Raw genomic sequence first — 144179 nt, forward strand, 5'->3', positions numbered from 1 at the left:
TAAAAACGCACCTCCGTCGCACACTGGTCAACGCCTTGGTCACCGCCGAGCAATTCCAGACGCTCCTTACGCAAATAGAAGCGCTCCTCAACTCTCGGCCGCTAACGCAGCTGAGCAACTCGCCGGAGGACTTGGATGTTCTCACTCCAGGTCATTTCTTGGTACACCGGCCTCTAACGTCAATTCCCGAACCCTCCTACGAAGAGCTACCCAGCAATCGGCTTTCGCAGTGGCAGCAAATACAGGAATATCTCCGTCGCCTGTGGAAACGATGGTCGACGGAATACTTAGCAGGACTTCAACAGCGTACCCGTTGGACACGGGAACGAGATAACATCCACATTGGAACGATGGTGCTGATCCGTGAGGACAACCTCCCGCCGCAGAAGTGGCGTTTCGGTCGGGTTGTTGAAGTATTCCCGGGCAGCGATGGGCTCATCAGAGTTGTCAGCGTCCGCACCAAGGATGGAATCTACAAACGGGCAATCGCACGAGTTTGTGTCTTGCCGATTCCGGATAACCACCCGGATTACGATGCTGCAGCGTTCCAGGTGCCAGCAACACAAGCGACGTCGGATGGGAGGGGACCTCAAGGTACCCTCACAAGTTAAGTATCCCTTTAGTTTTCTGAACCTTGTCTTCGCCGTCCTTAAATCTACCGTCTTGGCAGGACCTACACCCCGTCTACGACAGCAGCCTGCACTTCTGAAACCTTTGGTCGACGTGCTAGTTCCGACCCGGCAATCAGCGATCGTTGGTCGACGTGCGAGTTCCGACCGAGGAGTCAACAACAAGAAGACGGAGTCAACGAATATAGGATAGTTCAAATCATCGAATTGTAATTTTACTACACAACATTTTGTACCATTCACTACACTAGTTAGTTTTACAAGCTTACCCACCACATAGTTTGTTCGCTCCCAACGCGAAGTACCATTTAGATTTTGACCGCATCTCCCACCCAAACTAACCTCGAGTCGCCGCGAGTATAGGGGAAAGTGGGGCAATATGCCATTTTTCAAACTTTCATCGTTTTCAATGATATATAGCCTCATTTGTTAGGCGTTCAAAGTGGTAACAGCAACTAGACAATATTTGCTCGATGCTTCAGCAAAAATATTCACTAAATTATTGCATTTTTATTGATTTTTAGCGATTTCAAAAACTGGTTCGTAAAACGGAAGTGGTGCAAAAAGGCCATCTGCCATGGGGTAAGATGCCACTTCATGAAAACATTCAAAAATTACGTCCTTCAGTTTTCTGATATTTTCGACTCACATTCACCTTTTTGTCACGTTTTTTCGTTTACTCAATACATGGAGTGTTACCCCCCTCCCCGCAAAACGATGATCGTAATATTTGAATAACCCCTAACATGGAAAGCGTAGACATCAACAACCATGCGACTCCATGCGTGCCTCAATCTCGTTGGAAACACTTGGCTGGTAATAAAATCACCAGAAAACCTTAATTGCAAGCACGGAAAACCGGAAGTTGCCAATTTTCATTGGGAAATCAAAAGATTTTCCGTGGGTTTGGCGGCCTAGTATCTAGAAGAATGTTCAATGCAAACATATCTTGACACCGTTCACCTATATCAATGATCAAGTCCCATTCAGGAATGATTTTATGAGTTGGGCCATTTTACCCCATCTTGGCATTTTGGGCTCTGTTCCCCTATTACGGCTCCAATCCCAACTAACAATCACCCAATTTACCCTCACACACACTACATCGTCTGTTTGCCCCTCTAACCAACCGAGCGACAACGTGAACAAGCATGTACGCAAGGATCAGCCGACCGACCACGCGCACGCATAAACGGCATGTCCTTATGTGCCAGTAGCCGACGACGCCCGAACCATCGCAACACCGCCTATGTAAATGGAAGTTTCCACCATTACCACAGCGCAGCGCATGCAGTTTTTTCTACCTCCTTCTCCTTGGAAGATTGCGTGCGCAGTGCAGAGAAAACAGTCTTCCTTCAAACACCGACCTGTACAGACGTAAAATATAGTTAAGTAGTTTTTAGTAGTGCAACAACCGCCTTTTCCTCCCCAGTGGAAGCCACAGCCTTTCCGAAGGCTAAGTTGCCCTCCTTCCCATCGAGCTACCGGTCCTGTGTGTCTGTTCCTCCGACGGAACATAGTTAGACAGTTTAATTGAAATCTACATTTCAATGGTGGGCGGTATGTTAAGGCATAGGTCATTGTATATACATTTCCCCTAGAATTGTTCATATACACTCAACTCACTCTCGAATATCTATTGTAAGAACTCTCTCCACACTACTGTAGCTCTCCCTATTGATCACTAGGATCAGTAGACCTTTTTAGTTCAATACAGTCCACCATACCGTGAACATCGATTTCTTTCGCTCGCTGTACAAATCCGAGTACCCGCAGTACGGTGTCACGTTGCTTCGTTGGGTCGCGTTTCGTTTCGGTGGTAAACCCCTCCAAAAGGTCACGTTCCGTCGCGAGTGCCCACAATCCGGGAACCAGTTCCGCGACAAATACTGTATTTACAAACATTTACAATTTATCTCACTCTTCTTTTCTTTCCTTCCAAACTACTGTACGTCACCACCCTGGACGGTCGCCTGTCCGCGCTACGCCTCATGAACGGTGGCACCTACCTATGGAGCGTAGAAACCGGTCCCGGGGTTCTCCTATCGTCCAGCATTCACCGCCTGGAGCTGAGCAACATCGGCAAATGGGTCCGCATGATTCCGTCTCTGAGCGGGGGCCTGTACAAGTTCGACGGCGACACCATCGAACCCATTCCGTTCAGTGCGGAAGATCTGCTCAAGTCGTCGTTCAAGTTTTCCGACCGCGACGGAGATCACGGAGGACACTGTGAAGAATGGTCCGCCGTGGGAGGGGACGGAAGCGATTCTGCAGCATGATCCGCTGCAGGATGACGTGGTGGTCATTCGAAGGCAGACGCAAACGGTGCGAGCGGTTGAATCGAGGACCGGAAGTGAGCGGTGGAACTTCAGCATCGGACATCACGAGTTGGAAATGCTGAAGAACGAGGATTGCCGGGGAGGTGGTGGAAATGACGCGCTGGATCCGGCCATTTTGGATTTGGAAATGAAGGTTGTGATCCCAGAGGGAGTGGTGTTTGCCGTGAAGCGGTCGGAGCCAGGAGTGACCGTGTGGCAGCACCAGGGCAGCACAAGTTTAACCACCCGATTGTAAGTGAATGGAGAGCCGGGGATAACACTGCACTGAAGAGTGTGGATTTGTTTCGGGGAGCGGATAGGTTGTGGAATGGAAATGGACAGCCGTCAATTGGAAGTGACGAGAAGGGCAGCAACGGAATGATCAACCCTTCGTTGTACTTGGGAATGCACCAGAGGCAGTTGTACATCCAGGAATCGACGGCCTTGATGGTACGACAAGCTACAGATGCGCAGACCGTTTTACTGACGGACGAGGGAAAATTCCCGATGATCCCTTGGAAACCGTATCCGGCAAGACTTAAGGTGACCGGATACATTACAGATGGAATGTTGGGGTCCACTATTGGGTAGATCGTATTATCTTATAATGCTAAATCGGTGACAATAGTGGACCTTTGATAAACTTATCCACACGCAATTTTTACTTTCCAACGCAATCCGAAAATAACTTACTTCTACCCAACAATGCTTTTCAGAGAAGAAAGCCATATCCCGCGGTGATCCAACTGATTTATGAACACCAGCTGAGAGCTGACAGGTTAATGTCTTTCCAGTGGAAACCCCAATTTCTTAAACCCTGCAGGCTTCCTTGCGGTCCATATGGCCCAACCCTGAGCTTAGCGTGGATCTACAAACATTCCCATAGTTATTAACTGACAGCTTCCTTTGTCAATGAACATTTTGCATGAGTTTTACTCTTTGAGTATGGCAATCACAAAAATACTCCATTCCTGGACCAATCGGGAATCAAATCTGTCACTCTTAGCATTATCATGAAGTCATTCTAAAAGTTTAACATTAAATTTCATATTATAACGAAATTATGCAACAAATGAATTTTTTTTATAATATTCAAAGTAACTGTCTGAAGTATGCCACGATAAAATATTATTCATTTTAGTTCATTCTATTTACTTAAAGAAAAACTACTATAAACATCTTGTGCTATATGTACATAAATCATGAATATGTATCTTCATCAAAACAAATTTCACCCCATACAGTATCACATTCAATCAGCTGATCCACAATCATGCACAATCAATGGCCAACTGCCTTTTGGCATGGGTTCATCACTAGCAATGATCATCAACTCAATACCACTAAATTGGGGGGTTCGGCAACTATCACCACCAATCTCCTCAATGTGAATAGGGATGAACCGCGGAGAGCGAAAGAAACCACGAAAGCACATGTCACTCCAACGACCTTCAGGCCGATGATCCAGGATGGCCGACGCGACGGCGGCGACGGTCAGACTTGTATGCACGATAAAACTCACTCGTCTTCGGTCGTAAAACTCAGTCCAGCTTGATCTTCGGGTCATGACGGTACTCTCCCAGGTTAGCGCAAAATTGGAACACACTTTGTTAGGACAATGAGGGCTGGTGGGCTATTTGGGGTACGTAATTTACTAACACGTTTGTGTCGTTGTGTTAGTGGATGAAACATTATTGGGAAAGGAACGAAGATTGATCCAGGGGAAGAAGAGCTTGTGATGGAAAGCGCTTAATTTTCCATTTCCTGTCGATTCAGTGCTTTTGATTCGTGCTGCTTCGTAATATGTACAACGGAAGTGGGATGAAGAATTTATATCCATCGTGTAAAGTTTTGCTTATTTTTTTGACAATGATTTCTTCTGGGATTTGTCGAAAGAATCTCAAGTTCAAATTGATCAATATTGCTGGTATGTGGCCAAAAAGAAGAAGTCAGCATAAATAACACAAGGTGAGAGTAAATATTTCGTCTGTTTTCTGAGTTTTTATGATTTTATTTGGACCGAATTTCTTTCTCTCTATTGCTCCTCGTGGTATTGCTCTAGCTGGAGAAGAGTGTGTACTTGTTTGGTTGCTCCGTCGAGTGTCCTTTCACAACCGTAGTGTTTCGTATGTTTTCCATTGTCAGTTGAATGACATCATGGTCCGCAGCCTGGAGTGTGTCAGTGAAGTTTTGTGTTTACACTAGTAGCCTCCACTACTCCACTGCTATCCCATTTGGAGCCCTCGAGTGGAATGAAGTGTTATTACCCGCTGTCCAAAGCAAACCGGAATACAGCTTTGAAACGATACATGACAAACAAAACAAGGAGCGCTCTGTAAACAGTCCTGTTTGATCGTTAACAGGGCATCCACAACCGCGAAAACAACGACCATGCAGCAGCCATCGTTTAAAGTGAATTATTTACGCAAATTGAGCAAAATATGGATACAGATTTATCTACCCGTGTTGATACTGAGTGCGCATGTCCTGGTCGTGACATCTCAGCAGCAACCTCAAAAAACAACAGCAGCATATGCAGCAACAACAAAAAGTGTTACAGCAGCGGCAACAATCACCGACCAATTTACCGCCATCGTCACAGAAACGAGGTATGATGAAAGTAAACGATGCTAGCCGTATGCTAAACTGCGTTATCAGGAATCTCACCTCTCCCGTTGACCCAAGGTGATTTTGGCCAGGGGACATATGTCGACAGTTCTATCTTTGTGTTCATGATTTGGTAGTGGAGTGCGTAGATATGAAACGGGAACAAGGCACCAGAAATTGATTGTTATATGGACACGTTTATCACATAAAGCTGGGACTGCTGTTTTGATTTTATTTGAATAACGTGATATCTGATACTAATGGAGGGCAAGAGAGTATCTTTGGGCAATTGTGTTAATGTCAATCATCGTTTACAATGAATATAATTAGGAATATTCCCACAGTTTATTGTGCGGCATGCAATGTGCCACTTAGAGTGGATTGTTGGTTGATTTTCCCGCTTCATTGGATATCAACACAATCAAATAATTAAATCAATAATACCATTGAACAAGTTTTTTCACGAATCTATTACTTACCTTACTAAGGTCTGAGTGTCCTCTGCTAAGCGTACGAGTCGTGTAGACTCCATTCGAATCGGTCCATGAGCTGGGTATCTCCAGCACTCTCCGAGGAGTCAGCAAATCCACTGGATCGATTCACCTAGCTCGCTGCACACGACGTTATTTTTTTTTTGAACCGGTCGGAGTGCTATCGAGAAACATTTTCAGCGGGTTGCTATCCGACATTCTGACGACAAGACCCGCCTACCGTAGCCTCCCAATTTTCAGGGTGTGGACGAGTAGCTGATCAGTAGCTGATGCAGGTCATAGTTTATTCGCATTCTTGAACATTCCCGTTTTCAATCTGGACTCAGCCGTAGATGGTACGCAACCGCTCCATTCAAAAACTCCAAGGACGCGTTTTGTGGAAGTTCCATGCGTTCCAATTAGCGTTTTACAGAAAGGGCCCATATAGCCGAGGCGGTAAACGCACGGGTATTCAGCATGACCATGCTGAGGGTGACGGGTTCGATTCCCGGGCGGTCCAGGATCTTTTCGTAAAGGAAATTTCCTTGACTTCCTTGGGCATAGAGTATTTTCGTGCCTGCCACACGATATATACATGCAAAATGGTCATTGGCAGAGGAAGCTCTCAGTTAATAACTGTGGAAGTGCTCATAGAACACTAAGCTGAGAAGCAGGCTTTGTCACAGTGAGGACGTTACGCCAAGAAGAAGAGTAGAGGAGAAAGCTAACTTCATGTGATGCCGAACTTTGTTCGATGCATCCAAGTCCGTCAAGTTCTGCGGAATTTTAAGTAAGCTTGATTTCCTGCCACAATGCGTCTCTGAGTTTGTCTGCTGGGGTTGTTGTCGGCAATTGCCAATGAGTCCAAGTATACAAAGTCCTCAGCTTCCTCGATTTCATCATTGCCAATAGAGATTCGAGGAGGTGGACGCGTTAAATCATCCTTAGAGCCCTTTGCCACCATGTACATTGATGACAAATCCGACTCGTCTGCCTCCATTCTTTAATTGGATGTACGTTTCCGTCATCATCTTAAATTTGGCGAGCAATACATATCAATATCATTTGCGTTACCAAGCAGCTGGCTGGACTTAGTGAAAATCGTACCACTTGTGCTTATCCCGCTCTCCTCATTATACCCTCTAAAGTGATATTAACTCCTAAACTACCAAGGGTCCAAAAAACGTCGGAAGTCCAACTTTGACAAGGCATTTCTCGGTTGTTTTTCAACCGATTTTAAAAATTTTTTTTTGCGATGGAACCGGACAGGTTTCAAGAACAGCGTTCATCTTAAAGATTTTAAAATAGATGCGTCTACCCAAAGTTATTAAGCAAAAGGCACTTCCTACTTTTTTTGAGAACGCCTTTTTTGCACACATTGATCAATAAAATAAAATTTAAAGCGATGACATGATTTTTTCGACCCTAAATCATGCGTACAGCCGAGGTGAACATGTTTATGCAAAATAAGTGATTTTTCTGTACACTGATATTTTAAATTACTGAAAAAACTGCTAAAATACCCTATTTTTTACATAAAATAAGCAATAAATAAAAAATCAAAGCGATGACCTAAAGTTTTTTTGGTCTTTAATTGTTTGTAGGATTGTACTGGATATTTCTGATTAAAAATAAAAATGTTTTATTTACACTCTTATTTTGCTTTACCCGAAGAACTATGAAAATTCCATATTTTTTACATAAAGTAGTCAACAAAATTAAAATTAAAACGATAATTTGTAGTTTTTTAGTCTTGAATTGTTCTTAGTAGTTTGGGGACATACTTGAAGAATAATAGTGATGTTTTCATTACACTCATATTTTGATTTACTCAAAAACCATCGAAAATACCACATTTCTCACACAAAGTGGTTAACAAATAAAAATGGATTACAACGCATTGCAGTTTTTTGCCTTGAAATTATCCGCGAAAGAGTTCAGGACATATTTGATGAACAATAGTCACGTTTTTATAACACTCTTAATTTATTTTACTCAAAAAGTTACAAAAACACCATATTTTTTATACAAAATAGTCAATAAACCAAAATTTAAAGCCGTAATATTTAGTTTGTTGGCCTTTTATTTCCAATAGAATGTACTGCACATGATTTTGATAAAATTTTAAAGTTAACATCTCACTAATATTTTGTTTTATCAAAAAATGTACGAAAATAAAACATTTTTACACAAAAAAGCCAATAAGCCAAACTTTAAATCAATGACATGTAGTTTTAATACTTTGAATTTAACGTGGTAGTTTAGTGGATTTATTTGAACAATACTAGCTATTTTGTATAGAATTGTAGATTTGTTTTTAGTATCTGATCATTGTTAAACTATTGTATTTACTTTTTTATTTTATGTTTATCATGTAAGCTTTTATTGATTCGGTATGTTTGGTTATCTCTACTGTCATTCATAATATAAGATATAGGGTTTTTATGCCTATTAGAGATAGCTAAACGATCTCTAATAGGCTTTTCCCTATCAGGCTTCATTAAGACTCACAGTCAGATGAAGCATAAAATAAATAAATAAATAAATAAATAAATAAATAAATAAACACTCATACACTGAAACCTCCATTTAAGTCGATGCATGGCTTAACGAAAATAATTTTTACCGTACAGGCAATGGCTAAACTATACAGTTTTATATTTTTTAACAAATCTCCTTTGTCATGCGAAGTGTTAAAAAATATAAAAGTCTGTAGTTTTGTCATTGCCTGCATGGTAAAAAATATTTTCGATCAGCCATGCATCGACTTAAATGGAGGTTTCAGTGTAACTTATTTCACTCGAAATACTAGGAAAATACCGCATTTTTCACACAAAGTTGTCAACAAATAAAAATTTGAGGCAATCAATGCCACGAAATTATTCTTAATGAAGTGAGAGGCTTGTTTGATAAACAACAGTGATCTTTCAATGCTACTCGTATTATATGTCACTAAAAAAATACAGAAATACCATATATCTATAGAAATAGAAATCAAAATTTAATGCTATATAGCTTTTTGGTCTTGGAATGTTCGTAAGAATGCACTTAATATATTTAATAAGTAATAGTGATATTGTCGTCATACTCACACTTAACGAAACAGTTAAAAACGGAAAAACATATTTTGCATTCTGGAAACATCCTTGTACATACATGAAATTAGCAGCATCGTATCATAATCGACAGCATACCGGAAATAGCTGTTAGAGTGCTAGATATAGGAGCCTTCTTCTTATTCCACAAGCACGGTTGAACAGATTCTTTCTTCATTTAACTTGTTTTTCGAATAATCTTCAAGAAGAATGTTCAACTTCTTCACGGAATGACACGCTTCCAGTAAGAACCTTCAGCATTTCGGGAAAATATTTGTTTGACACTTCCTACTACAAAGAATTAGTAGTAGTACCCAAGTCACACACATGTTATATAAAAGTTACGACAGCGCAAGTTTTGGTTGTATAGAAGTTTATTTTACGTTATTTCAACACAATGTTAAAATTACGTAAAACAAACTTCTATACAACCAAAACTTGCGCTGTCGTAACTCTATTATAACATGTGTGTTGCTTGGGTAGATGCTCATATTCGAAAGAAAAAAACACTAGACAAACTTTTGAAAAGTAACAGATGGGACGCCCTCGAGCTGAAAATCTCTCAAGTAAAGACACATAACCTAACCTTAACTTTGGAAAACTTGTTTTATTCATACCAGTAAAGTTCGTAACTTTGTTTTTCATTTGTACGGGATTTCCGTGTATTTTTTGATGATTGCTACTTCATGTTCAGGAGACGCAGATATATGTCGACAATTTCGTCTCAAGAGTACTGGAACTCGTATAATTTGGTGAGCTTGTTTCTGTATATTCTTAATTGTGCCTAAACTTTGCCAATCATATTCTTTGGACCTTCCAGTAATACCCGTAACCCCTAGGCCTGAGAGAAACTACGTCAATCTTGAAATATAGTCAGTGATTAGCTCCAAATATATGTGCTTTGGTAACGGACGGGAAGAAAGCAAATCTCATAACAGCGCAGAGTTAGCATTGTTAAAATTCACAAATTAAACCAAATTAAAAAAAGATTCCCCTCTTGTACCGACTTTTCGCACCCTTTCGAACTTTTCGAAAAGATTTCCCTGTTAAATAAATTTCCCCGAGGATTTCCGGTTTCCTTTGTATTTTTTTCAAATAATATATAACCTAGACCTGGTACAAAAAAAAATCAAGAATACAATTCTGCATGTTTTCGCTTTGAATTTTGAATTATTGGCTATTTTGTGTGAAAATTTTTTGGGCACATTCGTGATTTTTTTTAGTTGAACAAAATGTGAGTGTAATTAACATCAGGCATCAATGCATGCCTGGTACATTCTAACGGAAAATTAAAAGCCAGTGAACTATATGTTATTGTTTTATTTTTTTGTAAAATATATTAAGAGTGTCATGAAAACTTCACTATTGTTTATCAAATACGTCCAGTATTCTTTCACGAATAATTTAAAAGCAAAAAAAAACACATGCATTGAATTTAATTTTTATTTGTTGACTACTTTGTGTGAAAAATGTGGTATTTTTCTAGTATTTCGAGCGAAATAAATTAGGAGTGTAATATAACATCACAAGTATTGTTCAAATAAACCCACTCAATTACTACGATAAATTTAAAGTATTAAAACTACATGTCATTGATTTAAAATTTGGCTCATGGACTTTTTTGTGTAAAAATGTGATGTTTTTGTACATTTTTTGATAAAACAAAATATTAGTGTAATGTTAACTTCAAATCTTATCAAAATCATGACCAGTACATTCTATTGGAAATTAAAGGCCAAAAAACTACATGTTATGGCTTTAAATTTTGGTTTATTGACTATTTTGTATGAAAATTATGGTATTTTTGTAACTTTTTGAGTAAAATAAATTTAGAGTGTTATAAAAACGTGACTATTGTTCATCAAATATGTCCTGAACTCTTTCACGGATAATTTCAAGGCAAAAAACTGCAATGCGTTGTAATCCATATTTATTTGTTAACCACTTTGTGTGAGAAATGTGGCATTTTCGATGGTTTTTGAGTAAATCAAAATATGAGTGTAATGAAAACATCACTATTATTCTTCAAGTATGTCTCCCAAACTACTAAGAACAATTCAAGACTAAAAAACTACAAGTTATCGTTTTAGTTTTAGTTTTGTTGACTACTTTTTGTAAAAAATATGGAATTTTCATAGTTCTTCGGGTAAAACAAAATAAGAGTGTAATTAAAACATTTTTAATTTTAATCAGAAATGTCCAGTACAATCCGACGAACAATTTAAGACCAAAAAAACTTTATGTCATCGCTTTGAATTTTGATTTATTGCTTATTTTATGTGGAAAATAGGGTATTTTAGCAGTTTTTTCGATGAATTAAAATATTTGTGTACTGAAAAATCACTTATTTTGCATAAACATGTTCACTCCGGCTGTACGCATGATTCAGGGTCGAAAAAATCATATGTCATCGCTTTAAATTTTATTTTATTGATCAATGTGTGCAAAAAAGGCGTTCTCAAAAAAAGTAGGAAGTGCCTTTTGCTTAATAACTTTGGGTAGACGCATCTATTTTAAAATCTTTAAGATGTACGCTGTTCATGAAACCTGTCCGGTTCCATCGCAAAAAAAAGTTTTAAAATTGGTTGAAAAACGGCCGAAAAATGCCTTGTTAAAGTTGGACTTCCGACTTTTTTTGGACCCTTGGTAGTTCGCGGGAGTTTTCACCCCCTCAGTAGTTTAAGTGTTAAACAGCAAATACGAAAAACCGCCACCTTGTCGTAACCCTCTGCGAGATTCGAAGGGATTCGAGAGTGCCTGCTTTTCCACACTTTCTGTTCAGTCCTACAAAGTATCTGCGACACCACAATGTCGAAGTTGCGCGTATGTTATTTGTCGTAGATTACTCAGCGCAACATTTTTTTGTTTCAAGAACAAACTTATGTGTCTTTGACAGATTTAACCCTAAAAGGGATACCTTCATGGCCTAAGTTTCGTCACCTCGCTGAGTGTGTTTCATCAAAGACGAGCTCTGAAAGGCGCCTGGGGTCCAATGGCCTTATCGTGATGGAGAGTCGCCTTTCTAGCTCGCTGCCATATTGAATTTTACGCCTTCACAGCTGTGGCTATATTGGACCATATAGAAGTGGCAATGATTCAAGGTAAATTTGTGTCCATTAATATGATGATGATTTGGTTCCATCTAGTACTAAAATATTGGTCAGCATTATCATACTAAGAACAATCGTCGGATAAAACAATGTTAGACAAAGAATCGTAGTTCAAGGCGCCAAAATAGGGTCGAGAATGGGAAACCAGATCGAAACGAACGGGCCACTAATGGTATACCGACCTCCAAAAGCCAGTCGTGAATTCACGATAGAAGCATGGCGAATCGGAAACAATAGAGCCGGAGCTCCCTGCTCCTATGTGAGAATGCGAGTCGAAGTTGAAAATCACACCGCTGAATTCGCACAGATGGCTGCAGGTCCAATGTGGCAAGAATAGCCATAGCAAACTGAAAAGAAAAAAAAAAAATACAATGTAGGATTGAAAACATGCTACTGCTAGTGGAAATTATTCGCAAAATGGAAAACTATTTGCCAGTTCATTATAGTCGAAAAGTTTTGCAAGGGATTTGCTTGCTGTTGGTTACCAGTCCTGCGCGACTGGCCTGATTTAGTTTTCAGTTGTATTCTTTAAATGATTATTTCATATAATTTCGAGTCTAGACGATTGCATTTTAGTGGAAACCATTTCTGCGGTTGATATGTTCGACGTGTGTCCCGGTGAAATAATCAAGACCCAAGTACACGGATAAGTTTTATTTTATGTAAACATAATGAAACATCCCCACACAATATCAGCCAAAAACGTGTTTGCGTGAAAGCAAAAGTGTTGACTTCCTTATGCCGTGACTTGGTTTGCCCATTAATTTTTTCATGAGCTTATCGTGTTTCAGTTCCGTTGAAATAAATCAATTGTTGTAATGTGACTTCTTGCTTACCCAGTAAACGAATGACGTAACGAAAATCCCAACATGGTAGATAACCGTTTATGCGAATTTGGAACCCATAAATCGATATCAGAATATGTCACACGTGACGAAGGATCCTTTCTGAATTTATTTATTTTCCACTTCAGGGTGCAAGGTCATATTTTATCACATCAACCACTATCTCCTCACCTAGATGCCATAATCAGGGCGTAATTAAATTGATCCTCCAACCTATAATGAGCTTTTCAACTAGCGCTAATTTAAGATTATCCTTTTGACCTTCTTGGCAAACCGCTTTTATTGCTTCCTGCAGTCAAGATTTCCAACGGCTTAGGAATATTCCTTCCGCTGTGTGTCAGTGTGTATCGTTGCCGCAACCACAGTGCAAGGGAAATTAATTCAAGCGAGCAACAGCAGAATCAACTTTCAACCGCCAACCAATCAATACAGTTTTGCTTGTGCCATTTTGATCCGCTGCGACAGAAGTTCGTGCTTGCTTTGAGATTACTTTTCTGCCGGGGCGAAGTTTTGCAGAGGGCGAAGAAAGACGATTGTTGGGAAAGCTAATTATGGCTGCCGGAAATGAGGACTATTTGGAGGGAAATTGAAACGTCATCATAAGTCAAACCATCGCAAATTGAGTTTGTGTTTGGATGAGCTATTGAGGCCAAAGATTGAAGTTGCATGCTGGTTGGAAGTCAAAATAGAAATATTGAAGAAATAATTTTAAAGAAAACAATATTTTTTAGAATAAAAACTAGAGGGTTTTGTTGTCGACGCTAACATCGACTTTAATCACTACATACCTGTTGATGGTTAAACTGTTTCCAACTTTTGATGCCATCCACATTGTATTTACGGTATTGATGGGAGATCGAAGTAAACGTTGCTGGGCGCGAACGTGTTTTGTGTTTCTCTGCGCGTGTCATTTTTTCTCCTGCTTTTTGATTGTTTTTCCAAAGTGAATTACTGAAAATTGTGCTGGAACGTGGAAAATTAAAAAGTTTATCCAGATTTCACATCACCGATTCCTCAAGCAACTGCCATCAAAACTCTAATCATAAGGTCTGTCCAGAACAATCATGGTCAAATCAGTATTCGACGGATTCTTGGCTACAATCACTCAGCCTTGAGCGCAACTGTGCTGGGTTTCGTGAGAAATTGAATCAAAATTAGAAGCACACATTTCAGCTGTACGCAATGGACGTAAAGGCCGGATGATCCGGACTACCGACGGGGGATCCAGACTGCAGCAATATCAAGTTTTCTGTCTCCTGATAAGATAGTTAGGTTGTTCTGAGGAGTTCTGCTGCAATGCTAGTGGTACCTGGATGAGGCGTGCGGTGAAGTCTGAACGCTAATTTTTGGTGAGATCTAACCAATTACTTGAAAATCTAATGCGATCTTTTCATGCTTTATGTTTTCTTGTATAATGGGTTATTTACTACAATCGGGGAATGGGTTACCACAGGAAGGGGGAGGAATTTTCAAAAAATTAGCTAAGCCATTCAAAATTTTCTAAGTCATTTTGTAGTTCAATTCCCCTGTTTCCAATCATTCATTGAATGGCATTTCATCACAAATGAACATTTACGTCATCAAAAGGGCATTATTTATTTAAGATTTGAAAAATTATTCCTAATACTTTCTGTTTCAGCGATTGAGGTAAATTATTTTATTGGCGTATTTGTTGTGTTTTCGCCCTTTACATCTCATCCAAATTCCAGCATAACTTAATCATACAAAATTCCAGACCATTCCAGTTCCAAAATCCAATTTCCATTCTATTTACGAGAGCGCCGGTGAGTCGCTGGCATCTCGATAAATAGATATCATCCCTTCCCTATTATCCCTTCCCATCCACATAACGTGTTTCTAATCGTTTCAGAGAGCGATCAATGGCGCTTAAGCCTAGGCTTGTTAGCCAGGACACATGGTCCAAATGCCTGTGCCCTATCCCGGAAGCAAAAAGGCCCATGGAGTGACAAATCTCTTAGCTATGTCACTCCCAACGTCGGTGTAAAAAAATCACTTACACTTACATCAACACATCTACATGATCCACTCAAATACACTTACACAGTCTGAATTTTGCCGCATCACTCGCTTAGGGGCCATCCATAAACCACGTGGTCACTAGGGGGGGTCTGCCGAAAGACCACGAAAAGCCATGGAGGGGGGGGGGTTGTCACCAAACCACGTGTTTTTTTTTATTTGGCGTTTTATTTTTCCTGTCTGATCCAAAAGCATAAAATCAATTTTTATTCAACTGACTATGATGATTATTCCTGTCCACAGTACGAAAAATTATGTTGTCCATCTGGAGTCCGTATACGAACAACCCACCTGTATCTTAGAAAAAAATAAATAAATAACGTCAGTCGCGCGGTTGGCTACCACAGCTAATGCTGAGTATTTAAGGCGAGATTTTTTCAACGTGTTGTACAAACTATAGGTTGATGAGAAAATTCAAAGAAACTTTTTCTTTTATTTTGAATACTTTTTCGCTTTTTTCTCATGAATATTGAAAGTTGCATGTTTACGAGGTCAGGTACAAGTTACAGTTTCCCTAAAATTCTATGTCACATATTTCTCGAGTGATTTTATTGACTAAAAAGCCTAAAACCACGCAAGACCACGGTGGGGGAGGGGGGGGGGGGTCTAAAATTCCGGAAGAAATGACCACGTGGTTTATGGACAGTCCCTTTCCAAATATCAACCTCCTTGACACCTATGGGGGTGTCGGTGAGTCGCTGACCTCTTGTAAAGTAGGTGTCATATCATCACATCCTTTCCTATCCTCGTAACGGAGAAGATGGACGTGGCCGGCAATGGAAGTTTTCATGTCTTTTTTAATTCAACCTCTGATTGGATAGCTGTTCCTTCCCAAATAGCATTCCATAAGCAATTAGAATAGGAGTACTAAAGTTATAACATGACAACTTTCAGTATGCAATCTACGAATTACTCCGTTACAACGCAACGCAACACATTCACATTGTACGGTAACGATGTCATTTACTTTGGAGCAAACTGAATCGGAATTGTGACAAGGATAAGCATTGTTGAAATACAAGTATATTTAGCAGTCATTGACGATTTGCTCGCCATCGAATACGTAGAATAAAATGAAAAATGGTGCCCAGAGGCGTTTTGAAGGAAACTGCATGCTGCAGCATTGAATATGGCTCAATATTTAACGATATTTAAAAACTGGACAGGTACACTGCATAGAAAATGTAAAGTGCGTGGAGGTAGAACTGTTGTGCCATTTCAACAATTGCAAAGATTTCTACCATGAGCTAAACGCATCCCAGAAATTTGCGGGGGATAAGAACCGAAGCATTTCAACAAAAAAGTAGAAAACAAAATGTTTCTGAGTATGATTAATATGATCTCGTTGCAAAAATCTTCTAGGAAGTCTACTGTAATGAACTTTTTGATATTTAGCTTATGCAAAACAAAAACAAAATAAAGTCAAATCGTTGAACTTTATGCACTTTGTTCTTTGGAGCACCCAGTAATTTAAAACTGTTCGGCCTTATCAAGCAACTAAGTTAACGAAAACTGTTTGGAATTATATCTGACTGTTTCGAACAAAACTCAGAAATGTGTTTTGCCAGTTATCTGATACCTATCGACACCAACAGTACACAGAGAGCAATATCAGTACTTTATGTCAAATATCCATAACATTCGTTGTCCACGAAGTGTATACATACCTGATACTTCAAATGATACGAAGTAGATTTTGGTTTGCTTTTGATTTCTTTTTCTTATCCATCTGTACGTTTGAAAATCTGCCCTGGAGGGATTTTTTAGTCATGGCAAATTCTGCAATCGAAGAAACGCCCGTTGATTCAATTAAAATTGTTTAGATACGATCCGATCCATGAAGGATGGAGTGGGTCTAATTGAGTCTAACGTTTCCGTAGGTTTTGCATCTGTGCAAGCGTAGACCATTATCTGAGTCCACTGATCGACTAGTAGCATGGTGCGGAGGTACGACTCAGCTGGAAGGAATAAGGTAACCTCATTCACGGTGCTCCATTTACCGTTATTATAAAATAAAATATACCATCAAAATTTGAAACGCCATTCTCTTTATTTATCTATCCCACACCTCTGGGCAAATTTTTAAAATCATCGTTGGGCGAAATTTTGAGTTACGCCCTTTTAAAGGGCCTAACCTCTAAAAAATCGTGTTTTCTAAAGAATAACACCATATTTCATAACAGAATTGTGAATTAAATGCATCAATAACAAAAATTATCATGAATAATATTGAAATTTGGTAGTATGTATCCATATAAATATTAGTGGAGTGCATTTTCTATCAAAATTGGTCATTACGTCAATATACGGTAGGTGTTCTTAGGGCCTATAGAAAACAAACATTTCATCGGTGTAACAATTCAATTAAAAGTATATTGTATTGTGATTCCATATGTCTAAAGATGTTCATATTACTCTCAGTCAAGGCGATAGTATTCACATGCATCCAGCACCAACATTTCAAAAGGACGTAACTGATCTTCAACATAATATCTTCTCCCATAGTTGTTGTAGATCGTGTCTCATCTTTCCCAGAACACCATCAACCACTATCGGAAAGAACTGCATTTTCTCCGTCCAGTAGAGGTTGTACATGTGTGAAAATGTACTAATTTTTCATAACTTTTTAAAGTTTTAGCAGAAATTTATAAAGTTTCCATTGATTTTATTGAAAATAACTTCAATGTTTACGCTTTTTGGAGAAATCTGTATCAAACTTCAAAAATCTGTATTTTTCTGTACTCTGTATCTTGTCTGTATAGAAGGTAAACAATCTGTATAAAACAGAAAAATTTGTATATCTAGCATCTCTGTAGGTGAGATAAAGGTTTGGTTTCGACAAGCAGTTTCGCCTTTTTGAAATGTTATCACCGATTGAGTTTAAATAAGGGCGAAAGTAACATGATCTATTTCTCTTCATCAACTCTCTCTTCTACAAATTAAAGTGACAAGATGCAAATTCAATCGATTTTTGTCACACTTAGACGCTAGATTGCATCGAAATCTAGCGAATTATGACCAAAAAGTGCAACCATACTTGCATATTGTCACTTTAGTTTGAAGAAGAGAGAGTCGATGAAGAGAATTCGCTCGTGTTACTTTCATCACGAGCGGTCGCGTCGTGTACTGAGTACACGCACCATGAAAAATGCACGCTTGTGATACCGTCGGTTTCCTGCAATAGGGGCACAACTCAAAATTTGTCATTTTTGAGGTTTTGATGGCAAATTATGAAAAACTATGTAAAATTTCATCTCACAAAGACCCGTTCCAAAATTCCTTGTGAAACACGAGATTTGGGCATTTTCACCAATTTTCCGCAGTAAGGGCACAACTCAAAATCAGTCAACTTTTTCAATAGTCGTTGTAAAATAGTTGTCAAAAATTCATGAAACAGATAGTCCTTCAGCCCCTTTCAATGATACAACAATCAAAATTTGTTTACTTTTGTCAAATGATGAGAGAAATAAGTAAATTTGCAGGAGGTGCTTCATGATTGCCAATTTTCAAACGCTTATTCTGAAAATTCACATTTTTTGAGTTGTGCCCCTATTGCAGGAAACCGACGATACACAGTGTGGACGTAGTGTCGTTGTAGGTAGCCGAAAACGCGACTGCTCGAGGGTTAAAGTCAATGTAGATTATACTAACATTTGAAAAGTGCGTAACAACCATTGCATATTTCTGCTTCTTAAAATCCTCCTTAGCGTATTTCCCATTATTCACGTAAACTCTAACCAGTAAGGGGCTGTCCATAAACAACGTGGTCATGAGGGGGGGGGGGGATTATCCAATGACCATTTTGTATGGACGAATAAAAATTTTTGTATGGACTAATGACCACGCGGGGGGAGGGGGGGGGTGGTTGAGAAGTCCCAAAAAAATGACCACGTGGTTTATGGACAGCCCCTAATAGGTAGAACCAAGGTAAATTTAATGGAAGGTACTGGTATATACGCAGTCAGTTGATGCGGGGAGAGGCTTATGACGAGGGTGGTGGGGGCGACTGCTGGCGAGTTTGTTTACGCTGTACTCTATCGGTTTCTGTGGGGTTGCTAGGGTTGCTAGGAGTTGTTTACCCCCACACAAGTGAAAATTTTTGTCGTAGTGGCAGAGCTACAGCAGTTTCTAAGTTTTAAAAATGGGGATTTCACCCGGAGTTGTAACTTTTTGGGCGACAGGTAGTGATGGGGAAAACGGGTGGCAAGGACTAGCAGTGCCCATCAAGCCGTTGGTACCCGGGTATGACAGGTACAAGCAGGAGGATCCTTAAGTCGGCGGGAAGCGGTTGTCATCAACCAAAGAGCGTCAGATGCAGTCGGGAAATAATTGGGATAGCCGTGATTTGTCTGACGGGTGAACGAATTTCCGATACTTCGTCCGGCAAACACTGCTCGATACAACCACGAATTTCTTTGGGGAGGTACGTCGGAACGTATCCCCAAAGTCTTTCGGATGGAACGTGGAGAAAAAGTGCACAAAAGTGATCGCTTCAAGGCTCTGACACTTTTGGATCATGGCTTGTATGCCATGTATACAGTTCCAAATCAAAACAAACTTGCCAGCTGTCATTCCGAATTCCAATATGGCGGATTGTATGATATATCATATTGGATTACCTTCCTTTTACTTACCTTGGGTAGAACAGTCTCCCTTCTATCTAACAGGATAAATTTGCATGAATGAATTAAAACACGCCCAGGAGGAGCGCGATAATCCACGGTTAAACGCGTAATATTGTCTTTCGATTTTTCCCCATTTCTACGTTTTGTCTTCTCAGCCTCAGCACTTCAAAAGAGCGTAACAACTTTCCAAAACAACACCTTTTTCAAAGCTGTGGCATGGCACTTCTAAACAAACCGAATGCTCATCTTTCGAAGGCTAACATAAGAGGGGTGACATGCAATCTACATCCATAAAAGAAAATGCCGTATCAAAAAGCAGGTCCGCCCTTCTGAAATGCTGAAGCTGATAAAGACAAAACGTAAAAATGAAAAAAATTGAAAGACAAAAGTTCGAATAATAGAAAAATTAGTAGGGATAAAAGGTCTTACCTACATATTTTAAAAGAAGAAACAATTTTCACCCTGTAAATTATGCTGGATTATTTGTTGCCTGTTCCGACTTCTTGTCTTTTGGCCTTTCCATATTTTGGTTTTCTATTCTTATAACTTAAAATATTTGGCACACAGTCATATTCTTTTTGTTTAATTAATGGTTGCCCATATTTTTGCCTTTCTCGTACACCAAGGTGTACCGAAAGGCTATATGTTCACTCCAAAAATGAAATTTCGATAGAGCCCCAAGAGGGGCAAGTTTCATATACCAATCGACTCAACTCGACGAGTTGAGATGATGTCTGTGTGTGTGTATGTGTGTGTGTGTGTGTGTGTAAGTATGTGTGTGTGTATGTGTACAAAAAAAGGTCACCTCACTTTTAGATAGTAAATATCAACCGATTTTAACGATCGACGGCTCATTCGACGCGGAATCTGGTCCCATTGTTTCCTATTGAAAATGGTTCGAATCGGTCCAGCCGTTCCGGAGTTATGGCCATTCAGGTGTTCCGGAACCGGTACCCCTGGAAGGGGCCAGACATGAAAATGCACCAAACCCATGCATGCGACCCATCAAACCACGGCATTTACGATTATCTGATAAACGGTAAGCAGGAAAATAGTATCAGACCATATCTGAACCGGTAGTGTTCCGGATCCGGTTCTGAGTGTCCCGCCGGAAGTGGCCAAATATCAAATTGAACATAACTCATGCATGCGACACATCCAACAGCGGCTTTTTCGATAATCCGATGAGCGGTTAGCAGGAAAGCAGTATCAGACCACATCTGAACTGGTAGTGTTCCGGAACCGGTTCCGGATGTCCCACCGGAAGTGGCCTAATATAAAAGAGTACCAAACCCATGCATGCGACACATCAAACAGCGGCATTTTTGATAACCTGATGGACGGTTAGCAGGAAAACAGTATCAGACCATATCTGAACCAGCAGTGTTCCGGAACCGGTTCCGGGGGTCCCGACGGATGTGGCCAAATATAAAAGTGAACCAAACCCATGCATGCAATACAACAAATAACGGCTTTTCTGATAACCTGATGACTGGTAATCAAATAAATAGGTTAGGACCACATTAGAGACAGCCGGTTGTATTCCGGAACCAGTTCCGGGTGTCTCGCCGGAAATGGCCAAATATAAAAGTGAACCAAACCCATGCATGCGACACATCAAACAGCGGCATTTCCGATAACCTGGTGAACGGTAAGCAAGGAAACAGTATCAGACCATATCTGAACCGGTAGTGTTCCGGAACCGGTTCCGGATTTTCCGTCGGATGTAGCCAAATATAAACAATAACCTTATGAACGTTAGCAAGCAAACAGGCTCCGACCGGTGAAAAAATGTGTTACGCATATGGTTAAATTTCAACCGTTACGTAGTAATTGAACATTACATGTTTTTGACTTTGCTTGTCTCAAGTTGGCTATAACTTGAAAATGGTCAAACTTATCGCATTTGAAAGATTATTAAATTTGGTACCAACAAGATCTTGGAATCTATTGGTTTAGTTAGATAACTAAAGCAAAAAAAGCTCGAAAGTAGTGTTTTGCCTTTCTCGCACAATTAGTGTACTAAAAAACTATATGTTCACTCAAAAAACGATTTTTCGAAAAAATGCTCGATGGATCAAGTCGCATATACCAACCAACTCTGTTCAACGAATTGAGATTATATCTGTATGTGTGTATGTATGTGCGCAAAATAAGTTCACTCACTTTTAAGGCACTTCCCATTGGCCGATTTTTGGGATTATAGCTTGAATCGAACCGGAATTGTTTGCTATCCAAAATGGTTCAGATCGGCCAAGGCGTTCCGGACTTATGGCCATTTCAGTGATCCGGACCAGCACCGGTAGAACTGGCCGTATATAAAACTGAACTAGCCCATCATGCGATAAATCAAACTGCGCCAATTTTTGTAGCCCTTAGCATGGTTGACGAGTTTTGTGCGGAAATCAACACTGGAGACCAGAAGCTCCACGATGTCGGCCCAAAATTCAAGATGGCAGCCAAATGTTCAAGGTGGCAGCTCAAAATTCAAGATGGCGGCTGTTTACAAGAGATTTAGGAGACGAGAAGAATGCAGCAAGGGCGAGAATGCTGCAACACCGTACGAGAGCGAATGAGGCACGTTACAAACAGGCGCGGAACAGGCAGAACTCAGTCTTCCGGATGAAGAAGCGCCAGCAGGAAGAACGAGATCGCGAAGCGATGGAAGAGCTGTACCGCGCTAAGGACACACGAAAGTTCTACGAGAAGTTGAACCGCTCGCGCAGAGGCTTTGTGCCACAAGCCGACATGTGCCGAGATAATCACGGGAATATTCTCACGAGCGAGCGTGAGGTGGTCGAGAGGTGGCGGCAGCATTACGATGAGCACCTCAATGGCGACGTTGCAAGTACCGAAGGTGGCGTGGTAACAGATCTAGGAGTATGTGCACAGGACGAAAGACTTCCGGCCCCTGACCTTCAAGTATCGTGTGTCCCATCTACAAAAAGGGTGACAAGTTGGATTGCGGGAACTACCACGCGATCACACTACTGAGCGCTGCCTACAAGATACTCTCTCAAATTTTATGCCGCCGTCTATCACCGATTGCAAGAGAGTTCGTGGGGCAATATCAGGCTGGATTTATGGGTGAACGCGCTACAACGGACCAGATGTTCGCCATCCGCCAGGTGTTGCAGAAATGCCGCGAATACAACGTGCCCACACATCACTTGTTCATCGATTTCAAATCGGCGTATGATACAATCAATCGAGAACAGCTATGGCAGATTATGCACGAATACGGATTCCCGGATAAACTGATACGGTTGATCAAGGCGACGATGGATCGAGTAATGTGCGTAGTTCGAGTATCAGGGACACTCTCGAGTCCCTTCGAATCTCGCAGAGGGTTACGGCAAGGTGATGGTCTTTCGTGCTTGCTGTTCAACATTGCTTTGGAGGGTGTAATAAGAAGAGCGGAGATAAACACGAGTGGGACGATTTTCACGAAGTCCGTTCAGCTGCTTGGTTTCGCCGATGATATTGATATCATTGCTCGTAAATTTGAGACGATGGCGGAAACGTACATCCGACTAAAGAGTGAAGCCAGGCGAATCGGATTAGTTATTGATGTGTCGAAGACAAAGTACATGATGGCAAAGGGCTCCAGGGAGGAATCACCGCGCCCGCCACCCCGAATTCATATCGACGGTGATGAAATCGAGACGGTTGAAGAATTCGTGTACTTGGTCTCACTGGTGACCGACGACAACGACACCAGCAGAGAAATTCAGAGGCGCATTGTGGCATGAAATCGTGCCTACTTTGGACTGCGCCGTAACACGAAGTTAACCATCTACAAAACGTTGATTAGACCGGTCGTCCTCTATGGGCACGAAACATGGACCATACGTGCAGAGGACCAACGCGCCCTTGGAGTTTTCGAACGGAAGGTGTTGCGTACCATCTACGGCGAAGTGCAGATGGAAGACGGGACTTGGAGAAGGCGAATGAACCACGAGCTGCATCAGCTGCTGGGAGAACCAACCATCGTCCATACCGCGAAAATCGGGAGGCTACGGTGGGCGGATCACGTCATCAGGATGTCGGATAGCAACCCGACTAAAATGGTTCTCGAGAGTCATCCGACCGGTACAAGAAGACGTGGAGCGCAGCGAGCTAGGTGGGTCGACCAAGTGGAGGACGATCTGCGGACCCTACGCAGAGTGCGGAACTGGAGACAAACAGCCATGGACCGAGTGGAATGGAGGCGGCTACTATGTACAGCAAAGGCCACCCCGGCCTCAGCCTGACCGGTAAGTAAGGTAAGTAAGTTCTGGTACCATGAAATAGATTTCTGTTAATTGTATGAAAGTGCGATATACATAAACATTTCGCTTGAGTTTTATTGAAATGGGGTTTCGAAGGCACGGGAAAGGCGCCATCACCGCTAGGTGGATTAATAAGGGTTTTTGACTATTGTTTTCAAAACAGATTTGCTGTATAGAGAGTGTACGCTCTTAATATATCGGTGCTAACATTCCAAAAAGGCGAAACTGCTTGCCGAAACCAAACCTTTATCTCCCCGACACAATGTACAACCACTACTGGACGGAGAAAATGCAATTCTTTCCGATAGTGGCTGATGGTGTCCTGGGAAAGATGAGATACGATCTACAGCTATGGGAGAAAATATTGTGTTGAAGGTCAGTTACGTCCTTTTAAAATGTTGGTGCTGTATGCATGTGAATACTATCCCTTGACTGGGAGTAATATGAACATCTATAGACATATGGAATCACAATACAATATACTTTTAATTGAATTGTTACACCGATGAAGTGTTTGTTTTCTACAGGCCCTAAGAACACCTACCGTATATTGGCGTAATGGCCAATTTTGATAAAAATTGCACTCCACCGATATGTATATGGATGCATACTACCAAATTTCAATATTATTCATGGTAATTTTTGTTATTGATGCCTTAAATTCATGATTCTGTTATGAAATATGGTGTTATTCTTTAGAAAACACGATTTTTTAGAGGTTAGGCCCTTTAAAAGGGCGTAACTCAAAATTTCGCCCAACGATAATTTTAAAAATTTGCCCACAGGTGTGGGATAGATAAATAAAGAGAATGGCGTTTCAGGTTTTGATGGTATATTTTATTTTATAATAACGGTAAATGGAGCACCGTGTCATTCATTTAATTTATTTAGTTAACATCAAATTCATGATAATACTGAATCAACAATTTGCCGCCATAATACTCGATTTGCAGCTGCAGCTCTCCAACGTCGGTCACGCCCAACACTCGCCAGATCACGCTCCACCTGGTCCGCCCATCGTGCTCTCTGCGCTCCACGCCTTCTTGTACCAACCGGATGGTTAGCAAACACCAACTTTGCAGGGTTGTTGTCCGGCATTCTTGCAACATGCCCTGCCCATCGTATCCTTCCGGCTTTGGCCACTTTCTGGATGCTGGGTTCGCCGTAAAACACAACGCAACGAGACAGGCTTGCCCACCGAAATGTTCCTGGGATCATCGTATGCGTCTTCTGCTTCGGAAAAATGCAATCTCTTCGCTAGTCACTTCCAGGGGGCATTCAACGACAAAACAGCTACTGATTCTCAGATCGAAATCGCATGTAGAGATACCCCCCTTAATGTGTGTGAGCTTTCAGTCAAAAACATAACTAGCCAGCAAGTTGCTTCTGCGATCAACAAAATGAAATACTCCACTGCCGCTAGCCCCGATGGCATTCCAGCTTGTGTACTGAAAAGATGTTGCAATTCTTTAAGCCCCGTATTAGCCTCGCTCTTCAACATGTCTCTTCAGCAATGTCGGTTTCCGTCTAACTGGAAGCTCTCCATTATGTTTCCCGTGTATAAGAAAGGAGATAAAAGGTGTATTGAGAACTACCGCGGAATCACATCATTATGTGCCAGCTCGAAAGTTTTCGAAATCGTCGTCAAAGATATGCTGTTTGCTGCATGTAAACATTACATATGTACCTGCCAGCACGGATTCTATCCTAATAGATCTGTAGCGACGAATCTTGTCAATTTCGCTTCACACTGTATACGGACGACGGAAGATGGTCATCAAACTGATGCGATATATACTGATTTTAAATCTGCGTTCGATCGAGTGGACCACAGCATACTGTTGAAGCGGCTAGAGCTTCTTGGCATGTCTTTAGACTCTATTTCTTGGTTGAGATCGTATTTGTCGAACCGGAAACTTTGTGTGGTGATTGGCTCGGAAACTTCAACTATATTTACTAATTTATCTGGCGTACCACAAGGAAGCAATCTCGGGCCGCTGCTGTTTTCACTTTTCATCAATGATCTGTCTCGTCTGTTACCTCCTGGATGCAAGCTTTTCTTTGCCGACGATTTAAAACTCTATATGACCATCAGAAGTTTAGATGATTGTCTAAGGTTACAGCATTTAGTCAACACCTTTGCTAACTGGAGCTCTATCAACATGCTTACCTTGAGCATTAAGAAGTGCAATGTGATATCTTTTCATCGAAAACTCAAGCCGATAATCTACGATTACACCATAGATAATTTGAAATTAGAGCGCGTTAATCACGTACGCGATTTGGGTGTTATATTGGACCCAGGCTTCACCTTTCGGGTCCACTTTGAAGATGTGATTTCGAAAGCGAATCGACAACTGGGGTTCATATTTAAAATCTGTGACGAGTTCAAGGATCCGATGTGCCTACGTTCACTGTATTGCACCCTTGTGAGATCATTGCTGGAGTCTAATGTTGTCGTTTGGTGCCCATATCAGACAATTTGGATCAACAGAATTGAGGCAGTTCAAAGAAAATTTGTAAGACGTGCTCTTCGTTCCTTGCCTTGGCGTGATCCTGTAAACCTGCCACCGTACGAGCAGCGGTGCCGCCTTCTTGGTATTGATACCCTGGCCAGCCGGAGGTTTGCTCTACAAGCCGGATTTGCTGCGAAAATTCTGCTGGGAGAAATCGATTCACCTGAGATTTCATCGCGACTGAACATCTACGCACCCGAACGGACTCTACGACAGCGTAACTTCCTGACGACCGAAGGCAGCAACACAGTTTATGGCCAACATAGTCCGATTAGTGCCGTAACAACTGCATTCAATGAAGTATTCGATTTGTTCGACTTCAACCTGTCTGCTCAGGCATTCCAGCGAAAGGTTCAGCAGCGGAGGCATCGTGAGCTGTGATAGCATTATTCGACATTGGATGCAGCGAATTTGAATACAGGCGAGAATCTGTCCAAATATGTTAACGTAAAAAGCTTATCTACATACATGTTTTTTTTTTATTTTCAGTAACTGCTTGAGTGACCTGTTGTTTGTAATGTTTTAATAGTATGAAATTGTTTGTATTATAATGTAGATCCTTGTAAGTCAATTTCTGTAATGTTTGTCGAAAAGATACGGGGTTTTTATGCCTTTTGGAGACTGGCAATCACTTTTCATGGCCAACTCCAGGAGGCTTTTCCCCACCACCTTCATTAAGACACGAGTCAGATGAAGCGAATAAAGAATAAATAATAATAATAATAATAATAAAGTGCAGCGAGCTTGTGGTTCATCCTTCTCCGCCACACACCGTTCTCCTGCACGCCGCCGAAGATCGTCCTTAGCACCCGTCGCTCGAAAACTCCGAGTGCTTGCAGGTCCTCCTCGAGCATCGTCCATGTCACTCAGTTCCACCTACCAGCATGTACTTTGTCTTAGCCGCATTCACCACCAGTCCGACCTTTGCTGCTTCACGTTTCAGGCGGGTGTACTGTTCTGCCACCGTTCCAAATGTTCTAGCAATAAAATTCATGTCATCCGCAAAACAGACACATTGGCTGGATTTCGTGAAGATCGTACCCCGGCTGTTTAGCCCGGCTCGTCGCATAACACCTTCCAGAGCGATGTTCAATAGTAGGCAGGAAATCCATCACCTTATCGTAGTCCCCGGTATTCACGGCATTTCTGGAGGATTTGCCGTACGGTGAAGATCTGGTCCGTTGTCGATCAGCCGTTGATGAAACCGGCTTGGTAACTTCCCACGAACTCATTTACTTTAGGTGAAAGACGACGGAAGATGATCTGGGATAGCACTTTGTAGACGGCATTCAAAATGGTGATCGCTCGAAAGTTCTCACACATTAACTTGTGGCCTTCTTGTGGATGGGACAGATTATCCCTTCCTTCCACTCCTCCGGTAGCTGTTCGGTTTCCCAGATCTTGACTACTAACTGGTGCAGACAGGTGGCCAACTTTTCCGGGCCCATCTTGATGAGTTCTGCTGCGATACCGTCCTCACCAGCCGTAAGGCACTGCAAAATATGTTTGCTGGTAATCAGCAAACTTTGCTGATTTTTGGCGTGCTGATTGCATTCAGCAATACAAATTACTGAGTATCAGCAATTATTTTTCAACTTGCTGAACCATCCAGCAATTTTGACAGTTGATCAGCAAAGTTGTGCTGAAATTCAGCAAAAATGTTGCGGTTCCAGGGATGACTGACAAAAAATCCGAGACCACATTTCCGATAGTAGATGATTCTTTCGACTAGCGGGAAACCGCCGGTTGAATCATAAGCGGACGAGTGTGTGTAGAGCTGATGTGAAAAAAAAACCTAAAAATTCACACAGGCGAGTGAAGCAAAGAGTGTGTTGACGACAACCACCGTGTTTTTAATCAAGAAGCGCTGGCGCTGGGTGTTGAGTGAAAGGATCCAGCTTACACTTTGTAATGGCTTGCGGCGATGTGCATCCAGTTAGTGCTAGCACAGAGAACAGACATCCAAGTCCAGTTCCGAAACTGTGTAAGGAATTTAACAGCCATTTGAAATCGGCAACACAAGTGGCAATAGCGTGGCGCTGCAATCGGTTAATTTCCCATACTAAATAATTTAATTCACCACTTGAAATGTTTCAATTCACCACTGACTGTGGCAATATGGTTTTTGGTGGCGTTAGTGTTGTCATCGTGTATTGGTTTGCAACCTTACTCAAGTAAAGATTCAAATCCTTACACAAGTTTCCGAATGAAATTTGTTCTAGCCTGGATGTCTGTTCTGTGGTGCTAGTCAGCTTCCATAGTAGCCGCCCCTACGCAGGTAACAAGAAAGAAAATAAAAGGAAATAGGTTACCTTATTCCTTCCAGCTGAGTCGCACCTACGCACCATGCTACTAGTCGATCAGTGGACTTAGATAATGGTCTACGCTTGCACAGATGCAAAACCTACGGAAACGTTAGACTCAATTATACCCACTCCGTCCTCCTTTATGGTTCGGATCGTATCTAAACAATTTGAATTGAATCAACGGGCGTTTCTTCGATTGCAGATTTTGCCATGATTAAAAATCCCTCCAGGGCAGATTTTCAGACGTACAGATGGATAAGAAAAAAAATCAAAAGCAAACCCAACCCGCCTGAAAAAAAAGAAGCATGACCTCATGCATAACCCTTTCCTTATCCTTCCATGTCCTCGAAATTGGGTAAAATCAAGTTCAGCGTGAAAAAATGTTTGCTTTAAAGAAAAGAGCCTCCAATTAATTTCACGATTTTTCTTTCGATCCCAAATTGGGGAACTGATGCCACTAGAAAAGTTGGGAGGACAAAATGACGAGGAACAAAAACGGACTACAGCCACCAGAGCGTGTCGCTTTTCGACACGGTGGCGACACAAGCCATGCAGATGGTTTTTCCTCCTCTTCGTCAAGTGTCCGAAGGGTCACTAAGAAAAGTTGTTTTATGTTGCAAATCTCTTCCTTCAATTTTATGTTGGTTTTATACACTGTTCTGTCAACTGGAGAAACAACGATGAAGCGAATTTTTCATTACCCAGACCACGCGCCATCCTTTGCGGCTGGCTACAGGGCTTGATTCATCGGCTAGTCCCTTGACTAGTCCTACGTCGGCGGCAAATTCATCATTCTGGGCGCTCCATTGGGTCGGTTGTCTGCTGAAGTAGAAGAAAAACTGGGGCTGCAAAGTAATTACAATTTTGAGCACGGATGCGTTGGATATGGTAACTGATGAGCTGGTGTGCAAAACAAAACTGAACTCATTTGTTGTTTCGTTGATTGAGGATAACAAATTTCTAACTCTTCTTAGGTACCGTAAACGCACCGTACTTTCCGTACCGAGTGCCTAACTTTGAGACCTTTTCAAAAATCCTCATAAAATAATAGTTGGTTATCAACAAAAACTTTTATTCCATAGTGATTGTGAGCATTTATGAAAAATATGAATTTAGAACATGTTGGTTTCCAAGGAGAAGTGCTAATTTAGGTTGGGGGCTGTCCATAAACCACGTGGTCATTTTTTCCTGTACAACACATTGAAAAAATCTCGATTTCTGTAATCGCATTTGCGTGGCGCTTGCGGTAGTAGCAAACCGCGCAGCTGACGGAAGGCTAAAGTGCACTAAATGTATTCATTCTTTACATTCTGTAACTCGCACGATTGGTCACCACCGTCAGCACCATGCCAGTGCTGAGAATAAAAAGCGAGATTTTTTCAACGTGTTGTACAAAATACAACAGCGCGATCGCTCGAGTGTTAATGCTCGACCTTTACTATGTTATTTTTTTTACAGGTGGTTTGTTTGTATGGACTCCAAATGGACAACACAATTTTAAGTGCTGTGGAAAGAAAAAAAAATCTTAGCCAGTTGAATAAAAATTGGCTTGATTTTGGAACAGAGATGAGAAAATTGAATACCAAATAAAAAAAACACGTGGTTTGGTCGCAACCCCCCCCCCCCCCCCCTTCTCCGTAGTCTCCGTGGTCTTTCCGCAGAGCCACCCCCTCCCTTCACCCCTTATTGATCACGTGGTTTATGGACCACGTGGTTTCCTCAAATTCGACTAAAATCAGTCTTATCTACCTTTAATCTCTCCTTGTCCACCTCTTTATCCCCCCATAAACCTCAATTACTTTGGCCACCTTGACTCTCCCACCCCGTAACACCTACCAGAATCACACTGTATTCACTTTTACACTGGAACCTCCATTTAGGTAAACTCTATTTGGGTGTATCCATTTAGGTAAGATATCCTAAATGAAATTTGAATGTGTTCGGAACAGTTGGAGTGTTCATGATTATGAATAAGATTGGTTTACGGGAAAAAAGTAGCGAGTGGACTGAAGAGAAGTTTAGATCATGTTCATGAGTGAGAGATGAGGGGGAGTATTGTGTTGTTCTTTGCTGCGCATGCATCACTCCTGTATGGGGTGAGTATCGCAGCGTTATCGATCGTGTTCGCTATTGTCTCGTGCGGAAATTAATCCAATGGACGAGTGAATGTTTAGTTTTTAGTAAGGGAATTGTGGGTAAAATGAACAGGGTGGTGTTTTACAGCATTTAGGATATTTTTGCATATTTTAACGATTGGGTTGTATGCAACAACATGATTCATTGTACTTTTGCTGATATTGGACTTAAAAATTAACTAAACCACTTTAAAATGACAAAAAAATTGGAAAGATTGCAAACAATATGGTCTGATGTAAAACTGAGTCAATCGTAATTAAGGTCAATTCGCAAATTTCTACAAATGTGATACCATATTCCAATAATTTACTCCCAAAAGGAAATATTTAGTGAAGAAAAGAAAAAGGTTTTGTTTTTAATAAAATTTTAGAAGTAACTTTAAAGCAAACAGAGCTTGAGGATAAAATGAACAGTTGGTTCAAACTTTATATAATTTTTACAATATTTTATTGAAACTCGGTATACTGAAATCTCTAATGAATATCGTTACATAACTAGAGTAAAAAGTTAAGAAAACATATTTTACCTTAAAAAAGTAAGATTGTTATTAGAAAATCTGCCTGTACAGTCGGGACCCGCTAGTTGAGCCACAACCTCCACCCAACCAACGAATTCGATTCGCTAGTTGGGTGAAGTGTCAACAGCACAAGGGACGTGCGTATTGTTTTTTTTTAATCATGTTTAGGTTGGGAGTAAAAAGTAATTTTTTTCAATTTATTTTCCATTTAGAGCAAAACTGATACGTTTTGCAAGATACATATATGGCCAATTGAATTTTTGCACATGGCTAGATACTGTGCGTATCTGATCCTGTCTCAAAAATCAAGTCAATCGGTTCGAAATTGACTGAGTTATAGCAGCAAGTGCCCAAAACAGGTGCTCCTGCCCAAATGGCCCCAGACCCTATGTATCTATTATTTTAAAATCATCCTTCATATATTTACTCATCGAGAACTGCAAAGTTTGTCACTTCAAGTGTCGGCCCAAATTTTCATTAATTTTGTTTCGTTGTAATTAAATTTTCCTGTGTTTTTGTACAGTCCGCCACCTTACGGTGCTGGCCACACTAATTTGATCCGTAATTCAGTCAGTATTTTTCTAAGTTTGTGCGCATAAAGTTTTGTTTTAATATATCGAGTTCATGGCAAGTAGCAATGCATATTGGTTCACCAGTCCTCCCAATTGCGAGGTGACGCAAAGTCTTTTTCATCACATAAATTTCAAATTTATAATTTCCATGGCCTCACCAGTTTTCCAAACTGTGAGATGATACATTTTTAAGGTACACCGGGGCAAGTTGAAACGGGTGGGGCAAGATGAAACAACGGGTGAATATGATGTTTTCTAATGATGATCAACAGTTTGATCGCCATAACACATAGTTTTTGATTCAAACAATCTTTTAACGAAGGAAAACAATCTAAATTGTTTTGAAATATATTTCAAAACTTCATGTTTCATCTTGCCCCACCCGTTTCAACTTGCCCCGGTGTACCTTATACTGTATAAATGCTCATGGTTGCATGGATCGCAGCGCTTACAAAAGTGAATCCTTGATCTATGCGACTACCAATCCCTCCCTACTAACAAAACTCCTACCCGTGACAACTGTGGACAATTGTACATACAACGACAACCTCTAAATAGTAGCAACAGTTGTCGAACTAACATTCCTCCCCTTCTCCGGTTGACCGTAAGGATGTAGCCAACGCCGTCATTGACCCAATAAAGCTTGAGCTCTTGAAACATGTACATTGAGGATGGTGGCAAATCCCTAGCCCCAAGCCTATTGGTTCTCTGTGCAATTTCGCTAGCTCAGGTCAATCACGGAGTAGCAACTGCGAAGTGTACGGTCACCAATGCCCATGCTCATGCTTATGTTTAGGAGTGAGAGGTGAGGGGATTCGGATTAAAGGTTCTCTAAAAGCTCTAAAAAGGGCCCATATAGCCGAGGCGGTAAACGCACGGGTATTCAGCATGACCATGCTGAAGGTGACGGGTTCGATTCCCGGTCGGTCCAGGATCTTTTCGTAAAGGAAATTTCCTTGACTTCCTTGGGCATAGAGTATCTTCGTGCCTGCCACACGATATACACATGCAAAATGGTCATTGGCAGAGGAAGCTCTCAGTTAATAACTGTGGAAGTGCTCATAGAACACTAAGCTGAGAAGCAGGCTTTGTCCCAGTGAGGACGTTACGCCAAGAAGAGAGAAGAGAGAGAGAGAAAAACTTTCTTGAGCATAATTTATCGAATTACATGCAGCACCGTAAACTGTGGTCAAATTGACCTCCGGGTCGAAATTGATCATACGTTTTTTTTCCATTGGATAAAGTATACTTTAAATAGTTTTGATGCAAATATCGTTTAGTATCTGTTGCCAACAGCACAATACACAAAAAGAAATTATGTAAAATATGCTCAACCTAACTGGAAAACATCTGATCAATTTCGACCCGAAGATCAATTTGACCCCGGTCTACGGTACTTATGTGTTTGAATGAAATTCATGCTTGCACCAAGGCTTTCACAGCCGTATGCAACCATGCTGTCAATGTATGAGTTCAATGTTTATTACAGCATATCCAAGAGCTCCCTTAGGTATAGGTCGACGAACCTTCGAGCGTTATCAGCCTAGAAGGACTTTAATCCCTTCTGGAACCAACTGAAATCCTCTTGAAACTCAACTGAGAGCAATAAGCAGCAAGTATTTAAAAAAACAGCAGGCCCCCTCAAACCCCTTAAAGTCCTTTATAACGCCATGAGACCCTGCAAAATCTCCAATACGTCTCAGAAAACCTTTCAAAACCCCTCTGAATCTTCCCGAAACGTAATACACCTGATACCCTCCCAGACAACCAGGAATCGCATAAGGATGCACGCTGTATATCGTATAAAGTACTATTTTTAGTCACTATCGCAAATATATACGGCTGAGGGACAATTTTCATCGCATATGGTGTTTTTTTTAACTAATTGCGATGTATTTGATAAAATCATATAGGAGTGCAAATTAACTTTTATTATGTATGACTACATCGTAGTAGACGATATTCCGATGTTTTGGCTCGATTCCGGCTCGATAATCCAAAGGTTATTAGTTCGATACTTAGGTAGAATGATTTTTTTCGTTTCGAATGTTTTTAAGTCGCATAAGATGCTATATTACGTCGCAATAGTGCATACCGTGCATCGCATAAGATATCGCTTCAAGTCATATAGCGTCATTATTTTTCCGCCAATGTACGTATAGCGCCTCCACTTTTGAACGCATAAGGCACTTTTACTGCATCTTATGCGCTGTAACTTTACCGCATAAGAATACGTATAACATGAACATAAACTTCATTATACGTGTAAATTAGTTGTCTTGGCTGTAACCCATCTGTAACTCTCCGAAAACGCACCTGTAACGTCTTTGAAACCCACTGAAGATCATCTGAAAATTCCTGAAATTAGGGGATTCTGGGGTAATACGCACCAATTAAGGAAGATGCGTCCAAATGCGTATAAAAGGGCAATAATTTATTGTTGTAATGCATGCATTCATTGCGAATACTTGCATTCTAAGCGATCTTGAAAAAAACTTCAGCCTTAAAAATATTTAGCTTTTGAAAATAACGTTTTTTGTGATGATCAACATTACAGCTTCGTATGTTTATGCGGGGTAGTATGCACCCATGCTCGGGGTTAAATTCACTACAACAATGGGGCAGGATGCATTCAAACAAAGAGGCAAGACGCACTGCAACATTGGGGCAAGATGCACTGTCGAGTTTATAAATCTTTTCCCGTTTTAGAGAAAATGCATGTTTTCTGAGGTTTTGAGACGAATAATAATTCAATTTCATTTGCGATTACTTACAGAGCGCTCATAGATATTATTACAGCTTGTTTTCTTTAGGTGCGTTTTGCCCCAACACATGGAGTGCTTATTGTCCCAATCAAGAGTAAAAATAAAATTGATTAAAATATTTAATTAACGTGCATTACTGTTTAATTTATTTTCCTACGCTTAGTACGGCCCTCAATTAACTAAATAAATACAATAGCTTAAGATATTTGGTCGATTTTCACCATCAAATCGTTCAACAAACAATCGGAAATTATATCAGAAACCTGCTTTTTAATTTTATTCATTTTTTTCGCACTAATTACGTAACGCAAATATGTAAAATTTTCCAGGTGCTCATTTAAAAGGACGTTCTATTAGACTAACAAGGTTTGAAAGCTCGAAAACCGATAATTCCTAAAAAATCAAAGGGGTGCGTGTTGCCTCGACAGTGCATGTTACCCCAGATGCCTTTACTCTGGAAAATCAGCCGTAGGTCCCAAGATTGGGCTGAAAATCTCATTAACACAGAAACTAATTTTTTAATATATTTTAAAATATACAGTGCCAATCTATCATATCATGCCTACAAGTGTCAACCAGTTCCGCGATATCTACAGAATTTCCGACACACAATTTATCACCTTACGCCTGGCATCCACACTCCACACACCAAGCATGAACTTGGAAGATGCAGTGGTATACACGGTCTGCCATATGCCTACCGCTTTTCTACATTGACTTGCAAGCTGAAGTAACAGAAGCCATTCTTTCAAAAATAGAAAATCCTCACCATTTACACGCTGAAGCCTGCTAGTTCCAAGGATTGGTTCATTTTGAACGTGTAGCTGATCTGGTGACTAAGTTCTAGCTCAAGCAGCATAAAAGTACAATCTTTCAGATGACAAAGCTAAGCATACCATCGCTAGTTCATCTCGGGATCCAAAGTGAATCCAGACTAGGTTGCCCCAAAATTGCACATGGTCAAAAAGCTTGGGGGCTCACCCTGCAAATGATAGCTAAGGGTGTTAGAAACAAACTTTTGTATGACGGCAACTTTCAGAAATGACGTTTAGAGGTCGCCCCGGCGAGATTTTTGAAAAATGGCCATTTTTCATAATAAATTTCATACAAATATTTTTTACCGTACAAAAATTGGCAATACCCACTATTTTTATATTTTTTACAGCTTGATATGGATCCAAACTTCTTGGGAAAAATAATTAACGACATGTTTTGCCGTTACCTTTTTGATACTGAATTTTTGTATTTACTAAAATTTGTCAATTTTTGATGTACTGTGCCTTTTACCCATCATAAAAAGTATCTGGACCTTATGCTAATTTAAAACAATTTCCATAAAAAGATCGGAAATTTTATGAGGAAAAACTTTGCCGAAGACAGCATGGCGTTTTTTCTATCCGTTTTAGAGTTATTCACAATTTGCTATTTGATGAAATTTGAATTTTAAGGTATTTTTCTAAAAATGTCACATAAAAACTTTCCAAAAACACATACAACGTAAAAAATCACGTAATCTCAACAAGTTTTTGTCCCGATTGTGTTATGGAATTATGGTGACATCATTGATTGATTTTGATTTTTTGTTATTCAACCCCTCCATAAAGAAATTAACTAGCAAAGATTTTTAAAAAGCTAGCTCTATTGACAAGCTTCGTACTGCCTATTGATTTTTTAAGGATATTCTCCACAAAATGTTAAATATATTTTTGCTTTTATCTTACTTTCCTGTCGATAGTCTCAATTATTATTCTACCCGAAGACGTATGAGTCCTGGAGCAATGAAACAGCCCAGGAAACAGTGGCAAAGTGAATAAAGGCGAATACGTTGCTCCATACCAAATTCAAATCGCGATTACGAACATCTTACGTAAGAATACCAATATGTATACCAATTCAAGACATTCTAAAAAACAGAGCATGTTTTTTTTTCACATTTACAGATTTGAACTATCTTATCAACACCGAAAATAAGATACACCGAGGCAAATTGAAACGGGTGGGATGAGATGAACCAGTGAGTTAACATAATGTTATCCAAGGTTAGAGCAATTTGATTACCATAACACATACACGGCATACAATAAGACAAGGTAGGCTATAGCCTATTAGCTATTATTGGTATATATATAGCTATATAGCTATTATTGGTAAACAACAGTTTTGGACATAAACAAGTGACGTCATTTTTATCGTCCTATACGTAGATCAAAATGATAGGGACCACTAGAACGTTTTATTCATGTCTTTGAACGATTAGAACAACATCATTGAACAATAAAATCAGCATGTTTTGCGGAACGTATCACCTTCTAAATGGTATAGAAAATGTGCCGTGCATTTGATTGCGTATTATGCTCGTATAAACCATTGTCAGTACATAACCGTTAAAAATGCCATGGCCTACTGAGGCATCTCAAAATAGTACCTAATGATAAAGTTTCTCGCTAGTAGATACCTTTCTGTATCAAAGAAAATGGATTTGTCAACGGAAACGAAAATTAAATAAATGATACCACCATAATTCCTAGGCGCCGTCCACAAATTACGTAACGCTCTAGGGAGAGGGGGGAGTACAGCCGAGCGTTACGGGCCATACAAAAATTTTAGGATTTTCATACAAAAAAGCGTTACGGAGGGGGGAGGGGGGGGTCGAAATATATCAATTTTAGCGTTACGTAATAAATGGATGCTAATCAAAACAAAAACTTGTTGAGCATACGTGATTTTTTACTTTGTATTTGTTTTTGGGCAGTTCTTTTGTGATTTTTTTTTGAAATACCTAAAAATCCCAATTTCACTAAATAGTAAATCGTGAATAACTCTAAAACGGATAGAAAAAACGCAATGCTGTCTTCGGCAAAGTTTTCCTCATAAAATTTCCGATGTTTTTATGGAAATTGTTTTAAATTAGCATCAAGTTCATATACGTTTTATGATGGGTAAAAGGCACAGTATATCAAAAATTGACAAATTTTAGTAAATACAAAAATTCAGTATCAAAAAGTTACCTGCAAGACATGTCTTTAATTATTTTTCCCAAGTAGTTTGGATCCATATCAAGCTGCAAAAAATATAAAAATAGTGGGTATTGCCAATTTTTGTACGGTAATAAATATTTGTATGAAATTTATTATGAAAAATGGCCATTTTTCAAAAATCTCGCCGGGGCGACCTCTAAACGTCATTTCTGAAAGTTGCCGTCATACAAAAGTTTGTTTCTAACACCCTTAGCTATCATTTGCAGGGTGAGCCCCCAAGCTTTTTGACCATGTGCAATTTTTGGGACAACCTAATCCAGACCCAACGATACCTTCCCTACTAGCAAGCACTCCCAAGTAACAACTTTGATTTTATCGAAGTTTTTTAGCGATTCCAAAACCCTAACCATAAAACCATTGATGCCGACTTGAAAATACTCTCGAGCTCCTTTATGCCTCCAAAAGTCCACGATCTGGCTAATTGACCCAGCCTTATTATGATCTACAGGACTTCGTATGCAAACGGGCTTAGGATTTCGGGTTGTATCATAGTTATATCAACCTTCTAAATAAACCATATTTTGACTTGTCAAATATTTGTTTTGATTATTTTTCACCATCAATGTTCGATCGCCAGAATAAATTCGGCACCAACATTTCAAAAGGGCGTAACTGCTTTTGCAACCAATGCCTTCTCACAGAACTGTGGGTCGTATTTCATTCATCTCACGTAATTCACATCCATTAATCGAAAAAGGAAGATTTTATCTTTTATTTGTGCTAGTGGATTGCTCGAGAGGGATGGGATACGCTCCACAGCTTTGTGAGAAGGCATTGGTTGTAAATGCAGTTACGCCCTTTTGAAATGTTGGTGCCGAATTATGCCTGGTTAAATAAACAGCCATGAATTAGAAAGATGCCGTTCTGGAATTGAGATTTGATTTCCTATTTAATACGTGTTCTTAGGAGACATGCCACGGGGAAATTGTGGTGAATGTGAATGTGATAATGACAAAAAATAAGTGCGCCACACAAACTGTGCATTAATAGGAAGTTAAATGCACTTAATTTACTCAGTGGAATTGGGCGTGAAAAAGGTTTTTCCAACATAGCGGAGTTTCAAAAACATTGTGTAATTTTTCTGAAAATAATATGACGGAAACGTGTTAAATCGTTAAGTTTGATCTTAGGCGCTGTACGTGAAATCATAAAATTGAGAAATGATTTGTCTGTATTTACATAAATTATCCCGGCTAGGCGACATATTTTTCTGATAAAACTTTGCGTTCCTGATGATTTCTCCAATAGGGCTAACCCTCCTAAGGTGGTCATAACTGAGCTTATGATAGAACTAACGGTTTTATCACAGCATTTCTTGGTCTATGATACGGCCACGAAATCTTTTGTTGGTTCTAAGCAGTGAATCAAAATTCAACCATCGCACAACAATAATGACAATGTCGCAACTTGCATTTGTTGCGACAATCCATCCAATGCGACATAAGTTTGTCCCAACTTGAACAGAATAGGATAAAAATCGCACACCACGAGTTTAGAGATTTTTGCACCTTGCATTGTGATTTTCGAGCGATAACTTCGAGTCGGTAAACACTGTAACCCTGTTGAAGATCTACCACCAAACAGATTCGATTTTTGATTAGTAATAATCGATTATGCACGAGTTAAAAAGTACGCAACAAATTCAGCTTCCAATTTGTCTGCAACAAAAAAATTTGAGATCATGTGATTATCTGTTACCTGTTGGGATAGTGAATAATCGCTGCGTCTTCTTTGTTGCTTGTTTTGTGCGTCTTTTGTCTGATAATTCTTTTCACTGGTTGCAACCCTACATGAGGATTGATACTATACATCACTTTTGACGAAAAACGCCAGTGACATGGTCGTTCACAGAAGGGGATTTTAAGCCGAAATTTTTGATGCTTTTTTGGCTGTTTCATTACTTTGAGTGGTGGTAGAAAGCGAAAGTTTACTACACCCAGCCAACAATAAGCGAAAGCATTAGGCAGCAAGCAAATGGCAAATACATATATGCATTTTTGTAAACTTCGTCCTGAGGGTTACCATTGTTGGGTGCTGGTTTGGAGTTCGCCTTCGCCAATAAGTGCATGCATGGATGATCTCATGGAACCTTTTAGGGATGGAACTTTAGGATCAGAGCTTCACTTGTTGGTAACATTTCATATTTCAGTCTATTTCAATATTTGAGATGTGGGTGAAACAAATATTCTGGTGGAAACATATTTATTATGTTTTGCATTTCCATCTGAACAAATAGTTCAATTTATTAGATTTGTCGATACTTAAGGTACTTACTCAGGTACTTTATGTCACAAAAGAGTGTGATTTTGGAGGCAAAGTGAAAAGGCCGCTTTTTTCATTCGGACCGGCCGCGTCGTCGTCGTCGTCGTCAATTTGAATGTGAACATCGTCGTACCCATGTGTAGTTGTAGCGGTTCAGTGTGATTTCGGGGAAGAGGCCAGCTAGTGGAAGATGCTGCAGCACATACGCACCGGACACTTCGAAGGACGTTTATTGCCCAGACAACCAGGAATCGCATAATGATGCACGCTGTACATCGTATAAAGTACTATTTTAAGTCACTATCGCATATATGTACGGCTGAGGGACAATTTTCATCGCATATGATGTTATTTTTTGAACTTACTGCGATGTATCTGGTAAAATCATATAAGAGTGCAAATTAACTTTTATAATGCATGACTACATCGTAGTAGACGATATTCCGATGTTTTGTTGCGACGAACTTTGCTTATTCGCAAAAGCGTTCGAGTGAACTCGCAAAGTGTCAACAGAAATCGCATAATTGCGTACTGCGATGATTATACGACTTCGCTTGGTGCTTTTCTAATTATGTTAGTTTAACTCGCAGTGGTGTACAAACTAAATCGCATAAAAGTGAAAATAAACTCGTTCAAATGTACATACAAACTCGCATAAGCTAGAATCGTTAACGTTGGCATATTGCGATGTGATATGTGATAACAATGAAAGAGGTGCTGTTGGAGTGCCAAAAAGCTAAAAGAAAGTGAAAAGTCATCATTATGGTTACAAAACAAGTTACAAAGTCATCATTTTTGATTTGTTGACCTTATAATTAACAATGGATGGTGCTAGCAAGAGAGGAGTAGTGGTAACTGTGCGGGAAATCATGCTACATCATTTTGATTTCCAAAGAGCCTGCCGAACACGTACAGCGCACGGAAACCAAGTGCATTCAAACAAGCACTGAGGTGAGTTAGAATGTCATGACATTTAATCAGTGTGTTTCATAAGTAGTGTCTGGTGCTAAGTGTGAAGTGCGGCTCGATAATCCAAAGGTTAATAGTTCGATACTTAGGTGACAAGATTTTTTTAATTCGTATATTTTAAGTCGCATAAGGTGGTATATTACGTCGCAATAGTGCATACCGTACATCGCATAAGATATCGCTTCAAGTCATATAGCGTCATTATTTTCCCGTCAATGCACGTATAGCGCCTCCACTTTTGTACGCATAAGGCACTTTTACTGCATCTTATGCGATGTAACTTTACCGTATGAAAGTACGTATAACATGAACATAAACTTCTTTATACGTGCAAATTGGTTATCTGGGTGGTGAGCTCGGTCCATTTTATCATAATAATTAATGCTAAAGGATATATGTACAAAATTCTGCTCTGGTTTTTGTGTATTATTTATCTAACAAATATTGAAAAGTTCGTCACGTCATGTGTCGGCGCTAGTTCCCAATGCACATTCAGTTGATGATAAATATTTTTCTTGAAAGAAATATTTAATCATTTTTTGCATTTACACAAAAATTTGAATGGTTCGTCATCTTCGGTGTCGACATTTGTAATATTTTAGTCAAAATGAATAAATGTTTTGACTCATGTAAAGGCTGCATGAATCACACCACTTACCAAAGTGAATCCAAATCATGTGACTCTCCCCCACCCCACTAACAAAAACTCCTTCCCGTGATAGTCGTGGAGAAGATGAGGTGATCTCGGTTTCTAGTAGCAACGTACGTCACACTAACATTCCTTTCCTTCATCGATGACCGTAAGGACGTGGCCGGCGCCGTTATTGACTAATAAAGTTTGGAATTCTCGAACTGTGCACATTGAGAGCGGTAGTTACTCTCAAGCTCCGTTTGTTGGTTCCTTGTACAATTTTGATTGTTCTGGTCAATCACGGAGTAGCAACTACGAATTGTACAGTCATCTGTGTTCATGCTCATGCCCATGCTCTCAGGTACTTTATGCCACAAAAGTTCAACTTGTTGGACAAAGTGACTTAATTTTCCCAACAGGGGAGGAAAAAAAAGAACAGTTGAAACCAGTTCTTCAACATACTCTGCGTGTTATATTTATCTAGAAATTACGAATGAAAAGCATCATACTAGAATAAAGTAAACATTACGAACTGCTCGAGATGGAAATGAGCAGAAAAAGGGTGAAACCAACAACAATACCGCACAACACTTCAATAGTAAGACCATGTTTTTCCTTGAATTGGTAGGAGAACCTTGAGAAAAGTGGAAGTGTGAAACTCGGTTTCTGGTGACAGGAGAAAGAAGGCTGAAGCATGAGCAAAACAACTGTTGTGGTTCTTGGTGCACATTCTTTGCGCTTTTCCAAAAGATGTTTGGTAATAAGAAAGGCTTGCTGACTCCCGGGTGGTGGGTGGCATGTTGAAGGGAGGGTGTACCAGCAGCGGTAGCATGTCCGCGCCTTCTTGTTCATCGTTTCAGTACAATTCCCTTCATTTACATAACGTCTTTTCCACTTCCTGTCGGGTAGTCTCTGTTCCGGTTGCTTTTTGGTGTTTGCATCCGACAGCTCTGGACAATAAAGGAAACAAAATAAATTCTTTTTTCGAGAATATTGTTTTATTTTTGAACATGGGAACGCCAAGTGCTTGTAATCTTTGGCGAGTGATGACTCGAGGAACAATTTATGATGGAACGATCATGCACATTCATTTTGTCTAGTAGCGCGCAGATCTCCCTATAAATAGGAAAAGGTTCAACTATATTTATCAAGCTTTGATATAAATTAGTGTTGTTTCCATTGGTTGGGTGTTGACGGAATAACAGCATAACCATAACATTACAATAGAGTTTTTTTTTTTAATTCTTCTGGGTGTCGTCATACACATGCAAAAACAATCACATAAAACGCTGAGCTGAGATATAACCGTATCTTCATTGCTGGTGTTGCCACGTGCGATGGACGTGTTGAAATCTGTCTGATTGTAGATAGAAGGGCATAATAAAAAAAATACGTGAAGCATGATATTCGCACACATAGTATTTCCAGTTTGATAAACAGCCTATATATTCTGGTGATGAAAAGATACAGAGTAGCAAACTGAAACAGGCAGCAAAGGCAATAGCGTATGCCACTCACGTTGTCTGCGGAGCGATAAGGATAAGTGAAGGTGGCTGGTGGGTGCCATCAACATGTCCTGATATCAACACCTTTTGTGGGTCATTGGCTTTGTCAGATAAAGCAATTCGTTGGGGTTTGTTTGAATAATCTCTAATGAACTAGACAGCATCCTTCAGCGTTTCATCTTGCATTGATTAATATTCAATAGATCCAACATTCAGTAAATTTCAACTTCCCAGTGGAGGTCGTACTTCTTTTCTCCTAAAAATATAATGGAGAATGATTGCAATACTATTTGTGCTGAACGACAGAGGAGTGCCTTTGTGTGAATATAGCACCTTGCTAGCGATGCCACAGCGTCGTTCACGTTCATTGTTGCATACAAGAAAAAGTAAGTACCTAAGCTGTATCTCAAGCATATCTGTACACTTCTGCTGGGACGATTAAATCTCCAGGAACCATAAACCCTATTTGGATAAAGTAACAAAATGATCATCCCTTGGTATTATCAGAAGGTCTTATGTGTACGCAAGAGGTTGATACGGACAAGTTGCTACATACCGCAAAATCGGCTGAGTTTTTCACGACAAAAATGCCGAAGAATGTGCGTGAGCCACCTCCATTCGGGTAATTTATTGTCTTCATTTTGTTTGATTGGAACAAATTTATTTAAGCAGTTCACGCGTTTCCATGCTCCGATCTCTCCTCTATTCAGCTGACCTGTTTCTTGGAGGTTTATCATAAACGACATAGACTTTAAGGGGGGAGCGTGGAGTCTGGCATAACCCTATGGTTCAAATAAATTTTCAAATTTCTGTATTCATAAAAGTCTACGAGAGGGAGGGGGTGAGACCTGAGATGACAAAATATTGGTTAACGTTGTTTGTGAACGGCCCTTTATCATGATGATGACTACGTCGGCGGCAACAAATGAAAGCAGTAAGGTGTTTCTCAAGATGCCGTCGTCTGATCCTAACTTTCTTTCAAAGCATCTGAACGATGTTTGGGTTTGATGGCCATCCATGTGCGAAGCGTAACAGGAGCTAGATGGAGATTATGAATGCGGAGGAAATTTTCATTTGTTCCGTCTTATGTAAATTTATGAGGTCGGCCAAGGTCTAATGAAAATACCTAAGAACCACGCTCCCGCAATAACAGTAAATTTCTCAGATTATTATCAACCTTATCTACGTTCGGGCAGAAAACCACAGAAACCAATCATGCTGAGACTAAATACTCAATTTGTTTGGAATGCGTTTTTATAACCTGACAATCTGGCACAGCACGTTGTCTCACAAAATAATAACGACACCTTTTGGGTTCCGTCTTTTCAGTACGCAATGTTATTTTCACGAATGTTCTATACTCTGTTGTCCTAAAAATAATGCCTCACTCATACAAATATGACAAAATGTTAACTCTTGGTGCGTCGTCCCGAGGCTAAGACCAAACCCACTCATGGGCTCAATCAAGCGTTTTAACGGTAAGTAGAGCCCCGAACAAAGAAACGAACCGCACCGGTCGCTGCTAAGTAGGGCTCGAAAGCGAAAAGTTTACGTACGGTTCGTAGCAGGGCTTAGAATATAGAGACACGCAAAGTACGGTCTCTATCCGTAGGCTCGTGCGCTCTCTCGCGTTTAGCTCTCTGGGTAGCGTAAAGAGGAGACGAAAGAACATGAGTATGGATTTGTTGCCCGGTATATAGTTTCTAGAGAATGATTTTCTTGTTTTGTATAGATAGAAATTTATTTTATTTTGCATTAAATATTCAAAATTTTTATTTTTACTTGCTTTGAAATTTTTAACCAAATAATATAATAGATCGTTACACGAATAACTCAACAAATTGTCTGACATACAATTGTGATACAGTATTGTTCCGATTTTATCACGCTCCTTCTCAAAAATGCTTTTAAACATTCTACAAAATCTATACGCATTCTCAATATTTTTAACGATGCAAAACACGCCTTCAACATTCATCTTGAAGAAGAGGAGAAACACTTGCTCTCAAATGTAACAGAAAATGAATGAAAAATAATGGACTGACGCGTGGAGGGCGTGATAAAATCGGAACATAACTGTAGAGTGACAATACAAACGCAGAAAAATAATAGGTTTAAATTGACAAGCTTTGCTTAAGTATGTTTCGAATAAAGCTTTCCCTTCTTCGCCAATTTTAGGATCATGCATATCGAAAATGTATTGATTTTCTCTTAAAATAGTTACGATTGTTCATAATCGCACTTCTAGTTTTTGATTCGGCTGATCGTTTCGAAACTTATATTTGAAATGTATAGTGATTCAGTGAGTTTTGCTTTTTTAACACGTACATGCTTGAGCCGGGGTTTCTATGCTGCAAGTAAAGTTTGGTTTCGCACATTTAGAAAAATGTCCAAATAAATAACTCGCGAAGTTCGTTCCGACAAGTTCCAAAATTATCGTCATCCGTCGCAGATTCCGGTAAGAAGATGTGCGTATTTTCTAACCCGAAAAGATACCATTTGACGGTAATAAGTGACCACAAGGTTTTCTTTCTCCACTTTCCGGGCTGAGATCCCCCGTTTTGAAAGAGCTGTGCCTCGCGTTTCGTTTTGTCGTGTATATTTCGAAAAAGGCAAAGGAGTTTTGGTTTGATTGCTTTTTTTTAAAGTGGTCGTCAGTGGGTGGTTTATTAAATATAAATTTGGAAATATAAATTAAATAAACGAGACATTAGGAAGAAAGTGTGCAAAATGAGTAACTTCACCCTTGTAGAAACAATAGGGGAAAGCAGAAAAAAAATCTGCGACAACCCCATGTGAATAACACCGATCATACAGAATAGGAGGTTCGACATTATTTAGATCTATTAAAACAACCCAACAATAGGGGAGATTTTTCCAATATTACACATTTTTTATTCATAGCTCTATTATACACATTCTTATATATTTAAAACATATTCATCAACATGTAATCTGGATCGTTTGGTACACGCATCCTTCCTCCCCTGTAAATTCGAGAAGTACCTTGCCGAAAGAAAATATTCTGTACTCCAAGTATTTCGAAGAATCATCTTTGCGCGAAAATACAACGCAATAGACCTGGCCACTTTGATGCATGTGTCCTGATATGCTGCAAGCATCAACATTGACAAGAAAAGTAGCACGATTGCTTTCCAGGGTGATTCCGGGTACTGGCTGCGTATGTATAAGATTAGATTAGAGTAGTTATGATTTTTCTAAGATGCTTTGACTGTACCTAACTCAATTCAGATATCATAGAATCACTGCAGTTATTTTTTTTTTGTAAAAACAAACTTTAATCATACCGATAAAAATCTAAAAAAATGTAGTCGAGCTGCCAAGTTTCATCAATTAAAATGGGCAGTGTGCAGGACTGCCATATTGTAGGTTCCTCGTTATAGAAAAATCAAGTGTTGGATGTTAAAATACAACAAATATTGTATGAAGTGCCAAAAAAGAGAGTGGGCTCATTATGTACTTTCACAAATACGCAGTCTACTTCAAGCGCCTAGTATCTGCTTCCAACAAAATATTCATACACCAGTATATAAAATATCGCAATATATATTAAGATTTCCGATTGATGCTTTGTAACTAAAAGGTTGTGACTGAGTATAGAATTAGCTGATGTTAAAATACACGTTTATGAAAAAAGGTTGCGCAAACTTTTCGCAGACTGTTAGAAGACAGCTTCTACTATGACCAGGATTCAAGAATTTTTACCCACGTGAAGTTGTAAAGGAGACAACTACGTAATAAATGTGTTGGAAATGCAAGGGATGTAATTATTCAATAAACCTAATTATTAAAAAAGATGCTCAAAATATCAAATTCAGATAAATTTCTTGCGAGAAAGGCAACATGGATATCGAAGATATGGATATTATTTTAGATAAAAATTCAACCTACTAGTCATACAGTAAGCAACAAACCTAGCAACAAACATATAATTTAAAAAAGATTGCTTGAATTCCGGGATTAAATACAATCATACATTATTGAGAAAATGATATCTTGAAACGCACCAAAACTGGTACAAATCTCCAAGGGAATTATTTATTTGAGTTCAATTTTTACTAACAGTTTTCAGTCTTATCCAAAACCCCTTCTTTCAAAATATGAGCACAGATTATTATACTGAATAAGATTTGCAATAACACCATAGAAATAAACAAAATATTGCGATGATTTACGGAAGTGCAAAAAACCGATGGTACGGATAGAATAGAGACCACCGGTGCGGAAAGGCGACCGATCATTATTTTATTCACATGGAAACGAACGACCGGTGCGAAAATGGGTGGATAACGAAATAAAAAATTGTTAACGACGTGCTGTTGCGTGTGTAGTGTTAAGCCCACGAGTGGGCTTGGTCTAAGGTAAACAGTTTCGATTAGCGCATCATCGTATCTGCCATACGATATACGAATGCAAAATGGTCGTATATGGCAAAGAAAGCTCTCATATAACATCTATGGAAGTACCCATTAAAGCTAAGAAACCGTTTTGTTCCAGTTGAAATGTAAAACCACAGAAAGAAAAAAAGAATTCCGATGGGTAAAATTAGATGTCATAAACTTTCAGTGAGCATTTTTCCTTTTATCTGCTCTGCCCGGGCAGGATGAAAGAAGAGCACACTTTCTGCCAACCACATAGCACTACAACCACCACAAAAGACAACGTCCGATTCGGCGATATGAGTCCTGGCAGCGTCTATCATCTGGGCTGCTCTTACCAATGGCACATGGAGCTTGAAAAAGCACGGCAGTATTGCTGCTGTTCACATTTCGAGCGTACAATTCTCAAAAATAATATTTGAATTGTCACCAACGGGGGAGTCAGCACCAGCTCCAAAAATAAATACTGACGTTGATTGGCTATTTGGCTAACCCATATACAATTATTATCCTCTGATGACGACGCGAGGCTGCGGTGGAACAGTCAATCGATGATGATTAACCTGGGCTTGTTAGGGGAATATCTGTAAATAAAAGAAAATCGGGTTAAGTACGGTTCCTTTGAATTCCACTAAGAATTTGCATCCTTTGACAGATACGTATTTCGACCTCAACTGTAAGGTCGTCTTCAGTGTCTTGTACTTGACTCGACTCAAGTACAAGACACTGAAGACGACCTTACAGTTGAGGTCGAAATACGTATCTGTCAAAGGATGCAAATTCTTAGTGGAATTCAAAGGAACCGTACTTAACCCGATTTTCTTTTATTTAGTCAATCGATGATGATGGGGAATCAACGAACATCACAGTCTATGCGATGCAACGTGCAATCATGTTCTACCCGTCACATTCATCGATTGTGTTAGCATGGCAGCTGCAGTTTTTCGTGCGCATATCGACGAAAAATTATTCAATTGGAACCATATTCATTTATGAGAAGAAGGAAAATCATTTAGGAGCAGAAAGAGGAGGGTCGATTTTCATTAGCGTAGCTAGGTTTTTTTTTCTCGAGGGAGCCCAGGGGGGGGGGTTACTTTTAAGCGGCATGGTCACCCGATATGTGAATATGCAAATCGGCTGCAGTTTTGAGGTATCGAGATGACTGTTTAAGCTTTGTTCAAGAGATTTCTCCAGGAAATCCTCTTCCGGGAGGTCATAAATGCATTTTTCCAAGAGTTGCTCCAGAGATTCCTCTAGGCATGCATTCATGGACTTCTTAAGGACAAACGTCTTGAAATCCCGCCTCAACGGTGCTACAGACACACAAATCTCAAGCTCCAAACAACAGTGAATTTCATTATTCTGTTCTTTCTCACTTGTAATTAGCTTAAAATAAGAAGATCAGGTGCGCTGGTTTTGTTAATGAATAGATTTGTGCCCTCAAAATCGTGAGTAGGAACCAAAGTCGGCCATTGTGACAGCCATTTGGGGCCGTCCATATACCACGTGGACAGAAAATTCATGGTTTTTGACCCCCTCCCCCCTCCCAGTGGACAAGCGTGGACTTTCCATTGACCCCTACCCCCCTCCCCCTATGTCCACGTGGACATCCGAAAAAAAGTTTTTTTTTTCATATTTCCAAAATAAATGGAAAAACTGATTTTGAAATTGTTTTTTTTTTAATATTGTTGTTTTATTCTTCGTAAACAATGGCAATGTCTTAAATATAATTGAAGACTTTATAAAATACAAATATTCTATAGCATTACATAGAATATATTCTATACAAACAAGTAGCACAAAATAGGTACAGTAGACGTTCGGTCGGTGCAAACAGTTTAACTGCAATGCTTTTTAACTGCAAGTCCGGTAAGTGCAACAAATTTGCAGTTATCGCACCGACAAACGTCAAAATGGTGCGCCAGGTTAGCCCAAATCAACAGTCGGATCATGTTCACGGTTATTTGTTGTCGAGTGACAACTTGTTGACATCTTTCAGTCGTTGCAGTTATCGAATTTCGTTCGCTAAGTGAAACGTAAACATGTTGCAGTTATCGAACGCCTACTGCACCTACAAGTTTTCAACATTTTAATTCAGCTCAATGTTTGTAAGAGTGTGGGTTCGATTCTTGCCCCAGTTGGTGAAAAATTTTCGTCAAACGGAAAATTCTTCATTGGGTGTTTTTTGTGTCATGTCTATCGCCAAATGTTAGTGATTGTTCAATGTTGTCTGGTTGAAGACGGTGTTTTCTAAAATGTTTGTTCAATCTATGATTGCCTGATTGTTTTGTTGAGGTGATAAGGTACACCTAAACCTTATTTTACATCCACTATTGGCTTAGCGAAAAAAAATTCTACCGACAAAATAATGATCAAAATACACACTTTTTATATTTTTGTACACTTCTCCTAATCACAAAGATGTTTTAAAAAATATATAACTGTTGAGTTTGCTCATTGTATTAGCGGTAGAATTTTTTGTCGCTTAGCCAAGCATGGACGTAAAAAAAGGACGAGGTGTAATTTTAAATCTTAGATTTTTGTTTTGAGATAAGATTACATTTCTTAGATTCTAACAAAAAACAAGATTTACAGCAACTAAATTGTATTGCTGAGGCTTAGACTTTAATATTCTTTGGGTGATCGACTGTACGTTGGATGATATCTTTGAGGGGTTTATTGGCATTTCAGTCTAGTTTGGTCAATTAAAAACAACTATATGTTTTCTTAACCCGACGTTTCGGTCCTTATTGGACCTTTTTCAAGGATTCGAAAATTGTGTTGTTTTATCGTTAAGGTGTTTGTTTGAACGTCTAATCGTCATTTAGTGTTGGTTTTCGGTTTTAACTTTCCGGAAAACAAGTTTTAGAATAAAAATCGGAATCCGTTCCACTGTTCTACGCACTGATGTAGTTTTAAAACTACATCAGTGCGTAGAACAGTGGAACGGATTCCGATTTTTATTCTAAAACTTGTTTTCCGGAAAGTTAAAACCGAAAACCAACACTAAATGACGATTAGACGTTCAAACAAACACCTTAACGATAAAACAACACAATTTTCGAATCCTTGAAAAAGGTCCAATAAGGACCGAAACGTCGGGTTAAGAAAACATATAGTTGTTTTTAATTGACCAAACTAGACTGAAATGCCAATAAACCCCTCAAAGATATTAGACTTTAATATCCATTGTGTAGAATCGGTGACGTCTATACGTCACATGTGCTTACGTTGAGTCAATTACAATTATTGTACATCATAGTTGGCTGAGAATATATGTCACATTTGTTGGATTACGAATCGAAGAATAAGACGTGTTTTCTTTACGACACATTGGAAACATCTTAAATTTTAAAGGAACCTGCAAAAAAGAGTTTTTGAGATAAGCCTGCAAATCCCTGCATGTATTTTGAAACTTTGAAGTAGTTTAAATTTGATATGAAACTTCGAAAAATCCATATAGAACTTCAATGAAAATTTTCTGACTGAAATACCAACATTTGCATGGTCTACACTCCATTTTAAATCTCCAGAATATTCCTTGATGAAGAAAACTAAATACCTAATTAGAAATTCTGATAATTTAAAACAAATTAGTCTGTGAATCAATACCATGGTTGTTTTTGCTTGGAGAAGTAACTTACAACTAAAAGACGAAGTATAATAAAACAAAACGTATGGAAGAACTGTTGAAGACAATCTCATCAATAATACGACATAATTTGTTTCGTTTGTAGATTCTTGTTTCCTAATTTATGAGTCAATTTTGTCCACGTGGACAGTTGACGAACCCCCACCCCCCTCTCCGTGGACTAGCGTGGACTTTTCGCAAACCCCCTCCCCCCTCCAAGCTGTCCACGTGGTATATGGACGGCCCCTTTTGGGATTCTAACAAGTCTGTCCTTAAGGAATCCCCCAGGAAATCCTCCTGGGATTCCTTCAGAAATTGCTCCCGAAATTTATCCAGGAATTTTTCCAGGTGTTCTTTCAAACATTCCTCCAGGATTGCATCCAAGCGTTTCCACTGGCACTCCTCCAGGAATTCTACCAAGAATTCGACCAGTACTTGATCCAAAAATTCCTCCTGGAATTCCTTGCTCCAGGAATTCATCCAGAAACTTTTCCAGGGAATCCTTCAGAAATTCTTTCAAAATTTTTTGCAGTAATTCCTCCAGGAATTTTTCCAGGGATTTCTTCGGGAATTCTTCCAATAAATCCTCCAGGAAATCATCCAGGAATTTCTCGTCCAGAGATTCCTGCAGGAAATATTTCACGTATTTTTCCAGCAATTCTACCAGGAATTCTTCCTGGAATTTACCAGGAATTCCTTCAGGTATTCTCTCTAAAGATTCTTCCAGAAATTCCTCTAGAAATTCCTCCAACGATTCCTCCAGTAATTTATCCAGATATTCCTCTGAGAATTCCTCTAGGATTTTTTTCGGAAATTTCTCCAGGGATTCCTTCCAGAATTCCTCTAAAGATTTCTCCAGAATTTCATTCAGAGATTCCTCCAGGAATTCTTCCAGGGATAGTTCCTCGGAAGTACCCCAAAAATTCCTCTAGGTATTCCTCCATTGATTCCTCTTGGGATTCCGCCTGGAACTTGTTCAGAAGTTCCTCCAGGCGTTCCTCCTAAGGTTCCACCTAAAATTGCTTCAGAAATTCCTCCAGAAATTCTTCCAGGGTTTTTCACTAGAATTTCCTATGAATTCTTCCAAGAACTTCCCAGAAATTTCTCTAAGGATTCCTCCCGGAATTTCTCAAGAGTAATTTCTCCAGAGATTCCTCCCAGAATTCCTCTGGGGAATCCTCCAGGAGTTCATCCAGCGACTTCTTCAGGATTTTTCCCAGAGTTTATGCCAGGAATTCATCCAGGTATTTCTGTTGGAATTCCTCCAGGAACTTCTCCAGGGTTTCTTCCAGGGATTTCTCCACGGATTCATCCAGGGATTTCTCTACATTTTTTTTTCAGGATTGTAGGGGTTCTAGCTCCGTCAATGCTGATTTTTCTGAAAATTTATAAAAGTTCTATGTGGACAAGTGTGGCTTGCAATGGGATTTTGAGGGCAAGATTCGATCGTGGTGCAAATGGGTTTGGTGTTTCAATATCAACAGTTGTGATTCTTATGCAGATTGCAGAATGTCTTGGGTTCAATCCCTAACCCGTCCCATTCCTCCTACTTTGTATCTGTCTATATGATAATGCCCTCTTCACTGACCGATCTGAAGCATATAACTAGATTATAACAAAATTATGGCAACTGTTGTTAGAAAACATCAGACGTTGAATTCTTTTGTTGTAAGTATTTAGCTATGTAAATATTCGTAAAGAGGGCCCATATAGCCGAGGCGGTAAACGCACGGGTATTCAGCATGACCATGCTGAGGGTGACGGGTTCGATTCCCGGTCGGTCCAGGATCTTTTCGTAAAGGAAATTTCCTTGACTTCCTTGGGCATAGAGTATCTTCGTGCCTGCCACACGATATACACATGCAAAATGGTCATTGGCAGAGGAAGCTCTCAGTTAATAACTGTGGAAGTGCTCATAGAACACTAAGCTGAGAAGCAGGCTTTGTCCCAGTGAGGACGTTACGCCAAGAAGAGGAGGAGAGGAAATATTCGTAATAAAATATTACGTTTTGTTTATTCAAACATATGATCTCTTAAACCTTTGAAATTCAATACATGTTGTTATCATTATGGCCATTCTCCAATACTCAGCAGTAACATTCGTAGGATGCTTAGACGTCAAGCATTACTATGATTAACTCACAGCTCAACAATACCGCAATCATCCGCAGCAGTGCTCATGAAACTGTGAAAGTGCTGACGGCAAAATCTCCATATATAAACTAACCTCACCATGAACAACTCAACGATTGCTAAACATACATCGCGGCTGGTAGAATCAACTTATTGCTCTAAGTGGGCTCACCACAAGCTTGCGGAAAGCCCTGGTTTAGTACACATATTCGACATAGCATAGAGCCGTGCTAGACTCAGCCAGTCCTAATAGGATCCCTATGTTTTCTCCCTCTACCAGTTACGGTTTACAGCCTACGCAAAGTTACACTCAAATGTTTATGAATTAATTTACTTAGTGTGACGGATGGCCTACGTAGTTCGAATCAACTTGCATGTTTCAGATAATTGTTAAGTTTGATGATGTTCCCAAGATTGAACATAAAATAGAAACATATTTCTCTAATAGAATTTTGAATTACATATTGTAGTGCCCACGGTTGAAGCAACGCACAATGGTCGGAAAAAGATAAAGTTCGGCCAAAACTCTTTTTATGTGTTTAATCGAAGTTATAGGTTGCCTGGATATGTTTTATAGTATTTTTAGTGTTTAAAAAGAGGTATTCAAAAATTACGTAATTTCATTATTTTCAAAAACGGTGAATATCAGTAAACCCCATATTTTTTGCGTTTTTTGTTAGAAAATCAATTCGAAATTAAATAAATGATCATCTTTCGATCAAATCCAATCAAGTTTGTTCAAAACGTGTGAAAAATGTGGAAAGATAAATTTTATTTCAGTAGAAAATGGAAAAATAACGTAAAATATATGAAAAAACATGACTTTTTTAAATAGCTCTAATTTGAAAAACTGCAAATTTCTGCAAAATATTTAAACGTTTTTAGACAGCTCTAAGCATGATGTTTAAGATGTACTATTCGAAATTGCGGCGACACGTGACGACACGAACCGTTTTTTAACTTGAAAATTACCAAAATTTCTAAGGTACAATATATGAAAATTTGAATAGTTTTGTGACATATTAATTTTGCACCATACGTGCATTCAAACAGTCCAATAACAAGCTTTCATATGCTGGATAACTTAAACCATATATTCCATTCTTAAAATATTATTATTTTACTCTTTTCGAGTAATTCATTTTTCAATTTTATGACTTAGGCCACTTTGGCAGGGAAAATGTCATTGAAATACAAAAGCTGGTATGCTTTTAATTAGGAATCATAAAAGTACAATACATTAACTTTGTTATAAGGTGAAATAAAGTTTAAAAATCTCAATTTCGTTTTTTGAGAGTTTTGGCCGCCCCTTTGTATGGAGCCCGACCAATGTGCAACGGTGAAACCTTCAAGCCGCCTCCGTGCGTACCATAGCTTTAAGGAGGGTAGACCGAAGGGTGCAAATCTATTACTCTGGCCTTTTTCCCTAGAATCTATCGAGTTACACACTCTTTCCATTTGGATAAGGGTTGCGAAAAGCTGTCAACGATCAATTTTGCCGCCATTGAGAAGAAAAATAACGACGAACATCTGTGCTAGACATTATTTGGCGTATGTGCGAAAACATACAAGATTGCAGTAACTGGTCGTGATTGAAAAAAAAGCACAGAAGAGCTTCAATTGAGAAGGGCTTTCCATTTTCCTAGAACCAGTCAACCAGCTCTTTTGATACAGATGAGATCTCAATGGCTCCATTTGCACATGCCTGATTACGACGTGCTTATGTGATACGAGCGTTCAATTTTTCGCTGTTTCTTTACGATATCGCGAATTCTAGTGGCACTCGAAATAATAACAATCAAAATAAATCGAACAATTCGTATTTGCGTAAACCAGTGATGCCCAATTGAAAATCATAAGACCATCTCACTTTTGAATTAAGCACTACTTCTTCTACAATGTATAGTTCATGAACGATTTGCAAATCTCATTGCTAAGATTTGCATGTTTGGTGTAAGTAAATATATGTATATCAATTGTCAAACAGAGATTAATTTGTAACCCATTAGAAAACCTAGTTCTATTAGGACATTCTGGTTGCCCGAATAGACGAAAAAAAAAACAAAATTATTACAAGTTGTGTTATGTTGTTACAATGATTTTAGTAACAATGGTTGTTATAAAACATGTACCGTTTGTAGTTTAAATGACAAAAAAACTAACAAAACTGGTTCGAACTAAAATAAAAATATAACAAGTTGAGATATAATCATAACAAGATTATATCAAATTTTGTTTAACTAAACTTCCCAACTAACAATTGCTAGCCACAAACAAGCAAGCTTGCTGAATTGCTGCTTGATAATGGTAATGACAGCTGAACTAGAATTATGCTCTACACATTGCTGTTTAAATGATTTTTCAATTGAGAAAGTAGTCAATGTTTGACTTTCCTCATCGGTATAAACAATAATAAATTAAAACACTTATTAAAAATATAACAAGAAATTCATTCGACAAACATTGATTCCTTAACAAAATAAATCAACAAAACATTTGTCTGCATCTTATTAAGCTCATTTATCGATAAGCATATGTTCCTGTACAATGTACTTTTCACTTGTCAAATAAACACCTTTAACCCGTCAGAGTTTGACTCGGAACTTCCCAACTAACAATCACACATTTAATAGGCACCATTATGACGAATTAATTCAGCATAATGTTGAATAACATTTGTATTATTTTCACGTACAACCTATGAAGATAGCAGCATGTTATGCACCAACTTATTTTGTTGTTGTTTAAAGCGTTTTACAAATGTACAGGAAAGTTGTTATTAAGCTTTGGCAAAAATGACTAAAAATAAATAAAATGCAAAAATGTTGAATTCTCACGAGAGTAATTATTTGCTCTGATGTTGAGAACACCTATTATGAAATAAGAATTACATATAAAATTACCTAAATCCGGATTACAACAACTGAACTTGTGTTCAGCAGTGGTGAATTAGCACAGCACGTGGTAATCAACTGAACAACGCCTTATACTTCAACACTCAGCTGTTCAGCCCAAAACACGTGTTTTTCATTCTGATTTTGCTGCCAGTATTTTTATCACACGGTGAGAAAACTGGAATCGAATGCGGCCAAAAAATGTTGATCCTTATTGAAGAAATTGTTTTCAGACTTACTAATTGCGATATGAATATGTTTTTATATTGAATATCGATCTTTAAAAATGTATGACAGTATGTGGTGCAGTATGGTCTTGGACATGGTGCATTCACAGCATCTGTTCAGGTTATCTACTCATGCTCAGTCGAAGATCCGTTAAGCATTTTTTTCATTTATGCTTTTGTCATGGAATCTTGATACTATGTTCAATACTTAGTCCATAAGGATGTTTAGGGATACTTGAAAAGTGTCGATTTCTGAATGCTGTTTGGTTATCTAGGTGACTGTGGGACAGCACTGAAATGTCAAATGCATCGATTGAAGCGTCTCGTACAATCGAACTGCTGCGGAAGATAAAAAATATAATAATCAAGGTACAAGATATCTTGTTGCAGACTAATAATAATAAATAAATGCCTCATTTTTACGTTGATTACATCTCTTGGCACTCAATGTTTAGCTATGTTTCAATGTCGTCTAAAATATTGGTTCTTTAATAACTTGGTTGTCTAAACAGTTTTAGCCATGATTTAAATATCCCATTATCCGAACAAAGTTGCGAGTCTATGACGGGCTGAAGGCGTTTATTTGACAAGTGAAAAGCACATTGTTCAGGAGCATATGCTTATCGATACATCAGCTTAATAAGATGCAGACAAATGTTTTGTTAAGCTCTTTTGTTAAGAAATCAATGCTTGTCGAATAGATTTCTTGTTTAACTTTTGACGTGTTTTAATTTATCATTGTTGATACCGATGAGGAAAGTCGAACATTGACTACTTTCTCAATTGAAAAATCATTTAAACAGTAATGTGTAGAGCATAGTTTTAGTTCAACTATCATTACCATTATTAAGCAACAATTCAGCAAGATTGCTTGTTTGTGACTTGCAATTGTTAGTTGGGTTTGTTCGGATAATGGGATAAATCATAACTAAAACTGTTTAGACAACCAAGTTATTAAAGAATCCATGTTCTTAACAAATCACATAACATAGAACAGAATAGAATTAGAATTATTCATTTTTATTAGTCTGTAATAAGATACAGTCGTAGACATTCGTTTAGCCGAGTCATGTTTTTTCTATTTTTTTCGCAACTGTAATAATTTAATGTTCTTTTTTTAATTTTTTGAGGATCTTCTAAGTAATTTACATTAGCCAATGGAATGAAACAATATATTATTAATCTTTTGGCCGTAAAATACGAGAAAAATAGAAATATTGAATAGACATTCGTTTAGCCGAATTGTAAAATTTTTAGAATTACATAACAAAAACTATCAAATTTCGAAAAAATATCCAACACAATCATTATGTATGGTGACCTACGTTATACATCGACTTGAGAATCATAAATTTGATCGTTTTCGGAAGTGTTGCCATATTAGTTTTACATGCATTTCCTATAAATATATCATAATATTGAAAATATTCTCAAAATGACAATATTTGTAGTTATTTTCATCTGAAGTCTTTTAAAAGATTCTTATAAAAGTACCATAACGAGTGCAGGTTAAAAATCCACGACAGAAAAAAATGCTAAAAATTTTATAAAAAATCACGAATTTAAGTATTGTTTTGATGAAATGAGATAGTATCAGTTGCATTTATCACAGCGATTACTACTATTACGTCTTTTAATAACTCCCAATATCTTCAAGACTGTATTCTGGCTGAAAAAACATACTTAAACGCCTCACATTTTGAGAAATGGCACCCAAAGTATTCAAATTTATATAATGAACTACCTACTAGTTTTTTTTTTAATTTAGACGTTCTTTTTAAATAAATCATGGTAAAGATGAAAGTGGTTCAAGATTAAGTCTCATTAACAATATATTTCTTCGGATTGAATGAAACAAGCCAATTGTTTGACCGTTTCATGCATTTTCATATAATTATCTGCTTTAACCCTCGAACGATCGCGCTGTTGTATTTTGTACAACACGTTAGTAAAATCTCGCTTTTGGTACTCAGCATTAGCGTGGTGCTGACGCAGGTAGTCAACCGCGCGAGTTACGGAAGGTTAAAATAAACAGGTTACAAAAACTCTGACTCTTCTTGTAGTTCCTTCGCTTGGCAGCCTTTTTTTTTATTTATAACGGCCCATATTACACAGTTACACTTCAGAGTCATTAGGAGACATCTACACCGTGTCCAATAAGTTCTCATACAAAATCAAATAGAATTCATTTTACATCTGTAATTGGGATTTTCAAAGTAAATTTATCTATTGAAAGGCCAACTAACACTGACCAAATGCCAACTTTTTACAACGTTTTAAAAGTACCTATGTTTATGTTTTGAGGAATTTTCAAGCATCAATATATTGTTGATATTGGTTCAAAATTTCATTCAATTCGGATTATTTATTTATTTATTTATTTATTTATTTATTTATTTATTTATTTATTTATTTAATGTTTATTCGTCAACAGGTGAAATCCCCACCCCAATGACAATGGTTTATCTTAAAACTAACATAAAACTCTTCGAAAATTAAGCTTATTAGTTTCCCGGGACAAATTAAAATTAAATACACGATGACATTTGTTGAAAACACGGGACGTACTGCGGATCGGTTCATGGTATCCATAATTAGTTCTGGTGCGGGGAAAACGGATGAATGTAGTGTATATTGACATCCAGCATGCTGAGGAGCAGCGGACAATCAATATTGCCTTGTAGGAGATCCCCTATAAAACACGCTTTTGCCACGTCGCGCCTCGGCTCAAGTAGCTCCAGGCATATCAGTTTGCAGCGGCTTTCGTAGCTTGGCGGCTTCCGAGATATGACAGCACAAAAATTAGTTATCTAAAAAAAATAGTGTTTTACGAGAACGGTTCTAGCTTCGCGAAAGATTAACCAATCGAGCTCAAACTTGTACCATAGATACACATATAATAGGTTGACAAACAGTCAAAATTGGAGAATTTTTTATGCACTCTATGAAAAGTTACAGCATGTAAATTTTTTTTGTGAGAGATAAAAAAGTTGCCTATCCCAAACATTTTGGTCATCCCTGTACCTTGATCCTTCTTAAAAATGTGTATTGAAACCGATTTTGAAAATGTTGCACCTTGTGTTGCACTGTTATTTAATAAAAATGAGGAAATTCATCAAAATTTGCCTTAAGGTTCGCATTGGAAAAGAGCGTCGGAAGTCACATCATGCAAAGCCTTCAACATGACAGCGTAACGACAGCTAAACACATTTTCACAGGCTATGGTCCAAACATATGCAAACTCCGACACCAGCCATATGCCCCTAAATATTAGCCGCAGGACCGCATGAATAAACGAACGGCAATAATCCCGGGAATCATAAATAAATGTTTGTCGAAGCAAAGGACAGCGCGTCAAACCATATGGGGCCCCCAGCGCAAACAGCAACGATGGAAAGTGACAAAATTGGCTGGTCCTTTTGGCAACACCCAGAAAAATTATGGTTATTTGTTTGAATTTTAAGTATAAACAGAAAATCCTTTTGGTACATGAATTTGTCACAAAAACCTTTAAATTCGTGAGTTTTCAATATGATTTCATACCTACACTACTTGTTGTTGAAATATAACATATTTTTTTTATAACTTATTAGATCTCAAAACCCATTTTTAGGCAGCGTGTTCTCTTCTAGAATATGGTTTATTTTAAAAAGTTCTTGAATTTTTTTTTATTCATAACCGCTTAACCTATTTTACAGCTCTTTTGTGAGCGATTCCAATTGGCGGCTGCACTTACACTTGTACAGCGCCTAAATGTATTCTATTATATTCTTATTCTACTATATCGGAACTGGTTTGCCTTTGTGCTTTTTTTTCTTTCACTTTTCTACCCTGTCCTTGGTAGAATGATGAGCACGATGATGAAATGATGAGTGGCTGTTGTTCATTTTCCAGTCCGATTGGGGGTCGTCCATTATGGGTTGCCGTTCGCCGATATCCAATTTTCTGGGTCCGTTTGAGCTATGAGAGCTCAGAAGAGGATCAAGTGCCAGCCACTCTCGGGGGCAACAACAACTGACGAAGTGCCGGGGCTGGGATTGAACTTATGACCATCCGCTTATGAAGCGAACGTGTAGCCAGAGCCACTGCGCCACGGGCCCCGGCAAGTTCTTAAAATTATCAATTTGATTTGTAAAAAGTTGAATATAAAAATGAAGAGGCAAATTTTGTAAGACAAAAATACTTTTCAAAGTCGTTTAATTCGACTTCAAACTCAAATGCTTTTGGTACAAACTGGGAATTATTAATGTAATGTAAATTGTGTGAAACAACATTTCCATGTGTTCTTTACGAAAAGTCATAAATCATAGCATGTAATATTTGCTATCATTGTCACGTAGCTGGTGTCAGTATATTTGCCAGCATACTTAGAGCAGCTGCTTAGGGCAGAGGGACATCGAAGGAAAAAGCAATAAGTGTTTCTCCAAGATACATAAATCTGATCTTATCGTTTGTTAGTTTCTTGATGTTGTTTATAGTTATATTACGTAATTCGCAGTTTTGTGCAATATTATAACAATATTCAAATATTTGAATATATTACAACGATGAAGCCGTTGATTTAGTCAGGAGAAAGATTTGCGTATTTTTTTTTAAGGTGCCGTTTAATAATTTCAATCATTTGAGTCTTATGCTATAATAATAATCGGGCTATAATAAGACTAAAGCTAAATGACTCACCGTGCTCATGTCAATAATAGATACTGTGATTCAATCTTGTGATTATAAAGTGCATTCATCAATTAAGCAACGCGCATCTCACGATACAGGGACTGCATTGGAATTTACTGTCTGGAGGAGTTTGGATTAAATGAGTAACTTTCGTTCCTATTGTATCTTGCAAATTGGTAGGCATGACGAGTTCCACTTTGTATCTTTTAGAAACCAATGTTATCGTACACATTAAATCTCTTCACAAGTCCCTCCTATCTAATAAAGGTAATTAAATGATTGCTCTCTTACTGCCTTTGATTTATGATCGTTTACCCAATTTCAAGCTATTTGATTTATTGGCAATTTACCCCGTTATTTCTAGGCATACAGCTCACACCGAACAGAGAACGATCACATCCACTGGGCGGTCTCAGGTGGAACTAATTCACTAATTGATGGCATTTCTTTCCCTCCCTTTTTCAGGCGGTAACACCGATACCGGCATGAACCACTGTCATAAAACGGTTGACATCTACGAGGATGTGGCCTCGCAGGAGGTAACTAACACCAACCGAAACTGCGGTACCGTTTCCGCAGCTTCCGTAGAGCGCCCCGAGGTTTCGTGATACGTTTGAATTTCAAAAAGTTCAACATCGGCTACCCGCTAAAATTGAGGCGGCCCAATACGGCAGACTGCGTGAGCGGTTATCTACACTGGCACTGGTTGAAACTTTCACGTGGGAACGCAGAAGATGTGAAATCGTACAGATCCATTTCCGGTGAGCAACAGCGGAGACTCTTTGTCATGGTCCATTGTGCACCGCTGCGCTGGTACGAATTGTGTGGAAAACTTGATACAGCCTCAGATTCATCCACATAAAAGCTTTCAATCTAGCTTTCATTATATTTCTCACAAGCATGAAAAATGAAATTCAAATTTCCACAAAATACTTTAAAAGGTGCGGCCAGCTTTTTAAATTGTGTTTTCAACAGTACTCCGTCCATGTCTCGATGTTCTACATCTCGATATCTTTCCCTGTCTCAATGGTTGGATAGGTTCTGTCAGTCTGCATACATTTTTTCCTCTCTACATACCGATATCTCCTTATCCCGATATATCCGTACCTCGATGCGATCTCGTTCGTTTTTGTTCTAAGAATCTTGGTTTATCTCTGTAGATATGCCTATTTTCACAGGTTACTAGAACTCGTTTCCAAGGTGCAAAATATTTTATGAAGGCGAAGTAGCATTGCGGCGGGTTTTTTGGATCTGGTGTGAATTAATAAATTAATTCTTCAATTCAATCTCTCCCTATTTCGATGGTTCCTTCAATATCGAGACCTGGAGAGTAGACTGTAATACCTGTGGTGCTAGATTGGTTGTAAGAAATACTACGAATTGTACTAAGACTGCTTCGACCAACCATAACGGTTATACCCTCACACTACTCGAACACAGTTTATATACTCGAACATGCTTTTTCCAAAAGCTTTTTTTTCTGCTTTTTTTACGTAACGTCCCAACTGAGACAAAACCTGTTTCTCAGGTTAGTGTTCTAAGAGTACTTGCACAGTTATTAAAAGAGGTTCTTTTGCCAACGACCATTTCGCATGTGTATATTAGTGTGGGTCATCGGAACCGTTTTCTCAGATCAAAGATTTTTGGTTCCGTTTCGGGTCCTGAGTATCTGTGCAAAATTTGAGCAAGATCGGTTGCGTCTACACTTTGCGCATTGCAATTGAAATTTATATGGGATTTTGTATGGGAAAACATACTTTTTTTGCATTTTTGTCATAAGTTGAAAAAGTGTGTCTGAAACTTTTTAACCGATACTATAAAATGATAGCCTAGGATGTTCTGAAAAACTTTGTTGAAGACCGCAAAGCGATCCGATGCTTGTGAAAATAGTTATAACCAACGAATCGCATGCATGTGTTTATGTTTTAACATGTAAAGGAATAACAATAGCAACAAAATCATACTGTTTTACCAAGCAATGTCAACGCTATAACTTTTTCCATATGCATCAGATCACTTCGCGGTCTTCGACAAAGTTTTTCAGGACACCCTAGGCTATCACAGTTCGAAAAAAACCTGTAAATTTATGACGGATCGAATGTAACAAAAGGACCCCGTCATATATGATGGATTTTTTTGTGCGATCTTAAAATTACATTGCAGATATCTGTTAGAAAATATAAAGGAAAATTGAGCTCCGAGCGAGAATTGAACTCAGATCCTTGGGGTGTGAGTAGCACGCCCCAGCTCTCTCGGCTATCTCAGCTTGTTGAAAAGCAGACAGTCAAAGTTAAACTGCTTCTACCATAATGCACGCATTCTCGACATGCTCCGACTGCTGCAGAGAGTACTGAGAGAGACAACGAGGAAACCGCCACAGCTACGAGCAGCCGTTCGTTTAGCTGATGACGGAGAGTGGCTGGCGTGATTTATAGCAGATGCATGTAAATTTAAAGCGAATATGCTTCAAAATCTGTAAACAAGCCGTCTGACCAGCAGCGGGCTGCTCGGCTGACGTTAAATGTTGATGATTTACATTTTTCTGCCGCAAAATTCAGTTGATCTTCAATTTACGTGCTGTTTAATTTTCATATTTTTTTTGCTGTGATGTTTTCACTTTATCGGTTACATGGTTTTAGAAAAATTCGAGCTTGTTATAAGAGAAATGCAAAAAAGTGTGTTTTCCTATGTAAAACCCCATACATAACGTAGACATAACCGATCGTGCTCAAATTTTGCTCACTTATTTGGGTCCTGAAATGGGATCAAAAAAGCTTTGATCTGATGGGATACCATTGAATTTTTCATTTTTCCATATAAACGATGACCCACTCTAGTGTATATCGTGTGGCAGACACAAAGATACTCAAGGAAATTTCTATTACGAAAAGCTCCTGGACCGACCGGGAATCGAACCCATCAATCCCAGCATGGTCGTGCTAAACACCCACGCCTTTAAGCTGCGACTATAGAGAGCTCCCCATTTCCAAAAGCCTTCAATTTATTTTCTTATTTTTTCACATGGAACTGTACATTTCTACCAAGATTCAACCCTACCTTAGCATGTTACTAGATAAATCATACACTAATTTAAGCAACTTTTGATGATTTGTCATCAAACGATGGTCGCTACATTTATCGTAAGATGAAACATATCGTTGAACAGTTTTTAGCGTGTCACAACTCAGCAATTCACGTTTCCGTTCCACACTCTCCATCAAGCTGTAAATAAACGTGTGAAACTTTGTCACTCAGATTTGTCACTTCGCGCGTTGGTGAACTCCGACACCCGTTTGAACAGTGCAACCATGCGCTGACAGTCCATCTGATGGTGATTTTTTTTTGTGCTTTAGTACTCTTTCGGCTGTACTTTCCAGTACAGAAATCTTCCTGCAGCTGCATGGTAGCCGTTTGGGTTCGTAAAGCAGATTTATGTGCAATGAACTGTAAATTATTCATGCGATCGTGCAACTTTTGGTTACATGCAGGATTTGCTTTCTTTGGATTTTTATGTTCGTTCGTGACACAGCTGAGCAGTTGATGGTGGTCACGACAGGTTACGACATTAGCTGCATTTGCGTGAGGAGGTATATGCACCTATGTTGTAAAGGTTTGATGCTTTGTGATTTCTTTCACGTATAGGTCGGCGTTGAGTCAGAGGGTTTCTTCATAATCTCGAGAAAAAATGCTTTAGTGGGCTTCATGGTCGTGTGATTAGCGGTGCAAGTCGCCTAGGCATTCCATAATAGATGCGTCGCCGTCGCCGCCAGTCAAGCGGATCTGGTTCATATTTTTCCACGCCGCCAAACTAAATTTCCCACACCGATGAGAAAACGATGAAGATTTTTTTCACGAATGCATTTTACAAACCACCAGTTTAAACCTAATATGTGATAACTTTTTAATTTTTTTTTTTGAATTTTTGTTGTATTTTCTTGAGTTCTTTTATGAATCTTTTGCAAATTTGTTTATGTTTTCATTATCATCATCATCATCATTTCTTACTGTAATACTTTGAAGATCCTTGCGTTGGAGGATTTTTTTTTATTTGAATTGGTTACTTCTTTGCCTCGACAGATATCCGGTTAAACTCCCGTTAGCTTGATGGTTTAGTCTAGGAATCGCCTATCCGACGACGGGTAACGAGATTCCCATTTCTATTGGAAATTCAATATAATACCGGTGTAAACTCTTCGATCACAGGCCACTCATGATACAGATTCTACAGTTCACTACCTCGGTTGGTAAGCACTTCTTTATCGCGAAATTATCAACGCGGGGCTCGTCACAGAAACACGACTAATGAAGTGCACGGTTTATTGTTAACTGATCTAGGATGGGCTTGATCGTATGGTGGCTATTTCAAACTGATATTTCACACATGATAATTGTACGTTGCAGAGAATGAGATTGAGTTCCCTTTCACAATCATCATTGAAGATACTAATTAACCACTGGTTTTTATCAGGAGTTCTTCCAAAGAATACACCATAGATTCATGCTCAATAATTTTCGACGGGTTCATTTCGAAACTTTTCCATGTATTTAGAAAGTATTCCCCCTTAAGCAGTGAAGAGAATTTTCAGACAAAAAGGCACAAAACAAGCAACAAAGAAGGCGCGGCGATTACTCTTTATCCCAACTGGTAACAGATAATGACATGATCTCGATTTTTTTTGTTGCAGACAAAACGGAAGCTGAATTTGTTGCGTACTTTTCAACTCGTGAATAATCAATTATTATTAACCCAAAATCCAAACTTTTTGATGATACATCTTCAGCAGCGTTGCAGTGTTTATCGACTAGAAGTTACCGCTCGGAAATCACAATGCAAGGCTTAAGATATCTCTAAACTAGTGGTGCACGATCTTTGACCTATTCTGTTCAAATTGGGACAAACCTATGTCGCATTGGGTAGAATGTCGCAACAAATTCAGGTTGCGACATTGTCGTTATTGTTGCGCGATGGTTGAATTTTGATTCACTGCTTAAGGAACCACCAGGAATTTTACCAAGTATTACCTTCCATGCTTTAGAAATCCCTCCATGAATTATTTCAGAAAATTCCCCGGGGATGCCTTCAGAAAACCATCCACGGATTGTAGACATTCTTACATTGATTGTTTTTAGATAATTAGGAGTGAGGAATTCTTACATGAATTTCTCTAAGGATTCATTATCTTTCAAATATTTTTTACAGAAATATTATTCAGGGATGCATTAATATAATTCACCAGTGATTCGTTAGGCAATATCTCCCATGTTCCCTTCATACATTCTTCAATAAATTTCCTCACGGATCCAGGCAGATATATCGTCGGTTTCCTGCAATAGGGGCACAACTCAAAATTTGTCATTTTTGAGATTTTGATGGCAAATGATTAAAAACCATGCAAACTTTCATCTGACAAAGACCCGTTCCGAAATTCGATGAGAAACGCGAGATTTTTGGATTTTCACTAATTTTCCGCAATAAAGGTACAACTCAAAATCAGTCAACTTTTTCAATAGTCGATGAAAAATAGTAATCTAAAATTCATGAAAGAGATAGTCCTTCAGTCCCTTTCCTTGATACAACAATCAAAATTCGTATTCTTTTGTCTAATAATTAGAGAAATAAGTGATCTTGTAGGATGTTTTTCAAGATTGCCAATTTTCAAACGCTCATTCTGAAAATTCACATTTTTTGAGTTGTGCCCCTATTGCAGGAAACCGACGATATGTAGCATGAGAAATTCTTTTTGGATTTTTTTTCTTAGAAATTAATATAGAGCTTTTCAAAAAATAATCTTCAGCAATTCATTTTAAAATTCTTGCAAGAGCTTCTCCAGGAATCCCTTGGAAAATTTTGTTAAAGGTTACTGAAGTAATATCTAGAAGTATTCTTTTTCGTATTGCTCCTGTGATTCTTTTCTTCTCAGGAGATAGTTCATTCAGAGATTCGATCAGGAATTCTTTTAGATATTCCTTAACGGATTTTACATAAGTATTCCATAACAAAACACAAAAATATCCGGAGAAACTTTTCTCGTGCAGGGTTCCCTGCAAGAATTTCTATGGGAATTCCTGCAGATTTTTTGAAAATTCCAAGTTTTTTATGTTTTCCTGAAGAGATGTCTGAAAAAAAAATTGAAGTAATCTTCGGAGGAGTTTGAGCAGGAATCTTTGAGAAATAGTATATGAATGAACACTTGGATGAACAACATCTTGAAATAGCTCTGGAGGAATTTCTAGAATAGCTTTATGAGAAAAATCAGTAATCTTTGGAGAAGATTCCGGAGGAACAACTGGGAAATATCTGGAGAAACCCATCGGAAATACCCAGAGATACCTTTGGATAAATTCCTAGATAGTTTTAATACGAAACTTTTGGAGGAATTCAAGAAAAAAAATCTGGAGCATTTAAAAAATCTAAACAAATTTCCAAAGAACACTCCAGAGAAATTTCTGAAGTAAACCAAGTAAAAAATTCTGGAGGAATTCGATCAGACAATGGTTTGTAGTGTTTCTTAACCCATAAATAAATTTATCAAGGGATTCTTGGCGGATATTCTGGAGCGAACCCTGGAAGAACTGCTGGAGATACTTCTGGAATAGTTAATATTAGAATATCTTGCAAAATGTCGGAAGTAGGGCTTCCAATTTTCCCGGGATTCAGCTTCTCGGGAAACGGGAAAAAATATAACCATTTCCCGGGATCCCGGGAAATAAAGGAAATTTTATTTTTAAGCGAAAAAGGTATTTATTTTAAAGAAAATCGTTTATCAGACATTATATTTTTGTTTCATTCTTATTGTATACTGTGCAAAATTTTGCAAATTTCATGATAAAAAGGCTCATATTTTACCGTCAATGCATATGAAGTACGATTTCAACCAGCTTTATATATTCAAATTTTGATTATAAATACATGAACGTGTTTTGCTGAAAGTAGTTGATTGTTAATTGATTAGTTTTGAGTACATCAACATGCATATAACAACCCCAATAATGTTTAATTTAACCCTCGAGTGATCGCGCTGTTGTATTTTGTAGAACACGTTGAAAAAAATCGTTTTTTTTAATTCATCAGTAGCGTGGTGCTGGCGGTGGTGGCCAACCGGGCAAGTTACGGAAGGTAAATCTTAAAATGGATTCCTAAAATCCACAATTACATTGTCATATTTAATGAATAGATACAACAACACAAGTCAAGAGTACATACCCGATACAAAATATAACTATAACTTACGAGAACTGCCAAAGAAAAAAACAAAAAAAAAAATCGGAGAGGAATTTCAAAGTCAAAGTAAAAAGCTACAAGGGTAAAAACTCATTGACTGCTGCTCTATGCCCAATTGGCATCTTTAGCGGTGTTGAGATAATTATATATTCAGAATCTGCATGCAAAACTGAGCCGAAATCCAAATTTTCATGAATTTTGGTGCTCGGGAACCTATTTAAAAATCAGTTTGAAGTTTGTATGGGAGCGATTTGTCGAATCACCCCTCGTCGCATTTTGTACTGGGCGGAGCTGTCAAGCAGTTGCTTAGCTGTCAAAAGGTGATTTCGAAAAATCTATTTGAAATTGATTTTAGGTACCAAAATAAAGTTCAAAAAATCTGAAAAAAATCATAGTAGTTCAGAAAAAGGTGCTCTTTCGTATAAAACCAAAAAATTAATACATTTTTCTTAATTTAAAAACCCAATTGTCCCATGTTATATGGGAATCCCATATACCATGGGACAATTATGCGTAGAACGGAAGATGAAGTCCAATATGGCTTTATACGAGCTATTATCTGATCGTCAGTTTAGCAAGCGCTGTATTAGGTTGTTGCACCATGATGTAGTAGTAATGCACAAATGGATTTGTTCCTAAATAGTTGGGAAGTCACTACGACCTTGCAGGAAATTAGCTGTAAAAAGCACTTTAACTGTATTGTGTCTTACATGTAAGGGTTATTGGTGGATCAGTTGGCACTTAAGGATGAACTCCTTTGATGCAGTATTGAAAGCAAGAAGAGTCGTTGTCGGTTGAAATTGTAGTGTCTACCTAATGGTTGTGTGCATAGGATATCTACCTACATAAAATACTATTCATTACAGTACCTAAATGTCTAGGTATGATTCATTATGTCTACCTAAGGTAGTATAAATACGGGTGGTCATAGGACCACAGAGCAGAGACTGCACAAGCCTTGGACTTGTCAACATCTTTAATATTCTTCTTTTGAAGGATATAAAAGAAATAAGTTTCAATGCCTGCATATTATTAGAGGATGTTATCTGTGTAAGCATTCCATTGACCACGAATTATATAAAAACATCCAGTATGGATAACATCTGCATAGAGGTCATGTGACTTTACGACCGAAAATCTAGAAACTAAATAAATCAATCATTAACTCACAATTGGTCACTTCACACTTGACAAAAAATAGACAATAGAAAAAAAAATCCCGGGAAATTCGGGAAACCCGGGATACAAACATTTGGGTCCCGGGATTCGGGAATCCCGGGAAATTTTATTTCCCCGGAAATCCATCCCGGGAATGGAAGCCCTAGTCGGAAGGTATTAGTGGACAAACATCCCTGGCACAATTTTCAAAATAATCGTCAGAGGAATTTTTGAAACTTAGCAGAAATTTGAAGCAAATCTAGAATTCTTGAAGAAATCACTAAAATCATAATATTTCTAAAGAAGTGGAATATTGGATTAAACAGTAAATTTTCCTGGAGGAACTTTTAATAAAAGCGTGAAACGGAGGATTACCATTTCTGGCCGATAAGGTCAACACTATAAAGTATGTTCCCCAAGGCAGTCATCTTGGTCCGTTTCTTTTCCTGTTGTATATGAACGACGTCAACATTATCATTAAATGCATGAAACTTTCATATGCTGACGACCTGAAGCTGTATTTCTCGATTAAGCAACGTCCCGATGCAGCGTTTCTACAGCACCAGCTTGAAACCACAGACAAACAGACGTAACTCTTAGAGGAAATTCATCAAAAACTTTTGCCCGGTGTCATTTTCATGAGCACACTGCCACCTGTTGGTAGAACCGCGCGCGACACTGTCGGCCATGATGGATTTCGATTTGATGTTTTGCTGACACGCACACTACTACACATTGCCTGTAATTTTCGTTTGCATCATTCAGCAACGTGTACACTGGCAAACGTCAAAGCGGTCGAACACTAGCGCATCTGGTGGAATGATCGCGCAAATCAAATGAAATTTAAATTGATAGTTAAATGCATGTGCCAAGCCGTTTTGAAGAGTGTTACGTCTGTTTGTCTGTGTTGAAACCTTTGCTGTTTGGTGCTCATCAAATCGAATGTCACTAAATGAATCTAAATGCTCTAACATATCATTCGGCCGTAAGAAGTCCATTCTCCACTTCGACTACGCTTTGGAAGGTCTTCGGTTGAAACGCGAATCGACAGTCAAGGATCTCGGAGTTCTGCTTGACTCTAAACTGACATTTAAAGACCCTGCCGCTTACGTCGTCGCCAAGGCATCGTCGCAGCTTGGCTTCCTCTTTCGCTTTGCAAAAAATTTAAGGACATCTACTGCTTGAAGTCGCTATACTGTTCAATTGTACGCCCCATCCTGGAATACTCGGCAGTAGTCTGGGCTGCTTACTACAACAATGAAATTAACCGCATCGAAAGAGTCCAGCGCAAATTCATTCGTTTTGCGCTACGCCATCTCAGGTGGAGGAATCCGCTAACTTTGCCTAGCTATGAAAGCCGCTGTCAACTTATTAACTTGGAACCTTTCAGTGCTAGACGCAATGTGGCCAAAGTCTGCTTTGTAGGAGATCTACTGCAAGGCAACATAGACTGCCCTGATCTTCTAGGAATGCTGCATATAAACACACGCCGCCGTAGTCTAAGATCTCACCCGTTTCTCAATCTTCCACCTGCAAACACCAATTACAGCCTACATGAGCCGGTTCGTGATATGTCCCGTTTGTTCAATACTTGTTATTTTGTATTTGATTTTAATGTGTCACGTTTAGTAAATAAGCGTAGCTTTAAGCGAATCTTCTGTTAAATTTAGTTGTAATAATGTATCTTTCGTTTTTTTATGTCATTGGGGTAATCATTTTATCTGTTGACTTTAAGTGTAAATAAATGAATAAACCGTTTGCCATTTATTTTCACACCGAAGCAAATCTATTTCGGTAAGGAGGCGTCCATAAATGACGTAGCTTTTTAGGCGATTTTTACTACTCCCCTCCCCCTCGTAGCATTTCGTCACAAATTTGGATACCCCCCCCCCACCCTTATGAATGATGTAGCTTGTTAAACAACACACCCCCCCCCCTCTCTTAACTAAATTTTTATTTCAAATTGCAAGTAACGCAAAAAAACTAGAAACTTAGTTCTGATTTCAATCATAACTTGTATGCGTAACGAATATTATGAAAAGCAATAGCAAGAAAATATTGCTCCCAATTCACTTCAATACCATATTAGTCTAGGAGCTCTTCCGAAGATATTAGTTTGCTCAGTAATAAATCTGTTAAGAATATCAATTTGGTTTCAGTTGAATAAAATTCACCATGACATTTGAAGGACCCTGAAGGAGTTTCTTCTGAAATTCTTTCAGCAGTTCATTCTGGAATTCCTCAAAGAGTTTCTTCTGGGGTTCTCATTTTTTGAGGATTCCTCCCTTTTAAAATCCTCCAGCACTTCGTTCTAGGATTTCTCCAAAAAAATCCTTTAGGATTCCATTTGAGATTTCCTTCTTTTTTTATATTCCTTCAGAGGTTCCTTCGGAGATCCCTCCAAGAACTCCTTCCGGAGCCCTTTTTAGATTCCACCAAAAGTTCTTTTTGGAACTTCTCCGGGAATTTTTTTTCTAAGGTTTTTCCTAAAGTTTATCCGTGGTTTCCTTCGGAAGTTTGTTACGGGTATAAATATTTGTTACAATTATAAGACAGAATAATTGTTTAATGTGTTAAAAGTTCATTATTTGTGCGTTCTTTGTGATGTATGTTTTATTTTCCCATATTTTTAATGCACATTTATAGGGTTCTGGAAAAAATATGCCTGGTTAGGATTAGTTTTCCTAGACAAAACCAAACTATGAACACAGCAACAAATGCTGTGAACTAAAAGGCATACTGCCAACTAAAATACAATTCCAGGATGACTAATGGACCCAAATCAATAAATGAAACCTCGTCATCCTGTGATCGGAAGGAGTTATCCATCTGGATAACAGGGCACATTTATGTTTTGTGTCGTGTTGCGTCAATTTGTAATGTCGTTTATTTGTACATTTGTAAGGTTATATGTGTATCGTGACATGTTAATCCTTGGTAGTAATTAATTTCTTTTATTTTTGTAACATGGCGCCCAACTAAATAACCCGTGTACGCAAATGAGTGCTAGTTGGAAGGATTATAACGACAGTTTTAAGGCCATTTTATTTTTGTGGACAGTGCACCTCCACAAAAGTAAAGTTTAGTTGAAGTAAGATTCGTTACGTGATTTGGAAACAGTTTGGCTTTCGGGTAACATTTTAGTTGTTTTGAGTTGAGGTGTGTTCTGGGGACTTGTTAGTCCTGTTCACCGCTACGTTTCTGGAAAGCATTCTGGCTTCCAATGTTGGGGAAATTATTTTAATTTTTAAATACCACCAATGAATAGTACATTGGAACCTTATAAATGTACATTTTTGCCTTTCTCGTACACTAAGTGTACTGGAAAGGCTATATGTTCACTCCAAAAATGACTTTTTGATAGAAGGCCCGGAGGGTCGAGTCACATATACCAATCAACTCAGCTCGACGAATTGAGGTGATGTCTGTGTGTATGTATGTGTGTGTGTATGTATGTGTGTATGTGTGTATGTGTGTGTACAAAAAACTCACATCACCCTTGGCAGTAAACCTCAACCGATTTTAATGACCGATGGTTCATTCGACGCGGAATCTGGTCCCATTGTTTCCTATTGAAAATGGTTCGGATCGGTCCAGCCGTTCCGGAGTTATGGCCATTTAGGTGTTCCGGACCGGTACCCCAGGAAGGGGCCAGATATGAAAATGCTACAACCCTATGCATGCGACACATAAAACCGCGGCATTTTCCATAACCTGATGAACGGTATGCAGGAAAATACTCTCAGACCATATCTGAACCGGTAGTGTTCCAGAACCGGTTCCGGGTGTCCCGGCGGAAGTGGCAAAATATAAAAGTGAACCAAATCCATGCATGCGACACATCAAATAGCGGCTGTTTCGATAACCTGATTAATGGTATGCAGGAAAATAGTCTCAGACCATATCTGAACCGGTAGTATTCCAGAACCGGTTCCGGGTGTCCCGCCGGAAGTGGCCAAATATTAAAGTGGAGCAAACCTATGAACGCGACACATCAAATCGCGGCTTTCTCGATAACCTGATAAACGGTTAGAAGAAAACAGGCTCACACCACATTAGAAACTACAGGTAGTGTTCCGGAACCGGCTCCGAGTGTCACGCCGGAATTGGCCAAATACAAAAGTGAACCAAACCCATGCATGCGACACATCAAATTGCGGCTTTTTTGATAACCTGATGAACGGTAAGCAGGAAAAAAGACCATATCTGAACCGGTGGTGTTCCGGAACCGATTCCGAGTGTCCCGCCGGAAGTGGCCAAATACATAAATGAACCAAATTAATGCATGCAACACATCAAATTGCGGCTTTTTCGAAAACCCGATGAACGATTAGCAAGAAAATAGAACCAGACTACATTAGAAACTACCGGTAGTGCTCCGGAATCGGTTGCAGTTGTCCCGCCGAAAGTGATCAAATGTAAAAGAGAACCAAATCCATGCATGTGACACATCAAATCGCAGCTTTTTAGGTAATCTGATGAACGGTTAACAAAAAAAATCTCAGACCACATTAGGGAAAACCAGTAGTGTTCCAGAGCTGATTCCGGGTGTCCCGCCGGAAGTGGACGAATGTGGATGGAAACCAAACACATGCGTGCGGCTTATTAAATACCGGATTTTTCGATAACCTGAAGAACGATCAGCAAGAAAATAGTCTCAGATCACATTACAGACTACCGGTAGTGTTCCAGAACCGGTTCCGGGTGTCCTGCTGGAATTGGTGAAATGTAAAATGTAAAATGATCCAAACCCATGCATGTGACACATTAATTCGTGGCTTTCTAGGAAATCGGGTGAACAGTTAGAGGAAACTAGTTTCATGCCATATTTGGGACAATTGGTCTGGTTCCAGATGTCTCGCCGTAAGTGGTAAAATGTAAAACTGAACCAAACTCATGCATTCGGTGCATCAAATCACGGCATTTACGATTACCTGATGAACGGTTAGTAAGAAAATAGGCACAGACTACATAAGTTACTACCGGTAGTGTTTGTGGTTCCGGGTGTCCCGCCGGAAGTGGCCATATACAAAAGTTAACCAAACTAATGCATGCCACAGGTCAAATCGCGGCTTTTTTGATAACCTGATTACCGGTTAGCAAGAAAATAGGCTCAAACCACAAAAGAGACTACCAGCCAGCAGTATTACAGAACCAACTTTGGGTGCTTTGCCGGACCCAAGCAACACACATGTTATAATAGAGTTACGACAGCGCAAGTTTTGGTTGTATAGAAGTTTATTTTACGTAATTCTAACATTGTGTTGAAATAACGTAAAATAAACTTCTATACAACCAAAACTTGCGCTCTCGTAACTTTTATATAACATGTGTGTTACTTGGGGAACTACGAAAGTGAGCAAAATCATAGCAAGCGATAGATATGTGTAATTGTTCTCTTCATCATGACAAAACTAAAGTGATCTCAGAACTCATCAGATCACACCATTTCAGATTCCTACTCATCCTTACAGTCAACGTTGTATGGGAAAATAAAAATTTAATCGCATCAACCCTGAACATTTTTTTTTTTCAATCCCCTTTTGCGTCTAAAGTTACTACACAAAATTCTGATGTGACTGGTTGCGCCCTCGCGCTCTGTTAAGTGGTTGAAATTTTATTGGGATTTAGTTTTCGAAATTTCACTTGCTTGCATTTTTTTTGTTCAATTTTACAAGGATCTTGTAATCAGCGATAATAAAATATAGCCTGAAGTGTACATAAAAAACTTTGTCGACGACCCCAAAGTGATCTGTGGTTGTGAAAAAGGTTATACCTTAGCTTGTAATCATCGTCTTCATATTGCTTGGCCTCCAATGACAGTGAAGGTGGTCAAGCAGTCAACTGAGAGCTCTGATATTTTTAAGCTCTGCCTATACGTTGAACATAACGTCGGAATATGCGTCATCAATAAGTTTTTCTATTCGATAATGGCTTTGATAAAATTCTTGCTTTTCTCAATAAAGTATTCTCAGGATTCAGGAACACTTCGGCTTACGTCGACATCATGAGTACATATTCGACGAGAAAGGCGCTATCACCACTAGGTGGATTCATCAGGGTTTTTTCCGTATCGGGCCCCACGTTTGGGAACTAGATACGAACAATAAAAATGGAACATTACACATGCACAAAACACAAACATGCAACACACAACATTATTTGTGCCCAGTTATCTAAATAGATAACGAAGTCCAATCCCAGGATGACGAGGTTTCATTATTGTTCTTGGTCCATCAGTCAATCCTGTGATCGTTTTTCTTCTGGCGGATTGCCTTTTGTTTACAGCGTTACTTGCTTACATAGCTTGTGTTTGGTCTAGGAACTTTTAATCCTAAGGGGGCATCCTGATTTGGGCAACAATACAAGACGGTCTACAATTTGATGTCCGTGTTAGGGGACGGCTTGCGTGTTTTGTACTGGATCGCTCCTGAAATGTTTGGAGCACTACAAATGTACATTAAAATTCAGGGACAGATGTACAAACCTTACACGGAACCGCCAAACTACCCAAAATTGAGTTCTTTTGACGCAACCCCATAGTACGGCCCAATAAGCCAAATTTGAGTAAATCGATTAAACTCACACTAGGTAAATTGCCTTCACCTCCAGCAAAAACATTTACTTAAGAGTAGGTAAATTCAACCCAAGACCCCCCCTCATTCAACCCAAATTTGAGTAAACCTGCATTTACCCAAAATTGGCTTATTGGGCTCAAGGACCCTCGTTGGGTAGATGCATCTCTGTTTGTTTTTGACAACATCGGTGAGGGAAAGAGGGAAAACAACCTAATTTTGGGTAACTAGTTTATTCGATATACTCAGCTTTGAGTAAAATCGACCCAAAAATTAGGTAGTTTGATTTCTCCGTGTAGTATAACATACAAAATAAACTGACAAAATGTTCACAACAATTTACAAACGTAACACGCTCCATGCAACAATCGAAGAATTTTCCATACTCCAATGCAATGCATGGAAAATTCTTAAACCTACTTTGGGGCTGTCCATTTATTACGTAAGAGAATTTTTACGATTTTTCGACACCCCCACCCTCCCTTGTAAGATTTTTTTGTATGAGAACCAAAATATTTTTGTATGAAGCGTAAGATTTCTCAAACCTCCCCCCCCCCCATAAACTCTTACGTAATTAATGGACAGCCCCTTTACAACGTATCAACTATATTACAAACGTAACACAACACCAGCAACAGCGGAAGAATTTTTCAAGAATCGAAATCGCGATTCTTGAAAAATTCTTAAACACTCCTATTTACCATCCTTCCAAGTGGTCGGTTGATGGCAGCGATGATCATTTTATTTGGTGTCATCAGACTAACTAAAATACGTAAGCCAAACGCTTACCAGATAACTCCGCGAGTTAAATTGCCACCAGGCTAACCTTAAACTAATTGCCACCAGGCTAACTTAAAACTAATAACGCCAGCGAATCCTGGCAAAGTGTATGATCTAACGCCATTAACCAACGGCCAAAGAACTTCCATCAACCAAGCACTTAGCCTTTATCTATCTTTAATGTTGCGGACACTCATATCTGATCTACTCTAAGTTTGCCTAACCTAAACCAGATGGATCAACAAAGAAACAATAAAATATAACATGAACGTGGGTTTTTAGTTGGGCGCCAATGTTACGAATAAATTAACATTAGAAACTTGCGCAACGCCTCACGTTGGGAGCCAATGTAACGGAAAAAGGTTTTGCGGAACACTACAAATACATTGTGCTCCCGATGGGTACCACAATGTAGACAACTGCTAATAGAACCCTACAAATGCGCATTTTATTTTCCGCATCGAGCCCCACATTTTGAAACTAGTGGGATACGAAAAGTAAAAGGGAACAAGATTTTTCTAGGAATTCCCATGAAAATGTTATCCTTCTCCTGTTGGGCAAACCTATAAAGAACACCATGAGAAATTCCTTATAAAGCTGCTAGAGGAGCTCCTTAAGAAATTGTTGGGGGAATTCTTCAAGGAAGTCCTGTAGAAACTATAGAAGAAACTCCTAGAATAATGCCAAAAACAACCTTAGTGGCGTGCAGTGCATTATAGCAAGCAGCAAACAATTGGTCGTGAGAAGTATTTGAGCGAAATTGATTTTCATGTACATTATTCTTTCATTATTCATCATTTATTACGCAGGATTTCAAAACCTTTTTCTTAGATACAGTTGTTGCGTCCGATAGCTGCATGACTTATGAAAGGAAGTCGGCATTAATGTCCATTATTTGTTATTCACATTAATGTGATGGAATAAAAAGATCATGCAATATATTTTTTTTATTTACTGGATAATGATACTTAATAATGCAAGTAAAACTTTAATTAATTACGAAATACTTTTTTTTAAAGAGCTTAGAATGCTACGTAGCATATCATAAACCCCTACCCCCCTATCGTCACACTTCGTCACAAAATCACAAACACCCCCTCCCCCTCAAAGAGCTATGTCATTTATGGACGACCCCTAACGAATATCCCTGAACTATGTTCGTTCCAGAGGGCTGTGGCCTGATTTGCTAGCATCTTTAATTCCTGACAAAGTCCTCAGACATTTCAGGAATACTTATCCCTGTTCTAAAATGTCGGCTCGTTATTGTCAATCAATCTTCGTTAGTTTCATTTTCTGTTTAGTTACGATCTGATTCGAATTTCTCTCCGGAAGCATTTACCATGTGCCAATTCAACTAACGGGAAACGATAGCAAGGCACATCCATATGCGATAGTTTCTATCACGGATTTCCGACTGTCCGACCACACGTTGCCAGATTGGAAATCTTCGATGGTTGTTGGCATGACCTCTGATGATATTTACGAGCAGATTCTCTATCTCATTAGAGGAGGATCTGCTCTACATTGACGTCGGATTTGCATCTCAAGCAGATGGTCTGCCAACTGTTCGAACAGTAGTCTGTCTGCGGTATGTCTTAATTTCAAATTGAATCCCGGCTTCGACAGCATCCAACAAGCAATCAATGAACCATCATCGGATCAATTCAAGTAGTTTGCATGCGAATGCGATAGCCAACCGGAGCCGGATTTGGAACAGTTGTATGTTGACGGATGATGATGCTAGTGGGTGGATAATGATAATGGGTTATAGTGGAATGCGTTTATGCACGTAGCAGTCAGGAAGAACGATTACATTGGCTGTAAATGATGTCCAGCGCACTATAAATAGTTTTGCTTCATAGTTTTGCTCTAAACAGTAGCATCCCTGCCATCGAAAATCGTCGGCAACCAACTTGCAGAGGCACTATCGGATGCTACGTTGGAGAAAAAATAATGACATTAAACGAATCATAATTTTAAAATAAGGTCAGGAAACACGGAATACCCAAAGCGTAAAGCCATGTGAAAGGTGACACCAAAATGGAAAGGCCCCTCAGGGAGAACTCGAACAAAAATAAAACAACATCAGTAGATTAAAACAAAATTAATTCAACGAATGTAATCAGCGGTCGTTTTTCCTCGTGTTCCATTTTCAGATTGTGGACGGTAACGCCAAACCCGACGTACCGAATCGACGGGAGCCGGGTCAGTTTTGTGGCGAGTCGGAGCAACCGCAAACATTCATCATCACCAAAACGAATGCCGTCAAAATTGTCCTTCGCACCGATAATTTTACCGAGCTGGTAAGTTTCACATGCGCTATGATTGCAAAATAAATAAGGGGTGCGTGAAAAACAGTGGTTATAGGTTGGAAAACAGTAAAGGCTTCTAATAATGGGTTACATTCCTCCATGTATGCATTCGGTAAACGAAAAAGTTGTAAGTGGAAAAACAAGGGGAGAGAATTTTCCGAAATTTCAAAATATTGAAGAACGTCATTTCTGAACCATCCTTAGAAAAAAAATTAGAGCTTGTTCTACATTTCAACCCATTGTCCTAGATGTCAAAACTAGTGAAACTTATCCCAGAATTCCCGAAAATATATTTCGACGTACAAGCTTATCCACTTTTTGGCGCTGTAAATAATAAATGTGCCACCATTTGAAAGTGGTTTCCACAATCGTCGGCTGACAAAAGTTTTCTTTGGATGTGTGTGGCGCTAGGTATAAATGGTAGATACAGTCATAGTGCATAGAAAAAAGTTTCCTCAAAAGTTTCGCTGACTGTTGTAGCTTTTTCTGGTTCACAAGACAGCACAGACAAAGCAAAGGAATAGGTGTGGAATGCGCCTTTGCAATGAAAGAATCAAAAATCGGTAAATCTCATCCAACTAACCAAAAATTGTATTGCTTACCAAAACATTTGATTTCGCTCATAACTTCGTTGTATATTTTAATGCGATTATTGCTCCTGAAATAAACATTTAAGGTTTTTAAAATGTACCGTTAGTGTAGTTGAGCACATTTAACCAAAACGCATCCCTCCTCATAGAGAGGAACAACGGCAAGCACTGATGGCAGCTCAAATGTAGTGCATCGAGGTGAGAGCATGTCGTTATGCAACGGTGTGTCCGGCTTCAGCGCGACAACGGATGCTTCTGTGGTCAGACAGACACACTGAAATCCCGATAACTTTCGCCTCGGAATTCGCACGGGGAGAAATCTAGCGGAAATTGGTGTGAAGGATAAAAAGTAGGAGCGATAAATCTAGCAGAAACAAGACAAATAACTTGCAGACACTTGCCTTGTATTAGAACAAGAGTATTGTTTTAGCACCGTTCAGTGGGACAAGATAAAGCACTCAATTAGCGAACCGCTTTTTGCGATACTCCTAGCGAGGAAAATGTATTATCCCAGAAGGGAATAGAAATAGTTCTTGTGATAACAAACTTTTAGAAAAAAAAAAATAAGTCGCAGTAATTTCTATAAATTCAATAAAAAATTGCACCGTCGTGACTTTTATTTGACATGGGTGTTGCCTGGATTCCCAACTGATCCTATATCAAATCATCAACACCTTTTTCAACAAATTTTCCAACGAATTTGGATGACAATCTTCAATCAAGTATGAATGCCCATCATATGCATTGCAACCGACAAACAAAGACTTATCAATGCAATTCACTGATTGATTTTTGAATTTCACGCGAAGCACCCCACTGAAAGTGCACTTTTTCCGACAGCTGCAATTCATTGATGATATACCGTAGGTGGTGATTCCGCAATTCCGAGGAATCCCGCTTGTGGTGCAGAAACGATGTTGTTCGCATTGCATTAAAATCACCTGGCTCTAACTGTATACACAACACTTATGTTAAGTGATCCATATCGTCAGCATCAGTTACTTACCAATATATCTTTCTTGTTTTCTCCAAAATGCAGGCCTATTTTGCTTTTGAATCCCGAGCTGAGCAGCAGATGGAAGTGTTCAATCGATACGGTCCCCATCCGAAGCTCTATCCAATCCGTTGAAGAGGTGATGTGATCAAGAGATGAGTGAGGTTTCACAAGGGAATTTTCACGGGGAATGCTTGTCCAAACCTTGACAAACCAACCATTCATCGAGCCAGCCATCCAGATCCAGAATGAGCTGTTTTCCGTCGGCGGTCGGAGGTGAGAAAACATCCTCGAGGTATGCATTAAAATTCATCATAAATAAACTGTTTCCCTGTCGCACATAGGTTGCCATCGTTCCGGAATTCACTGATGAGGAAACATCACCAAATTGCAACATAGCACAGCATAGAATGAATGACGGTTACGACGGACGCGACAAATATGCGGCAGCCACATGAGTGTGTGTCCCTACGTTTAGTTTGGGTCAATGGGAGATTGTAATGATTAAACACTATTGCTCATTGAACAGTTCAACAACTTCCATTTTCATGCCGAAAACTTTCTATCCTTCCGTATTTGGCAAAGTGTCGTTAGCGCTATTTCCGTTTTTTAATAATGCGTTTTGACATATGTATGATGAATGCGTAATGAACAAAATTTTTTGCCAACATTTTCAATTTCACTTATACCATTTTGCCAGATTCCAGCAGTATCGTGATCATGAAAAAAAAACCTGAAATCCAGTATCTGACATATCCTGATAGTTGGAAGTTGCCTTTTTCGCATGAAGACGTTTCGCAAAATTCAATTTCATATAAGAAAAGGTACCTAGTAAGGATTTACGAATTTCTCGTCCCGCCAAGCGACTTTATGCGAAATGCCCCATCCCTCATACTTCAATGTTTGAAAACAAACAGGTAAGTGATAATATCTTTTCGATAAATACATATATTTGAACGAATCAAAGATACAGTATTACAGCTATGTTCATGAAAAAATACTTTTTCTGGAAGAAAAATTGTCAAAATGAACGTTAAATTTTTCAATAGGAGAAGGAAACTCTTAATTATTGATAACTGTGATAGTGTTCATAAAGTTCTTAGGTAAAAATCAGGCTTTGTATCCAATAAAATAATTACAGCGAAAAATAAATAAAACAGTAACCAGCAACTCTATTATGAAGATCTCAAACGTAAACGACGATGTTTGTTGACACTCACATAAGTATATGATATCTTTTTGTCACCCATAGATTGTTACACAGTTTATCGCTCTCCAAGATACAAAATCTTCGGGGCAATCATCTCTCGTTTGATGCCTATGGCGTAGCTCAGTATCACCCGCTGGGTGTCTTGATTACACTAGTTTACAGCATTTTTGAACTCGGTAATCTGATGATCGTTTTTGGTGTAGAATCATGCCCTGAGTTCGAAAATGCGAAGGGAAAAAATTACAGTAGAGCGGAGTTTTTTTCGACTTTTCATACAAGGTTGATGATTTGAAAACGATTTTTGTTCTATTTAAGCAAAGTCACTCACTTCACACATCTCATTCTCCGTAATCAATGCTCCGATTGAGCTGATTTTTTTACTGTAACTCGCCTCCATATGATATGTGAAAAAAACGTTTAGAAAGAATTTTTTAAATGTTTTTTTTTTCTTATTGGAAAAATACATTTCTTCATATATTTTTGGAAATTTTGCTTCAATTTAAGGATATCGTCCCTAAAACTCACCTATATCTTGAATTTAATCAAACTGACGCAAAACCTGCATTCAGATGATCGAATGGTATTATATTCAGCTTTTATTTTATGGAAAAAGATTCAAAATTGGTTGAACAAAACGCAAGATATATGAATTTTAGTAAATTCCTTATTTTAAAAAGTTGTAAAACTCGATATTGAGCTAAAACTCAAAAACTGTTCTACTTTAAATTTTTTGAAGCACGGTTTCGAAATCAGCGCTAAATTGTGCTTCAAAAATTTTGGTCGTAAACGAAGTTCACGACTTTCGTTTTATTTTGTTAACTAGTGTTATACATACGAGAAAGAAGAGGGAAACCGTGCCTCGGGTAATGTTTGATATAAGTCTTATTGGCATGGAGCCGAAAACTTTGTGTTAATGGTTTGGTTTGCCTTTTCGGGCCATTTCAGTTAATGTATTTTCCAGCAGCTATGTTGGCCATTAGTTCAAAAGCAGATGTAGTTGAATATATAAAAGCATGTGTTGTTTCTACTGGGCGTACGTTTGAGACCCGTAGCGAGCATCCATACATGACGTAGACTTTTTGGGCCGATTTTTTACTCATTCTTTCCCCCTTCTTGTAGCGTATTTTCCCATACCTAATACATGGCTCGTCACATAATTCCAGGCACCCCCCTTCCCTACTAAAATGCTACGTCATTCATGGACGCTCCCGTAATTATGAAATACGTAGCAAAAAGTAGGATGAGTTGGGGTGAATAACATTTGTTCTGTTTTGCGCATTCGTAGCAAGCAAAGGGGCTGTCCATAAACCACGTGGTCATTTTTTTGGGATTTTTCAACCCCCCCCCCCCCCCGCGTTGTCATTAGTCCATACAAAAGTTTTTATTTGTCCATACAAAATGGTCATTGGCCGAACCCCTCCCAATGACCACGTGGTTAATGGACAGCCCCAAACTGAATGTTATCATGTGTAACGATACATACGATACATATATGTGAAGTGGCTTTGATGATTTATTGACTGCCCCCTCACTTTGCAAAATATGTTTTTGTGCCCCTCTCTAAAAAATGAGAATAGAAGTTTGCCTTTTTAAGGTTAAATTTACTAATATACCACTAAAATCTGTGCTGCCGTAATTCTTATATGGCTCTAATATTGCTTGAGGTTCTACGCTCCTTCTTAACTCATCATTTTTCACCCCTCTCAGTCAACTCCGTACTTACAATCTTCTATAAATTACACAATTTTCCATATTTATTGAATTGTACAACATTTTCATCAACTTTCGGAAATCTAATCTTTTGTAAAAAAAAATGATATATTATATAAGTGAATATTCTTGAAAAGTAGGGCAACTCACTTCGAAATGACGACAGCAGCACACGAGGTAGATAATGCCTCACATTTTAAACGTGAAAAAACAAATCCACGTGAAGCAGCTCATGTAAAAAAATTAACGATAAAAGACGTGTCATGCCCAGATGGTTTTGCAGGGTTGACCGATACCACTCGGTTCAAAGTTGTTGGTACTTGTGGCACAACTACTTCTCCACATTTTTCGAAGCTCGATAAGGGAAAATCAGATATGGAACCCTTCATAAAAGCACTGGCAAACCACCCATTCGAAAGTCAGTTATGAATAAGCGTAGCAGCAGACAATATATTATTGGTGTCGGCAACGGTGTGTCGAGTCTCTGACAAAAATTATTAATTTTGAAAATTTTATAACAAAGAAAACTGGTCTGACTGTTTTTTGGAGTGTGAAATCCTATGAAAATCAGGGCATGCTTGACATTTGCCATAACATAATTTTAAACCTGACATGCTATCTGTTAACACCTCAATGAACATCGAGAGGAAGCCAATTTACTTTGCAAGATAATTATTGCAATTTATGTTAATTACATGAACTACAAACCTACCACCACGAGCTATTGTGCTTGCATTGTTACCTACCTATGTAAACACAATCATATAGACAGCAGTGCTACGTTCGATAATAATAACAAACATTCGCAAAGTAGTGGGTATCCTTAATTAATTCCAAATAGATTATTGATTGCTGTGGTGTTACTGGCGGTAGCGCATTAAAAAAAAATGTGTTTATTCAAACAGTTCCATGGATTGGTCGGCGTAATTACCCTTTATTACAGGATGAACGGTTAGACGTTTCGGGACCCTTGTTAGTATCGAAACCATCTATGCATAGTTTTGCTGTCACCAAAATTTATACGTACATCGTAGGCAGTCGAGAAAAGTAAAGTATACGCAACCACAGCGGGATTTGAACCCTGCGTGTTTCCCGCCTTGAGTATATGGACTGGAAATAGACATTGTTACCCAATAAAATTATAGTCCTTTCTGAAGTAATAGAATATTCTATTGAAGCGAGACAAGATCGTAGGGCCTAAAAGCAGAAAAAGAACCGAACCCGAAGAAAATTACACTCGCTCCAGTCCATGGAATATTGAAATATCGATTCAATGAAATGAGATATGAAGCAACCCTTACACCGTACCTTCATTAGTAAAACATTTACCATCATGAAGCCTTGGCGACCCTTCCAGCGTAAATGCGTATCGCAAAATATAAAAGGGTCATTCGCAACCGAACGAACAAAAAAACGCAAAGAAAAGTATAGTAGAATAAAGATAAACAACAGCCATTAGACCTCACCCATCCCTGATAAGCGCAAATCACCGGATATTTTTTGCATGACCAAGTTTCAAGAATGGCTCCAACCAAAGCCCCAACCCAAAGTGAAACTCGTTATCATCGTTCTATGGCAAACGGGTTCACATTATGCGCTTTCAATATCCGAACATATTCGGCACCGTCATCATGTCGTGGTTTTCTGACTTTGAGTGTTTGCGGAAGTTGCGGAGTGTAGGAAGTTGCATACGTACGCGGGTGCGTGAGCACGCATATAGGGTACGAGTGCCATCAGTAATCTCACGCTCCCATATTCATCCTATTCGAAAACAAGCGATTACGGCACCGATTGATTCCGTTCTTTTTGGTTTCATGCGTGCTCACTTCTAACAAAAAATACAAAAATAAAAAACAAAATAAACAGCGCGTCAATCTTCTGTTTTAGTAGGATGAAAATGAGAGCCACATGCTTAATAAGGGAACCAATACCCTAAATGCCATTTATCGTCGGTTTCATGCAATAGAGGCACAACTCAAAACATGTAAATTTTCAAAATAAGCGTTTGAAAATTGGTAATTATGAAGCACCTCATACATGTTTGAAAATAATCGAATATTCATTAATTTTGGTATTATTTTTAATATAGTGTCGGGGCCGTGTCAGGCTCCGGGGAACGATCGACGCGATGGGCTTTCACGCTCTCTTGCGACATGACGAAACACGTCCTGACACGTCAGGAAAGGGAAGGGTGTCGCTCAAGCGGAAGCCGGAGGAAGGGACGAGTGTTGTTCTCGGGAACTTGTGGCGGATCGTACAACTCTTCTTGCCCTGAAAAGGGCGGATTGGGTTCCACAAGTCCGTCGAAGCAACCAACTCGGTCGATGGTGGACTGTAACACCGCTGCTGCAACTCTCCTCGTCGGGTGGACCGCTGCTCTTGGAGGATGTCGAATAAAAGCCAGTCACTTCACTACTACTCCATGTTACTTTATTGCTCTTCGATTGTTACACTTTGAAATTCAAAAATAGACTGATGATGACACCGCTACCTGTGTCAGTTTTATACTCTAAAAAATGCCCTGTCTTCATCTTCTTCTTCCGTCGGTTGGCGCCTCGATCGGTCGTCGCACGTCAGATGGGCGGGATCAACGGCGCGCAATTGTGTGCTGGTGTCTTCGCTCTCGCTGGCTTGCTGCTGTCAGTCGCCGTTCACGTTCGGGCGTGAACATATAGAATGAGAAAATTTGCGACAGATACCCTCGGGTGATGTGGGGATCGACCCACTAAAAACTCATTCTCTCTCTTCCTTACCTTCGCGGTACGCCCGTTAGGGATGACTTCGAGAAGGGGGGACCGTACATGAGTACACTCTAATAGTAAGCGTTCCACCAGCTACCGCCTTAAGTTGTTCACTCTCCCCTGGAGGCTCGGGTCCAGGCTAGTACTTAGACTACCCATTGAACTCAAGCTCCTGGCTGGGGAAGGGGGGCCAACTCAACAAGCTGTTGTTCGGCTCGCCATTTACTCTGTAGTTCAAGTACGATTCGAGAAACCGTGGAAGTAACGGAGTCCCACTTGTCCGCCCCCATACACATCCTTTCAACAATGTTGTCAGGCGTGATATCTCTACCGCATACCTCCTGCATACTCGACCTTTGCTCCACGAAACGTGGACATTCGAAGATCACATGCTCCGCGGTCTCGTCGCAGTCTGCACACTCCGGACATGCGGGGGAGCCTGCGTGTCCGAATCTGTGCAGATACCACCTAAAGCACCCATGGACTGACAAAAATTGAGTCAAGTAAAAATTCACCTCGCCATGGGGCCTGCTCGTCCACTTGGACACGCTCGGTATGAGCCTGTGTGTCCATCTACCCTTGCTGGAGGAATCCCATTCCCTCTGCCACTTCAGCATAGACGAGGTTCTGGCGATTCGCCTCGCGCCTCTTATGCCGCGTCGCTCGAAACATTCTTTATCCTTCTGTCACCACTAAAGCTATGGGCATCATGCCCGCTAGCACACATACCACGTCCTTTGAGACCGTGTGGTATGCGCTCACCACCCTAAGGCACGTCAGCCTGTGGGTACTCTCAAGTCGCTTCACGTTTCGATTAACCACTAGCGCCTTTGACCATGCAGCGGCGCCATACCGTAGTATGGGAACCGCTACAGCCGCGAGCAGCTTACGCTTACTCGAGACTATTGCCGAGCTATTTGACATTTTCTTTGACAATGCCATTATTGCCATGCTTGCCCTTTTGCAGGCATAATCTACGTGGCTTCCGAATTTCAGATTATCGTCGATCATGACCCCAATTACTTCAGTGAGCGCTTAGAGCTGATCGTGCATTCACCTGTGTTGACCACTGCCTGCTATTTTGTGGTAAGCGATTGCCAAATGTCTCGACCTCAACCAGTCCTCCGCTATGCCAATTGCGTTCGTTGCCGTCAGTTCCACTTCCTCTATCGACTCGCCGTATACCACGAGGGTAATATCATCGGCGAAGCCGACCAGCTTTACGCCCGGTGGAAGTTTGAGCCTAAATACGCCATCATATACCGCGTTCCATAGTACCGGGCCCAGGATGGACCCCTGCGGTGATGTTGTAGCTCCTCTCACCTTCCTCGGTGCCATAGATTAACACCCTATTCTGTAAGTAGCTCTCCAGTATCCGGCATAGGCTAACCGGGACTACTAGGTGGTGTATTGCGAACTCGATGGTGGCACAGCTGACGCTGTTGAACGCATTCTTAACGTCCAGCGACGACCGCGCAAAAGCGGATTCCTGTTCGTTTCTTTTGGAGCGCTATCTCGGCCGTTTTGGTTACAGCCCTAATAGCGTCCACCGTCATTCGACCCTTCCGGAAGCCGAACTGGTTATCCGAGAGACCAGAGTCATCGGGTTTCCCGGTATAGACCATCAGCCTAGACAGAATGATCCATCCCAACAGTTTTCTGGCGGTGTTCAGCAGACAGATAGAGGTCTGTATGCCGACGGGTCGCCGGGTATGTTGGTATTATGGAGAGGGTCTGAAGAAAGATGTTTCATGAATTTTGGATTAGTATTTGTCAACGACTGTTGACAAATTTAATTGATTTGTATTGTGCCTTTATTGCAGAAAATTTGTAAAAATGCGTAAATCTCGCGTTTCTCAACGAATTTTGGAACGGGTATTTGTGAAATGAAAGTTTTTATAGTTCTTCATCGTTTGCCATCCAAATCTCAAACTTAAAAGTGTTCATTATCTGCAAAAAAAAATAACTTAACAGCGAAACAAGGCTGGTTAGGCTGGTCTGGTCCCATTGTTTCCTATTGAAAATGGTTCGGATTGGTTCAGCCGTTCCGGTGATATGGCCATTTAGCTGTCCGGAACGATACCCAGGAAGGGGCCAGATATGAAAATGCATCAAACCTATGCATGCGACACATCAAACCACGGCATTTTCGATAAACTGATGAGCGGTAAGCAGAAAAATAGTCTAAGACCACATCTGAACCGGTAGTGTTCCGGAACCGGTTCCGGGTGTCCCGCCGGAAGTGGCAAATATCAAAGTGAACCAAACCCATGCATGAGACACATCAAACCACGGCATTTTCGATAACCTGATGAGCGGTAAGCAGGAAAATAGTCTCAGACCATATCTGAACCGGTAGTGTTCCCAAACCGGTTCTGGGCGTCCCGCAAGCGACACATCAAACCACGGCATTTTCGATGACCTGATGAACAATGAGCAGGAAAACCATATCAGACCATATCTGAACCGGTAGTGTTCCGAAACCGGTTCTAGTCGTCCCGCTGGAAGTGGCCAAATATACAATTGAACCAAAGCCATGCATGCGACACATCAAACCACGGCATTTTCGATGACCTGATGGATAATGAGCAGGAAAATCATCTCAGACCATATCTGAACCGGTAGTGTTCCGGAACCGGTTCTAGGCGTCCCGCTGGAAGTGGCCAAATATACAATTGAACCAAAGCCATGCATGCGACACATCAAACCACGGCATTTTCGATGACCTAATGGACAATGAGCAGGAAAACCATCTCAGATCATATCTGAACTAGTAGTGTTCCGGAACCCGTTCCGGGGTTCCCGCCGAAGTGGTTAAATCTGAAAGAGAAACAAACCCGTACATGCGTCACATCAAATAGCGGCTTTTTAGATTACCTAATGGACGGCCAGCAAGTGTTTCGGAATCGGTTTTGAGTGGCCGGAAGAGGCCAAATGTAAAAGTAAACCAAATCCAGGCATGTGACATATCAAATCGTGGCTTTTGCGATAACCTGATGAACAGTTAGCTAGAAAATAGCCTTACATCACACTAAAGACAACTGGTAGTGTTTCGGAATTGGTTCCGAGAGTCCCGTCGAAATTGTCAAACCCTGCAGGTTAACGCCATAATAGATGATCGAGCTCAAGAGCCGAGGTACAATAATTGAAAAGTGACGAATAGAGTTCAATTCGGTTTATTTACATATATACACTATTCACAATTAACTGTACCCACTGTGGGTCTGCGGGCGAGAGACGATACATTTTTGATCGCGCGCGGGCACGACCGACGTATGCAGATGGACCATACTGGTCGGCGGTTAACAGTAGTACTGAAGGGGTTCCTGCAGTTTTTGTTGAAGATGCGGGGGGGGGGGGGGTGTATGGTAACGGAAGAGCACTTCTCTGTCCCGTATACTTGTTCTGGAAACGGCAGGCTATATGTAGTTTGTTTTCTTCTCAGTGACATCTCACTACATGCCATTGGTAGGTATATAGTAAGCTAGGAATAGCTGCTACGGAAGCGCGGAAGCTGTTGAAAACAAGCGATCATTGCTTGGATTATTGTTTTAGCCGACTGTCTGCAATCAGAGAAATCGCTACTGGGTAGTAGGCAATAGCATGCAGTGGACGCTTGTTCGGCACAATGAGGAAACTGGTAATTTACAGTGGTCAAAATGTTGTCTGGGGAATTTAGTTCACTTTTGGCGTGAACACTGCATGTGACACCTTCAATTTGCAGCGTTTTTGGTTAACCGATGAGCAGTTAACAAGACAATAATGTTAGACCATATTTGGATCAGCCGGTAGTTACCCGGAATCAGATCCGGGTAGTAAAATGTAAAATTTAACCAAACCCATGGATGCGGTACATCAAATCACGACCAGTCTTGTAAATATTCGACACTTTTTACTACCTTCATTTTGTTGCCGCAGTCGGGTGTCAGTCGGCTTTGTTACATTCGTGCGCTATCGTTACCTCTTACCTACACACAACACGAGCAGTAGAACGAAGATCAACACACTCAGTTGAGCTCAGCTAATTTTCATTCTTTTGCCGAGATCCGCACAGCCGAGCTCTCAGTAATCGCAACTTAACTGAGATATCAGCAAAAAATCAAGTTTATTCATGGCAGCACCCATGGGTGCCGCTATCATCAAACATTAAACGTCAAGCGTTTAGCCGAGATTTCAGAATTTGAACTTTAACCGAGATCCGCACAGCCGATCTCGGCATTCTGTTTTAAGTGTGAATAAACATAAGAGCAAGTTTACCGGGGGCTACTATCTGGGCGAGTAAAATGATTGCCCACAGAGTTGTCATTTTAGTATAGTTACTCATTTCCACACCGGTCGCTACTATATTTAGTTACCGAATTGCGTACCGGTCGTTGCCAAATACTGTTGCGGTATAAACGAAATATTTTGGAAACATATTATGAAAGAATTTCTTCTGGGATTCCCCAGGAATTCCCTCTGAAATTCTAGCATGAATTTTTACTGAGTATCTTCGAGCAATACGTATTCCCCAGGAATCCCTTCCGGGATTTTACCTAAAATTTCTACAGGAATTTCTTTTCGGGATTCCTCCGGAAATTCCTCCGGAGTTCCTCCAAGAGTTCCTCCGGAGATTCATTCAGAAATTCCTTTGGGGATTCCTCACGAAATTCTTCCGGAATTCTCAGATGATTCCTCAAGGAATTCCTCCGGGGATCATTCCAGGAATTCCGTCGGGGATTCCTCCGAGAATTCTTCCGGGAATTCCTCCGAAAATTCCTTCGAGAATTCCTCCGAGGATTCCTCCGAGAATTCCTCCGAGGATTCCTCCGAGGATTCCTCCGAGGATTCCTTCGAGAATTCCTCCGAGGATTCCTCCGAGGATTCCTCCGAGAATTCCTCCGAGGATTCCTCCGAGGATTCCTCCGAGAATTCCTCCGAGGATTCCTCCGGGAATTCCTTCAGGAATTTCTCCGGGAATACCTCCGGGGATTCCTCTGAGAATTCTTCCGAGAATTCCTTCAGGAATTCTTCCGAGAATTTCTTCAGGAGTTCCTCCGGGAATTCCTCCAGGAATTCCTCCGGGAATTCCTCCGGGAATTCCTCCGGGAATTCCTCCGGGAATTCCTCCGGGAATTCCTTCAGGAGTTCCTCCGGGAATTCCTCCTAGGATTCCTCCAGGAATTTCACCGAGGATTCCTCCAAAAATTCCTCTAGGAATTCCGCCGAGGATTCCTCCGGGAATTGTTCCAATAATTTCTCCAGGAATTCCATTAGGAATTTCTCCAGAAATTCCTCCGGGGGTTCATTCAGAAATTTACTCGGATGTTCCTTCAGGAAATTCCTCCGTGGATTTTTTCCAGGAATTCCTTCCGGCTATTCCCTGAGGATTTCTCCAGGCATTTTTTAGGGCACTATGGGCCAGAAATCAAAATTTCGCGACAAAATTCAAAAAAGTTGTTTTTTTCCTGATTTTAATCAATTTTCATAAATGTATGATTATTTGGGCTATGTTTGATTAAATACCGACTGATTTTTTGATTTGTAACAAAATTGTATCGTTTTTTGTATAGAGAAACTTCTTATAAGCAAAAATTCTCGATTTTAACCAATATTAAGAAAAATGTGACTTTTGGTGAAAAAGGTTCCCAACAAATATAACGTCTACATTCCCTTACAGTAAATATAGTATATTTTGCAAATTAAATGCAAATTTGTGCATTGTGCAATGCTTTTAAGTTTAAATCAAAATTTTTACAATATTTACTCAAATTTTACGGTTTATTTGCCAATTTGTTCAAAAAGTACTAGTGTTCGACATGCAACTGGTCTAGGATGCTAGTTGAGACACTTCATTTTCGGATGCTACCGGACTTTTTGCGGGAATTTGCGGGAAACCAAGATAGAGCACAGAGAACAGACATCCAAGTCCAGTTCCAAAATTGTGTGAGGAATTTAACGACCATTTGAAATCGTGTGTAGCAACATCGTGGCGCTGCAATCAGTTAGTTTCCCATACTAATTAATTTCCCCACTTTAAATGTTTCAATTCACCACTGACTGTGGCAATATGATGTTTGGCAACGTTAGTGTTTTCATCGTGTATTGGTTTGCAACCTTACTCAATGAAGATTCAAATCCTTACACAATTTCTGAATGAAATTTGTTCTAGCCTGGATGTCTGTTCTCTGTGGATAAAGTGATTTTAGTACATGCGTTAATTTTACAAAACTATGTTTTACGCTGTGCTCCAATAACCATCTACTCTAAGATCCATTTTGCCATTACGACGCAATCTCTTTATGGCTTGCGAAACAACACACATAGCAACAAACTACTATTATTCTGGAATGTTCCGTTTCAGGTAAGACTGTGATTGTAGGCGTTTAAATCAATACCACACACTTACTCAAAGTGCAAAGTTTCGGTACATCAATTCGTGTGGCCAATTAAGATTTTTAATAAGCTCAATTTATGTATATGTATATGGAAAAGTTTTTGGTGAAAAACTCCGCTGCTCAGGTATTCGGCATTTGGCAAAATGCCGCTTGGCCGAGTTATGTTCAAAATAATTCATAGACACCATTTTACATTCTAGCTGTCAATTTGATCATCATTATTTTTCCTTTTTCCTTCCTCCAACCATTGACTGGAAAGTTTTACAATTCAGGGATTAGTTGGCGTTGAAACTTTCAATATTTTATCAGAGATTTTTTCCCTTTAAATCATAGGCGATTATTTTGAGTTATACTGATGTGGAGAACAGTGGCACGAACGTTTCTTCTTCAGCCAAATGGCGTTCGGCCAAATGACCCTTTCGACCAAATGGCGTCCGGCCAATCACCCAAATGACTCGGAGCCAGTATTTGAACAATAAATAAATTATGCTCGCTCTTCTTGTCGCTCTTCTTACATATGTACAAATGGGATGGATATGTTTGCGATAAATAGAAATATTTGATTTTCGAATATTTAAAATGCCGTGTCATTGATTGGCTCGGTAGCTAAGTCGGTAAAGCACTTGTGCAGCATATAAGGGTCGTGAGCTGAAATCTCACTTGCGCCGTGGATTTGTTCCTTATTTCATTAATAATGTATCCATCTGCACATATGTATGTACGTTGACTTAATTTAAAATTCTGATTGACCACACGGATTGATGTATTGAAACTTTGCACATTGAGTAAGTGTGTGGTCTTGATTTAAAAGCTTCTAATCACATTTATATCTGAAACAAAACCTTCCAGAATGATAATTGTTTGTTGCTATGAACATTGTTTCGCAAGCCATAAAGTCATTGCGTCGTAATGACAAGAGTGGATGATTATTGAAGCACAGCGTGAAATATTGTAAAATTGAAGCAAGCACTAAAATCACTCTAACTTGGTTTCCCGCAAATTCCCGCAAAAAAGTCCGGAAGCATTCGAAAAATAAGTGTCTAAACTAGCATCCTAGACCAGTTGCATGTCGAATACGGTCGAATACTCCTACTTTTTGAACACATTGGCAAATAAATCGTAAAATTTGAGTAAATGTTGTAAAATTAATTTTTAAACTTAAAAGCATCGCAATTTGTGCACCAAATATGCAAAATATACTAAATTTACTTTTAGAAAATGTATACGTTATATTTGTTTGGCACATTTTTCACCACAAATCACATTTTTCTTAATATTGGTTAAAATCGAGAATTTTCGTTTAAAAATAGTTTTTCCATACATAAAACGATACAATTTTGTTACAAATCAAAAAATCAGTCGGTATTCAATCAAACATAGCCCAAACAATCATACAGATATGAAAATTGGTTGATCTTTGAAAAACAACTTTTTTGAATTTTGTCGCGAAATTTTGATTTCTGGCCACGGTGTGCCAAAAACCGTTATTATCATATAAAAATGTCCACCAATTTGGCACCCGTCATTCGAAAGATATACTATCCTAGTATCTTCTCTGAAAATTTGAAAATCTTTCATCGAGGGAAATTGAAGTTTTTGCCATTTGAGCATATTGGGTTATTTCTATAGAATTTTCTTATATGAGTAAATATGCACATATCGTTGTTCTACGGCTATTTATGATTTCAACAAATATATGTACATTAGTTTTTCAAATTCTTATCAACATGAATGATATCCAAGCATAGTTTCTGCAAATTTGACAACATTTTGTTAGAGGAATCACAAGTTACAGTAATTTGAATTGTTTACTCTGATATCCCAACATATTTCCCTAATATGTTACCTATAATTCAGTTACTTACATATAAGTTCCAAACCCGTATACGTCATCAAAACATTTTTTTTAGCAATTTGTATTGAATATACGTGATTCTTGGGCATATATGCGATAAATTTTAAACCATTATATTGCTGGGTTTGATAGTCACGCTGGCTTAAGAGTTTAAGACATTTATAAAATAATTTGAAAAAGTGTTAGGAAGAAAATCTACCACATGTTTAAAATATTTACTAGTCTATTATAAAAGTGTAAAAACGTGTCTTTAACATGGAGAACCGATCTTTTTTAAGAATAAAAAAAATATTCTATCAGATAATTGGATCATTTATCAAAAATTAAGTGAGATTATGAGATTATCATATTTACACCCTTAAACAACTGCCATGAGGTGTTTGAAATTGTAACAACAACAATATATATTAGCATGGGTAGAAATAGACATTTCACTCCTGCACACTTTTTGAGTTCCATTTTGGCCCCATATAAACTGTGCAAAATTTCAGCACGATCGGAAAAACTATATTTTAGCGCCAGCCGTTTTAAGTTTTCATACAATTTACTATGGTAACAATCACCTTTTTAAAGAAAAATCGCCACAAGTGGCATCTTAATCCCTAAAAATTAAATTGATGAATGATTTCTGTAGGAAATTTGATGAGGAATCAACCCTCTGAACACCGCATATCGATCTAAGGCATGTGGAAAAAGGTATTGACTGAAAACCGAATAGCATGGCAACGCCGTTTAACATGTAAGGATTAACAAAAAATAATAATATATCGTCATTTTATTGATCGGGTAAGGCTTTATGTTTTTTTTAACGAATATTACATCGCTTTGCGGTTTTCGGAGGTCTGAATTCTCGTGAAGTTTTCTTCAGATATCACATCATTCATTTTTAGGAATCAAGGGGCGATTTTCTTTGAAGGAGTAAATTCTTCTCATACTAAATAGTATGAACATTTAAAAACACGGGCGCTAAAATATAGTTTCTTTGATTGAGTTGAAATTTTGCACAGTTGATATGAGGGCAAAATGGCACTCAAAAAGTATACAGGAACGAGAGTTTTACCATTTATGCCCATATAATCGTGTCCCAGACTAATACATATGGAACAATACATATAATCCTGTGTTTGACATTTAGGTTGAAAATTGCATAACAATTTATATTAATTTTCGTATACTTCAAAATGATTAGCTATTGTGCTTCTTGTCGTATCCAATTCAAAGTTATCTTTTTGTTCAGTAAACGGAATATAATACTTCTTTTAAACTTCCGATCATGAGAAACGGTGCATTTACATAGCATTTCAAGTACAATTTAATAACACATAATAAATCACAATAATAACACATAATAAACCTATTAGAGTTTATAAAAATAACTTATTTATACATAAAATCGTACGTATATAAATGTACGCAAGGGTTTCTTATCATTGATGAAATTTCAGTCATTGCATAGCTCAGATCCAGCTCGTAAGAAGATACTCGAAAGATACACTTTTTAAATTTATTTTACAAACGTTTTAAGCTCCCATACCATTGTGATTATCAAATCCATCAATAGAATGGTTGCAACTTATCGCAAATTGGATCAAAAATCACGCATATTAAATACTAATTTCTGAAAAGGATAACATTTTTGCTCTGATGATATATACGGGTTTGATAGTTTCATGGAAATAATTGGATTATAGTGATTATAAGTAAAATTTAGGGAAATAGAGTAAATTATTAAAATAACTGTAACTTGAGAGGAATCTCAAAGGAAGGAATTTAAAAAAATGTTGTCAAATTTGCAGAAACTTTGTCTAAATATCATATACGTTGGAAAGTATTTGAAAAACTAATGTTTATTTGGGTTGAAATTATAAATGGCCATAGAACTACGATATGTGCATATTTACTCATATAAGAAAATCCTATAGAAATAACGCAATATGCTCAAATGGCAAAAACTTCAATTTCCCTCGATGAAAGATTTTCAAATTTTCAGAGAAGATACTAGGATAGTATATCTTTCGAATGACGGGTGCCAAATTGGTGGACATTTTTATTTGTTAATAACGGTTTTTGGCACACCGTGTGGCCCATAGTGCAGGGAATCGTTAGTGAAATTCCTCGGGAATTCACCTGAGGAATTTCCGGATGAATTTCTAGGGGAATCTTTAAAGGAATTCTAGGAGGAATCTCCTCAGAAATTTTATATGAAACTTCTGGAGGAACTTCCGGATTAATCTCCGGATAAATTCTTGAGCAATCCTGGAGGATTTCGTGCAATAATCCCCGTAGGAATAACTGGAAGAATTGCTGGAGAAAATTCCGGAGGAATTCCTGTACGAACTCTTGCAGGAATGACAGAATAAATTACAGGAAGAATCGTAGAAATATTATAAAAGAAACTTCTGAAGAAATTCCCGGAGAAGTTCCTTAATGAATCACAGGAACAATTGCTACAGGAATCTCTGGAAGAATTCCTGGAGGAATCCCAAGAGAAATACCCGGACCGATTTCTATACTAATCTCCGGAGGGATGCCTGAAGAAATTCCAGGAGTTTATTGAGGAATCAAAGGAGAAAATGCTGTAGGGTTCCCCGGAGGAATTTCTTGAGGGGGTATTCCTGGGCATTTTCGCTTGTGATCAGTGGCTACCTGTTCAACGAATGCAAATTCTTGTTTTTTCGCAATAAATTGGCGTGTAATTTGTAGAAAATGACGAGAATAGCCGTTTTCGCCCATTTTCAATTTGATTCGGATCCTGAATTCTCCGCAAATGCAACTTTTAGGGTCGTTGAACAGGTAAATAGTGAGGTTACGAGACGCCACTGCTTGTGATATTCGCAGCAGATTTTCTCTAACTGCAAGTGTTTACAAAATTTGTTGCTTACCACTGGTGCGTTTTGTTCGAAACAAACAAATAAAAAACAACACAACACTTCTGACATATATGAAATAGCAATCGTTTCCTGCGCAACTATCGGGCGCCTAAATTTGTGCGCTCGATGTTTCCCGAAAGCCTCGCTGCTATTTTACTAGCCCGGATAGTAGTCCCCGATAAGGTATAGCGCTATGATACTGCGCTATGTAATTTAGTTTAGTCGCGCACCGGTAAAGGTCAACCCCCTGAAGAAAGCGTTAGTTCTTGAAGCCGCCGCCTTTGGTGGGGCGCCACGGGTTTGTTTACGGAATTTCAGTCTGCTGGCCAATCTGCTACGTGCGGATGCGAACTTTGTCGTACGAAGATAAATTCGTGATCGAGAAACGATTATTTACACATATTGTTCAATGCATTTAGTGAACTTTGTTAAATTTACAAGACGCACAAGTATGAAAATATATTTAGCCCATGTTAAACAACGCTTAAGTCAATTAAATGTGAATGTCGCGCCAGCTCAAACAGAAAAATCACTATGTTTTCAGCTTTATGCAACCGCCAATTCAAATTAGCACCACGTCCAGCACCAAATTTTTGGCTTCAATCTAGTTGTATCTGGATGACAGCCGTTTCATGGGGTTGGTAAAGGTGCTCTTAGAAAGGGTCAAATCAATGCCATCTGACACGATGACATGTGTCTAATTCTAGCTTTACGTATAGATTTTCAGCCAATTCCGATTATGAATGTTAATATTAGTTTATTACCGTCGTGCGGGGCTACTTTTGAAATGCGGGGCTACTTTGGACACTTTTGAATATGTTTTTTTTTAATTCAAAATATGGTTCAAATCTGGGACTATTATGACGCAATATTTACCTCTTCATTTAGCTGGAATTGTTTTTGAAACAAAACCTTTATTGCTTTTCAGGAGGCAAAAAAACATCAACATCAACACCAAAAATACATACATATCGTAACAGAACATTTGCTCTGTAAGCTTTGATTATACAGTTCATAAATTTCAAAGGGTTGATCAATTCATCCAAGATGTATCAACGTAGCATATACAATCAAATATTTGTATCGTTATACACTATAAATGACCGTTTCAGATAAATAAAGGATTGATGGTTTCTTTTTTCAGGCTGTCTATATTACAATATCACGCTGCTCACAATACCAAAGGTAGCACAAAACCATCTAAAAACATATATTTTTATTGAAATCATGTTTGATATGGTATGCTACAGTAACAGTACAAAGTAATTTTCTTAATAACCCTGGAATTTTAAATGCAGTTTTGTTATAGTTCAAAATGTCCAAAGAAGCCCCCATCCGGTTCTATATGAGATGTGTCCGATTGGTGTATGAACAACTTTTTTGTTTATTGATGGATTTAGTTCAAATTTTGCACACATCCTACATACATACTCACAATTATCGTGTGTAAAAATTGTGGAAATCCATTCGCTACTCTGGGAGTTATAATGTCATAAAGTTGAAAAACCATGAAAAAGTGTATAAAGAAGCCCCGCACGACGGTACTGCATGTTGCATTGAATACGACACACAGATGGGCAACATAGCTCTTATTATGGAAGAAGACAGGAATAACAAAAGCCGAACCGTCTCCCGAAGCCGTTATCGTGGTGAAGTGCATTCGTTTGACATTTTTGTTTCGAACAGTAGTTTGATTGCTAGTGTTGCGAATGTCGCAGACAAAGGAGGCCGAATATCGACGAAAAGGTTCAAATGACTGTGATCTCTAACAAGACTGATCACGACTTATCGACAACCTGATGGAAAAATAGGGTCAGACCACATTAGATTCCCGGTAGTGTTACGGGTTCAGCTGTGGCTTCGAAAGTGGTTAGAAGTAAAAGTGAAGCAAACCCATTCATGCGATAGGGTATTGATTCTCTTCTTAAGCATGTGGCTCCCATTTTCATCCTACGAAAAACAAAGGATTGAAGCGCTGTTTGTTTTGTTTCTTATTTTTGTATTTTTTGTTAGAAGTGAGCACCCATGAAAACAAAAAGAATGGAATCAATCGGTGCCGTAATCGCTTGTTTTCGAATAGGCTGAATATGGGAGCGTGAGATTAACGATGGAACCCATACCCTATATCAAACCGTGGTGATTAAGTAAAGGTGAATAAATAGCAACAAAATATTCTCAGACCATAATTGGGACAACCGGTAGTGTCATGGTCCATGACTCATGGAATCAGATCCGGCTATCCCACCGGAAATTACCGAATATAAAAATGAACCAAACCCATACATACGATACATCAGATCGCAGATTTTTTGATAATCTAATGAACCGTTAGCGAGAAAATAGCCTTAGATCACATTAGAGACTAGCTGTTGTGTAGCAGAACCAACGTTCATGTGAAAAATTAAATCGTGGCTTTGTTTAATGACCTGATAAACATTAGGTATGAACAACAGTATAGACGAATAGGTCTAAGTTCTCATATATGAGAACACAATATAGACAAAACTAAAGCGATCTCATCAAATCGTACCATTTCAGATTCCTAAGGTGTAAAGTAATAGCCGGATTGTCAACGCTGAATGGAAAAATAAGAATTTGATCGCGTCAACAGAAGATGGTGGCTGTTTTAAGGACTTTTGAGCTCTAAAACTATGTAAATAAGTGTATTTGGTATGGGAAATATGTTCGGAGTCCACCAGAGTATCCAAGATAGCGGTCCAAAGTCCAAGATAATGGCCCAGTATTCAAGTTAGTGCCTATTTTATAGGATTTTTAATTCTTGCATTATGGGCATATTTTGTATGAAAATATGTCCAGAATTCAAAATTTGTAATCAGAAAACCCAAGCTGTGCGCTGTTGCACAAGGTCTGCAGTATGCCTATAGTTTGAATGGGGAAGAATGCCGGTCTTCGTCCAAAACTAATAACCAGAAAATCATAAACGACATGCCAAAATTCAATACGGCGACTATTTTATGTAATTTTAGGTGCAGAGTCCAAAAATGAAAACCAGTACATCCAAGATGGTGTCTCAATGTTCAAGATGGCGGTTAGTTTAGTTGGGGTAGATATAAAATGATGACCGGAAAATTTAAAATGACGTTTCAAAATTTTGCGGCTTCATGACACTGGTTTGGTTTGAGTTTTGGATCGTTGTCTTATATTTTCTGAATATTGGATGTTATGCTAATATAAAATGTATCCATGTTGAGTAGATTTAGCAAGCAGTTTTCATTTTGTATTTATGTCAATGTCGCTCGAGTTTAGTTGAAAGGATATTTTAAAGCACGAGAAAGGCACCATCACCACTAGGTGGATTAATTAGGGTTTTTCTTATTCTCCATCATACAAATATGTAAACAAAACCATTTACGATTTTCGAGATTAAGATTCGACTATTTAAAGTGCAGTAGCAATCATATGCGACTGTAAAAATGAATATACGATTTCTACGATTTCATTCACTTCGTATACGACGCAAGTGTGACGCAAACGATCAATATACAAGATTGTTATAGTTGTATACGATTTCACCGATTTTCATCATACCTTTAGGTAGCAAGCTCGATTTAGCAGATTCATATACGATGTGAAGCGACGATTTCCACGACTCAAAGAAATAATATATACGATGCTAGCGAACTTGCAGCTTGACACTAAGAATGTATGGTTTTTTTCACGATTCAATCCGATTTTGTGCGATCCTACCGATGGTATCTCGCACCTTTTATGATCGAGGACGACTATATGAAACACAATCGCAATTGAAATTTAATTTTGCATGAAATGCGATTTTACGCAATCATTGTCAACAAATATACATATTATTATACAATTCTGATTCAATATATGAAAATATACGATTTTTTCCACACAATGATTTACGATATGTGGTTGGCTGGGAATACAACGGCTTAACATTTCTCAGTAGCATACGCAAGCTGTTCCAATGCAGGATACAATACAGGATGAAAATTCGTTGTGAGTTTGATAGCATCCGAAAACTTTTATACTTTGCCACTGGTTTGCGAATTAAAACTTTTCGAAGTTTAGCACCATCTCTGCTCGCTTCGTTGGATCGGAACTCCTAGAGGACAATATGTACGTCAATATATTCGCTTACTTGGGAAACGAATGCATCAATTAGGGAAGCCGACCAGTTTAATGACAAAAACGGAATATTTTCATCTTTGTCAAGAGACATATGTTACGTAAATCGAAGCAGTTTGCACTCTCGCACATCATTCATAAACACATATTGTCAGTCGCGTACACTTCTCAATCAATTATGTGCAATAAAAGCAAACTTTTCCTTAGTCTCTTAAAACAGTAATTAGGAACTTATGAAACATGTATGTACTCAATTTCACATCACTGCATAGTCATCAACTAAGTTGATTGATATTGCTACACACTGTAGGCCCTGAATGACATAAATACACATTTTCAAGAAAGATTTATCAAGTGTCAATCCAACACAACTTTTTTCAACGTTCAAAAAGTTTCTATGTTTTAATAACTTTTGAAGCATTAATATGTTGTTGATAATCGTTCAAAATTTCATTCAATTCGGCTTACTAGTTTCCGAGATATGACAGTTCAAAAATGAGTTATCCAAAAAATTGTATTTTACGAGAATGGTTCTAGCTTCGCGAAAGATTAACTAATCGAGCTCAAATTTGTACCAATGATGTACATATAACGGAGTGACAAACAATCAAAATTTGAGAACTTTTGATGCCATCTATGAAAAGTTACAGCATGTGGAACCTTTTTTGTGAGAGAGAAAAAAAAAGTTGCCTATCCTAAACATTTTGGCCACCCCCTGTATGTATGTCTGTGTTGTCTAATAATGCAAAGGCAAAGTAGTGGGAACTTGTTTTTAATACATCAAGCAAATTTCGTTATTTAAACAAACATAGGAGTTCAGACCAATTTGACCATTTTATTCACAACCTCAATCGCTGAGAAGCAGTCATGTTGAATGAAAAACATTGATGTATTCCAAGTAAATTGACTCTTTCTGTTGGAATGTATATGTTTTGGGTCTCCGACCACTTCCCCACAGCATGTGGAATGATACCAAAGTCTAAGTACTTATGCTTGACACCGGAAGAAGACCAACTCTTCCGATCTGTTTCAATACGGGAGATTATACCACCCGTCATAATTATGAAATCACTAAAAAGTATTGCGGTAATGATAAAATCACGTCATAACTCGAATTTCCCAAGATCAACAAAGATGCCTTCATCAGCCAAAACTGTCTTTCTGGTTTACCGAGACGGTTCCTCTATACATCTTCAGGATTTTTAGATAGTTTCTGGAATTTAAAATTTTGTTTAGCAATATATTCAGTGAATGCATGATTACGACAGATAGTATATGTCTCACATTTAATTCCAATGGACCAATTGAACATCACACATTTCATCTGCAAACGTGAGAGTCAGTTAAGGAAATGAGATTAGCATCCGTTTATCATTTTATCTTATGTAGGGTAAACAGGTATAATATGCCCCCCTTAAGCAGCAATGGCAATATATCTAAAACTGGCGCCTTATTCCATCTATTGTCCACTGCAAATCGTTGTTCCTAAAGTCAGCGAAGTGTTGCATGCGAACTTTGCCTTTGGAGGGGCGGCTACGGAAGCTTTGAAACGTTTTTCGAAAACGTTCCAAAATCTGCCTTTTCAAAACAAACGGGACAATACGCCCCACCAAAAGAAAAACGTCCAGCCCCGTGATTAAACTGTCCCAGAGATTAATTCCACCACATGCTTATCCTAGGAGGGTCTTTTAGCAAGTGTTTAACTGCATAAAAGTTGCAAAATAACGCAAGTATACAGAATTAGCTTCATTTACAATGAAGTCAGTTTACAAGAGGTAAAATATTACGCCAAAAGCCTCGATTTCAGACTTTTTGATATTTTTATTGCTTTTCTATACCAATCAACTAACGGATCAGCTTGATGGCAATTATTCTTCAATATTTAGGATTTCTAATCGATCACGCATGCAAGAAGCACTTGAATCGCTAGAAAATGAAGGGAGAGCGTTTTGCCCCGGTGGGGCGCATTATACCCTTTTTACCCTACTCTGTCATTTCTCTGTCAGGGTTTTCCAACTCTAGGACTATTAACCAAGCAGAACACAATTCTAAAGTTTTTGTTGAGCAGTTTGTAGTGAGATTCAGATGTGTTAAGGTACCAAACACATATACACTGCAAAATATTTTTGCTGGTAATCAGCAAACTTTGCTGATTTTTGGCGAGCTGATTGCATTCAGCAATTCAAATTACTGAGTATCAGCAATTATTTTTCAACTTGCTGAAACATCCAGCAATTTTGACAGTTGATCAGCAAAGTTGTGCTGAATTTCAGCAAAAATGTTGATGAAATTCAGCAATTTCTTTTGCTGATTTTTGGCGTGCTGGAAGCATTTCAAAAATTTTGATGTGTAGGGTACTGGTTTCTAATAAATACAGGGGATAGACAAAATGATCGGAACAGGCAAAATTTTTGCTACTCAAAAATTTTTCAAACAGCTGTAACTTTCCGAAAAGTGCATCAAATATTCTCAAATTTTCACTGTAACTTGACCAACTAGTTGTGTATCAGTGGACAAAATTTGGAAATGAGTGGAATATTCTGCACGAAGTTATAAAGTTTCTAGAAAAAGTTATAATTATCCGATAGCCAACTTTGAGCTGTTATATCTCCAGATTCAATGAACCAAATGCAATGAAATTTTGACCATTTATGACTTATATAATGAGCTTTTAAAAACTTTTGACTGAACTTAAAATCCCTAACAATGGAAGAAAATTATGACGATTAGATTATTTTTCTGATAAAACACCAAATTTTCTTAAGTTTCAACATCGTTTCAAAATTCAAGATGCTAATTATACATTTTATAATTATCCAGTGGATAACTGACACTGAGGAAGATTACAAGTGGTAGTCGAAATACGCGTATTCGATGAGGGTATTCTGTCTGCTTAGAGCTTGAGCTTGATTGATCGCCCGCAGTTGCAACTCCAGTATCGCCAGATCAGCTACACTCACACAAGGAACCAATGAGACAGCTGCTTGGGGCTAAGGCACCCTACACACTACTCAAACCGTTTGACCAACATTGCCACCGCCCCCAGGTTGGTCGAACCAGCGAATGTTTCTGCAACCGTATGACGAACTGCCAAATCGTGTTGCACCAACATGTCACTTTGGTTGCACCAACATCCTCTCCCATTTGAAATCGCACTGTGTTTGTGCAACAACGCTACACACGGTACGATCAGTTCGTCAAACTTTGGCTCCGCCCACCGTTGGTTTGAGTAAAATCAAACTGGTTTTATTTTTGCCGACCAAACCATCAACCGTCAAATCGGTTTGACGAACTGCCAAATCGGTTCGTCAAACAGCATCACACACGGTCAAACTTAGCACCAACTTCAACACCAACCTGGGGGCGGAGTCAATGTTGGTCAAACCGTTTGACTGGTGTGTAGGGTGCCTAACAGGCATCTACAGTGTGTGAGCGTTGGTGGTCTTGTATTTTTAGGCGACTATGGCGCCTGCTGCGTCAGGTTGCAGGTTAATGGGGAAGGGGAGGGAAGTGATGATTGCAATCGCTTGCCCACATCAGGCCGTTGAATCCTCTGCGCCTGCACAAGGTCATGCGGATGTTGGTGTGTTAGTGGGAAATGTTTTATTTTTGGCACATGGATCATGCATTGGTGCAAGGGTGCCAGGCGTAAAGCGATAGATTGTGTGAAGATTACTGTGAAGCGGCACACAGTCTGCTTGGTTGCATAATTTAAAGGCGTTATATGATAGATTGACACTGTGCTATGATGAAAGTTGGAAGGGAGGGAAACGGCTTCTTTTCAATCCGCTTCTGGTTCTAGCGATCGCTACGAACATGCGAATATACATGAGATGTATATGTAGGAGAGAGAGAGAGTGATCGAGAAAGTAGATAGAAAGATACAAAGTAGGAGGAAAGGGACGAGCCAGGGATTGAACCCAGGACCTTCTGCATATGAATCAGAAGCGATAGCCACTAGACCACCAAGCTCGTCTATTCTGTCTGCTTAGAGGGTGCAAAAAGTCGGTACAAGATGCTGATTTTTTTTTTAAATTCTCTCAAATTGTCTTGAATACAGATATGTTTTGAAAGAAAGTAACAACATAGCCGGCAATTCATTGAAAAAGGAATGGGATGCATATTAAAAGTAGACCAATTCAATCAAATATCACAAAATTAATCAAATTGCTATAACTTTTTCTTTTGTTAATAATTTCAATTTGAGTCAAACGTTTTTCAGAGCTTATTATATAAGTCATATGTGGACAGAATTTCATTGCATTCGATTCATTGACTGGACATTTTTCGAAAAGTGAATATTTTGCCTGTCCCGATCATTTTATCTATCCCCTGTATATCATTGAAAAGGCATTACAAGCGGAGAAGTAGAAGTCTTCAATTTCTAGTTTAATTTTTAGCATATTTAAAACCATTAATATTTTGGAATATAAAAATTTTGTTTTTAATGTGCAAAAATAGCATCTAAACATATAATGTAAAATATGGTATAGGATAGCCACTATACTTGTAAGACCGAGGATCTGGATGCACTGGAGAATAATGCCAAAACAAATCAAATGACCTTTGATCAAAAGTTTGTGTATCACTGAAACATCTCTACAGGCGTGCAATTGTAAGAAGTTTATACTGCCCCTCTTGGCATGTCAGTCCCATGTTGTTTCTACCGCGAATAATATTTTTGTCTTTCACGAGCCCATTTAAAATAAATTTGATATTTTTCTCGCCTCATTTCACAGCTCATTGTGCCACGAAAAGTTAATGCATCACATGAATACATTTTTGTTGAAAACAATTGAAGTTATAGTGCAAAACGTTGGTACTTTGAAAAACAACATGGAACTGACATGCGAAGAGGGGCAGTATACATCTGGCTTATTTCCCATGTGGTATTTCAGCATGATTCTCCACCAAACCACCTAATGTGGTTTGAAGACAAAACAATCGAAATAGAAGCCCCAAGATGAAAACTTATGCGTCTCTTCTGAAATTTGCTCATGGTGGATGAATTAGAAATAAAAACCTGAATTAATCCACCTATGGTGAACAGAACCCTTCTTACACTTATTAAAATTATTGTTGTATTATTCGTATGTATGATTGTGCTTTTTGGTCATTCTAGAAAATATTGTAGATTTGGCATCAAGTTGATTGCTTTCCATAATAGAATCATCGACCATGGGCTCAGCTACCAGAAATGCCAGCCAGAATCTCCTAGAATCTTGTATGAAATGATACATATTCTGGAATATTGTATCTCTTGTTAACTGCCAATCTATTAATACATGGGTAAGAAAATCATCGAGATACACTTTGTCAAATATTCTTTATCAGTTGAATAAATTAGAACTAAAGTACTTAGGACTCATGGTTATGGTACAGAGAAACAAACGGCTGAGAAATTTATTATGATACATTTTATCAAAAATCTCTCAATAGCGTGAATTTTATTACTCCTAAGTACTCCTCGAAAGATATCTCGGAAACAAAATGTCCAAACGGAATGAAATTCAATAGCATACTACTAGGATGCTGCACCTTTCATTTGCTGATAAGAGAACTCAAATCGATTGACACACGGCTGGTCAATTTATTATGAAGCATTTTTCAAAGATCTCTTAAAAAGTTAAGTTGTGTTACTCCAAAGTACTCCTCAAAAGATATCTCGGTTACAAAATGTCCAATCAAAAAAAAAAAAAATCAATAGCGTTCTACTAGGTTGTAGTAGCTTTCGTTTGGGGCCTTAAGAACCCAAATCGGTTGATAGACGGCTGAGAAATTTATGGTGATACGCTTTGTCAAAAATATCTAAAATAATTAAGTTGTACTACTCCCTAGCACTCTTTGAAAGATATCTCGGTAACCGAACGTCCAATCAAAATAAAATTCAATAGCGTTCTACTAGGATGTAGTAGCTTCCATTTGCTTCCAAGAGAACTCAAATCGGTCAACAGACGGCTGAGAACCGTGAATGACATTTTTTGTAACATATGTACATACACACACACACATACACACACACGCACATACAGACATTTGCCCAATTCGTCGAGCTGAGTTGATTGGTATATGTGACTCGTCTCTGTGGGCCTCGGATCGAAAGTCGGTTTTTCAAGCGGTATTTATACCCTTCTTATGGGTGTAAGAAGGGTAAAAACTTATAATTTAAATCTGCAATAATTATTTCTTTAACACGAGTTGTACAATGAAATAAAAACAACACTGAAGGATTTCTTGAAGTCTAGCAATTGTTTTATACATTTTGGCACGGTAAAGGCTGGGTTGGGTATGTTCCGCCTTGTTTGTTACGGCTGATTGTCGTCCGAATGCCAGGGAAGGAATATAAGCTCAACTATGGTTCTCCGTAAAGTAGGCGGTTGGTGTCCGGCCTTACGAGTCAGCCGTGAAAAACAACATTATAACGAAAAATCAGCAACAGAATAATAAGAACCGAGAGCGGATAAAAAGGACTTGCGATTGGAAACTCATTACGTGGAACTGCAGACCTCTCAACTGCATTGGGAGTAACGGCATACTCGAAGATCTATTGAAGGACCGCGGATTCGACAAGCAAGTGTAATGGACAGGATCCATGCGGTGCGAACGTTTAGAGGTAATTATACCATCTACCAGACCTGAGGCAACACACGTGAGTTGGGAACAGCTTTTACTGTGATGGGTGATATGTAGAGGCACGAGAACGGTTCAAAGGCCAATTCTTCAACTTCAGCATAATCAACATCCATAGACCACGCTCCGGAAGCACACGATGGCGATGGCTGCTCAAGCCACGACGTCAAGATCATCATAAAGGAGACCGAAAAGCTCAGGTAGGCCAGAAAGACGAATTCAGACCGACTATTGAAAAGTTCAGCGTCCACCAGTTGGCAAACGACAACAGCCTACGGACTTAGTGGCAAAAATATTTTTCAGATAAAACCTCCTTAGATCCCATATTAATAAGGCGCTGTCCATAAACTACGTAGACTCATTTTGGGTCATCTGAGACCCCCCCCCCCTCCCCCTCCGTAGACTTTTGTTCATACAAAATTTTCGAAATTTGTATGGAGCGTAGACTTTGGCCAGACCCCCCCGTCCCCCCCTAAGAGTCTACGTAGTTTATGGACAGACATCGAACGTAAAACATCAACTGAATTGAATTCAAGAAAGGTTCACAAAGCAATGCCCCATCACAGTTCTTCCCAATTTCGTTGGAAAATCTATGATGGCAGCTGTGCACAAATACCTACAGACACACATACCGGGCAACGAATATTGCTTGGAACAACAGCCAGAAAATAATAAAAATTTATTATCATTATTGAATATGCCTTCCGGTTCGGGGCGCCGCATCGTGTCTTATTTATTGCCCTATTCGTTTTATGATTCAGTTTTAATAAATGTGACCATAATGCAGCTTTCTGTGGCACGACGACTAACCACTTGAATGCTTCTGGGTTGCTTGAATGTAGTTTTCCGACATAAATAATGTATGGCTGAATGCATGAAAAAGAAAAAGAACCCATTCCTTAACATGTTTCAGTCAAAACTTTATATCAATTGTGCATTGTACAACCAATAGTGAGGACTGAGATTGTGTAATAGGATTCCCTAGATTGGTAAAACTTTAAATCATTTTGTTTTCTGGCTCCATGTTGCCATATGATTGGTCTGCTTCTTCAATTTAATTATACCATTATACCATTGCAATGCATTGTCAAGCAGATGCTTCTGTTGATTTGAGAATTTTATTCTACAAAAAGAAAACACATCAAAAGTCTTGAAAACTCCCGTGCTTAATGTGTGCACTTCTTGGTGCGATATCATACATAGGATGTGTTCACATGTGTGTTGTCGTTTACTTTTAATTTTCCACCACGAAGAGGCCTTACGAGACTGTGCAATTTATTGCCCCATTGAGATTAGGCTGGAATGCGAAGCTTCGTTCCGTGCCAGTTGTGTGCAGTCAAGTGTAGCCGTTTGTTGTCCTGTTTGTAAAAGCAAAAGGACCTGTGGTACTGAGGGGTTTTGTGCACGGCATAGGTCTTACTTGGTGTGCTATACACCATTGACATTTGGTAGAGTGTATTCCTAAACGTGCCTCCATGCTGCTTTAGGCAAAGCGTTATGATTTGTAGTTCTACTAAGCTTGCCGTTGATTATAGTTTCGCTCACATTACGTTTATATGTGGTTGTAGTGAATCTAGTTTTAACTATTATAACCATGGGGGATAATCTGCTCAACAGACACCTGATACAGTAAGGACCGTATTTTACAACAAAAGTTAACGCCAGGACTTTAATTTCCTCGACACACTAAACAACATTCCCATGGTCTCCAAACCATTTGTCTCTCCGGAACCACCAAAATGGCACATCACTCCCTTAAAGTTAGCTGCGTTGCCTGCAGCAGCGAACATTGATGACTTGCTTTGGGGAGTCTACTAAGGTTACATGCTGATGCTTAGTCAGTTTCCCGAGTGGTGGTTTCCTCGCCTTTGCCAATACAACCAGGCTCTGCCGCTTCCAAACCTCTGGGAAACTCCCTCGTTCAGACATTTCCGCATAGCAGACTTGAACATCCCGGGAGCCTCTGCAATATTTACTTTTATGGCCAAGTTCGGAACTCTGCCTGGACCTTACCTACGCTAAAGAACTTTGCTATCCCAGCAAGTTCCTCATCGGTGACCCTCTCTACATCGCCAGCCCCAGCTGAAAAGGAAATAAAAGGAAGCCAGTGACTAGAATCATGGCACAGAAAAAGACCCTCGACGATCCCCTCCAACATCTCTGGAGACTACTCTGTAGGAGCTATTACATCTCTCGTCTTGGCCATCACGATATATTGTAGGCATCACCCCACATATTCACATTGGCACTCTGACAGAGGCCCTCGAAACAGGTCTTTTTGCTTGCTTCTATCTTATTCCCCTTGCTGGCACCTGCCCCTTCCTCTACCCACTGCCTTCTGTTGCTGTAGTCGATACTGTAGCGAACCGCCTGGTGATCGCTGTGAGTTTAGCCATCGTCTACCCTCCAGATTGAACTACTTGTTAAGCCAGGACTTCTGAAAAGGTATGTCGATAATCGACTCCGCTTCGTTCCGACCACGGTGTACAGAAGGTGATATATTCCCAAGATCTGACAGATTTTTGATGACGTATTTCAAATCGTTCATAGGTGATCTAGTACTCCATACCTATATGATCAACGTGAAAGACGATAAGAACGACGTGACAAGTATACATCCAAAATAGATATTTACAAAAGATACTAGCCTGCCTTGTGATCTTTAGGTATGCAGTGGTTCCGAATGGTCCACTGTACGAATTTATGCTGGCCTGCTTCCTCTCACAGAAAATTTGACGTTTGAGAGGTGCCGATACCGCTGTGAGAGTAAGCAGGCCAGAATAAATTCGTGCAGTAATCCATAAAGGTACTTTTGGTACCGACACTGATTGACCAGATCAACATTTATCATAGCCCTAGTCATAGCCAGTGCTTCTAGCAGGTTTTTTTATCTGTATTAACGAGATTTTTGGCCCTAGGCTAGTTCATCTCGGGACCCACGCTTTATTTCCCTTCCGAAGGAAGAACTCACATTTTGCGAGTTTGTCGGGAGTGGGATTCGATCCCAGGTCCTCGGCGTGATAGTCAAATGTTTTAACCATCACACCAGGTCCGCTCCACTTCTAGCAGGTTCTCACCCCACTGGTTCCTAAAACAACTTCCACATTCCACGGCCCAGGCATTGAAGTCACCCACTTTTACTACCGGCCTTCGTCCTTCGTCCGTTGTCGGCGGGTACTCAGTATGGGGCCACTATGATGGCTATATCCCTCCCTCATTCAGAAACTGCCTGACAAAGCAGTTGTTTAGTTGCGTCACAGTGGTTCAGGTTTAGCTGCGTAACCTGCACTGTGATTTTTTTTTCAGCTGCGGCTCCTCTGAAGGCCGGGCTCTTTGAACCTTCCGTTGGGTGCTTGCTGTGCACGGATTTCCAGGTACAAATCAGACAAATGGGTGGACTCTTCCAGCCTTGTGCCTTATGGATTTTGGCGCCGCATAACCTACACAGTTTGATTTGGGGCAGCAGGGACGGATGTCCTGGGGCCTGACGCACCCCCCCGCTTGCGAGTCAGCCGCGTAGTTGCCGGCTAAGAATAGGACTACTAACCCCAATTCAAGGTGTCAAGCGACCCGTGCCGAGGAATGAGTGATCGAGGGGGTGAAAAAGATGCTCGATCTTTAACGGAGCCTGTGGGGTACCTGGGCACCCCCCACAGTATGCTGTCCCTTACCGCGTTAATGCAGAGCTCTGGCGTGGTGGACATTATTTCTCGTGCAACTCGTGGGAATAAGTATGAGCAAAAATCTAAAAACAAATAACTTAGGTGGAAGTAGCGGTGCGATCAACCCCTTCGCAAGAAGCGGGTTGATGAGGTCTCCGACAAGGAGAAGCGAGGAGTCAGGTGCTGGTAGCTTACGTAGCTCAAGCGTGGGAGCTCCTGTCCACTCCACGGCAAGCCAGCCGGTGGAGGTCATGGACGGAGCGTGGCTGCTGAGGGCCATCAGCCAAGAAGTTGGAAAAGGACGGCTCGCATTAGAGGTTGCTGAGCACCAGCTTGGCAAAATCATCGACTTTGCGACAACTAAGTCGAATATAAGCAAGGACCTGAAAACGGCCTTGCTTAGACTTAGAGTGTCTGTCGATGAGGCCAAGCAGGAGCACGCGGTCGCGTTGCTGGCTGCTGCAGCGGCGGAACCCGCAAAGGAGAATGTGTCGAAGTTTACACAAACAGAGGCCTTCTCCTTCGCAGGTAGTCCGAGAAGTGTGGAAGCGAATGCTCGTGACAAACGTGACAAGCATTCGCAGAAGCGGGCGAGGCAGCCGTCAGGTGAGGAGCTGTCTGGCGGCGCCCGCAAGGCCAGGCGTATAATAACCCCGAAAGCCGGTGGTAACGCCGTAAAGTCGGACTCCAGCCAGGGTTCCCGGAAAGCTGGGAAGGGTGGGCCTGAAAAGGCTGGCCCGTCCCGGAATGATGGGAACAAGGGGTTGCGACCAATGGTGGGCCCTCAGCAGCCACAGAGCAGGGCGATCCAAGGAGAAGACCCTCCTTGGACAAAGGTAGAGCGGAAAAAGAAGAAGAAGGTGAATCCGCAGGTAGTAGTGCAGGACGCCAAACCAAGGCGTAGGAAGGCAGGTGCCAGGCGTGAGAAAGGCGACGCTATCGTCATCAAGACGGAACAGTCCAAGTACTCGGACGTCTTGAAGACGATGCGAAGCGACGCCAAGCTTGAGGGTCTTGGAGCCGACGTACGCAGTATTAGACGTACTCGTACGGGCGAAATGATCCTGGAGCTGAAGCGCCAGAAGGAGCACAAGGGCGCCGCCTACAAAAGGCTGGCAGAAGAGGTCCTTGGCGAAGGTGTGCAGGTGAGGGCTCTGACACATGAGGCGACTCTGAAGGTCAAAGACATTGACGAGATCACCGAAGTGGAAGAGCTCGTCACGGCACTGCGGCAACAGTGCGATGTGCAGGTGGCCGCCGCAGCCGTAAGCTACGGAGAGGGCCAGCAGGGACACAAGTAGCTTTGGTTCAGCTACCTGTGGCGGATGTTAAAAAGTCCGTTAAAGTAGGGAGTATTAAGGTGGGCTGGTGTGTATGTCACCTGACATTCCACGAGCCACCTGAGGTTTGCTTCAGGTGTTTGGAACCAGGACACAAGTCGTGGGACTGCAAAGACCCCGACAGGCGCAAACTGTGTAGGCGATGCGGCGCTGAAGGTCATAAGGCCCAAAGCTGCACGAGTCCGCCCATATGCATGATCTGTACCGGGAAAACCTCGAAAAACAGACATGCGATGGGTGGTCCAGGGTGCCCGGCCTTTAAGAAAGCCGCAGTGAGCAACAAATCACAGTGCAGGTAACGCAGCTGAACCTGAACCACTGCGATGCGGCTCAGCAACTGCTTCGTCAGGCGGTTTCTGAGTGGGAGACGGATATCGCCATCATTTCGGACCCATACCGAGTACCCGCCGGCAACGGCAACTGGGCCTCGGATGGGACCAGGAAAATGGCGGTGATATGGACGACGGGTAAATACCCCGTGCAGGAGTTGGTCTCTACTACCTATGAGGGCTTCGTGGTCGCCAAAGTAAACGGGGTCTTCTTCTGTAGCTGTTATGCGCCTCCGCGGTGGCCGATCGAGCGGTTCACGCAAATGCTGGACCGCTTAACGAACGTGCTAACAGGGCGAAGGCCGGTGGTAATAGCGGGTGACTTTAATGCCTGGGCTGTGGAATGGGGAAGCCGTTTCACGAACCAGCGGGGTCAGATCCTGCTAGAAACACTGGCCATCTTAGATGTCGACTTGGCTAACGTCGGTACCAAGAGTACCTATAGTCGAAATGGAGCGGAGTCAATTATTGACGTGACCTTTTGTAGTCCTGGCCTAACAAGTAGTCCGAACTGGAGAGTAGATGATGGCTACACTTACAGCGACCACCTGGCGGTTCGCTACAGTATCGACTACAACAACAGCAGACAGCGGATAGAAGAAGAGGCGGCTAGGCCAAGGCCAAGCCCTCGTAGGTGGAAGACATCATACTTCGACGAAGAGGTATTTAGGGAAGCGCTCCGCCGTGAGCGAAACTTACTCGGTTTAGACGGCGACGAGCTGGTAGCGGTGCTCTCACGTGCGTGTGATGCGACCATGCCTAGGCGAGTCCACCCTAGAAATGGGAGGCCACCGGCTTACTGGTGGACCGACGCGATTGCGGACCTGCGCCGCGCCTGCCTACGGGCTAGGCGGCGGATGCAGCGAGCACGATCAGAGGAAGAGCGAAACGAACGGCGGGTGGTGTTCGCCGCTGCAAAAGCCGCGCTCAAGACCGAGATAAGAGCAAGCAAAAAGGCCTGCTTTGAGGGTCTCTGTCAGAGTGCCAATACGAACCCGTGGGGTGATGCCTACAGGATCGTTATGGCCAAGACGAGAGGTGTGATGGCTCCTACAGAGCAATCTCCAGAGATGTTGGAGGGGATCATTGGAGGACTTTTTCCGCGTCATGATCCTAGTCCTTGGCCTCCTTTCGTAGGACAGCCGGGGACTGGGGCTGGCGATGAGGAAAGGGTCACCGATGTGGAACTTGCGGGGATAGCTAAGTCCCTTAGCGTAGGTAAGGCCCCAGGTCCGGACGGAGTTCCGAACCTGGCCTTAAAAGTAGCTATTGCAGAAGCTCCCGAGATGTTCAGGTCTGCTATGCAGAAATGCCTGGACGAGGGAGTTTTCCCAGAAGCTTGGAAGAGGCAGAGCCTGGTACTATTGCCAAAGGCGGGGAAACCACCCGGTGAACCGTAGGCATATAGACCAATATGCTTGATTGACACGGCGGGGAAGGTGCTCGAAAAGATCATCCTCAATAGAATGTTGAAGTTCACTGAGGGCGTAAATGGTCTCTCGAGTAACCAGTATGGCTTCCGGAAGGGGAGGTCCACCGTAGACGCTATCTTGTCGGTTACAAAAACCGCCGAGAAAGCACTCGAGCCTAAGAGGAGGGGAATTCGCTTCTGCGGGGTAGTGACTCTGGATGTAAGGAATGCATTTAATAGCGCCAGTTGGGCTGCTATTGCCGATGCGCTCCTGCGTCTGGGGATACCGGAGTACTTGTACAAGATTCTCGGAAGCTACTTCCAGAATCGCGTGCTAGTTTACGACACGGAGGTGGGTCGGAAGTGCTTTCACATAACCTCAGGAGTCCCGCAAGGTTCCATCCTGGGTCCGGTGTTATGGAATGTCATGTACGACGAGGTGTTGAGGTTAGAGTACCCAGTGGGAGTAGTGATTGTCGGATTTGCCGACGATATTACGCTCGAAGTCTACGGTGAAACGATCGAGGAGGTGAAGTTGACTACCGACCACTCGATCAAGGTTGTGGAGGCGTGGATGCGGTCCAGAAAACTGGAGCTGGCTCACCACAAGACAGAGGTGACGGTTGTTAACAACATGCAGTCGGCGCAGCAGACGGAGATCAGTGTAGGAGAGTGCACTATCCTGTCGAAGCGCTCTGTCAAGCACTTGGGCGTGATGATCGACGATAAGCTTACCTTCGGTAGCCACGTCGATTATGCCTGTAAAAGAGCCTCCACAGCTATTGCGGCACTGTCCCGGATGATGTCCAATAGCTCAGCGGTGTACGCCAGTAAGCGCAAGCTTCTGGCTAGTGTTGCTACGTCCATACTTAGGTATGGCGGCCCGGCGTGGGGTACCGCGCTAAGTACTGAATGCTACCGACGGAAGCTGGAAAGTACTTACAGGCTTATGTGTCTGAGGGTTGCAAGCGCGTACCGTACCGTGTCACACGACGCTCTCTGTGTCATTACTGGTATGGTGCCTATCAGCATTCTTATCAGTGAGGACATGGAGTGCTTCGAAATGCGCGGCACAAGAGGCATACGCAAGACTGTCAGGATGGCCTCTATGGTCAAATGGCAGCGCGCGTGGGACAGTTCCACCAAAGGAAGGTGGACCCATAGGTTGATACCGAGGGTAGATAGTTGGATTAATAGGCGCCATGGGGAAGTTTCATTCCACCTGACACAGGTCCTTACAGGTCATGGTTGCTTCCGACAGTATCTACACCGTTACGGGCATGCGGATTCTCCCGAATGCCCAGTGTGCAATGGTTTAGAGGAAACGGCGGAACACGTTTTGTTCGTGTGCCCGCGTTTTCGCACAATGCGTGACCGCATGCTTGCCACATGCGGGGAGGACACAACTCCGGACAACTTGGTCCAGAGAATGTGTAGGGATGAGATTAGCTGGAATGCCGTTTCAACAACTATCACCCATATCGTCTGGGAGCTACAAAGGAGGTGGCGCGTGGACTCGGAGAATGGCTAGTCCAGATGCAGTACAAGAGGTGGTCCAGGGGTTCGAAGTCGGCTTCGTAGGTCATACCGGTGCCCTGCGGTCGAGATCGACCCTTACAGCGATTAAGTGGCCGCGGAGAGGAAGTCCCGGTAGCGGTGCTGTCGTGGCGTCGGTCTACTGGGTTGGATCTGAGCCCGCGGTTGGAAAGGGGTCCCCGGCAAGGGTCGGGGTAGGTGAGATCCTGCTGTCTGCAACCTACGGGTGCATCTGATAGGCCCTGAAGGGTAGTGATACCCTTCCTTTGCGGGCATGTCAGATCGGGTTGCACGTGGGCATCAGTTCTTGATGTCCGCTCAGCAGTAGGGCGCGGGCGGGGTTGACCCTGCCCGCCTTCCGAGGACAAAGGGAGTGGCGAGGACCACTCGGGAAACTGGCTAAGCGCCAGCATGCTATCGTGATGGACTCTCCAGAGCGAGTCATCGATGTTCGTTGCTGCTAGGCTACGGCAGCTAACCTTGAGGGTGCGATATGCACTAGCCCCTCTCTGAAGCAATACCTTCTTGGTGGTTCCGGAGAGACGTAGGGTTTGGCGACCATAGGAATGTGTTTTAGTGGGTCGAGGAGAGAGTAGTCCTGGCTTCTACCGGCATTGTAGAAGACGGCCTCATCCCCACACTACCCTAACCTTCCTGTTAGGGTGTCTGATGAGCAGATTTATCCCCCTATGGTTTAGAAGGAAAAAAAAAAAAAAAGGGCCTTTGCAGTCCCATGACTTGTGTCCTGGTTTCACACACCTGAAGTAAACCTCCGGGGGCTCATGATGTATCAGATGGCATACTGACCAGCCCACCTTGATCATCCCTACTATAACGAACTTGTTAAAGTCCACCACCGGTAGCTGTATTAAGGCTACCTGTGTCCCTGCCGTGCCCGTACGAGTACGTCTAATACTGAACACTTCGGCTCCCAGATCCACGAACTAGGCATAGCTCCGCATCGCCTTCAAAGCTTCATATTACTTGGACTGTTCGGTCTTGATGACGAGATCTTCGCTCACTGAGTGAGTCAAGCTGATGCGCTGCCACCTCCATCGCAGACAGCCCATTTCGATTATTGTTGATATTCCTCATTAACCATGTTCCGTCCAATACCATCCGAAACTTACTACCTTGAAAAATGAAAAAAGAATACAATAACAGCAACGAGTTGTGACTTAGTTGACTTATGATTTTCTGACTGCTTTGCATTTAATAGTCCGTGCAAATACTATCCGTAGTGCTTTGCAGCACGTCATAAAAAATAAGCTGCAAGTAAAATTATGAACTTTTTATTGAAGAGTTTTCTTTGCCTGCCAATGCATGAATTTGTATATTGTTGGGCAAGCACAATGACACCTATGCCCAGGGAGTGGATTTTTTTTCAGACTGGAACGGAAATCGAACTCGCCTTCTCCGGATTGGCGCTCCATAGCCTTAACCACTAAGCTAACTGGAGACCCCAAGCTAGTTAATGAAGTCAATGATATATTAGAACTGTGTCCAACTTCCCGCACCGAGTGGCCGTGCAAACAATCAATTATGTAGTTTCACACATGGGAAATAATCATGACGATCCTTCAATATGAGATCCAGCAGCAAATGCACACAGGCGGTCTTTGTTTAAACGTAGGAGCAATCTAGGTATCAGCACGGTAGACGAAGACGAGTCTAATCTCGTTCTTTAAAATGATTACTAATATAGTTAAATGCAGCGGTTCAAACTTCGAGAGCAAATTATCTGCACTAGCAGACCTTAGTCATGAAAGCCATCTGTAGCTCCGGTCTGGTTCTAAGGATTAAGCGTCTGGCAGATAAAGGTTATGCATCAAATCACATGAACATCAATGCTGCGCGTTCATAGACAGTCTTGTTAGCGATCTCAGTCTTTGACACCTTTTTTGTCGATATTCGGCTGCTTTTGTCTCCAACATTCGCAACACAAGCGATCAAACTACTGTCCGGAACAAAAATGTCGAATGAATGCGCTTGACCACGATTGCGTCTTCGGGAGATGGTTCGGTTGTTATTATTCCTGTCTTTCCCATAAAAAGAACTGTTTTGTACAAATGTATGTGTCGTAATCGATTTATCGCACACGAATAAACAAATATTATACCAATCTTAATCAAAATTGGCTGAAATCTTGCGAAAAGCTGGAATTATACAAATGTCACCGTGTCAGATGACGATGATTTGATCCACTTTTTTGTTTATTGATCTTCGTTCTACCGCTCGTGTTGTGTGTAAGAGGTAGCGGTCACGCTCGAATGAAACAAAGCAAGCTGACACCCGAGCGCGGCAACGAAACGAAGGTAGTGAAAAGTGTCGAATGTTTACAAGCCTGAGCACAAGTCAAGCATTATTACTTCTATGACTTACTCTGTGTTCTATGATTCATAGAACACAGAGTAAGTCATAGAAGTAATAATGCTTGACTTGTGCTTCTATAAATATCTCTCTCTCAGTGGGGCTGATTACATATACTTATCATTGCAATTAGAACTAGAGAGTGTCGTTTTCACGACTAGCATTCATATTTGGAGAAGGAATTTAATCCACAATACTCATGTCTATTGCAAGCATGTCTACGGCTGCTATAAGTTGTCATGATACTCTGCATTTTTTTATACTGTTCGTCCATGTTTGCATACAGATAGACTAGCATGCTGCACGGGTATCTGCAACGATATTAAACGGCGGTTAACATTTTCCCAAGTTATTTTTATGCCACCTGACATGGCAGAAGCAGAAAATTTCAATTAAATGCAAATTTGATAATATTCGAAAACTTCTTTCTTGCTTGACACTGGTTGCTGATTTCACTGCTTCATGCACACGTTTCATTTCCTGTCATCTGCTAGGTGGCTGTTAGGCTGCTAAGTAGTACTGATCTCATGCAATGAAATAGCTCATTGGTTTCAATAAAGACTGAATGAATACTAGAAAACATAGAGAGTAATTTAAAAAGGACTCACTTCTTCGGTAAAATATATATTGGTTGGATCATAGAAATTCCTATAGAACAGATATAAATTGAAAGAAATCGATATTTTCCCTGTTATGTTCATAAGATCTATAGCAGCTTTGAAGAAACAGAATTAAAAATGCCATCAACATAAGATTCTTCTTGGCGTTACGTCCTCACTGGGACAATGCCTGCTTCTCAGCTTAGTGTTCTATGAGCACTTCCACAGTTTTTAACTGAGAGCTAGGGTAGTGGACGTATTTTGGCCCGGGGCATGTATTTTGGCCCACCCTGGTTTTTTTGTTGCATTTATCATATAATCTCTACCAAATCTTGGCCAATAATTATTGGAACTTCCACTAACCATTTGCCAAGATTTGGTAGAGATTATATGATAAATGCAATAAAAAACCCAGGGTGGGCCAAAATACATGCCCCGGGTCAAAATACGTCCACTACCCTACCTCTGCCAATGACCATTTTGCATGTGTATATCGTGTGGCAGGCACGAAGATACTCTATGCCCAAGGAAGTCAAGGAAATTTCCACGAGAAAAGGCGATGTATTCAGCAACCAAAAAGTTGCCAAGTTCCATATCAGTGTGAGTAATAAAGATCCTGAATAATTAATGTTGAAGTGCTACGCAAATGTAATTAACGTCATTTAACACCCAATGCAATAATGGCCCATCCACGGAAAAGCACCATCGTACGAGCTGTGTGGTAATGTTCATTTAGTTCCCACAATTGCCTCTTGTTGAACAGGATCGAAGAGGATTACACGACTCTTGTATTTTTTATGCTTCCACTTGTTGGACAGGAATAACGAGCATAGAATGGCCAAATGTGGATCCTCTGATGGTCCGGATCTCATTAATGTTGAACGGGACGGTTCATATTTGGTTTTCCTTGATACATCTCGACTGTGACAACCGTAGTAAAAATACTTGATATAGATATGCCATACCTTCGAAATGAACTACTTTTAAAGAAATCAGTCATGGACACAAGTATGTCATACATACTGTCTTAGAGACCATTCCTTCAACCCTTCCGAATGCCCACATTAATATCTTCAACTGCACTGCCACCTTCATTATTCAATTTATTATTTCCTTACTCCATTAGTTTCAATCGTACTACCGAATGAAGTCACCCTTTTCGAAACCACATACGGAGTAAATGGACCGAATCATCCGGAACCGGTTACGAGTGCGACCAGCACTACCGTTCTAGAGAAGGTGTAGTCCACCAGTAGTGAGAGGTGGCACTCAATTTCGTTCCTGTTCACACTTCTTCCTCCATGTGTCGGACTTGCTCCGACCCCAGAAGATAACTTCGAATACCTACCTTCTGAAAGTGTTTCTCACTTGCTGTGACTGAATTTATTTGCATCCTTTCAGGTATCCTGTGCTCCGGGCGGAATATTCATGTCCCACTTAGGTACCCCACCACAGTGTCACCGTATGATTTGCATCCGGCCGGTTGTGTTCGTGGTCGTGTAATTTCTGTGGCACGCCAGTGAAGATCTGCGTATAATTGCCGGAACCAAAGCAACGGCCCACAATGGGAACTGTTATTTGAAATTCAATTTGATTGAAGTTTCTGGAATGCTGATTGACGACACATTCGATTGGAGAACAAAATTCAAATTTATGTATGTAGGTACAAAATTTAAAGTGATTTGAGTTTTGAAATATGTATCTATATTTGATTGACAAGAAGCGTATTTATTCTAACAAACCATAAGATTCTAAGTTGACCTGATTCGACAAGCACGGTAGATAAAATGTTTAAGAGTTAGTTTCCTGATTTATTTTCTACTGTAGGGTAAAAGGGTATAATACGCCCCACCGGGGCAAAACGCCCCCCTTCATTTTCTAGCGATTCAAGCGCTTTTTGCATGCGTGATCGATTGGAAATCTTAAATATTGATGAATAATTGCCTTCAAGCTAGTCTGCTAGTTGATTGGCACAAAAAAAAAACAATAAAAATATCAAAAAGTATAAAATCGTGGCATTCGGTGTAATATTTTACCTCTTGTAAGCTGACTTCATTGTAAACGAAGCTACTTCTGTTCGCTTGTGTTATTTTGCAACTTTTATGCATTTGAACACTTGATAAAAGGCCCTCCTAGGATAAGCATGTGGTGGAACTATTCCCTGGTACAGTTTTATCACGGGGCTGGACGTTTTTTCTTTTGATGGGGCGTATTGCCCCGTTTGTTTTGATAAGGTAAATTTTGGAACGTTTTCGGAAAACATTTCAAAGCTTCCATAGCCGCCGCTCCGAAGGCAAAGTTCTCATGCAACACTTCACTGACTTTAGAAACAACGATTTGCAGTGGACAATAGATGGAATAAGGCGCCAGGTCTAGATATATTGCCATTTCTGCTTAAGAGGGGCATATTATACCTGTTTACCCTACACAGAAGGACGAAAGGCGTGAACAATCCTCGGTACCCATTTACGTAATTTATGTTTAGTCCTTTACTGTCAGATCGGTGTAACACGCTGAATAAAATTTACACAAAATGCAATTCACTCGGAAAAAAATACTCGGTAATGAATATTATTGGATACCGGACTGGACACACACAATTTAATGGGTTTCTTTGGTACATCGAGGTCTTGAAATTAGTTTATGGTAATACTGTCACTGAAATCGTCTACGAATCGAAGCAGGGACTGAAGCCGAGTGCTTTGCCGGTTGCCGTGGACGACGGCTCTGAGTCTGACGAGATGGACGAATCGAATCCGAGCCTTGATGCATCATTTGACGAAAATGCATCTGAAGCTGAGACGAGACTCGCGAAGACGGTCTTCTTTTTCTCCACTTTGTTATTTTTTTCTTCTTCCTATCTGTGTTGACATTATGTTTTGGGCTGGTGGTTCAAACACGTACGTGACCGCATCAGCTCACATGCAGTGTGACTGAATCCCTTTCACGCACAAAATCATGTTGAGGTGAAATTTTGCATCGCCAACAATCGCCAAGCAAAGTAATCATTGGAATATTTTGTTTTCAATTTATTTTTGACAGTACAGGAGAAGAAAATGCTGCTCGGAGTGAATTTTGGCTTCAGAATTTATCTCGGATAGCAATACTTTCCTCGTTTTAGGTAACGTAACCAAACGGGCTACAACTGACAGCTCAGTTGGGCTGCACTTGACGTTGCTTTTTTTCCTCTTCGCGAGTCTCGTCTCAGATCTGAAGCGGGTTCATCATTCCATGGTTTCTCATTGGATAAGATCTCGAGGCGCTCGTTCCAATCAACAAAAGGTGTCCGGTCACAGTCGCCAAAGGCGTCTCCCCGATCGAGTTTTTTCACGGCACTGATTTTGTCGAGCCTTCCGCCATCGTACGGCAGGTTGATACACGTAATCGTAAACAAGCCGGACAATGTATTTCGTGAAAGTAAGCTGCGGGAAGAGTGGCGTCGTCGTTTAGAGCTGACGAAAAGGGTTAAGTCGAAATTGACGGAAAAGAAGAGCTCGTTGACATGTAGGAGCACCCGCGGATTATTCTAAACGCGTTCATCAGATTAACCGTAAGCGATCAAATTCCACGGAACCTGTTAAAACTGACGAGGCTATATTGACGACCATCAACAAATCAAACATGCATGAAAAAAATATTTTGACATTTAGCATTACCCTAGCCTGACTAAAGAATAAGTTGTAATTAAGATATTTTTTATGTTGTAATGATTGCCCCAAAACAAACAAAACATATTTTGACATGCGGGTGTTTAATTAACGTTATCGAGACGTATTATAAAAGTTATTGAAAAATTCATCCACAATCCATTATTGTATTGCTGGAAAAATGCTATTTCAACGTTGTTTCAACTTAATAATGATAATGAAGGTTTGTTGAAATGTATAAGTTTTTAGTAACAGTACCTGTCAAAAACATATCTGCATAGATCTGCATATACTTTATTGAATAGAAAGTGTAAAATAAATTAGCCTTATTACTTTCCTTGTTTGCAAATAAAACTGTTATTAGCAGTTCTAATGTAATATGTTCATATTGCAATTTTCATAAATGAAATTTTTATAAACCATTTGAGGCATTGTCAGTGATAATCATTGTGATTCGGATTGAAGGTTTAATCAAAATTGTGATTGAAATAGTCTATGGCACTTTGAACGGCACTGTAAGTATTTCGAAAAGTCTGCCATATTGATTCTGTGCATAGATATAAAATTATTCTTTACAAATCAGTTTTAATTGGTTGGGACATGTTACGTTTTTAATCTAATTTGGTGGCGCTTAATTCATGGGCGACTAAAAACAATGGTTTCACGATAAATCTTGAACCGCAAGAAAAACATCTGTACTACCATTGAGTTATGTCCAATACAGGTTTTGTTATCTGAATAGTTATGGAAAGAAGCCATTACTTTGAAAAAAATTTTGGGGTGTTGAAGTCAAATGTTTATAAATATTTTTTTCTGACATTTTCTGCGTATCAAAATGTTTTTCTTCTTGATTAGTTATGATCTGGGAAACGTGATATTCTCGGCCTTTGCAGTCTTAAAGAGCAGCGAGAAACGATATTCTCTCTACATCCGACGGTTTCGGTAATATATTTTACCTTTTTCAATTCAAATATATTACCGAAACCGTCGGATGTAGAGAGAATATCGTTTCTCGCTGCTCTTTAAGACTGCAAAGGCCGAGAATATCACGTTTCCCAGCTAAAGTTCCCACAGTCGAAAGCAACCATTTCCGTTAGTTATGATCGTTAGTTATATCACTTAGCAATAGCCTAATATAAACGACTGCAGATCGTATGTCATATAAGTGTAAATTATATCACAGCTCATTTACAACTACCTAATAAAATTGTATTGTATTCGTATTTTCCAAGTTATTATTGTTGATAAATAACTAAATAACAACTTATAATTATTCAAGCGTTGATTTGAACGCACTGCAGACGTCATTTTTAGTACCATATGTGTATTCAAATACATATTATATAACCTGTAACATGTTTTATAAGCCGCCATTTTTTGCGCTGTTTTGATTATATAGGTGTTCGGTTTTAAGTTAATATATCAAGAAAAATACTTCCGAATAAGCAGTAAAAGTGGATTTTAAACTATTATACAATATGTTATGTTATCCTGCACTACCGTGTGACCGGAATCTCCTCCCCGGGCCAGCTCGGGATCGGTTGGTTTGGTGCCGTACTCAGCTAGTGGGAACCAGGGTGCAGACGAGTTTTGAGCTGCTTGCCACATTTTTTTTTCGCGTTCGCCAGTTTTCTTTTCTTTTTCGCGATTCCGCTGACGGTCTGGCTGGTGCTACGCCATCCGGATAGTTCTTCCGCGGGTAAAACAGTGTTTATTCTGATTTGGTTTTAATGAAAAGTGGTATATTGATCTTAAAAGAATTGTGAAGGATTGTGTCCGAATTCAGTTCCGTTTTGGGGTGCTACACCATCCGGAGGTGTTCTCAGTCTCATGCGGATTGCATGCCGCTGCTCGCAGGTGGAAGCTTGCAAACGGTGTCGAAGGTCGTATCCAGAGTGTCGAAATTTGTCGTCGATTCCGCGTTTGCCATCCGGAAGATTATCGGTTGTAATATCGTAATATGTTTGTGGTGGGACTGATTTTTCGTGTTTTTATCCACATATCGGGCTGACATAATACAAATGTCAAAATTTGTAATCAAATGAAATCAAATAAAGGAGCGTCCATAAATTACGTCACGCTTTGAGGGGGAAGGGGGGGAACTAAGTGCCTACTGTGACGCAGAGAAGAAAATGGGAACAGGCAGCTTGTAAAGTGGAATGTGCGTGTGGGAAGTGTTAAAAATTAAGCATTTTAAAATGAAACGAATTTAAAAGCCCACCACAAAACAAAAAAAAAACAACAAGGTGCAAGAAGATGGTGCTGCGATAAGGATGATTTTTCGTGAATATTGGGATTGTAGTTTCCTGACAAATTGGTGAGATCGTTTCAAGCTACGCTCTCTTCTCTTTCTTATTTCTTGCGACAACGTTTATGAACCATTCCAATTTACAACAATCTCCCATACTCACAGAGAACCATATTTTGGTTTCATTTCAGAGAGCGAGTGAATGCGCTTAAGCCTAGGCACAAGGGCCAGGACATAGACCAAATACCTGTGTTCCATCCCAGGAATCCAAGGACCAAGGGGCGACATTAACCTTCTTAGCTACGTCGCCCCCACCGATTTTTCACTTTATCTTTATCACTATGGTTATAGTGAGTTGCGTAATATTCACACTTGTGAGTTCTCGAACTGTGCACATTGAGAATAGTAAGCTAGTCCCAATCCATATTCATTGGTTCCTTGTGCAATTTCGATTGCTCTGTTCAATCACGGAGTAGCAACTACGAATTGTGCGGTCATCTATGCTCATTAGGCCTGTCCACCTTTTCAAAAATGTTCTCTGATTCTCAAGTCCACTTGCATATTTTGATTGACATCCTAAAAGAAGTAACTGGTCAAAATTCCAGCCAAATCCATTGGCATTAAGAGGTGCATCAAATCAATTAAAGAAAATATATATGTAGTTATCGCATTTGTGATCAGAAAACCTTAAAAAGTTGATTTTTTGATAGATTTAATTCTGGAACACCCAAATATGTGTAATAAGTTGGATATTTTAAAACGGAATCATATTCTCCGATGTTTTGTGGTTATTTGCTTCTTGAACATCAATACTGTAGGAATTGAGCACAAATTATTAAAATTCGGGAAAGCTAAAAACGTCCAAAAACTTGCTTTTCGGGGGCAATCACGCTTTGGCGCGAAGAAAGTTTAATCGCGTCAGCACTGATATTGCGCGCAAACCCCAAAATTTTATTCCCACCTTTGGGTTTCCGCGCCGAAGACCCAGCGCCAGATTCGGCGACAAAGAAAACTGACAGCAGTCGCCGGACAGTTGGCAATCCTGATATTTGACGGTGGCCGCCCGGTAGTCATGGGAGTGGATTGTTGTCACGCAAATAGATCTTTTCGCTGAAAATGCATGTGTATTGAGTTATTGTTGACGGATTTTCTGCAGTGTTAGTGTAAAATTCAGTGATATTCTGTATCGCGTAAGCCTTCGCTGGAAGTAAACGTCATGTTGTTCAGCGAAGCAAGGAAAATTTTCAGTGAAAAAAGCAATATTGATGGCCAACTCGCTTGTTTGTTGACATCCTTGGGGTATCCAAGGCAATCTACAAGGTAGCAAAGCTACTACGTTCGGTACAATTTCGCGCCACAGCGTGATTGCCCCCGAAAAGCTAGTTTTTGGGACGTTTTTAGCTTTCCCGAATTTTAATATTTTTTGCTCGCTTCTTTAACATCAATACTGTAGTGTTAAAGAAGCAAATAATCACAAAGCATTGGAGAATATGATGCCGTTTTAAAATATCCAACTTATTACATATATTAGGGTGTTCCAGAATAAAATCTATCAAAAAATCAACTTTTCAAGGCTTTTCTGATCACAAATGTGATAATTACATATACAGGGGATGGCCAAAATGTTTGGGATAGGCAACTTTTTCTTCTCTCACAAAAATGTTCAACATGCTGTAACTTTTCATAGAGTGCATCAAAAATTCTCAAATTTTGACTGTTTGTTCACCTATTATATGTGCATGATTGGTACAAATTTGAGCTCGATTGGTTAATCTTTCGCGAAGTTAGAACCGTTCGGGTAAAACACTGTTTTTTAGACAACTCATTTTTGAGCTGTCATATCTTGGCAACCAATAAATAAAATTGAATAAAATTTTGAACGTACACTAACAACATAAAAATGCTTCACAAACTATTAAAACATAGATACTTTTTGAACTTTGAAAAATTTCTCATAGATTGACACTTTTTGGATTTTGCTCGAAAAAAAATATTTTTTTTACGTCAATGTCAATAAATTTTAGTGTTGATGTTTAAAAGATTTTCCACTTCTGTTTTCAAGTTATCTTTAATCAGATATATTAGAGCCTATTTAGATTAAAGGAAGAACACATTTAGTAATTGTTGTGTGGTATTGTTAATTTGGCTTATTTTCCTCTATATGGGTAAAAATTTCAACCCGGTATTATTTAATTCGCCGTGAGAAAATATTACATTTTATGACGTTGTATTAAGTATCAATATATTGTCGATAAACGTTAAAAAATTTATTCGATTCGGTTCACTGGTTTTCGAGATATGATAGCTCAAAAATGAGTTGTCTGAAAAATAGTGGTTTACCCGAACGGTTCTAACTTCGCGAAAAATTATTCAATCGAGCCCAAATTTATACCAATGATGCACATATAACAGGTTGATAAACAGTCAAAATTTGAGATTTTTTGATGCACTCTTTAAAAAGTTACGGCATGTTGAATTTTTTTGTGGGAGAAAAAGAGTTGCCATCCCAAACGTTTGGGCCACCCTCTGTATTTTCTTTTATTTTATTGGGATACGTTGTTTGGAGAACTCGTAGCAAACAATTATATCTTTCGATTTCTGCCGGAAAAATTAAGTTTCGACTAGTTTTAGTGTAGTTATGATTTTTTGAAGTTCGAAAATAGTCGAAAAACACAAAATTGATATGATGCACCTCTTAATGTCAATGGATTTGGCTGGAATTTTAACCAGTTACTTCTTTTAGGATGCCAATCAAAATATGCGAGTGGACTTGAGAATCAGAGAACATTTTTGAAAAGGTGGACAGGCCTAATGCTCATGCTCATGCTCATGCTCAAAAAATCATAACTACACTAAAACATAACAAAATTTAATGCTTTGGCAGAAATTGAAAGATATAATGCTACAAGTTCTCCAAACAAGGTATCCTAATAAAATTTAAGAAAATATATGTTATTATCACATTGGTAAACAGAAAAAAAATCTTAAAAAGTTGATTTGTTGATAGATTTTGTTCTGGAACACCCTAATATACGTAATAAGTTGAAAATTTCAAAAAAGGCATCATATTTTCCAATGTTTTGTGGTTATTTGCTTCTTTGATATCAATGATGTAGGAAATGAGCAAAAATTATTAAAATTCGGGAAAGCCAAAACGTCTCATAACAAGCTTTTCGAGGGCAATCATGCTTCAATGTGATGTAGATAAGGTGAAGAGATCATTTTATGTATTACACTAAAGTTTGCATGTGTTAGTGCATATTCCCCTTTCATTCGTAGCAACCTAACTGCCACTTGACAACGGCTGACGTCATAGAGTTCGTTATAGGGCAGTGCATGAAATTTTCTCCTTCTCTTTCACTCTTACAGAAATTTTGTAAACAACAAGGCCACGAAACGTCAAAATCCCATACAAAATCAAAACAGTGCAGTGCCCTATTCAATTTTCACTAAAAGTGTGCCACTCCTAAAATAAGTTACACATGAGTATGAGTTTGCAAAAACATACGCAATGCAATTGGCTTGTTTCCAACCAACGAATATTGTTGTGTCTCGCCAAAATTTTCAATTTCGATATATACTTCCATTGTACATTGTTGGTGAAGTTAACAGATGTTGAAACGCACTTTCAAAAATAAATACGAAACGTTTCGGCAAATGTGAAATTGTATCAGCTTTGTGTCAATTGTTTCGAACGTGCAGCTTAGTTTTCGTTTCTATGGTAGATCAGCAACTTGTTATGCGGACCTACATAAACAAGAAAAAAATGCTCGCCCTCGTAAGATGCTGACATTTTTGGTAAATCATCCAAATTTTAATTATTTTGTATTCTTTTAGAGGAAAGAAATGCTGTAAATATTGAAAATCCGTTCCATGCGCAATGGACGTTATCTACCAATGGACCAGAAGGTCCAGAGCTGTCCAGAGTAAAGGATTAGTTCAACGAAGGAAAGGTCGCTGTGGAACGTAATAACGTAATATGGGCTTTGTTTGAATTCGAAACAGAGATGATTTAAAAATGCAATCTAAATTTATTGCCATGTTCAACTTTGGTATTGAGGACTTACTGCCAAACTCGTTACAGGTGAAGCTTTACTTATGCAAATTTTGATGATTTGGAGGTACGTATTTACCGATTATCTCATATGCTTTGTACTGTGAATCAATTGATTCAATCACATGTTGAGATTGTATGACGTCACGCCCTCCCCTCAAACCTTGTTTACGTTAGACACCCTACTAATACAGACATAAGGTAACTTCCTCCCCACCTTATTTAAATCACATTGATCATGCTTTGGCACGCAGAAAGTTGAATCGCGTCAGCACTGATATTGTTTTTTTTTTTGTTTATAGGGCACTGCATGAACTTCTCACCTTCTCTTTCACTCTTACAGAAATTTTGTAAACAACAAGGCCAAGAAACTTCAAAATCCCATACAAAATCAAAACAGTGCAGTGCCCTATACCCGCGATAGAGGGTAGCCAAGGCAAACTACAAGGAAACAAAGCTACTACGTTCAGTACAATTTCGCGTCACAGCGTGATTGCCCCCGAAAAGCTAGTTTCCGGGACATTTTTGGCTTTCCCGAATTTTAATACTTTGGCTCATTTCCTACATCATTGATGTCAAAGAAGCAAATAACCACAATGCATTGGAAAATATGATGCCGTTTTAAAATTTTCAACTTATTACGTACACACCAAAATTTTTGAAATGCTTCCAGCACGCCAAAAATCAGCAAAAGAAATTGCTGAATTTCAGCAACATTTTTGCTGAATTTCAGCACAACTTTGCTGATCAACTGTCAAAATTGCTGGATGGTTCAGCAAGTTGAAAAATAATTGCTGATACTCAGTAATTTGTATTACTGAATGCAATCAGCACGCCAAAAATCAGCAAAGTTTGCTGATTACCAGCAACAATATTTTGCAGTGTATATTGGGGTGTTCCAGAACAGTTCCATAGATTAGCATCCTATTGTGGAAGTAGCTCTCCAGTATCTGGCATAAGCTAATTGGGACTCCTAGGTGGTGTATGGCCCATATAGCCGAGGCGGTAAACGCACGGGTATTCAGCATGACCATGCTGAGGGTGACGGGTTCGATTCCCGGTCGGTCCAGGATCTTTTCGTAAAGGAAATTTCCTTGACTTCCTTGGGCATAGAGTATCTTCGTGCCTGCCACACGATATACACATGCAAAATGGTCATTGGCAGAGGAAGCTCTCAGTTAAAAACTGTGGATGTGCTCATAGAACACTAAGCTGAGAAGCAGGCTTTGTCCCAGTGAGGACGTTACGCCAAGAAGAAGAAGAAGAAGAAGGTGGTGTATGATGCACTCGATGGCGATTTGGTTACAGCCCTAATAGGGCACTGCACTGTTTTGATTTTGTATGGGATTTTGACGTTTCTTGGCCTTGTTGTTTACAAAATTTCCTTAAGAGTGAAAGAGAAGGAGAGAATTTCATGCAGTACGCTATAGCGTCCACCGTCCATCGATCTTCCGTGAGCCGAACTGGTTATCTGAGAGGCCAGAATCATCGGGTTTCTCAGTATAGACCATATAAGCCTCGACAGGATTATCCGTTCCCAGTTTCCCGGCGGTGTCCAGAAGTCAGATAGGTCTGTATACCGACGGGTCGCCAGTTGGTTTTCCGGGTTTGGGCAGTAGAGCCAATGTTTGCCATTCTGAACATGTCAGGGCTAGCCTCAATGGCCGTCTTAATGGCTACTGTCGGGATACCGTCTGGGCCTGGAGTCTTGTTCAATTCAAGCGACTTCGATATTGTGATGAGCTCCTCGTTCGTTACCGGAACGACCTCGCTTTGGCCGGTTTGACCATAGGGGACGGTGCCCATGGTCTTGTTTCGTGGCGCGGGAACAACGATTCCACGATCTTCTGCAGCATCTCGGGGAAGCGTTCTGGGGGTGCTGACGTACCCTTCGTTTTGGCCATGACTACTCCCTATGCATCGACCCAAAGGGTCGTTTTGGCTGCCTAGTTGAGGTTTTCACGCCTTAATCTCTTTGTTCAGTGCCAGATTTGCCGCCCTGTAGGCCTCACTTCGCTCCATTCTACCCTCATACAGCAATGTGTCTCGAGGGACACGCAATCAATGTTACTCTCTGTTTGCTTCTGTTACAGAGAATATGATCCAGTGCTGATGAAGCATACCATCAACACGCATATGGATACATAGAATCAAAGCATGAAACGAATCCATGGATGTGGGAAAAGTAAGCACATTCAAATCTGGGTTGAACTTTTCGGAAGAAAAATAAGATCTTCATTCCGAACAGGTGGCAAAACGCTCCGACGCGCTTGCTCTTTCACGCTCCTGACCGTGACTGACTTTGAATTGACAAAATTATCTGCCGATTGTGTGCTGATAAATAGAAGCAATTTCCAGTTCCGACCGACAATCCCCATCACGTAGCAGAAAAGTTTTCCTTCTGGTTCGTGTGATGAGAAATCGTGACTTGGCATCATCATTGTACTTTTACTGGGCTTTGGGCTTGCTAAGTAAAGTTATGCCATAAAAGGTGTGACACCGTGATATTATTGCGCCAACGATAAGCGATTTTGGGCCTAGAGGCGTGTTAAACTTTTGCAGAGCAATATGGAAATACTGAGGTTACAATCGGTTGTAAATATACCCAATTCAATATGTAAAAAATGTTCATCTAGTGTACTATGTAGGGTTGCATTTTCATGAAGGTGGTTACTTGTATAATATACGAATCAGTATTGAGAAAATCGGTATTGATTGGATTGTAATAAAATATTAGATTTAATGACAAGTCTCTCTGTACTAAATCACAGAAGGATTAAGCATATTTTTCTTACCGTCTTACCATGTCCCCATCACAAGTAGTAATAATTCCACCTGTACAATAATTCAATAGGCTCATTATTTCTATTCAAAGGTATGAGTGAATGCTTTGGCGCCATCCACAAATTACGCAATGGCCTAGGGGATGGGGAGGGGGGGATGATGGAGTACGGCCAAGCGTTACGGCCCATTTGATGCGGTGTGAAGAGAGGGGAAAAGTTGATGTTGACGTTACGTAATAAATGGATGCCGTCTTGGTTGATGGAAGTAAATACCTAACTTTCATCAACCTGAAAGCGATTCTATCCTATAACTTGACAAGATATCATCCACAACTATGAAAAGAAACCACAACAACACAAACAAATTTGCTGTTTGGCTGAACAGAATGAATAGTTTTCCCGAATAATGGAATGCAACCAGCTTTACGTACTATAGTATCCGTGTGGGTTGTATATTGTATGACTTACGATCTGTGATGAGAAAAATGCACCTGTCACTACCAAAGAAGCAGGCTTTGGAGCAGAAACTTGATGGATAGTATTTCAAAGCAATTTTGAAATCAAACCATTGCTTATTTCGGAGGTTAGAAGCCGAAGGGTGAAGAGCAATATTTTGAATCAAAGAAGAAAATGACTGACATAAAACATTATAAATCAGTAAACAATGATACCAGAGTTCATTTTTATGAAACGTTGAGGGATAAAACACTATGAAAACAGTTCAAGCAAAAAAAAAGGCGTTTTTATAAAACTGCACGCAAAACAAGAAAAGCTACCAAAAATTGAGATATGCCTTTTCTACCAATTTATGTATTAAAAACGTACAGAAAATGTGATAAATCATAATCCATTCGTTGTATTAAGATGCGCTACACGGTTCCATAGCTTCCATACCAGTACACACAAACACCACCATTCAAACCCGAGAAGTTGAACCGGGTTGCATCTAAAAATAACTTTCGCTTCGCTGCTGAGCTTCGCGTCCTATTGTCTACATAGAATTTTCCACTTGCAAACAGCAACCTGCTGGATGCGGGCTTTTCAGTGCACAATGGGTCTAGAGTCGTATTTACGAAGACAAAAATGTTTCTGCCAAGTTCTGTCATTTCTTTTTTTTTTCATTATTGTGAAATGATTACGGTCAATCAAGTGTGGCTTATCCAAAAATCTGCTGATTAATTATTCTCTATACAATATCAGAATATTTTACAAAGTTATAGCAAATTTACAAAAATAAAACATTCGATTGATTTGATTGATTTGTCTTTATTAAAGAGACTTTTAGCCCTTGGATAAAACATTCGAATCATTAGAACTTTTCGAAAAGTTTTCAATAAATTGCAACTTTTTTGCCTTTGGTAATATTTTAGTCGAGTCCAACGATACATGAGACCAATACATTAGTCACAAACTTTCAAAATTTAATTTAATGCGGTTCGCTTAGTCCTAAGGTACAGTAATTTGATAAACGGAAGTCAAAAACTAGATATAGATAGAAGGGCTCTAATTTCGTGTAAAGTTGAATAATCAATCAAGCCCAAATTTGCACCAATTAAATCAAACTCGTTGAGGAACAAGTAATCAAAATTTGAATAGTTTTGGTGGACTTTATAAAAGGATACAACTTGCTAAAAATGTTTTAGGCAATTTTTAAAACTTAGCATGCTTTTGTATATACCACTAGGCGGTGCTAGAGGTCAAGCAAATTTCAAATTTAATATATCTCAGAATTCTGGTCACTTACAAAGTTGGTGTCTTTGACAATGTTGTTTGGTAGGTCAAGGGCTTACAGTTAATGGTCCACTTGTTTCGCCACAAGGAAGCGCAAGTTACACATTTGCAAAATTATGGAAATGAATGTTTTTTTTTTTCGTAAAGCAATCAAAAAGCTGTAATTTAAGTCAAGTCAAAGGTTTTTCATATATATATATATATATTATATATTAGTCATAAATGTGCAAAATTCATTTCATTCGGTACACTTAATCCAGAGATATAGCAGTTTAACGAAGAACACTCAAATATGAAACATTTTACTAGAGTCGCTCCAACTTCATGTAAAGTTATCCAATTGAGCTCAAATTTGTACCATTTATAGCTAATTAGTTGTGCAACTAGATAAAATTTGAGAATATTCCCTACACATTATAGAGAGTTACAGGTTGCTGAATATATTCGAGATAATAAGTAAAAGATACATGCTTCTACTAATTTGCAACTAGCGCCGTCTACTGGCAGATTCCTGAACCAATACGCTAATCAACTGAAACGTCTTAATAAACCAAACAACATTGCCGAAGAAACCAACTTTCTAAGTAAAGCATTGTCCACTTAGAATCCGGACGCAGATAATCACTTATATCTCAGAGGTGGAATAACAAACAGAAAAGGTTAAGCCCTCAAAACAAAGATAATTTACTGTAGTTTCATGGAAAAATATCATTAAAATTATTAAATTTAAATTTTAATACATTTTTCATTTTTTCCGTGATAGCTTCCTTAAAAATCTGCACAATGATAGAAAATTTTAACATCAACCCCTTCGGCGTATTTGTTTAACAATCGGGTCATCTCTGTAGTGTTCTGAGACCCTCTACCAGTCTGATTAGGAATCCAAAAAAACTTTACCAAATATTTCTCTTCTTGCGAAATTAAGGGCTTATCAGTGAATTCCAATGAAGCGAAATTTGAGTGTTTTTTCGTTAATAAACACTATCCAACAATGATGACACCACTGCACATCTCAGGCTGTCGTGATAGCTCACCAAAGTAGCTCAAACCTCTTCAGATCCCTTGTGGGCATTTTTGAAAAGCAGCACGCGATTCTTGAGATTATCATCTTTGTACACATTTGGTGTCAAAATCGTGATGTGAGAAAACGATGTCCAGAGCTCGAACTTCCTGGCTAATCTTGGAATTCCAAGCAGATTTATCCATGAACATTAGACCTGTTCACTTTGAAACTTTTTTTCTCCGATTCTCCGTGACACATCAAATTATCATTCCACATGCAAAAACAAGTCTTCAGTCCAAAATTGAGCCAAATTGATAAAGATTTAAAGGTGTATCAAATCGATTTTGTGTTTTTTTACCCGTTTTCACAGAAATTTACTCATAAATCCAGAAAATTGCTCCGAAAGGGTACCGAAAATACCGTTAGGATATAGTTAGTACAATACTCTACAACTTTGCCGAAGACACTACGGTGTTTAAATTGCTTATTTCGAAGTTATTCAATAATTTTAGTTGAGAAATCACGAAAAAACACGATATTTTTACGATTTTACATATAAAAGTCATGTAATTTTACATTATTTTAAGTGACTAAATTAATTAGCTATTTCTCCTTTGTGTAACGAACATTTCGTCCATACATTGTTTTTGTGTAGGAATTCGTTTTCAATGACTAATTATCAAAAGTATGTCACGTTGATACTAAAAATCGCGTAAAGTTACCAGCACGAATTAAAACAAAGTTACCCATGATTAAGACGTCATGCCATCGTATTCTAATGTCTTTTGATTCAAGTATCAGAAATGGCGCAGATGATAAGGCTCGAGCCTGTGGATCAGAAGGTCCCAGGTTCAAGCTCAAATACATAATAAACTTTTTTTTCTTTCTTTGTAGCAGTTAGGATGATGAATCTGCCATGAGCCATGGCCCATGACTTACACGCAATCTCCCAAATAATGATGATCGGGACCTGCCAATTAAGCCCATTCCAGGACTAGCTAGATATTTAGTTTACTTGCTGACAAGAAATCGTGTCGACGAGATCAGCTGGACGAAATGTTGGACATCTGTTTGATACCGATTTATTTAGCTAAAACAATTCAATACGATGATGGAACTGCTTCTGGATGCAAAATTTATCATACAACTGTGGAGATTACTTCCATCTATCTAGCCACAAGCAACACAACTACACGATAAAGGGAAACTTCATTCTTACTATGCACTCACGATTTCGAAACAAGGCTATGATGCCAAATTGCAATGAGATGCAGAGCGTAGTCTCATTAACTTATAGCTGGATCGAGACGCAAAAAATCCTATTCCAGGGCTCGAACCTTGAATCTTCGAATCGGCAGTCTCATGCTCACCCATCTACACCAAATTGAAACTGATGCAGATGCGACAAAGAAATGTAATGACGTTTTAATCATGGGTAACTTTGTTTAATTTTGTGCTGGCAACTCTATGCGATTTTTAGTATCAACGTGACATACTTTTGATAATTACTCAATGAAAATGAATTCCTATACTAAAAATGATGTATGGACGAAATGTTCGTAACACATAGGAGCAATAGCTAATTAATTTAGTCACTTAAAACAATGTAAATTTACATGACTTTTACATAAAAAACCGTAAAAATATTGTATTTTTTCGCGATTTTTTAACGAAAATTGTTGAATAACTTTGAAATAAGCAATTTAAACACCGTAGTGTCTTCGGCAAAGTTGTAGAGTATTGTTCCAACTATATTTTAACGGTGTTTTTGGTACCTTTTCGGTGCAGTTTTTTGGATATTGGAGTGCATTTTCGTGAAAATGCTCGAAAAAACACAAAATCGATTTGATACACCTCTAAACCTTTACCAATTTGGCTCATTTTTGGACTGATGACTTGTTTTTGCATGTGGATTGATAATTTGATGTGATACGGGTAGGTCAAAAAAAGTGAACAGGTCTAATGAACATAAACTTTAATCTTCCTTGGACACTTCCTCCTGGCTTGGTTAACAACATCTGAGCACATCACACGTAATGGTTTTGGAGATATTAACATTTTTAGCGACTATCGTACCTGACCACCCTAAATTTTCAGCGTGTTTGTGCAAGATTTTTTTCCTTCGCATGTCTTCAATCTGAAATAACTTTTCACTCGTAGCAAGAAAATCGATGAAATTTTCTCCGTCATTAGAGGACTTGTTTATGATCAAACTGCAGCGAAAAAAATATGATTATGATCATTTAGAGCGTCACAATAAATTATCCTTTGCGTCCGGATTCTAACTGGACAATGCTTTAATCAGAGTTCTGAGATATATGGAATATAATAATTAATTTATCGTCAGCGCTACCTAGTGGTGGAATTTTGAATCAAACGGCCCATCACCAGTAAAACCTTGGCTGGCCTAACAACTTTGCCAAGTATACCGAATATTTAAGTAATCATGGTGCTAAGATGTACGGTATGGAAATTTCGCCAGTGCTACGTCTTGCTGTCTGTGATGTTTGTCATACCAGAGGCAAACAGACGTAACACTGATGAAATGTTTATACCAAATATCTCATCATCCTGGTTACTTAGAAAGTTGGTGTCTTCGGCAATATTATTTGGCTGGTCAAGAACTAACGAATGATGAGCCGTTTGATTCAAAATTCCACCACAAGGCAGAGCTAGTGAGCAAACAAATATTATATTCCATATATCTCAGGACTCAGATCACTTAGAAAGTTGATGTCTTCGGCGATGTTGTTAGGTTGGTTACGGCCGCTCAGTTGATTAGCTGATTGGTTCAAGGTTCTGTCAGTAGGCGGCGCTAGTTACGAATTAATTGAAGCATGCAACGTTTATTTATTATTTCAAATATATTCAGCAAGCTGTATCTTTTTCAAAAATGCACCAAATATTCTCAAATTTTTCCTGCCAGTTGCACAACTAGTAAGCTATAAACGGTACAAATTTGGGCTCGATTGGATAACTTTACATAAAATTGGAGCAACTCTAATAAAGTAGTTCATATTTGAGTGTTCTTCGTTTAATTGCTATATCTCTGGATCAAGTAAGCCGAATGAGATGCGACATTGCACAATTATGACTAATACATAGCTCTTTGAAAAACCTTTGATTTGACTTAGACACGTTCAAAGAAAACAAACTTACAGCTTGTTGATTACTTCACGAAAAAATATCAAACATTTGAATGATTTTGCAAATGTGTAACTAGCGCCACCTAGTGGACCATTAACTGTAAGCTCTTGACTCACTTAACAACGTTGTCGAAGACACCAACTTTCTAAGTGGTGAGAGTCCTGAAATATATGAAATTTAAAATTTGCCGTTTATTGGTGGAATTTCTAATTAAACGATCCATCACCATCCATCATGGCATCGCAAATAAAATTATTAGAAAGCAGATTTATGAATCAGTTTAATCAGACGAACCACCCTAACATAACAATAATAGGGAATAGGGTCAACAATTGAAAATAAACTTTCTAAAACACAATATGTGTCTAAAAACTTAAAGCTGAAGCTTAAACAGTTTTGTCTTCGCAAATACGGCTCTGGACCCATTGTGCAGTGTGGCGGTTGTATAACTTCCATCACCAAGCCACGTTTGTGTTGATGATGATGGCTTTCAGCCTCTTGTCTATTCATGTGCAGTTATAGCCGTGCTGGTTAGAGCGCAGGATACTGTGTATCACCATGATAGTGTCTCGGTTCGATTCCCGCCGCCGCGCGTATTTCTTTTTAAACATGTATTGGTATTTGATGCCGCCGCTGCTGCCATGATCAGTCTAAAAATAGAACAAATAATGAGAAACCAGTGCGACAGAGCACACGCACACATGCGAAATTTTCCTTTTCCAGATTCTAGGAAGCCAATACAATTTTTGGTATACTGCCACCTACCAATTTTTGTATTTGCAAGGCCCTAATACAATATTTGTATATGGTTCATACCCAATTGTATTAGAATCTGCCAATCTCAGGTTGCGTGTGTTAGCCAAAACTTTCGCTTTTCAATTAACACTGCTTATACCAACAGGGTTTTTGTAACGTACCGACAGGCAAGAAAAACTGTGAGGTGCGAACAATAATTAGTGGCATTCCCCTACGATGTCCTTCCCCTAGCAAGCGTCGAGCCTCGTGACGAGATGGGTAGTGTGATGCTAGCGCATTGAGGAGTGGAGTATTGGCGGAGCAAGTCGCCTGCATCGCGAGGTCCCGTACCCTGCAAAGAGATTCTACTGTAGTTATCTAAGATGGCTGGGAGCGGGTTGTTCCGATGAGTTACGCAAAATTCACAAAAACGTGGAACTATTGTTTAAGCACATTCATATCTCAGTAGTTGGTGAACCAAATTTCTATCTTTTTACGTTATCTGATTCCTACTCTATCCTATAAAAGTGTTGTGAAAGCCGATTGGGATTTCATGCAGCTTTCGGTGATAACCAGGCGAATACATTAGTTCCACATTGTTAACTTCCTCCGTTTCCGTTTTGTTCCCAGATGTTGATATCTTGTCGAGGTTCCAAGATAACTCGCCACAAAGACATGGTATGAGTACCATGTCTTTGTGGCGAGTTATCTTGGAACCTCGACAAGATATCAACATTCTGTCTTCGCAAAGTTGTTCAGAACAACAACCTCGATAATAAAGATAAAAAAAAACAACCACTTCCTGGTGATGGAATTCATAGTTCCGATTTCCCCTCACCACGTGGCGCTAGTGGACAGAGTGATTTCCGTTACAACTTTGATGGGATCCTCTCTCCCTCTTCTTGGCGTAACGTCCTCACTGGGACAAAGCCTGCTTCTCAGCTTAGTGTTCTATGAGCACATCTACAGTTATTAACTGAGAGCTTCCTCTGCCAATGACCATTTTGCATGCGTATATCGTGGGGCAGGCACGAAGATACTCTATGCCCAAGGAAGTCAAGGACATTTCCTTTACGAAAAGATCCTGGACCGACCGGGAATCGAACCCGTCATCCTCAGCATGGTCATGCTGAATACCCGTGCGTTTACCGCCTCGGCTATATGGGCCCTGGGACTTTGATGGGATATAGCACGATATTTAAGCCAGATGGGAAGGCACGATCTTCGACAAAGTTGTTCAGGACTACGAGTAGGGTCTGGGACCATTTAGGCTGGAGCATCTATGTATTTGGCCACTTGCTGCTACAACTCAGTCAATTTCAAACCAATTGACATGAATTTGTGTACATGGTTAGATACTGTGCGTATTTTACTGTATTCCAAAAATCAAGTCAATTGATAGAAAGTTGACTGAGTTACAGTAGCAAGTGCCCAAAATAGGTGCTCCTGCCAAGTTGTCCCATACCCATCTTCCAGGTCATTAAGAACATAGCCCCGAATTTCACACCACAGTGTGGCGCTTGTGTACATATTTACAACTTTGGTGAGTTATAGCATGATATCTTCGGCAAATACCGGAACTATGCTCTTCATGACCTAGACGAAATTGTAGCTATGAACAACTTTGCCGAAGATCGCACCTTCCAATCTGGCTTCAATATTATGGCATATTTTACGATATAAACGGCTACGCAGTCTTGTAGAATGGGAAAACGAGTAGATTAAAATTTTCAGTCGATCCTCCGGAAGACTTATGATATACAGGGGATAGACAAAATGATCGGGACAGGCAAAATTTTCACTTTTCAAAAAAATGATTAACTAGCTATAACTTTTCGAAAAGTGTATCAAATATTCTGTAATTTTTACTGTAAGTTGATCATCTAACTGTGTATCAGTGGTCAAAATTTGAAAAAAACGAGCTATTCCGTACGAAGTTATAAAGGTTCTAGAAAAAGGTAGAATTAACCGATAGCTAACTTTGAGCTTTTATATCTCCGGATTATATGAAACGAACGCAATAAAATTTTGAGCATTTATGACTTATATAATGAGCTATAGAAAACTTTTAACTAAACTTTAAATTCTTAACACAGAAGAAAATTATAACAATTAGATTATTTTTCTAATAAAACACCAAATTATCCAAAATTTCAACATTGTTTCAAAATTAAAAATGCCAAATAGAGTTCATTTCAATTCCCTCTAATTTACTTAAATATAAATATGTTTTGAAAAAAGTAACAACAAAGCCGGCAATAAACTGAAAAAGTAATGGGATGAATATTAAAAATAGACCAATTTACTAAAAAAATCAATAAATAAATGAAATCGCTATATTTTTTTCTCTTATTAATAATTTTAAGTGAAGTCAAACGTTTTCCAGAGCTCATCATAAAAGTCATAAATGGTAAAAATTTCAATGCTTTTGGTTCATTGAATCCGGAGATATAACAGCTCAAAGTTGGCTATCGGATAATTCTACCTTTTTATAGAATCTTTATAACTTAGTGCAGAATAGCCCAAACGTTTTCAAATTTTGACCACTAATACACAACTAGTTGATCAACTTACAGTGAAACTTTGAGAATATTCGAAGCACTTTTCGAAAAGTTACAGCTAGTTGAACTTTTTTTGATAAGTGAAAATTTTGACTGTCCCGATCATTTTGTCTATCCCCTGTATCTTACTAAAGTCGTACCGGAAGTCACTCTGTACACTAGCGCTACGTGGTGGAGGAAGTTCGGAACTGTGAAATCCATCACCAAGAAGTGGTTGTTGTCCTGAACAACTTTGCTGAAGACAGAATGCAGCTACCTTGTCAATGTTCCAAGAGAACAATCTGGGAACAAAACGGAACCGGAAGAAGTTAACAATGTGAAACTAATGTATTAGCCTGCAGGCAGAAAAATAAATTGTAAACACTATCGAATTCTAGTTCAAATCAACCGATTTTTCAGTTTACTATAGCGACAAACTGATTTCTAGTTTAAACTGAACTGTTATATTGTTTGATAATACAAATATTTTCATTTGTCGAAATTTTTGACAGTTTGTTAAAACAAACAGAGATATGGTATTTCCAACATGAAATAATGGATTGATTCAAACGACTGCACTTTTGCCACTAACAAACCCGAAATGTGATTGTGTTGGTGATGGCAGCAACTGCGGCAGCTCGGAAATCTAATTTTAGACCGTCGGTAAGCGGATGGGGAGGAGAACAACTAAAAAAAACAAAAAAGGCGAAACCGATCAACTTTTTGTGGATGCTGTCGTGAGTACCTGCGCGTAATCCATCACGGCCAAAGCTGCACTTGGAAGTTGGCGTGATGGATTTGCTGCACCTTCTTCGTTGTGGTGATGTTGGGGTAAGCATTTTATGGATGTGTGAGTGCTTTCGGACAATGTTTATGGTTTTTATTTTGTTGAAACAAACGAAATTTTTGACATTATATGAAATGATGGTAATCGGTTGTTTTTATCGATAAACTCTAAATGAAAACAATTAAATATAACTTTGGAATAAGTAAATTCTCAGTTTGAAAATCAACCATGCGTTTTATTGTTTTAAACAAGCGCCATTTTTCTGCGTGTGGTTCTCACCGGAAACTGCATGAAATCCTAATCAACTTTCACAACACCTTTCTAGGTTAGTATAGGAGTCCGATAACGCAAAAAGATTGAAATTTGGTTCACTAACTACTGAGATATGGATGTGCAAAAAAATAGTTCCATGGTTTTTTGCCTGTCGGTTTTAAATTACTTTTGACTGGTTATTCCCTATACCCTACTGTTTGTGATATTTAATCAACAAATTGTTGCTCTAATTTTAGAATTCACCATAAAACCCCATTTCTAGTACAAGTAACAGGCTGTTGTTACTAGGAAATGTACTCGAATATCAAGACAAATATACACTCTTAAAAAATTAGGAATTTACACGTGACGTAAACTATCAACGTACGTAAACATTTCATGACTGAATGGCAAATTTGACTCAATTTTACATCCATCATGTAAGTTCGAATTGGTTGCACAAGATGTCAACAAAGCTATCTTACCAGATAGGTAGAAACAGTTTTACATTTATCGTTTGTCTTATAACTCGGTGATACAGCCGAGAGGTATAGCGCGTGCCTCTCAGTCAGCGGACCGGAGTTCGAATCCCGTTCATTTATTTTATTTACATATGTTTTATCTCTCGCTTCGGCTCTAGCGATTGCTAGCTCGACTTTATTTGTGATAGAAGACGTAAATTTGTGTCAAACGGGTCGCTCCTTTTATGTGCATCCAAGTGAACTTAAATTTACATGATTTTTTCTAAGAGTGTAACTCCACCTGAATCATCGTACCATGACATCAATCACAACCGTTTTCACAAACAACCGCACGACCCACAAAACCAACAACCAGTTGAATAGAGCAAACACACCCTTGCCTACTTCTTGCCAGCCTTGGGATAACAAGGCAAGGCGCATCTGTCTTCATCATTGCAGCTATTGTGTCAAGGTTGTCCCATTTACAGAGCTTCAGATGTGTAAAAATACATCCGTCACCGGATCTATTTCCCAACTGCTTCCTGAGGGGACTTGGTTTTACCATCGGTGTTGGATGGCATTCTTATCCGAATAGGCATATGTATATTAGGAATGCACAAGATGTATACTGATGCAACAAGGCAGTTCAGAGTGTAGGCGTTTGTATTTTTTGGAAATAAAGGGGATAAATCAGAAGAGTTTTCATGTACGAATCCCGAGACAGTGAAAATCAATAATACTTTTATGAACAAGATACAAATCCACTTCCTTGATTTCAGGAAAACAATTTGACTGAATTAATAAAAGTTTTCTACTATAACGCTTAGGATCCGTATCGCCATTTAGGTCCATGAAAATGTTTTACCCTTCATAGCTTAGGCAATGGTTTCCGTTTGGTCAATGAACAAGTTTTTCATATTTTCGTTAGGGCTTTTCAGTGACCGTCCCGTTTCCGTTTACTCATCTCAAATGTAAACGTAGTACATAGCTGCTACCATGGTGACGGTGAGTTAGGAAGCAAAATTATAAAAGTTTGAAACTGAAATATAATTGACATTCTAATAATAGTGATTTTTTTCTCATGCTTCCAACTACATGGAAGGTAAACTAAATTCCCTGTAGCTTTATTTTAATTACGAAACAACCCCAATCAACTTCCTATTCGGTTATATCGGCTAGGAGTATGTACGTGTTGTAGTGCTTTGATGTTCAGAAACACATACATTTAGA

At 39.6% G+C, this 144179-nt stretch overlaps 3 protein-coding genes across 4 annotated transcripts in view; all 3 read left to right on the plus strand.

The window, feature by feature from the left end:
• Nucleotides 1–822, plus strand: part of LOC134290651 (uncharacterized) — a 5649-nt gene extending 4827 nt beyond the window's left edge. The window contains exons 4-5 of the mRNA XM_062857830.1: nt 1–594; nt 671–822. The exon at nt 1–594 is cut by the window's left edge and continues 914 nt beyond it. Coding sequence (XP_062713814.1) covers nt 1–594; nt 671–822 — 746 coding nt within the window. The remainder of the gene's footprint in view (nt 595–670) is intronic.
• A 1798-nt stretch (nt 823–2620) lies between these two features.
• LOC134290652 (eukaryotic translation initiation factor 2-alpha kinase-like) lies at nt 2621–3538 on the plus strand. Its single transcript, XM_062857831.1, has 3 exons — nt 2621–2875; nt 2919–3199; nt 3268–3538. The coding sequence occupies exons 1-3, from the start codon at nt 2621–2623 to the stop codon at nt 3536–3538; spliced, it is 807 nt and encodes a 268-aa protein (XP_062713815.1).
• A 1093-nt stretch (nt 3539–4631) lies between these two features.
• LOC115264740 (uncharacterized) lies at nt 4632–81018 on the plus strand. 2 transcript variants are annotated; one of them, XM_062859588.1, is made up of 4 exons: nt 4634–4915; nt 5010–5556; nt 79072–79218; nt 80857–81018. In XM_062859588.1, the coding sequence occupies exons 2-4, from the start codon at nt 5389–5391 to the stop codon at nt 80944–80946; spliced, it is 405 nt and encodes a 134-aa protein (XP_062715572.1). In that variant the 5' UTR covers nt 4634–4915; nt 5010–5388; the 3' UTR covers nt 80947–81018. The 2 variants fall into 2 exon arrangements, with proteins under 2 accessions (XP_062715571.1, XP_062715572.1); XM_062859587.1 differs by having other exon boundaries at nt 4632–5556.
• Nucleotides 81019–144179: the final 63161 nt, after the last annotated feature.

Source organism: Aedes albopictus, chromosome 3 (genome assembly GCF_035046485.1).
Source record: "Aedes albopictus strain Foshan chromosome 3, AalbF5, whole genome shotgun sequence".
Lineage (NCBI taxonomy): Eukaryota > Metazoa > Arthropoda > Insecta > Diptera > Culicidae > Aedes > Aedes albopictus.

What these genes read in the sequence shown, in the direction of transcription:
- LOC115264740 (XM_062859587.1), top strand. Translation starts at nt 5,339, where the DNA reads ATGCAGCAGCCATCGTTTAAAGTGAATTATTTACGCAAATTGAGCAAA. An exon ending in GCCATCGTCACAGAAACGAG is followed by an intron (nt 5,557 to 79,071) that starts GTATGATGAAAG and finishes TTCCATTTTCAG; the next exon opens with ATTGTGGACGGTAACGCCAA. An exon ending in CCGATAATTTTACCGAGCTG is followed by an intron (nt 79,219 to 80,856) that starts GTAAGTTTCACA and finishes TCCAAAATGCAG; the next exon opens with GCCTATTTTGCTTTTGAATC.
- LOC134290652 (XM_062857831.1), top strand. Translation starts at nt 2,621, where the DNA reads ATGAACGGTGGCACCTACCTATGGAGCGTAGAAACCGGTCCCGGGGTT. An exon ending in ACTGTGAAGAATGGTCCGCC is followed by an intron (nt 2,876 to 2,918) that starts GTGGGAGGGGAC and finishes GATCCGCTGCAG; the next exon opens with GATGACGTGGTGGTCATTCG. An exon ending in ACAAGTTTAACCACCCGATT is followed by an intron (nt 3,200 to 3,267) that starts GTAAGTGAATGG and finishes GGGAGCGGATAG; the next exon opens with GTTGTGGAATGGAAATGGAC.